General features: G+C 37.2%; 5 protein-coding genes and 1 long non-coding RNA gene across 13 annotated transcripts; 2 read left to right on the forward strand and 4 right to left on the reverse strand.

Annotated features, from left to right (window-relative positions):
* Positions 1-3,832: 3,832 nt before the first annotated feature.
* On the forward strand, positions 3,833-11,986 carry LOC149024883 (protein WVD2-like 7). 3 transcript variants are annotated; one of them, XM_089145079.1, is made up of 11 exons: positions 3,833-4,188; positions 4,315-4,375; positions 4,532-4,652; positions 5,390-6,205; positions 6,547-6,744; positions 7,141-7,184; positions 7,268-7,360; positions 7,439-7,532; positions 7,616-7,687; positions 8,310-8,420; positions 10,802-11,986. In XM_089145079.1, exons 3-11 carry the CDS (start codon positions 4,617-4,619, stop codon positions 11,267-11,269), a joined length of 1,932 nt encoding a protein of 643 aa, XP_089001205.1. In that variant the 5' UTR covers positions 3,833-4,188; positions 4,315-4,375; positions 4,532-4,616; the 3' UTR covers positions 11,270-11,986. The 3 variants fall into 3 exon arrangements, with proteins under 3 accessions (XP_089001205.1, XP_089001204.1, XP_089001203.1); XM_089145078.1 differs by having other exon boundaries at positions 3,833-4,375; XM_089145077.1 differs by lacking the exon at positions 4,315-4,375 and having other exon boundaries at positions 3,833-4,314.
* A 5,827-nt stretch (positions 11,987-17,813) lies between these two features.
* LOC149024884 (PPR containing-like protein) lies at positions 17,814-51,042 on the reverse strand. Of its 6 annotated transcripts, none has more exons than XM_089145084.1 (10): positions 50,667-51,042; positions 49,480-49,695; positions 48,952-48,973; positions 44,662-44,730; positions 43,503-43,622; positions 43,126-43,269; positions 39,771-39,983; positions 23,868-24,069; positions 18,379-18,441; positions 17,814-18,274 (listed from the first exon to the last, which is right to left on the reverse strand). In XM_089145084.1, exons 2-10 carry the CDS (start codon positions 49,596-49,598, stop codon positions 18,264-18,266), a joined length of 963 nt encoding a protein of 320 aa, XP_089001210.1. In that variant the 5' UTR covers positions 49,599-49,695; positions 50,667-51,042; the 3' UTR covers positions 17,814-18,263. The 6 variants fall into 6 exon arrangements, with proteins under 6 accessions (XP_089001210.1, XP_089001209.1, XP_089001208.1 ...); XM_089145083.1 differs by having other exon boundaries at positions 49,480-49,712; XM_089145082.1 differs by having other exon boundaries at positions 50,581-51,042.
* A 17,934-nt stretch (positions 51,043-68,976) lies between these two features.
* LOC149024885 (uncharacterized) lies at positions 68,977-70,447 on the reverse strand. Its single transcript, XM_089143016.1, has 5 exons — positions 70,196-70,447; positions 70,019-70,106; positions 69,822-69,901; positions 69,673-69,729; positions 68,977-69,324 (listed from the first exon to the last, which is right to left on the reverse strand). The coding sequence occupies exons 1-5, from the start codon at positions 70,292-70,294 to the stop codon at positions 69,079-69,081; spliced, it is 570 nt and encodes a 189-aa protein (XP_088999142.1). The 5' UTR covers positions 70,295-70,447; the 3' UTR covers positions 68,977-69,078.
* Positions 70,448-77,623: 7,176 nt separating this feature from the next.
* Positions 77,624-79,102, forward strand: LOC149024886 (uncharacterized). Its single transcript, XM_089143017.1, has one exon. It carries the CDS (start codon positions 77,708-77,710, stop codon positions 78,800-78,802), a length of 1,095 nt encoding a protein of 364 aa, XP_088999143.1. The 5' UTR covers positions 77,624-77,707; the 3' UTR covers positions 78,803-79,102.
* Positions 79,103-79,779: 677 nt separating this feature from the next.
* LOC149024887 (uncharacterized) lies at positions 79,780-82,673 on the reverse strand. The gene is made up of 2 exons (XM_089145086.1): positions 82,400-82,673; positions 79,780-81,042 (listed from the first exon to the last, which is right to left on the reverse strand). Exons 1-2 carry the CDS (start codon positions 82,511-82,513, stop codon positions 80,692-80,694), a joined length of 465 nt encoding a protein of 154 aa, XP_089001212.1. The 5' UTR covers positions 82,514-82,673; the 3' UTR covers positions 79,780-80,691.
* A 32,440-nt stretch (positions 82,674-115,113) lies between these two features.
* On the reverse strand, positions 115,114-119,864 carry LOC149024888 (uncharacterized). The gene is made up of 3 exons (XR_016171677.1): positions 119,790-119,864; positions 119,575-119,667; positions 115,114-115,769 (listed from the first exon to the last, which is right to left on the reverse strand). It is a non-coding gene; the product is annotated as an uncharacterized LOC149024888 (long non-coding RNA).
* Positions 119,865-125,258: the final 5,394 nt, after the last annotated feature.

The following is a 125,258-nucleotide window of genomic DNA, read 5'->3' on the forward strand; positions in this document are numbered from 1 at the left end:
AACAACTTTCAAATTGCCTGATCAACTACTACAACTGATTATTTAACAAGAACAATAAAAAAAAAAGAAAGGTGGAGAAAAGCAAAGAAAATATCTTTACTCCATTATTGGAAAGATAATGGATAAAAACAAAAGGTGTTGGGCCCATTTATGGGACATTGTATTCACATATATAGTGTTCTGGGTTTTCTGATTACCAAAAAAAGGGTTATGGGTTTTTAGAAAAACAATGGATAAGAGTGGCCCTTTATGGACACAATTATACATATAAAAAGCCATGTACAACACAAACTACAACCAAATGAAACACTCTAAACAGCATTTACCTTTTGGCTTTTGGGCCACACAATATTATTTAGTTCCCTCCCTATGTAGAAAGGCAAAGTATAATTTATCCATAAACTCCCAGCAACCACAAGACCTTACCCAAGGTACCAGTGGCCCACTTTGGAGATCACATTTGGGCCCACATATCAGACTGATGATCATAATGATAGTTTGAGCCTATGATAACTTCGAACTGTTCCATTTCTGATTGATCCAATCATGCAACTTTTTGAGTTCTTTGTCATAGATTTAGTGGATGATTAGAAGATGATGATGATAAAATAATCATTTAAGCCCTCACTGTTTCTTCTTTCTTTCTTTTTTCTCCTTATAAGAGTAAACATCTTTTTAGATAGTTTAATTTAAAAGGGTTATAAGATGGATTATATTACATAAAACTTTTTGGATGAATTTAAGTTGGGATTCTTTGCCAAACTGTACTGGCCTCTGTTCTTGTTGTGCAATGAAGGATGTACATTGAATTGCAACATGTAGCTTGTGTTGGTTCAAGTTAACTCCTCTAGATAAAAATTTATTTTCTCAATTTAAAGAGTTTGTAAAGTCTGTTCATAAAATGACAAGTACATAATGAGAAATTAAATGGAACTTCAGCTATTGTTGTTGCAAAATCTTGTTCGACTGCACGATAAAGTATACCTGCAATAATGTGCTCGACCGGATTAGTTGAGAAATGCCTCTGAAGCCTTAGTTAGTTGAATACCCAATTTATGAATGAAGAAAGTAGATTGCAACAAGCAAATAGCTAGCTGAAGTGATTCCTAAAAAGTGTATCTCATTATAAATAAAGGCATGGGTATTTATAGTTGGAGTGTGAGTCCGATTTGAACTCTTCAATTGAGTCTTATTTGTAAAGAGAGAGAGTTTAACTAGCATTGTAATTGTTGAATCCGATCTGAACTCTAAGAACAATTCGATCATCCTGTCTTGATAGGATTCACATCCCTAACTTCAAAGAAAACAGTTGCTATTCAAAAGGTCAATGCTTGAGGTCCAACCAAGACTTGGTTGAACCAGATTGAACCTGGTCGGTTTTCATCAACTTGATTCGCCTATTTATGATACATATTTATCTATTTGGAGTTAATTAATAATAAATACTTGACCATAATTGTTATAAATTAGAAGAGCCCTTTAATTATTTCTCTTTCTTTTTGTCATAAGTTGATTTGAAAATCATTTATGTTCCTCCAGTAAAGTTGGTCAACATGATTTTTCTTTTTCTTTTTTGTTAAGGGGTCATTTTCATTAAGAGGGAAGCAAAAAGAATAAACATAGGTCAGCTGCATAATTTGGTCAACATGATAATTTTTATATATTTTTTTAAATTCAAGGTTCATCTAAACCAGTTGGCACGCACCTCAACTACATTCTCAAGAGAGCATTTATATAATTAATATAAGCATGGTTTTGCCCTTGGCCTTGAGAAGATATAAACTCTAACAAAAGATAGGATAATCTTTGAACTAATGTGGTTGCAAGGTTTCTTGAGAAACAACATCTACAATGGTTTCTTACAAGTATGAGTATACCTTTTGATTCTAGTGTCAAATGATGGAAAAGCATGTCACAAGCTGGCTATTCTAGTGTTTAGTGTTATTGGCTATCTCATGTATGCCATGACAAATAAAGATCAAATTAGAGGTACATTAATAATCCTACTATCCTATATTTCACCTAAAAAAGATATCCTAATAACCTACATTAAAAAGAGCATTTAAGATTTTCAAATACCTTAAAGGAACAATAAATGTGGCAGAAAGTTATGGTGGATATCCTTTTGTCTTGAAAGGTTTATTTTCTTAACATTATTAAGAATGTAATACTAAATTTTAAATTTGTAGATGTTTCAAAATGAAATCAATGTGATATTAAATTACTACTTAACATAGGTTAATTTTATGATCAGGAGAATGTATAGCATTAGCTGTAATGTTATTTTCTTTATTTTTAATTAATTAACTTTCTTATGATAGAAGATAATACATAATGATTATAATAATGAAACATCATTGTTAAGATTTGTGACCCTTACATTGAGAGTTTGATAAAAACAAGCCTATATGAGCCGACCTCTGTGAGATTCATAAGTGCATATTTTTGTTAGCTTTGCATTGAGATATGGGCTATAGGACCTAGGAGTTTTTCTCTCTTTTTTTTTAATATTATATTATTATCATTATCATATTAAATAAATATAATCACAAAAAAAATAGCTAAAAAAATTCATAATAAATATTCAAGACTTTGTGACCCACAGATTGTTTTTTCCCTTTTTTTTTTTTTTTATAAATAATTTTATGTCAACCACTCACATTTCGTGTAACCATAGATCGTGAGGGCCTAAACCATCAAAGAACAAAACAATTATATATGTATGAAAAACATTTTTCCGTAAAGAGATACACTTAAATGCCCTAACTAATTTGGAATTGAAACACTTTTTTTTTTTTTTTAAATAACTATAAATTAAAATTATCTCAATATTTTTTTTTGGGGGGGTAAGGATAAATGGGATCCTCAATTCCTAGGCTTTTGGTAAGAAATCAATATTGATTTAGGCCCCTAAGAAAAATTGATGCTTTGTCTAAACCTTAAACCCAATTTCAAAGGTTGTGTTTGTCTGCAAAGGTAGGAGTGGAAAAAAAGGATGGAGAAAAAAATATGTGGGCCCCATATATAATGGGTGAGGGAAAATGAAAAAAAAATGACGGGATTTTGTAGAAAAGTGTTGATTATAGGTCTCATATTTTATCTTTCACATTTTTTCATAAAATTCTACATATTTTGTAAAGTTTTGAAAAAGTTTAAGATGAAAAAATTAGGTTGCCACATCACCAAACAAGTTTTTTAAATTAAGAAAATTTGTCTCTAATTTTTTTTACTCTAAACAACTAAATAATCTATATTTTAGAATATAAAAGAAAGTAAAAAAATTTATTTTTTTTTTTCAAGAATTTTCTCACCCCATCATTATTCCAACAAACAAACGCAGGAAAAGGAAAATTCTTTTAAACAGTAAATCCAAAAAAATCCATATATATCGGACGGTTAAAACTCTCTCTCTCTCTCTGGAGTAACCGTTTCCCTTTCCCTCCAATCTCTATAGAGAGAGAGAGCAACGTAGTTCGTTTTCCTTCGCACCACGTTTAACCCCTGCTTCTCGCCCACTCGGAGTCAAAACAAGTGAAGTGACCCATAAATTGACACGTGGAAACTATAAGATCCAAGCCGAACCGCTTCTTTACGGACTAACTTCCGTTAGTTTTGCCGCCATATTAATTCATGTTAACGGTTACTTGATCTACAGTAACGAAATCTGAACCGATCAATTGCAAAACCGTCCAGTGATCACTACTTCACAACTACTGATCACCGGGCTTAACCTAACGGTGAGATGACCATCTTTAACGGAAGATATAAATGTGGATTATTTAAGAATAATAAAAGTAGTTAGATCTTATTAATTATGGTTTAGGTTGTTTGTCTAGAGAAGACAAAAGGAGACAGCATGGACCATGGAGCGATGAAGCAAGCCAAGCTTTTAAGCATCTCTGCAGATTCTGAAATATCATTGCGGTGATCGTTTCAGTCTTTGAGCTCGTGAAGTGGCCAGGGAGCTCAGCCTTTTTTTTTTGTACTTCTCAGATCTAAATCTCTTCTTCTCGTCGTCTCAAGAAATATTCCTGAAAAAGGGATTAAAGGGAGGTCTAGTTCTGAAGTTCACTCCAACACGCAGGCTCAGGATTCCAGCTCATTTGAATGAGACGTTTCAGTGGATTTATTAGTAGCTTCTGAAGCTATTGGAGATCGACCGGACCTCTGAGCTTCTAAACTTAGAAGGTTTTTCATCGGATTTCGTGAACTCAGAACTGAGTTTTGTGGTTTTATTATTGTAAATTTTAATGGAATGCCGCGTAGGATTGAAGTGTATATCATGAAGACTAACATAATCCATTGATTTTGAAGGTAAATCTGATTTTTTTTCTTTTCTTTTCCCGGTTGATCTGCGCATGTTTTGGGTCTAAAGGTGTGTAATTGGCAACACTGAAAGATTGATCTGAGCATGTTTTTCTTGTAAAATCTGCTCTTTTTCCTTTTTCTGGGTTAAAGGTCCTGTTTTTTTTATGAAGTTTTAATCGAATGGGTTTGTTGATAGTTTTCGTTTGAATCTGTGTGATTTCAGGTACTCGTTCCAGAAAAGTAAAGAAGAGAGGTTTCTATTCTACATCTGCGGTTGTTTTGGAAAGTGATGATAGATTTGGCTTCTCATGGCTGGAGAGATGGAAGAACCCATTAACTTTCAGGTTTGGTTTCAACTTTTCCCTGAAACAGCATTGCACAGGCAAATGGGAAAATTCATCACCGTGGGTTTCCTTTACTCGTAGGAAACCATGTTAAATTGATTGTTATCTTCATATCCGCTGAATTTTGATGACGGGTGCATTCTTGGCTTTTAAAAAACACTTGGCTCTTCAACCTTGCTTCAGTTGTATAATTTGTTTTGATCCCAGTGAAAGGATTTGTATTTGAGGTAGCCTCTCTGTTTCAACTTAATGTTCTCAGCTGGGAATCGGGTCCACACTAGAAAGTTCAAATCCCTACCAAAGATTGTCTATGTCACTTCTGAAAAAAGAAATCAAACCCTCCTTTGTGCACCTACATCCTAGGCTCAAATACTGTAACACGCAGTTCATTTCATTTAACCCTTAGCCTCCATCTCTGTTTCAGCCCATGATTTAGAACTCATCTGGATTGGGAGCCAAAAAGTAGCTAATTCTATTGCTTTTGCTGCCATCTCATGGGCAACAAGAACACGACCCTCCTCGAAATCCTGCTACAACTCAACACTCTTTTATGCTTATACTGCTTTGTCTCTGAAATTATCAACAGATTTGCTGCTTCTCATTCATATTCTTCAATTGACATGTTATACTCTTTTTATATGTTTGTCTTTGTAAGCATTGGTAGAATATATGGAGTGTAGGTGGACTTATGGATTCTTGTTCATTTACTCTCAATTTTCTTTCTTGAAAATCTGCAGGCGGACTCTTTAGGCTCTGGTTCCATATCATTCGGAAGGTTTGAAACTGAATCATTGTCTTGGGAAAGGAGATCATCCTTCTCTCACAATAGATATCTTGAAGAGGTTGAGAAATACTCGACACCAGGTTCAGTTACTCAAAAGAAAGCCTACTTTGAAGCTCATTTTAGGAAGAAGGCTCTTCTACGTCAGGCTTCTTGTGGGGGCCAAAATGGTATGGAAAATGGAAACCTTGAGTATGTGAACAAGGAGGAATATGAGCATGCCAATGTAGGGAGCCGTTCAGGTCATTATGATGAAAGTCCATGTGATTTGGATTGCCAACGTGAAACTTATGAAATGGGGTGTGAGACAGACTGTAATGAAATTGTATCTTCAAAAGGTCACATAGATGCTACACCCACCTTCACTAGTTATGATCCGGGGTTTGGTAGTGATCTTCAAGATTATGCAACTTCTCTCACTGATGACGATGTAGTGTTGGATGGTGATCATCAAGTTGATGCACACCATCTTACCAGTGATGATGAAACCTTGAATGGTGATGTTCAAGATGGTGCACTTCATCTCGCTAATGATGCAGTTCTAGATGATGATCTTCAAGATGTAGAGCCTGGTGAAATCCACCAAACTCCATCCGAGTCCAACATGCTAGGTTTAGTGAAGGATGATCAAGAAATCGAAGTCAAAGACAAGCTTGCTGATGAAACAGGAAATGTGGAGACATTACAAAAAATCAGTTCAGCCCCAGAGAGGCACATGGCTGTGACTGATGATAACCTTAGCACGAGAAAACCTCAGAAACAAACTCTAAAGGTGAGACTCGTGATTTCATTGATTTTGAAGAATTTAATTTGTAGTTTGAGTATCCCTAGAATATTGTTGTTTCAGTTAATGTCTTGTCTTTTGTTGTGCTTTTAATTCATATGGTGGCACTATTTATAGAAACTTTTTTGGAGGAACATGGTGACTTTTATTTGTGCATGGACGTATGAAAGGTGGATTATGAATTTATGATGCATTTATTAAGTGGGTTTTGGGGATTTTGAACCCTTATTATTCCCATTCCCACTGTCTGCGCCCAACCATGTGTAGTGTGTGGAACCTTATGCATTATTTTCTAAGTTCAGCTTACATCTTGGTGCCTTTATTTCTAGGTAAAGACCATAACAGAAACTAAGTCAGACAAACCCAAATTGAGGGCTCAGGTTCCTAGAAAGATTTCAAGTGAAGGATCTAAAGACTCCAGAAAGAATCCAAGGAAGGAGAGTCCACTAAGGACTAAACCTGAGAAGCCATTGCCACTAAAGGCATCGCCAACTTGCTCTTCTCTAACAAGAACTCCAAAACCACAGGTATGCATATATCTCTGAGTAAGAAATGCATTTGATTACATATGCATGGTACTACCCAAAATATTTGGTGAAAAAAGAAGAAGAGAAAAAATCAATACTACTGCAAACACCAAACCTGAGTACCAGAGTTGAAGTTTATGAATTGGCTTTTCTTTTTTATTACGAATTGCTAAAGGTTGCTGATGGATTTAATTCATTTAGATGACTGTTTTGCAAATAAGCATGTGATTACCAAATTTGTAATGAAACAATCGACGGTAGTATTGTATTGTTTGATTTCAAGACATCCAAGCACGTAATATTTTTTTAACTGCTGACATGTTTGCAAGTAAGCAATTCTCTTTGTTGTGAGATTTTTCCTTTCTTCTCTGATTGTTGAATGGTTTTCATTTTCAGGATCCTGAAAATTCGAAGGCAAAACTCAGTCAAGATAATAGAAGGTATCACTTCTTGCCTGAGCTGCTGACATATATTATAGGTTCCTTGGTTTGCACCTCAAATTAATTACTTTAATCTTTAACAGCGACAAAAATCTAAATGCTAAGAAACCAGGCTCAAAATCTCCACCCTCAACCTTGGAGAGGAATGAACCCAAAATGAGCCAATCTCTGAACAGGTGTGCAAGAAACTTGATTGATAATTCTTTCTTATTTTTGTCGATATTGACTTTCTTATCACAAATGAGATGGTGTAGGCCTAAGAGAACTGTTAACTCAAAGTCGGATACAAGGCCAAGCTCTGCTATCTTCCATTTCAAGAGTAATGAAAGAGCTGAAAAGAGAAGAGAGGTATGGCTCTTTCTAATTGAAATTTATTTCAATGACTGGGCATTGAATCTGGAAGGCTTACTTTTTCTGCCCCTTGTTTTCAGTTCTCTATGAAGTTAGAGGAAAAAATGCATGCTAAAGAGGCTGAGATGAACCAGAGACAAACAAAAACACAGGTCTGTAGACTGATCTATCAGGACATAGACTTCTATTATCTAACTCAGCACATTACATTATATTACCTTGCCCATGTTTCTATTCTTTTTGGCTATTAAAAACCCTTTCAATAATTTGGCCCTCTCATAGACCATTCAACTAGATAGTCAAAACAATTGACAACTGGATTATTTTAGCACAACTCTGTTTTAAATTTTGAACTTAAAAAATATCTCTAACACACTTCTAATATGGTGCACCATCATTTTAATGAATTACAAATGCCCGCCTTGATGACCTAAAACATTCCCTCTTTTTTCAATCTCAAGATGCAATGAAAACTTCAATAAACTACTCTGTATGCAAATAACCTTTTATGTTCAATAATATTAAAAAGAATTGATTTATTTATGATTTAAAAACAATACTAATACAAAATTATATATAATATTTTTGTCCTGTGATTGTTAGCTATATGAGATCCCACTGTAATAAACGATAAAACATGCCTATTTTCTAGGTTTTCTCTGTTTTCCATGTGGTTTTGTCACATTGTTAATCTAATTACAGATTCACTTTTGGCGATTGCTATGTTGTTTTGTAATACTTGGATGTTCTTGTTTTGAATTTTCTTATCTGTAGGAAGAGATGGAAGCTGAAATTAAACAACTTCGCAAAAACTTAAACTTCAAGGCTACACCTATGCCTTCTTTTTATCATGAACCTGCACAACAAGGCTCAGATGGAAAAAAGGTAATGCAGAATGGTGCTCTTTCTTGATGTTCTCAATACCTTATATAACCAGAAAGATAGAAAATCCCCCCCCCCAAAAAAAAAAAAAAAAGAAAGAAAAGAATTTGGTAAGAAACTTAATCTTTTTTAGTATTTTTCGAGTTTGATACTCTAGGCGGACATAAGGATGCACTAGAAACATGTAAACATGTTTACATTCTTGATGGGATAAATCTTAATTTATTTATGTACTTTGTCTAAATATTACAACTATTCCTGTGCTTTTGTGCTGCCAATCCCAAGCCCAGATGGAAAATGATTAGTGTCAGATTGGCGTCCTGCACCATAGAGCATTCATCCAAGTTTTCCGGCTTATAAAGATCAATTTGGTGTTTATCTTTTAATTTTAATATCTATATCTTGTAACCTCTATTATTAAATGCATGTTTATGTTGACAAATCTAATTTACTTGGGTCTTTGTAATTAACAAAATGTTTGAATTTATTTCTAACAGCATCCCACCTTGTTTTACCTCTTCTAGTTTTGGCCCATCCTCTGAGCAATAATATCAAAGTCTTTCCTTGGGAAGCAAGCTAAAACTGATCCTATATCTGGTTGGCTTTCGTTGAAGCCACTGATACTCGAGTTCCCAACCAAACCCTCTGGGGCAATTTCACATCTCTTATCTTGAACATAAACTAAGGCAACCTCAGCCAACCTTAACCCACTTAAAACTTTGGTTGACATGAGAGGAACTCGTCTCATTTCCTTAGTGAAAGATATGGGGTTCCATTTCCATTTTGTTTTCTCCAGAAAATTGGCACTTGTTTGACTACAGCTGATACTCCTTATGGTATCCGTAAGGATAAAGCTTTTATTTGATGATTGGTACCATTATGTTCTTGTTTGTGGAAACTGACATCCTACCCAAATTAGTATATGTGTCATTCTCATTTCCATCCGTAAATCTGTAAGTTCTTTTATCTCCTATTTTTCTTTTATCCATATAATTGGCATGCATATCCAGCTACTATCTACAAAAAGAATATGAGTTTGACATTCTGAGTGATTAACCACCCTATTGGAAGAGCCAGTTAAATTTGAGCATCACGGAGGCAGATTATTTATTTATTACATGTGGGGTCCTTCTACTATGATATTCTTGGTTATTATGTAATCTTCACAAGTTCATCTTTCAAACTTTGGTCTTTGATTGTATGATAACAAAACTAGGAACAAATCAAGACCAGAGTGGAAGCCAATATAATATGTTATTTTGAGTTCTTCCTAAGAGTATGAGTTGTATCTGGTTGGTTGGTGTTCTTTTTGAGTGGACATAGAAATTAAGCATGTGACCACTATTTTTATTGTGCTTCCATTTCTTACTGAAAATTTTCTTTTCCCCCTGTGGGTAAGTTGTATTAAGCAAACCTGAAGAAGGAAAAAGGACAGACAAAGGCTTCTCAGGACACCTATGACCAAAACAGCTTGGCCAAAAGGATTGGGAACCTCAAACCAAGGACATAGACCATATATGTACAAACGAGACCCAACCAAACTAAACCAGCAATACAGCCACAAAAGACACCAGCCGAAACATTGTTATTACCCCAGAACGCATCATTCTCTGAAGTGTATTTCACCCCTCTGGTCCTCAGCTACCATCTCATTTAGTCTGTCATGAGAATCAGTTCCTTAGCTCATCTCAGCCATTTAATCAGCTGCTCGATTTATTTCCTTCCTTGCATGCAGAACTTCTACTTTTTGCGGATACCTATGGTGATTTCTGATTTTATTTTTGAAGACTTGGATCAATGCCATTTTTATCTTTCCATTGATAATATCCACCATCAAAGAGGAGATTGATCTGATGGTAACATGATGCAACTCTCTGTCAACACAGATTTTCACTCCCCTCCAGATTGGTTGCATTCCCATATGTTGCAGTCACCAGACATCCCCTTTGCCCAGAAAAGCAAACATCCCTCCTCCTAGGTCATCCCTCACTATCCTCCATATGCTCCCATCAGACAAAAAACAATCACAGTGACAAGAGAATCACTCTTGATGGTCTCCTCCAGTGAGATGATTTAATACTAAGGCTCCTCCATCTCACAGGAAGACTCCGCCTATCTGCCACTGCCTCAGTCTTCTCTGAGTGCTACATTAAATTTAATGCTGCAACTTCTATAGTGACCTCCCATTTAGTAGTATCAAAAAATTGATTCTTGGACCTGTTAGAATTATAAAGAGCTCTCTTATTTCTTCAAGTCATTGTACATCATCACACCAGAGGTTGTCATTCCAAATGAAATGGTTTGGTATTTCTTTCCATTGTGTACCCTAAATAAGGAGTGGACACGGCAATCCAGCTGATATTGATTGCATTCATCTCCTGCAGATTCATCTGAAAGAAAAACCGCAAAGCAAATCACCTAGCAAGTCACCAAATCGAGTGTGCACTGCGTCAGGTAGATCCGCACCATCGTTGAAGGTAGGGAGTCAGCAATGTCCATCTCCCCGCAAACCTCAAAGCATGGCTTCTCAGCAACAAGCCTCAGAAGCAACTGATTCTCCACTAACGGTATCTTCTGAAGTGGGTGAAAACACTCTGGGTGCATCAACCAATAAAATTATCACTTCAAAAGTCACCAGAAAAAGTGAGTCAGTGGGGAAGAAAGATACAGAGAAGGCCAAGGATTCTAAACAGCAAGGCTCAGAGGGTAGTAAGTTGAGGAAAGAGAGAACTGATGGCAGGCGGTCAGTTAACACTGTTGGGAGGAGTAGTGGTGAAATGGTGAGGAAGGCAATGAAGGGTGCAGGTGGAAGTTCTGGAATGGATAATTTAGCTGTTGGTGTTGCCTCCTAAACATAGACCTTGTTACCATCTTATCCACTTGATATTCTATTGGAGTTCCGCATTTTTGTCCTGCAGAACCCTATGTGCCTGTAGTTGGGAGTTGGGAGTATCAAGTCATGGTTACTCTGTTTCCATGAGCTCTTGGGAGTTGCGACTATTTTCTCTCCTGCAGCTTTTCTTTTGTGAAATCTGCAAGCTTTCTCTAGTCATTGAACCGCTATGAACAATTTTCCATGACATCTATTAGGCACTCTGATTATCCCTTGGTGTTATGGTTTATAATGGTTCATCAGTTGGAAAACCTACCATATTCAGGTCAGCAGTTGCGTTTCTATAACATAACTTTGTACAAAAAGAATAAACAATGAGATTATTAATAATGTTATTAACTTTGCTCAGAAATTTTCTCCTTGTGTTCGATTTTTCCCTTGTATTTTCTGTAACATAATTTGCATTCTGCATTTTTGCCTGCAGCATCTAACGTGCCTGTAATAGTATCGAATCACGGTTACTCTGTTTCTATGAGCTGTTGCGAGTTGCAACTATTTTCTCTGCTGCAGCTTTTCTTTTGTGATATATGCAACCTTTCTCGAAGTCACTGAAACGCGATGAACAATTTTCCATGACATCTTTTAGGCACTCTCTTTCTTTGTTCCTTTGTGGGGATGGTTTGTAATGGTTGATCAGTTGGAAAACCTCCCAAATTTAGGTCAGCAATGGCGTTTCTATAGCATAAGACTTTGAGCAAATTGTACTCACATTCCAAAATGGAGGCTTTAAAGTACTAATACTCCACTTTTTGTTTGAAGAAGCTCATTCCAATTCATTAACAACAATTAATTTTATTTTTTTTATTTTATTTAAAAAATGCTCTTATTAAAATTTAAGGGAAAAAAAATCAACAATGGACTTTTTGATGTTGAATTTTTATAGCATAAAACTTTGAGCGTCCATGAGCCATTATCTATTATATGCAACCCTACCGTCTAATGATGGAAGTGGGCATGCTTGATGCTCACAAGACCCATCCACTGACATCACGGGTTATCCGGTTTCAATACGTCTACCGGAAAGGTAGTAGTATTCATGAGGTTACCTAGCCAAACACTTTTAGACATTTAGCATTCATGTACTTAGATCTATATGCATACTTATATAAGGTCATTAGGATAATGGCCGAACCCACAACCCTAGTTGGTAAATAGATATAAGAGAACTATGTCTCAAAACCAATCTTACCGCATTCTCATATCATCGTTCACAAGAATTGAAAAATAGAAACAAATATACTTACTTAACTTTCATTTCCACAAAATCACACACATAATCACAAGATAACAAATATCAAAATTGAAGCAAAATATCAATAATGAAATTTAACTATCATAATTAAGCTTACAAGATATGGTCAAATATATTCCTCACCTTTCAAGTTAGTATAAGCTCTCCAAAGCCTCACAAAGTGCACCCAAGAGTATGTAATTAGACCAAAATAACCAAGTATTAACTAGGAATCAATTCGGGTTCAAAAGAGGTCCAAAATACACTTCCCAGATAGGACCGGTTGAATGGGTTCAACACCCTCCGGTCCACCTAGTTTGGGCCAAAAATCCATATTTCACCTCGATGCGAAATCGGATCGAAGCGAGACCTTGGGGACTTCTAATTAACAATAATAAGGTCCTAAAAGTTATCAACAATTTGTCCCAACTAGGCCTCAAACAAAAAGCGCCAAATTTGGCTCTCGCGAGTGCCTGAGCATCTCTGAGAGGTTCAACGCAAAATTGCTCGCAACGAATCGCATACACAACTTTCAAAACTAAAGGGAAACATAAATAAGACTAATGGAAAGCATTTTAAGCATTCAATATACCCCAACTACCGAAATCTATCATTCATTGTGAAGGAAACACCATAAACCTAAGTTTAGAGAAGAGAGGTTGAAGAACACTCACCTTTCTCAACAATTCCGCAATGATTATGGTCTCAACGCGCCTTCGTGTGGATGGAATCTAGAATCCTTCTTGGTTTCTCCTCCTCTACAAGCCTCAGCCCACTCTAACAATAGAAAATGTGTTCTAAGGTGAGTGGAATCATAAAATAGGGTTTTTAAACCCAAATTCCCGAAATTGCCCTGAATATGGGGATGGGTGGTCGGTCCAAACCAGTCAACCTGGTATGATCGACCAGCCCTTGGTTGACCCTTCAACCAAGGTCTGATTCCAGTGATTTTTGGCTTGAAATAAAGGTCTTTTTAAAACCTACGTTTGGGTTTATTTACTTCATCATTTGAATTCTCCTTCATCAATTTTCAGACGCGCCAAAATCGCTTTTTAATGCATTCGTGATTGACATTGTCTCTCCTCTTAAATTCTAGGAGAGTGGCCAAGTCATCACTAAGGTCATCCACTATCATCGGGTCCATTTTTGAACTTTCAGGGCTTAACTCGAATGGCCCACAGTTGTCACCGACTAGAGTTCCGGGTTTACGATCCTGAAACCATGGGTTAAAGGGTTAGAAATGTGGGGATTTCACAAATGTCTTCAGGAAAAATTTTCTCTCTCTTGTTGAAGGCAAGCAAGGCGGTGATCATCCAAGTCCATGGGTTCCATCCTTCAACCTTCGAGCTCAACTTGGATGGTCCAAAGTTGAACTCTTCCTGAACTCCGGGTTCATGAACCTAAAACATCGGGTTATCGGGTTAGAATTTTTGGGGATCTCACACTCGACCTTGGCATCCAAAGAAGAAGGTGCATATTGCAGCCTCGAAACCTCCTGTTCTAACTCCCTGATCCTCCCCATTGCAGCCATCTTTACAAAGCTTGGAGTTGTCTTCCTTCAATTTGGAGACCTCCTTATGTTTGGCCTCCACCTCACCCTCATAACCCTTTGCCCAAACATTGAGGCGATCAACCCTTAGTAAAGCTTCCATATGCCTATGGAAGTCTTTGGTAAGGACCCTGCAAATAAAGAACAATTAGCAAGAAGAAGAAGGAAGAAAGAGACAACAGAAAAAACAAAGTTAAAGGTAAAGGCTTACCTAATATAAGAGTTTATGAACTCTTCATCAGGCTTAGAATTTAGGGCCTCCCAATCGGTAGGCATTCGGGTGTTTGTAGCCCATTCCAAAGCCAGACCGGTGTCTTGAAAGACCCAATCTCTTACTAATAGCTTCCAAGGGGAAGGTACACACCCCCTGCTCAACCCCAGCCCTCTTCGAGGCAGCGTCGTCCACCAAGTCATGCCTCCTCTTGGCCAGATTGACGTCGTCTTGTGTTGATTCGACGATGTCGATCGAGCCTTTCCCTTTGGCGATTGGGTCTTGCCGAACCTTCAGCAAACCTGAGAGGAGGCCTTTGGAGCCGATTGATGTGCTTTGGGCTCCTTCTCCTTTCTTTTGATTCTCCCTATCCGATCCTTGGCAACCATGAATACCTTGGTTGGCCAAGGCCTTCACTGTCTACGGGTTACACTTTGGAGGCACTGCAACACAGAGTAGAACAAATGTCAGTAAAGCACTTAGATAAACAACGAAAGTAGAAAATGAGAATCGGGAGCTCACCAGGGGCTAGACCCCACCACTGAAGAACTGCGTCATACTCCATGGCAAAACCATGGATCTTCTGACGCACCTAGATAGACTTCATTGATTGAACGACACTGTCCTCTTCGGGAGATAGAGGGAGGGAGCAGTTCACCTAGGTGTAAGAGTTCTGATGACTCGAGGTGATCGGGAAGTTCAAATCCCCTAGGGGCACTCGGCAGAACAATAATCGATGACGCCACCCCTTATGATTGGATGGGCAAGTCCCCTCAGCAAGGATGTTGCCCGACCATCCCAATTTGCTTTTGGGACGTTTAGAGAAAAAGACCCAACCGAGTGGGTTGGATTTACTGAGATAATAAATTTGAGAAAATAGGCAGTGAAGGGGTGATTTGGAATTCGAGACACAACCCGACGATATGTCGCTAGCTATTCGGGACAAGCATACCCGGACAAAGGTCCAAGTGGTTGAGAATTTCAGCAAAAATGGTGGAATAGAACGGGAACTTCACTTCACTCTTCAAAGTACCAACATAAATTGAAAGCTCTTCCAGAGGATTGGAATCAACTCTCTCATCCGAGTTGGGCACCATAAGGAGGTAGGAAAAGGAAGGAGGAAATTAGTAGAGATCTCATCCACTTCGGCAGGGCGAATGTGGGACACATAAAAACTTGGGCCATTCGCAAGCCTCTTGAATGGTCGGGAACTTCCAGCAACTGCCTTTGGAGGCCTTGTGCTTTTAGGAAGATGAGGGAGAGTTAACTATCCTACCCTCTGCTGCATTCCTTGGTTGTTCCCTAGGGGCTGAACGGATGGAGGGGTAGCCAACCAACGGTCGGTAATCCTCACATTCCTATTACCCGATAGCTCAATAGAAGTTGAAGGGCTTGGTTGATTGGCAGAATCATCCCCTTTGACCATTTGGTCAATAAAGTCATCATCAGAAGTTCTGCGACTACCCATGGAAGGAGATGGGTAAATTCTAAAGGCTATCGAAAGAAGAAAATGGGTTGGAATTCTAAGTAAACTAAGGCAGAAGTCACGAATCAGAAATGGAAAAGAAAGATGGAACAGAAGAAGAAACTGAGCTGAGGACCAAGAGAGTTACTTGTTTGATCTTGAATGGTTTGGTGGTTTGGAATTGAAGCTAGAAGACTTAAAATCGCAAGAACTTGCTGAAGACTTCAAGCATAGATGTTTCACAAAATGGCAAAGTAAAAGTTGAAGCTAAGGAACAAAGGGGTTTAAATAGATTTAGAGCAAAATATGAACGAACGAGATTGATTCTAATCAACGATCGAGTATGAGCGACAGCTCGAAACCATACATCTAACGAACAATATTGATTCAAGATCAATGGTGGTAGAGTGTAGACGGTTTGAGAAAGTGGGCTTAATGATGGCGCTTGTTCCCGATGCAAAGCACGATGAATGAATGCGGCTTGAGAAGACATGGCATTTCTGACAATGAATGCGACGTCTGAGAAGTGGTCAGGAGATTAGGGAACATTTGAACTTCTCTCTACCATGCCTAAGGCTCTCATTCGAGAAAGACATACCAAGCGATCGGTTTTCATCCCAATCCCTATATATGGGGGGCTCATGATAAGTAAAAAATAACAATCAACCGAACCATACCACAGTCGGTCCAATTGTCCCAATCAGGGCTGGTTCAAGAGACAAGTTGAGAAGTAGCCTTTTACGAAGGAACTCAAACGGTTAATGAAGGAGACGTGATCCCTTTAAATTCGGGATATACAATCGTGCTCTATATGGAAATTAATCAAATTATAATTAACTCAAATTGTAAAACTATAAGATCAAACTGATACAAACCATGGTTTTTTACCGATTCCAATTACTTAAACCGTGCTATACACAATATGTTCATCAAAATATTTGCTGCATCACAATTTTATGAAATGAGTAGACCCAATTCGATTTGATCAAGTGGGGCAAAACAAACCAAGAAAATCAAAGATTATGAGAATATCTAAATGATTGAATTTTGAACTAAAATTTGACATATGAATAAATTCGATTGTGAAGGCATTTGTTGTCCAGTGTTATATTGAAAGATTAACCACTTGGAAGACTCTTGACAACTAAACTGAACTCATACAATGTCCATGTCTAAAACAACTTTGACGTTTTAAACCAAACTATTTGTCATGCATTCTTTAACATTCTTATGATCATGAAGGGTACAAAGAGATGGGAAGTAAAAGAAAAAGAGACAACAAAGAAATAAGTCGGTTTCTAGAGTTCCATTAATTTACGAATTCAGTATGAATTTTAAATTTGTTCTAATATATGAGATATGGGAGTTAACTAACAATTTTTTGAGAAGTAGAACAAGTTTGCAACAGAACAAAGTAATCAAATCTACAAATTCCATATTTAAATCCATTTTATATTGGGTGGGGTATCACTAATATAGATGCCCCCATCGGATGGGTGACAACCGAAGACCTCTCCATGAAAGTTTGAGTTTTTAACTGCTCAACTAACCCACCATTGGCCAAGTGTACTTTTTCTCATACCCACGCTCTCTCCTTTATACATTTTTCTCCTTCTTTTTTCATCTTTTCACTTCAGTGGAAACTGATGCAGAAATTCTTGAACCATTCAATCTCCATTTCTCAGGTCTCATGCTATTGTCTTCGTCAGCTTGGCTTGAAAGGCTCGATTCTATCTCAAGAACTATAATGGAAACCCTAGAGCCCAAGGGTCCTGGTTTTCTGGCCATAACTGGAATCCCTAAATCTTCTCAGCTCCATCAATCTCTCCTTCCACTCACTGGAAGAGAAAAGAGAGAGGCGATGGAAGGGAAATAGAGGCAATAATGTAATTTAAATAAGTGAGGGTATTCTAGTTTCAAAACGTTTTAAATTTGAATGGTCAAAGTGATAACGGATAAACTTGTAATTTCTCAAAAGCCCCAATGAGCTTTTTTCCAGCAACAAAAATAAAAATGCAGGATACCCACTCCCATTAGAAAAGAACTTACCTTCTACACATTACTCAAGTTTTGAAAGGGAGAATCTTATCAATTCACAAACTATTTGGAATCTTACAGCATACACAATGCACTGAACTGTCTTGAAAACTGCTTCACCAAATATTATCAGTTGAGGGATTATACAAAATTTGGATACACGAGAAAAACTAAAGATGGACCAACAAATTCCATAAAATTTCATTGATGCGAAACATTTTATTGCATGTGCCACTTGTTCACTCAGGCAGCTTTCCAATTTATAGTCAATCAGAATATCTTGCACGGTATGAAATGGATCGATTGGGTTCCCATACACCAAGACTGGAAACACATGACAGCCAATCCCAACTCTAGGACAAAAATCAACAAGTAAAACCAGATGCCAGGAAAGTATCCCAGAGGGACTCCATTTCATCTTGGAAAGTATCCCAGAGGCACTCCATTTCATCTTGTTATTTTAACCTGGTCCTGTTCACCCAACTGAAAATATAAAGCATGAGTTAGCAGTAAAAGAGTGTTGGAATGATCTTCACTGACTAGCTAGCAAGAAATCAAAGGGGTAAAACTTCGACCTTTCTGCACATCACCATTATCATTTGCCAAGGTGTTAGCAGCCCCAGCCTGCATAATCTTCTCTGAACACGCACCACAAAGAAAAATGTTACATGATCAATAAAGAATCAGGGTGCCATGTTTCACTAGACGTGACTGATGAACTCACTCTTCCCAACCAGCAAGAAAATGATAACTGGTGAAAGGCCCTTCTCCAGAATGCACAAAAAAGAAGAAAGAAACAGACAAGGCAAGTTTCTAAATACGATGAAGAAATAGACAGAAACATATCAATAAAGGAGAAAGAAGGAATATTTTCAAATGGGTCTCAACCCCTAGGACATCAAGTCTAAGTCTAATTCTTATTAGATGTGCCCATGTAGGATTCCCTATCATATGTGCTTCATTAACCGAATGTCACACATCATAAGCTTGAGCAGCCCTCAGATCTAGCCATGAACTATCCAAGTGAAGCTCTCATGCCCAACTACTTGAGGGCTTAATTTAGCAGCTGATTCACTACCATAATTGCAAATATCAGCATAGGAAAAATAGAGCCAACATTTGGATGAGCTGCAGAAAAGAGAAAAATACTCAAGATAAAAGCTTGAACCTGATACTTCACCATTCAGTGCCATCCACTCCCCACTAGAAATTCAAAAAGTAAAATTTATATGCTCTTGAATGTGAACCGGTAACATCGTCCAAGAAGTCATTATAGCCCTTGAATCAGTCAAGACATTTTGAACAACACTAAGCCACTAACTGGATTATCTTAACCCTTCCACTGTAGATAGAATCACAGCCTTGAAATATGTCATTACAGCACTATAGTGTCAAAATATAAATAGTTTGAACTTTAACCAGGTAAAGGAACACATGCAACCCTGCACATTATGGGTCTAGCATGCAACCCTTTAACAGACCAAGACTTCCACATTTGGAGAATTTATAATTGGCAAGGTAAAAATACCATGTGGCCAGATTTGTGAAGAAGCAAAAAGAAATGTATTCAGTGGAGGAGAAAACTTAGAAAACATAAGCAACTAACATAGAACCAAAAGCTACTTGAAGTAGTCATTTAGCAAGACCTTATGTAAACTGAAGCCAACTTGAGAGAATTTGGACTAGACCTATAAATGGATCAGATTTGGCTCGGATACACCAATATCCGAATCCGAGTAGCAAAACCGCCATCCGAATCCGGCAGAAATTTAGAGAAGGCATCCGAAATTCGAATCCGGAACTTTATCGGATTTTTGATAATAATCCGATTTGATAAACTATCCAATTATTGATTGGTGATTGCCATTTTTTTATATTTTTTATTTCCGATTTCTGGTTATCCGGTTACTGATTACCGGTTCCGAATCCGATTATTAGCCCCTTTTTTAGAGAAAAGTGTTTAATACTTTACTCTAACCGGATAATTTCCGATTTTCAATTATCCGGTTACTGATTACCGGTTTCCGAATCCGATTATCATCCATTTTCAGAGAAAAAATGTTGAATACTTTACACTATCCGGATATTATCCAATTCGATAAGCAATTATCTGAATCCAAATCTGGTTACTTAGCGGACTGAAATGGATATTTTTCGGTAAGAAAAATCCGAATATGGATTCCCTTAAACAAATGGGAATGCGAATTTGGAGGCGGATTTCGGCTATCCATTTAGAGGTCTAATTTGGACACACTGACTGGAAACATAGTATTGTGTAAAAAACAAAAGTAATCAACTCATTATAACAGATTCAAATTATTGGTGCTCTCAAAACAGACTTGAGAGCAGTTTTGAGAAATGGAAATATAAGAACCAGCAAGGATCAATCAAAGAAATATTAAAAAAAGACAAACATTGAATAATCTGACCTGCAAACGTGAAGGAATGTACTACAGCAGTATAGAACGAGAAATCACAAGAACCGTAACAACACAAAAGCATAACATAAATCAGACAGCAAACCATGGTATAACACTTCTAATGTCTAAGGAAAACTTCTTAAAACTGTTCAAATAGAGTACAAAATACAAGCCTCAAGTAAAAGTATGAATCAGAATTGAAAATAAATCTTACAATGTGTACACTTCTACTAAGATTTGATTAACTCAATATGATAAATTACATCCTTTAAAAGGATCAGAAGACAACAATCTCTGAAAATATTGGAGACACAATATCCCAAGGACTTGACTAACTTCATAACTTAAAAATAACTTGCATATATGAAATATCCATAAACCAATACTTGTGCTTGTAATTTAAGGCATACTTTACATTGGCATCTAGGTGATGGCCAACCACAATAGCATCAGGCAATGCCTAGGCCTAGGGGAACCAAAGTGCTTGGGGTAAATGAAGATCAAAATACAATATATGAGGGGCAATAATAATAAGAAAATTCAAAAAAAATAAAATAAAATTGAGAGCTCAATAACAGATTTTTGGAACCAATTAGCCACTTAAAATATCAACATTGAGTTGACGATGGATATTCAATGAAATGACCCACAACAAAGCATGAAAACGAAGTAATTTGCTTAATCTCTAGCACAAGAGAATAATAAACCATTACTGCTGGGACCTTTGTTTGTGCCAGTCTTTCATGGAAAAGCACTTTTCACGTATTATAACTACTCAGCCTGATCACAACAAAATGGGGTTGGCTATAGAGTCTTGCCTTCCAATCTCCTCTGTTCAATGTCATAATTGATATAGGACCATGCATGTCTTTCCTCACCAGTTCTCATGGGGGTGGATTTAGGTTTGCCTCTAGCTCTTTTAGTTCCTTCAATCTGAATAATCACTCACCATATTAGAACACCGAAGGACTCTCCATTGAACTTGTGGCTATAGCAGCTCAAAATGAACTTCTTTTAGATTATAATGAATTGGAGTCATTCTCAGATCAGTTCGAATGTGATAATTCCTTACTTTATATTTCCTAGTTTTGCAATACATTCTACATTTTCTCATTGTTGCTACACTCAGTTAACCTACATGATGCTGCTTAACTGGTCAACATTTTGCACTGAACATCACAATCAGTTGAAAGATTGCCCTACAAAATTTTCCTCTGAGTTTCAAAAGAGTATGTCGATCACACAACAGACTGCATCTCTTCTTCATCTATCCTATCTTAAATCTCTCTGAAACATCAGCATCTATATCACTTCCATTAATTATGATTTAACCTAGACACAAAAAATAATCACTTTCTAGGATATTCCTTTCATTAATTTTCACCATCTTAATATCTGTCATGGTTATCAAGACAGTGAGGTGACCATGACATTAGAGAGGGTCCAAAAAGCAAGGTTACACCAAGAATGTGGGAAGGCTCCTTGCTGAGGTGCCCATGGTGACCAAAGGGCACGGTTACACCTTGATAACTACTTTATGTATACTCATATTTATTCTTCTTATCTTAAAACTTTTTTATCCCAAAGCTGATCTTTATAACTCAACTTGGTGTTAACTTTGCTATTGTCTCATCCACCAAAGCAATATGATCACCGCAAAGCTTAGACAAAGGGACCTCATCTTGAATGTCTTTGGTAACTTCATCATGATAGGTACAAACAAATAAGGGAATTATATTCACTACATGACTCACTCCCCCCCCCCCCCCCCAAAACCCCAACATAGTTCTTACACTAATCACCACACCATTGTACAGATTTTTGACTATGTCCACAACACTTCTCTTCCCTAATACTTGCCAGATTGACAAAGGCTAGGCTCTGTTATTAGCCTATTCTAGGGCAATCTCTAAATCGTTCCAATGGTCTTCTAAGAAAATAGCTTATATTGTGGATATCCCTGACAGACACCAAATTGGTTCTCCAAATTAGTAGTTTCTTTTGTCTCAGGTGGATTCAACAACCCATTCCCATATTTTCACTGTATAACTCTAGCTCTATGCCTCTATATCTATTGCAGCTCTCAATATCATCCTTATTTCTATAAATCTTAACCACAATAATTCTCCTCCATTCCTTTGTCATTTTCTTTGTGCTCATAATCTTACAAAACAACTCTGTTCCTCTTACGGACTTGTATTGGGACCTCATTTGGGCTTTTGGTGCCTCGCCTACTTTTAGCCTCCATAAAGACTCATACTTCAAACACCCTAATATTTCTTTTACATACCTATGATATGTGGTGTCCTTATGGGAAATGCAATCTCCAAGAAACTATCATGTTAATACATCTAAGATGGTAGTGATATTTACTATTCCATTCCCTAATTTTAGCAATGTTTTTTTTTTTTTTTTTTTTTTTTGATGAACTAATTTTAGCAATGTTGTACATAGATTTATCCCCTTTCCTTTGTGCTTACGTGTTATTCAGATCTTTAAAAATCCTTTTGCCTCTCTCTTTTCACTATCTTAATAACTTCAATTGTAACAAATATATATCCCTTTAGACAATCTACATCTTGCTACATATTAAGACTAGCTTTCTTAGGTTTAATAGTTGCTTGAGTCTTATTATCTCTCACCATCTAATCTTCCTAGAGGAATGATGATTTCTTTCTGATTTCCCAGCAAAATCGGATTTCCCTTTTTTGATAAACTTTATCAATAAATGATTTCGAGGCATCTCTCTTTAAACTCCATTAGTTTATTCTAAGGCAAATAAGCTCACTTTTCTTAGGGTTCTAGTGAATATGTTGTGTGGCTAGGCTCTGCTTTGCTATATGACCAATGGCAGACCTTCTAGTTAGGAAGAAATCTATTTGGCTATTATGAATCTATGATGCCCATTTTTAAAGATAACCTAGTGCTCCTTTATCTCCATATTTTACAGTGGATTAACTATACGCTATATATAATGAGAGAGAGAGAGAACTGGGATCCCCTCCTCACTCCTCTCTCCAAAACCATATCCTCCACGTACACCTTCACAGCCTCTATGATCTCTCCCAACATGTCCATTTAGATCATTTCACCTTGCATTGATTCATACTATGTTCCACCAACCATACTTTGGATGCAAGTACAACTTATGTTGACAACCTTTCTCGAACACAAGCTTGATAGATATAATCCCATCTTCAAATCTTTTCACATCCACCATGTCGTTGTTTAAATCTTTATCCACTACTTGGCCACTCCAGGTCTATTACTTTTATGTACTGTGTACAATTGTTTAGTCCGTTTCTTGGACTTCTTGACCTTCAATATAGTCTCTTGAATGCAAACTATGTTAATCTTTCTCCTCATTAAATCTGTCAATTCACACTTCATTTTTGCAATTTCATTTTATGTTTTCACTTTTATATAGTACAAGTACAGGCAGTATTGTATGCAGAAAGTTCACATGGAAGTTTGTACACACATTAAAAAAATTTCTCAATAACCCAGAAAATACCCCAAAACCAAATAAAAGAAAAAAATCTCACTGTTTCCTTAAAAGGGGGAGAAAAAAAACCTATCTTTAACTGAGATACTAAATGATACCCACTTAGGAATGTTTTCAAAAACACAGCCTGAAAATGTACCTGGTTTCTCCTTGTTCTTCTGAGAGTTCTTTGTAGATTTCTTGAGTTGCCCCCTCCATGTATCAGTGAATAGGTGATTGTATTTTTCCAATATTCTCTTTTTCTCTTCTGGTAAACCCAGCAGCTCATATGCATCTGCCACTTTCTGCACAATTGCTTTATCTGGAGGTTTACGGTCAAATGCTTCAAGGCCCTTGAAGAGCTAGCAAATCCAGATGAAATACCAATATGAACAGAAGTCAGTTACAAGATGTGGAATGGACACTAGATTAAGTAAACAAGCTCAGTGCTAACCACATGCAATCATAATACCATGGTAGTAATGTCTTTTACCCACAATGAACAAGGAACAATAAATTAGATGAGAAGAAAGGAAAAACCACCACATCAGTAGTCGTCAAGCAAGAGGGGACTGCCTATCCCAAAAAAAATGTAGAGAATAGTTATCAACCAAGGGAAAACACCACTCCCAAATTAAGGGGTCAATATGAGCCATAGTAGCAAATGGACAACTAACACAAATAGCGCATCCTACTGTACAAGGCTCCTGCCACCATGGGTCTAGGTAGGCCTGGGAGGGTCATAACATACACAAACTTACCACAGCATGTAAAGGCTGTTTCCTGATTTTAACCCATGACCACTAGGTCACAACAATGCAAGCTTATCAGTGCACGAGGTCTGCCTCATAATAGTCAACTAACACAATCCAAAGAAAAGGAAGGAAAAAGAATAAACAATTATAAAGGCAGTAACCAGAATCTTATCCAAGCACTTCTATTATGACTTAGAAATCAACAACCAAATCCTCAGCAACTAACAGACCATATGATGTAGGAGAACCCCTAGAAACTAGGGGACCTACAAAGTGGGCTACTAGACTCTTAGAATTAAACACCTATTATTGACAGATAGTAAAGAAAGGAATTTGCAGCACTTGAAATCTGATTAATCATGCATGTAAGACAGCTAAAGTAAACACAATAAGTCTTACTGGTAAGCACAACTAAACAAGAAACAATAGGGAAACAAGGGGATGGGATCTTGAAACCATAACACTAAATTGAACGCAAGGGTATTAAGAAACTTAAAGAAAAATAGAGCTGTCCTAATCAATATCAGATTTCTAACAAGGAATTCAACAATTAACAATGTAAAGGGAGTATTGGGAAGTTTTTGTTTTAAACAAAACTACTGCCAAAGAATAAATGAGAAATATTTTGGGAGAGATAATGTTACTTGCTGATCCTGACTGCAAAACAGGGGTTATAAAGCATCTAGGAACAGAAATAAGAGAAAGAAAAAAATATTTTGAAGTAGCGGTAAATCCTAGGAAAGGAGAAAAAATATTTTGAAGTAATGGTGTATCTGAGGAAAGAGAGTAGGTGATAAGAGAGAGGGAGGGAAAGAAAAGAAACAAAGAGAAGGGAAGGGAGACTAACAAAAGAAAACTAGATTGCCGTATAAGGGAAAGAGGGAAGAAAAAAAAAACAAAGATTTTTTTCTGCAAGAAAATTATTGACGAAATAGGAATTGAAGTGTTTTATTCTTATGTGTATTATTCAGAACTTTACAATCAATATATACACAGTTGCTATCTATGAAACAAGAAAGAATATCCTACCTAGAAGATTAGAATAAATGAGAAATCTACCTAGAATAGAAGATTACAATAAATGAGAAATCGACCTAGAATAGAAGATTGCAATAAATGAGTAATCTACCTAGAATAGAAAAATACAATAAGAAAAATACCTGTAGTAGAATATTACAATCTGAGCTACTTAGATTAAAGATACTAATAAAATATTATGATATGATTCTAAGATTTTCCACACTCCCCCTCAAGCTGGTGAATAGGCATTCTCCATTCCCAGCTTGGATATGCATTTTTGAAAGGCTGAGTTGCTCAATCCTTTAGTAAGTACATCAGCAAGTTGACTATGTGTAGACACATACGGCGTACAAATCAGTCCGCTATCTAGCTTCTCTTTGATGAAGCGTCTGTCAATCTCAATGTGCTTGGTTCGGTCATGTTGAACAAGGTTATGTGCTATACTGATTGCTGATTTGTTGTCACAGTAGAGTCTCATTGGTCCACCCCATTCAACCTTTAGGTCTTCTAAGATAATCTTCAACCAAAGTAATTCACATATTCCTTGAGCCATTGCACGAAATTCGGCTTCTGCACTTGACCGGGCCACAACATTCTGCTTCTTGCTCCTCCATGTCACAAGATTGCCACCAAGAAATATGCAATATCCTGTGGTTGACCTTCTATCTACTGTTGACCCTGCATAATCAGCATCAGTGTATGCTTCTAGTATCATTCCTTTATTCCTTCTAAATAAAAGGCCTCTCCCTGGCGTCCCTTTTAAATATTGTAGCACACGGTGAGCTGCATGCAAGTGAATTTCCTTTGGACTGTGCATGAATTGGCTGATTACATTAACTACATATGTTATGTCGGGCCTTGTGTGAGACAAGTAGATTAGTCTTCCTACTAGTCTTTGATACATCTCTCGGTCCACAACAACATCTTCTTCTGCATTCCCAAGTTTACTATTGGGATCTATTGGAGTGCTTGCTGGTTTACACACGGCCATTCCTATTTCTTTAAGGAGATCAGTGATATACTTTTGTTGAGAGATGAAAATGCCTTGTTGAGAGTGAGCAACTTCAATGCCAAGGAAGTATTTTAATCTTCCTAAAGCCTTGATCTCAAATTCCTTAGCCAAGCATTGAGTCAAATTTTGTTTCTCTTTTTCTTCATTTCCTGTCACTATTATGTCATCAACATACACAAATAGTGTCGTGACTCCCCCTGATGATGAGTGCTTGATGAACAATGTATGGTCTCCTTGACTTTTCTTGTAACCCATACTAATCATGACTTTAGTAAATCTGCCAAACCATGCCCGCGATGACTGTTTGAGTCCATGTAATGCCTTTTTTAACTTGCATACAGTATTAGCAGCTAAATCATTCTCATAACCCGGTGGAGCCTCCATGTAAATTTCTTCCTTTAGTTCACCATGCAAGAATGCATTTTTAACATCAAACTGTTGCAAGTCCCAACCATAATTTGCCGCCAAGGATAGTAAGATTCTGACAGTATTCATTTTTGCAACTGGAGCAAATGTTTCAAGGTAGTCAATCCCGTAAGTTTGGGTGTAGCCCTTGGCTACCAACCTTGCTTTGTACCTTTCTAATGATCCATCTGCTCGATACTTCAATGTATAGACCCATTTGCACCCCACAGGTTTCTTCCCTTCTGGTAACCTTACAAGTTCCCAGGTTCCATTGCTTTCTAATGCTTCCATCTCCACATTCATAGCTTGCTTCCACTCCTTATTGGATAAAGCCTCAGATAAGTTGTTAGGAATGGCAATGGTGTTTAAACTTACCAGAAAGGCTCAATGAGATGGGAAAAAATGTTTAAAGGACAAGAATTGGGCAAGAGGGTACATGGGTTTCATTGTGCATTCTCTAGTGCCTTTCCTAATGGCAATAGGAAGGTCTAGTTCATTACTATCTGTGGGCACATCAGATTCGGTTTGTAGTGAAGGATTAATCATTTGTACCTCATTTCCAGAATTTGGATTGGAGTCTTGAACTTGCACTGATTCTGGAACAAGATTCTTCTTCCTTGAGAACACCTTTCCTTTGCCAAATCTCACATGCTCAATATCAGAAATAGGCTCTTTTATTTCAAAGTTTGACATATGTTCATGTTGTTCACAGTTTGACATAGGTGAGTCTGACACAAGTTTAGGTTGTTCACAGTTTGACTCAGGTGACATAGTGAAGTATTTGGTAGTGAACTCTAAGTCAAGTAAGGAATTCCCATTCTTATCTTCCATTATTGAATGCTCCCCCTGAAGATGAGATGTGGAAAAATAAGACTTATGTTCTTGAAAAGTGACATCAATGGAAACATAGAACCTTTTTTAAGGAGGGTGATAGCACTTATAGCCCTTTTGAGTGGAGGAATATCCTATAAATAAACATTTGAGTGCTCTAGGATCTAATTTACCCCGATGTGGTCCATGAATATGAACAAATGAGACACACCCAAAAATTCAAGGAACAAGGTTATTTGTCGTTTGTAAGTTTGGCTAGAACTGGGAAAGGACATCCATTGGACTCTTGAATCCTAAGACTCTCGAAGGCAGCCGATTTATGAGATGAGTTGCTGTGAGGACTACTTCCCCCCAAAATGACTTAGGCACATTGTATTGGAATAGGGAGGCTCTAGTTACATCAAGAAGGTGGCCATTTTTCCGTTCAGCTACTCCGTTTTGTTTGGGGTATCAATGCACAATGACTCATGTATAATTCCCTCCCTTTGAAAGAATGGAGTTAGAATTTGATTGAAATAGTCTCTGGCATTATCAGATCTAAATCTTTTTATACTAACTCCAAATTGGTTTTTAACCATGGAATGGAAGTTGGGAAGAACACAACTAACGTCGGATTTGTTTTTGAGTAGAAAAATCCATGAGACACGAGTGCAATCATCAATGAATGACACGAACCACCTAGCCCCAGACACATTAGGAACTCTAGAAGGACCCCAAATATCACTATGAATGAGATAAAAGGGGATGGAACTTCTTTTCTTGCATAAAGGAAGTGGTACACGCTTGTGTTTAGCAAGCTCACACACATCACAATGAAACTCATCAACATGTATGCCTTGAAACAAAGAAGGAAACAAAAGACTGATTACCTTAAAGGAAGGATGTCCAAGTCTGTGATGGTAAAGCCAGATTTTTTTCTTTATTGGTTTGAGAAGGACTACCATTAGTAGCATGTGATTGGCTCGGTGCCTCAAGGTAGTAGAGTCCATCCCTTTCTCTAGCATGTCCAATCGTCCTCCCCGAATCCTTGTCCTGAAATACACAATGACTATGGTGAAAGACTACATTACAATGTAAATCTTGCGTGAGTTTCTTCACAGAAACGAGATTTGTAGATAGTCTAGGAACATATATAACATTTTTCAAGGTGAGGGATGAGTTGAGCTCAATATTTCCAGTTCTAGCCACAGTAGTTAACGAGCCATCAGCAGTAACTATCTTCCTACTACTTGGACAGGGAGAATATGTGGTGAAAAGATTTGGTGAGTGTGCCATGGGGTCAGTTGCACCTGAATCTATGATCCAAGGGCTTGAAAGAGAATTACTAAAGACATTTAATCCAATAGAAAGTGGAAACTCACCTGAATATGCCAAAGAACATGTACCTGGTTTTTTGTTAAGGTTGCTCAAAAGAGTTTTTACACGTTCTATGTCCTCCTAATTAAGGCTAGCAACCTCTTTATTAGTGGCTTCAGGTTGCTGTGCAGATGTAACATGCGCCTGACCATTATTTCCAGATTGCTCTCCTTTGTGCCCCCACTCTCGGCTAGGAGGTTTACCATGAAGTTTCCAGCATTTTTCTTGTGTGTGACAAGCTTTCTTGCAGTAGGTAGGTACACTATAGATTGTCTCTGTTTTGCTGTTTGGATTGCCCAGTTTTTCCACTTTCAGCAGCAAATGCCTTATCAGTTGTGGGAGTTGAATGCTCTCCTCGAGATACCATTGTTGAACTATCAACACTTGTAGGCTCTAACATTAGTCCTCTTCTGCTCTCTTCCCCTCAAACCAATGCTACAACTTCATTGAAACACGGCACATCTGGTTTTCCAAGAATCTGAACCCTTATTTGGTCAAACTCAGGATTTAACCCCACCAAAAAATCATAGACTCTATCTTGCTCAATATACTGCTTTACTACTGCAGCATCCTCAATCACTTCGTCTTGATGACTCGGTAATGATCCAACTCTTGCCACAAAGCTTTCAGCTGGTTGGCATATTCTATGACCGTTTTATTTCCTTGTTTGGCTGCTACTGTTTTAACCTTGACCTCATAGACTTGGGCCGCATTTCTCGCCTTAGAATACGTCTGTTGGATAGCCTCCCAGATGTCTTTGGCAGTTGCCAAGAACATGCATGTATCACTGATTTCTGGAATCATAGAATTCCACATCCATGCCATAATCATAGAATCTTCTTCGTCCCATGTTTTATATTTTGGATCTCCTGGTTTCGGTCCATCTCCAATCAGGTGGCTCATCTTTCCTTTGCCCTTCAGAATAGTCCTAATGAGTTGAGACCATTTTAAATAAATTCTTCCATCGAGCTTGTAGGCAGATTGAATATTCTGCAATTCTCCATTCTGCAGATTTTTGATTGTCTGATCAAATGCAGTTCCGGAAGTAACCTCTCTTGGTTCTGACATACTCTTTGTAGGTGCTAAAAAATAGTATGTGAAACAGTAACCAAAGATGCACTAGACCGACAGACAAGACGGAGAAAGAAAAAATCTGTTTTTCAGATAAGGAAAAAAAAACAGAACAGAGCTGAATAAAGAATGGCGATAAAGGCCAAAGGAAGAATAATCTCAGTGTGGCGGAAACACCAGAGATTAAAGGCAATGAAGGCCTGAAAGTTGAACAGCAATCCCAAGATTGGTTGGCTCTGATACCATGACGAAATAGGAATTGAAGTGTTTTATTCTTCTGTGTATTATTCAGAACTTTACAATCAATATATACACAGCTGCTATCTATGAAATAGGAAAGAATATCCTACCTAGAAGATTAGAATAAATAAGAAATCTACCTAGAATAGAAGATTACAATAAATGAGAAATCTACCTAGAATAGAAGATTGCAATAATTGAGAAATCTACCTAGAATAGAAGATTGCAATAAATGAGTAATCTACCTAGAATAGAAAAACACAATAAGAAAAATAGAATATTACAATCTGATCTACTTAGATTAAAGATACTAATAAAATATTATGATATGATTCTAAGATTTTCCACAATTATAACAACCGCGGGGTTCGGGGAAGAAGAAGAAAATTTCTAGGAAAGAAACTAGGTCTTTTTTTGAAGAAAAAAAAAAAAAAAAGAGTAGATCTTTGTAGAGGAGAGCAAGGGGAATTTTTCTAGTGGGAAACAAGCATAGTTTTCACGGCAACGAGGCAATGCGAGGCGGTTTTAGCTAGTTGGGGCAATGAGTCGATGAGGCGCCCTCCGAGGAGCTTTTGAGGCGGTTGAGGCGTTTTAGTGTACATCTCATACACTAATTCATTATAAACATATCTTATATGTAATAAAAAAACTAATATTAGCCATTTAGCCTACCTCAAGTCATCCAACATACTACAAACCACACATAGTAGGTCCTAAATAAATTTCAAGTATCATACTATCATTAACAAGAATCAAGATACGACAAAATGTAACTAAATAGTAAACACATAGATGCATGAGCAAAACAAATAAACACTAGACAACATACCTTCATTAATGGGTATTGTTACTGTTTGTGGCATAATCAGTCATAAACTATGATTTTTGAATCCATGAGAAGATCTCAGAGAAGAAGGTTTACTGATCGAAGCAAAGCTGATGGAAACAAAGCATCAATCTCAACTGTTTGATGCTGAAAACAAATGGTTTGCACATGGTGCATCAACCAAGCTTCTGAAAATTCATGCTTGGGAGCAAATCGCAGGAAAAAAAAGAAAAAAAAGAAAAAAAAAGAAGCAACGTACAGTGATAATACAGTCATACACCAAGCAGTGTGCAACCAGAAAAAAAAAAGAAAGTAAGTCGTAACAATCGCAAGAAAAAAAACAAATCCAGTGACATACCGTCGCCTGAGATGGTGACCGATGCCGCTGCAACTACGGTGGCCTTCGTATGAACCTATGAGGGGGGGAAAAAAGAAGCAGAAGTAAGAAAAAGAAAAGAAAAAAAAAGAGTATTCTGGCGACTTACTGTCGCCTGAGATGGAGACCAGAGTGACCGGAAGTGACTCGTTGCAAGCCTGCAACCGCCGTAGGAGTTGCAGAAGAAAGAAGAAGGCTGAGATACAGTGGAGTTGCAGAAGAAAGAGAGTCGCACGAGTCCAAATCCTCCAAAGGTTGTCGCCAGTGACCCTGGCTGTCGCCGATGATGACGCTAGCTGTTGCCGGTGTCACTGGAGTCGCCAGTGGTCGCTGTCGGAGTCGGAGACGAAGAGAGTTGCAAAGGGAGAGTAGCAGAGAGCAAGAGAGAGACTGAGAGAGAGAGCAAGAGGTTAGGGTTGAGTTTCGATCGATTTCAATAATTCAATCTCGTTTTTCCTTCTTTTTTTTTTAAATTAATTTAATGTTACAAATGATAATATGTAATAATATGTAACACCTATATAACAACTCACCCATTAGATTCTTTCCGATTGGAATCTACGTTTCAAATTAATTTTTACCTTTGATTTGGAATCAAATAATTTACAATTTCTAAACCCCCAATAAGGCGATTGCCCAGTGCAATAAGGCGTCCGAGTTGTCTGAGTCGACGACTCGGAGACACCTCATCTCTGAGGCTACAGCCTTATTCACTTTGCTTGAGGCGATGGTCGCCACAGGCCCTAGATACTCGCCAGGACGCCAAGGCGTCGCCTTGACAATTATGGAAACAAGGGTGAAAGGAGGAAAGAGAGCTTAACTAGAGAGAGGGGGAAGAACTAGTACTGCCAAGAGAGAGAGAGAGAGAGAGAGAGAGAGCAGCGTGAGCTTCTTTCCTAATTCTATTTTTCATTCATTGATTGCCAAAAACGAATTACATACAAGGTTTAAATAAAAATGTTGATCCCTCACAACCCTATATGTTTAATTCCCAAAATAACCCAAACTTATGTTGTATATATAACCCAAACTCAAAATAATTCAAAATTGGGCCAAAATAGACTCTAGAGTCTAGGCCCAGCCCATAAAGACTCAAACATGAAATTAAAATATATCCATAGTAAACTACTAATCAACCTACTACTAAGGAAAATAATATGACAAATTGCTTATGAGCAATGTTCCTCATCGAACCATAGGATCCTAGCAATCCGATAACCTCCGAACTCATCACCCATCCACATAGATGCTGTCATGGGATGATCTCTACGTCGGCGTCGCCGGTAAACTCAAAACCGCTCACTGATGTCCTCATCAACTCTCCCCGACTTTGAAGAATTTACCTCCGGTGAATAAAAGCTCTGGTAGTACTCTAGCATGTTTGGGTCAAGTCGTTGTAGCTCCGCCATCGTGATCCAAGTGTTGTCGATTTTAGGATGCCCCCGCCACTTAACTAGGAATTCTTTGTAACCTCCCTCTTTTGTAGTTGTAACTCTCTCATTAAGGATCTCTTCAACTGTCTCAACTCTGTTGTGAAATTTAGGCATAGGTGGTACTAAAGTAGTAGGGAGTGAAAAGATCTTACCAGCAAGATCATCAAAAACAAAGGGAAGGGTGTCAAGGTCATCTAGATAGAAAGATGCAGTAGTAGGAGTGCCATGGAAGGGGACAAGGTCCTCCACATTGAAAATATTGTTGATTCCCATGTTAGTTGGCAGATTAAGAACAAGGCATTAGCTCCTATTTTCTTCAAAATCTCGAATGGTCCTGCACTACGAGCATGTAGCTTGCTCGCTTTACCTTTAGTGAAACGCTACGGTCTGATCCTAACCATCACCATATCTCCTTCTTGAAACTCTTGCAGTCATCGATGCACATCAGCTTTGGACTTATATTTATCATTACTCAGTGCTATTCGTTGTCTTATACTTGCATGTAAATCAGATATGTGCTGCGCAAAAGACTCGGCTGATGGGGAAGTCCTAAAGCTAGACACAGCTGGAATCATAGTTGTCACGGCGACGAGGCGATGCGAGGCGATTTTAGCTAGTTGAGTCGATGAGTCAACGAGGCGCCTTCCGAGGCGCTTTTAAGGCGGTCGAGGCATTTTAAGTGAAATTTTTACTTTTTAGTGTACATCTCATACACTAATTCATTATAAACTTATCTTATATATAATAAAAAAACTAATATTAGCCATTTAGCCTACCTCAAGTCATCCAACATACTACAAACCACACATGGTAGGTCCTAAATAAATTCCCAATATCATACTATCATTAACAAGAATCAAGATACGATAAAATGTAACTAAATAGTAAACACATAGATGCATGAGCAAAACAAATACACACTAGACAAATACAACTTGGTCAAAGGAATAGATGAGCAAACAATTATGGTTGAATGCCATTCTATCATTCTATGAGAATACAATCACTGCTGAAACCTCACCTAGATCCAGCAATCAATCAAGCAATTGTATAAGCATAGTCCAATAAAAAAACAGCAATCCAGATTCACTTGCAGTAAAAATATGAAGAGAATAAGAGGAATTTGTATTGAATTACATATTCTACCAAATTAGTAGTACTCATGACAAAGAAGACATAATGGCTGCAACATCCTCCATACTAACACTGAAAAGCAGAAAGAAACACATACCAAAGACTGCCCAAATTACTTTAAGCCTAAACAATAACAAAAACGGGAAACAGCCAATGCAAACTTAAACCAGGAGTAAATCAAAACCAAAATTCCAGAATAACAGAGGAGTAAGTCAAATAGAGCACACCTGACATGTAACTCTCTAATCAGTTAACAATATCCAAACAGATATTAAAAGTAGCAACTCATAACATTGTTACAATGCAGAAAGAAAAAAAAAAAAAAAAAAAAGTAAAGAGCATTCCGGCGACATACTATCGCCTAAGATGGTGACCGAAGTTACCGGAAGCTGCTGCAACTTGGTTGCTGCAGGCTCTGCAACTACGGTGGCTTTCGTATGAGCCTACGAGGGGGGAAAAAAGAAGCGAAGTAAGAGAGTAGCAGCAGGCGTCGATCAATTTTGGACCTTCCAAATTGAAAAAGAGATTACAGTGGTGTCGCCGGTGATGTTTCTGATTGTCGCCGGAGTCGCTGTGTCGCCGGAGATATAGTGGAACTCTGGAAGATAGTAGCAGGCATCGATAGGAGAAATGAAAAGCTGAAAGAAAGTAACAGCGTCTCTGGCTGTCGCTTGATGTCGCCGGAGTCGCTAGATGTCGCCGTCGATCGAGTGGAACTCTGAAGATAGTAGCAGGCGTCGATAGAAGAAATGAAAAGTTGAAAGAGAGCAACAGCGTCTCTGGCTGTTGCTGGAGATGTTTTTGGTTGTCGCCAGAGTTGATGACTGTCGCCGGAGTTGTTGATTTCATCGTCGATCAAGTGGAAGGTGAAGAGAGTAGCAGGGGGGAGAGGGCCAAGAGGCGAGACGATGAGAAATTAGGGCTTAGGGCTCGCAAGAGTGAAGAGTGTTGAGTGAAATTATCGGGTTTTCATCTTTTTGTTTTGTTTTTTTGTTTTTTTTTTTAATGAATTCATGTTAGAATGATCCCATGTATCTCATGTAAAACTTATATAAGCACTCAACCATTAGATGATTCCCAATTGGAATCTAATTTCTTTTGGCCTTTGATTTGGAATTAATATATGGTGGTTTTTAAAATCCACAAAGGCGGTCGCCTAGGGGTCAAAGGCGTCCAAGGCGACGCCTCAGAGCCCGAGGCGACCGCCTTATGGACTCCACCTGAGGCGCTTCTCGCCTTGACAACTATGGCTGGAATAAGGTCTATAGGAGCCTTGGGCTAGGATCCTAGACAAACCTCAAAAGGTGACAGACCAGTGGTTCAGTTCTTAGAGCTATTATAGGCAAACTCGGCTTGGGTAAGGACCCGGTCCCAACTGGTAAGGTACTCTCCTATAAGACAATGCAACAACTTCCCTAGACTTTTATTAACAAATTTGTCTGATGTGTGATGTGTATTTGGATTACTTTGCGAGGCAACTAGAGCATAAACAACTCCTGACTCTTTACACTCAACTTCAAATTCTTGTTGATTTAGTATGCCAAGTGTTTTAGAGCAAGTTTGTTTGATGGTACTGCCTTTATGCTCCATAACCTTAAGCTCTTTTGGGGCGGTAGGGGTCAACCGGATCTTTTTCCCTTTATATTCAAAGATACAGATGTTAGATTTCCCATAGGTAGTGACATCCCTATCATATAACCATGGTCTCCCTAGAATGATGTGAGCAACATCCATCTCTAGGACATCACACCACACTATCCTCATAACCAACAAAATATAAGGGAACTAAACACCTAAAGGTTACAGGGATAGTAGACTGATCGACCCAAGCAACCTTGTATGCTTTGGGGTGAGCCTCTGGTTTGAGCCCCATTTTGGAAACAACACTTTGAGCAATTACATTCATGCAGCTACCACTATCTATGGCGACTCGACAATTCTTACCTTGATGGCAAGTATAGGTAATAAAAATATTAGTCCATCCGCCAATCATCAGTATCTTTGGGTTGTGATACCATACAATGCACAACTCCAAGCTTAGACTCATATACCATATCAAGATCCTCATCATATATGTCCTCATCTGGTCTATGGTCTTCATACTCAGGCTCTTGATCATCATCCTGATCTAAATCCACATGGTCTTGCCCTCCAACATAAAGATTTCTGTTGGGGCATTCCCTAGCAACATGTCCAAATCCTTGGCATTTGAAACACTGGAGCTGGCCAGCTTTCATGGGGGGAGTTCCCAAAATGCCTTCACCCTTGTTATCAATTGGGTGTTGTGGATTAACAGGGGGTCTTTGGAAATTGGTAGTGTTAGGGGTAGACCTTCAGAAACTAGATTCTACGGGCTGAAAGCTATTCTTTTGAGGAAAAGTCTTCATGGACGTCTCAAGTTCTAAAGCAATCCTAAAGGCTTGAGGGACATCTCGCACTAAGTGGGGTGCAAGTCGTGACCGGATATCTGAGTTAAGTCCAATAATAAACCTAGAAAGTGTTTGCTCAACATCCTCACGAGTACAACTTCTAATCTTAAGTTCATTGAATTTGGCCATGTACACAGTCACAGTTAATTTCCCTTGCTTTAAGGTGTTAATTTCATTCAACAAGTTCAGCCTATAGGTGATAGGTAAGAACTCCCTTTTAAGCCTTTCTTGCATCTCAACCTAAGTGGTCACTGGCTCAAGTCCTAGATTGTTCTCTTGGTACTCTAATTCTGTCCAAAAATCTTGGGCTGCCCCGGTAAGCTTCATCTTAGCAAACCTAAAGCGAACCTCTTCCGACATATTATAAAAATCAAAGTACCTATCCATTTATCTAATCCAATCTAGTAAGACTTTCGCATCTATTTGGCCATCATAAGATGGGGCCTCTACCTTGACTATCCTCCTAATATCGAACCCTCTATCATGGGTGTCAAGAGCATTGTCATGCTCATAGGTTGCATGATGCATAGGACCAAGATGTCCACGTGCTCCACGACCTCTACCTCTTCCATTACCTTGGAAATTATACCGAGTTCTATCAAGATCCTTGAAGCGGTGGTCAAAGTTTTGGAGGTCCACTTGATAGTTTTCATTCCTAGGTCCATTGGCTTGAGCATTATGTCCACGCTGCTCTTGCTATCCCTCTATGGCTGTAAGTCGTGTTGCAAGGGTCCGAACATTACATTCTATGGCCTGAACGGTGGTGGCTTGGGCTGCCTGTGCTGCCCTTTGGTTATTTAACTCCTTTTGAGTTGTTTGAATAGCCTTTAAGATCTCTCCATTTTGTTGGAGCAGCTGATTCAATTGGTCAGGGGTCAATTGGGCACTTGATGAACCAGTCATATTGGAATATTCGTTTCCACTTCAGGTTACTACCATACACAGTCTGACCTAAAGACACCTAAACTAAAACCAGCAATTCTAACAACTCGAAACCTAAAAGTCCAACAGTACTAACACTCTAAACCATGCTCTGATACCAGAATTGATGTAGGAGAAACCCTAGAAACTAGGGGACCTACAAAGTGGGCTACTAGACTCTTAGAATTAAACACTTATTCTTGACAGATAGTAAAGAAAGGAATTTGCAGCACTAGAAATCTGATTAATCATGCATGTAAGACAGCTAAAGTAGAGAAATAAACGCAATAAGTCTTACTGGTAAGCACAACTAAACAAGAATCAATAGGGAAACAAGGGGATGGGGATCTTGGCACCATAACACTAAACTGAATGCAAGGGTATTAAGAAACTTAAAGAAAAATAGAGCTGTCCTAATCAATATCAGATTTCTAACAAGGAGTTCAACAATTAACAATGTAAAGGGAGTCTTAGGAAGTTTTTGTTTTAAACAAAACTATCGTCAAAGAATAAATGAGAAATATTTTGGGAGAGATAATGTTACTTGCTGATCCTAGCTGCAATACAGGGGTTAGAAAGCATCTAGGAACAGAAATAAGAGAAAGAAAAAAATATTTTGAAGTAGTGGTGAATCCTAGAAAAGGAGAAAAAATATTTTGAAGTAATGGTGTATCTGAGGAAAGAGAGTAGGTGATAAGAGAGAGGGAGGGAAAGAAAAGAAACAAAGAGAAGGGAAGGGAAACTAACAAAAGAAAACTAGACTGCCGTATAAGGGAAAGAGGGAAGAAAGAAAAAAAAACAAAGATTTTTTTCTGCAAGAAAATTATAACCGTGGGATTTCGGGAAGAAGAAGAAGATTTCCAAGAAAGAAACTAGGTCTTTTTTGAAGAAAGAAACTAGGTCTTTTTTGAAAAAGAAAAAAAAAAATAGAGTAGACTTTGTAGAGGAGAGCAAGGGGAATTTTTTTAGTGGGAAACAAGGGTGAAAGGAGGAAAGAGAGCTTACCTGGAGAGAGGGGGAAGAACTAGTACCGCCAGGAGAGAGAGAGAGAGAGAGAGAGAGAGCAGCGTGAGCTTTTTTTCTAATTCTTTTTTTCATTCATTGATTGCCAAAAACGAGTTGATCCCTCACAACCCTACATGTTTAATTCCCAAAATAACCCCAACTTATGTTGTATATATAACCCAAACTCAAAATAATTCAAAATTGGGCCAAAATAGACTCTAGAGTCTAGGCCCAGCCCATAAAGACTCAAACATGAAATTCAAATATATCCATAGTAAACTACTACACAACCCACTAAGACTAAGGAAAATAACATGACAAACTGCTTATGAGCAGTGTTCCTCATCGAACCATAGGATCCTAGCAATCCGATAACCTCCGAACTCATCACCCATCCACATAGATGTTGTCATGGGATGATCTCTACGTCAGCGTCGCCGGTAAACTCGAAACTGCTCACTGATGTCCTCATCACCATAATCTAGCTCTTTTTCCTTGATAATTATGCCAAACATTTTCAAAACAAAACTAATATATCAGAGTAAACTCCACAAAAGAAGCTCAAGGATATCACTTATATGGGTAGCATTTCCCTAAATCATGAGGTGCTTCTAATGCTTCTTAACCTAGGCCACAAGGCGCTCAACAGAAACTTCAGCAAAAAGGAATGAGGGAGAGAGACGACATAGACACTCAAAGAATATGGCAAACCAAATAGGATTTACGTTCACATGGTTTGAAAATGCCTTTTACAAAAATTTCCATGTTTTAACCACCCATGATTTAACAATAGATTTCACTTCTACAAAAGAAAAAGTGAAAAGCAGAGAGTTAAAAACAAATCCAGTTTATCATTCCAATACTAATATTTTACCAGGAGAATAATGACAAACTGCTACACTTTTAAATTTGACATTTTAAATAAGATAAAGTTCTTGAGTGCATTCCACCAATGACTATGGAAGCTTTCATGCACAGGCTAGTGTGTTGATTGATGAATGATTTAACAAACCCAACTGTTGAATTGAACCTATTGAAGGCAACCCACTAATATGCCAAATGGAAGCTTGAACACAATAACCAGATAAAAAATAAAAAGAAAAAGAAAAAGAGAATTCAGAAAAATAAAGATTCTTGCAGTCTTTTATTGCTATACATAGCAAAAATCTACCACCAACAGAAATAGAGAGGAGGGCGTGGGGGGAGGGGGGGAATAAATAAAAAAGAGGAAAAAGTGGGACATGATTACCTTCACAAGCCTCTCCAGCATGTTGTTTCGATAATATATAGAAATCATACAATTGCATAACTGCCAAGGCACTGAATGCAGGTCGTTACCAATTTTCTTTACCCAAAACTTATGTGCTTCTTCTGCTCTTTGGTCCATATCTAGTGCACGTATTAGTTGACCATATGTTCCCATTGTAGTCCCCTGTCCCTTGCTTAACATCCATTTTATTACCTGGAAACAAATCTCATATAAAGGTGAAAAAAGTGCATTCGGAAGTAAAATTGGAGGCAAAATAGAACATTCTGACTAATCAGAAGTATTAAAAGTTTAGAACTCAGTTTATAGTCCTTCGCTTATTAAGCATAGTAATACTTCAAATCATTTGCCTCAATGGCAGTACAAGTGTACAACCATACAAGTGTTTAAGAAGTCAAAGGGTTGGAGGTTTTAGACAACAGGGCACATTGGAAAACCAAGATCTTAGAATAATCAAAACTTTCAAGATTTAAACTAATGAATCAGATCTCTCTCTCCCCCCTCCATTTCTCTGATGTAAGCAGGGTTGAGCGCCCCCCCCCCTCCAATTGGGTCCAAATGAAAGCTGGCTGAAATACCCCAGGGGTATTTGGTCATTTTCCAGCCCTTGGGGGCTCAAAAAGGGTCTTGTTGGAATCCCCTCGATCCAAGGGCCATGGATCTATCTTTATTTTTTGTTTATTTGGATAAATATTTTGTGAGTTATGATAGATTATTAGTCAATGTGGGAGTCCCAATTGGAATCGACTTTAAAGTGAGATTCCTTTGGATAATTAGCATTAATAGTGCAAGTTGTTTTTCTTTAAAATTCCTTTTTCATGATCCTATTCTATTAAGGATTCCCTAGTTGAGTCAAGTTAGGTTTCCTTATTTGAGTCCAAGTCTTTTCCTTCCAAGTGTAAGGTTATATATAACCCACTCTACCTCATTGTAAAGGGAGCTAATTTGATGAATAAAGATCTGTCACCACGGCGCATTTAGAAAGAGTTCTTCAATTTCAGCTATCAATCTTCTAGTTCCAGCAGTCTTCTTCAACTACAACAACTCCATAACCTATTCCAAGTAAGTACAGCAGCCCCTATCCCCTTCCACAGCCTCCTCACTCACTCGCAGCCCTGCCCCACCTCTCCCCTACCATTGCAGCCCCAAGAATCCAAATCCCCACCTATCGCAGCCCTCTAAAAACCCTCCCCTGACTACCACAGCCTCCAAGAAGCCCTTGCCACCCTGCGATCATCCCAAAGCCCCTCCCCCACCTTCCTAAACCCCTGCGGCACCCCTTCCCCCTTTCTTTTCTCTCTCGGCCCCCTCTCTTTCCCCTTCTATGACTTGCGGCAAGTCTGAAAACAGAAAAAACAGAAAAGAAAAGGAAGAAAAAGTAGAGAAAAGAAAGAAAGACGAGGGGGGGAAAAAAGAATTCAAGAAAGACTGCCGAAGAATCATTCAAGACTCAAGAAACCACTTCCAAGATCCCCAAGATCATCCCTAAACCCTCTCATACCCAACCACTGGCTCCCTAGGAATCCTTGACACATCCTATTCTCTTTATTACGACCCATATTAATTTTGGGTATCTCAAAATCATCCCATGGGATTTATTAAAACCCTAATTTTACCTTTTTCCAAATTATCCCAACCCATTTAGATTTTGTTAACTGAGCTTTCCCCATACCTGTTCCAATACCCAAACCATCCCAAATCCATCCAAGACCCATCCCATAAAATATTCATCAATTCCATAACCCACCCAAACATATCCAAACCATCCCATAAACAAACACAACCTAATTATTAAGCCCTGATTTGTCCCGGTTCTAATTAAAGAAGATCCTGGAAGAGTAACCCAGACCTTTGGGTTATATCACTCTCCCTCTCCCTCTCCTTCTCCCTCCCTCGACCCTAATCCTAAATCATTGCAATTCAATTCCAACACACATTCCACCATCAAACCTTTAACATATCCTTCACTGATCAAATCCACCAGATCACCATAACCTAATCCTAGCATCAAAACCCAGTTCCTACCAACCTCAACCAGTTGTGCAGTTCCACTGCCTAAAAACAGCCTCAGATGTAGGGAATCCTCCCTACAACTGCACCAAAATAATAGGCACAGGTAGGATATTCTAATTCTTTGATTAGTCATTTAATTAATTCACAGTTTGAAGTTGCAGGTCTAAACCACTGCTCATGTGAACAGGAGTGCAAGTTCGAAATTTCCTAGTTCTAGTATTAAATACATATAAAATTGCTCAGTTGAATAAAATATCTGATTAATAAAGCTTTTACTTGTGAGTATTGGTTAGCCTTTTGAGAGCTATCCAGCTTACCCATCCTCTCCATCAAATTCTTCAATCCCCAAAGCTGCCAACTTCAATCTCCATTGAAGACTTTACATTAGGTGAATCTCCTGCAAACTCAAGGATCTTCAAGCACTCTAACATCAACAAGTTGAAATAACTCCCATGCAGCCATCAAAATCCATCAAAACTTTGACTGCAAAATTATCTAGCAAAGGACAATGCTTGATCACTTTTGATTTCCAACCCAACCACAAAACCCTAACTTCCCATCTCAGTTCTTCCAAGGAAATACCTAGAATTCATTAAACCCAAACCAACCGTTAGAATTAACCAATCCTGGTTTCCGATAACTCCCCAAATCCCTCCTAACGAGAAAAAAAAAATCAAAATTTTAGCATTCTGGCCAACTGAAACCCTAGAATTTCATCTTTGAACTTTTTCAGAAACTCCAGAACTGAACTCATAATTTTCTGTTTCTCCAAATTCAAGAATATTCCACCATCCGGGGAACCCCAAACCTTCAAATAATTATTGACTCCCATATACTCACTTTACATAATCCTACCACAACCACATTACCTTAGTTTTGAGTCTTTTGACAAAAAAAAATGCAAAATTGACCAGCAACCCTATTTTAGCCTGTATGAATTGTCTGTTCATAGTAGAACCTGGTTATCAGCTCCCAATTGATCTACCAATCAAGGACTACATCACCCAAATTTGATCTAAAATCCCATTATTAAACTAGCCAAACTTACCAGTTCATAACAGATCCTGGCTGTTTGCTTCTAGCTGGATACTCCCAATCAAGAACTACATTTGGAGGGGATCTGTTTACGGTAAACAAAGAAGCAATAACAACCGGAAGACTTTGTTTGCATCCCAGAACAGACTTTAAAAACTTAAAGAGTAAAATAAATAGGTCAACAGCAATACTACCTTTACTACCTTTAACCTAAAGAACCAAGACACACACACACACACACACTTGTTTCATACATCCCATAATATGCATAATGCAAGTACTTTCATACCTGAACAACTCTATGCCACCGTAGATCCTTCTCAAGAGCAATTAATGCCTGCTTTAAGGATGCTATAGGAAAATTTTGCTCCCACGCAACCCAAGCATCAAGTGCACCATAAACAGCTTCTTTAGAATCATTGAGGTCAGAAAGCTGCAATAGTTTGGAAATTCATAAAGGAAGAACATTAACAAGATATACAGAGAAGGGGAAAAAAACTTGGGAAAAGAGTAACTTTGAGAACCAAAACCGCACAAAGACATAAGCTAAGACCCCTCAGGAACCTCAGAATAAAAAGAAAATCCTATAACATACAAAAATATTGAGAAGCATTCACAATAGAATGATGAAAATATTATGGATTCAAGTTATAAGTAATCCTTAACTGTGTTAACAAGAAAGTTTATTTTGTCCTTCCTTGAGACATTCTCTCCAATTTGATGCCTGGGTACACCTCCACTATCGCTCCCAGACTGCTGAAATGTATCATTATTGTCATACTGAACCTGGTAGATAATACAATTATGAATTAGAACTTATATAGGATCCCCAAGCATAACTTTTATATTTAAAACAAATCTAACAAAAAATTCATTCGACAAATAAATAAATAGCTCATTTCATATTAGTATTACTTAGAAGAGTTCATTTTTCAGTTGTGTTTCCTATAGACTCAAAGGGAACAAATTTATGAGGTAGCTAATAGGATTATCACATGGAGGATGCTAACCTCCAATATTTGCTTGAGTTATAAAGGAAAGCAAGTCATATTTCAAATAGAGCACCAAAAGATAATGTTATTTAAATCAGGTTTCCCCACTGCATTTGTGAGGTTCAGTTATGATATACTTTGAGGGCATATCTTTCTTGACCTTCATTCATTTTCTTAAGAAAATAAGATAAAAGCACTAAGTTACCCCCAAAAAAGAATATTTAAACCCCTGGATAAAATGAAAATGAGTTTTCCTGACCATGAACAACATTCAAATCATTGTAATTCAATTTCAAACATCAATCATCAACTCTTGCAAAGACAAGTGCTCTTTATCAGGTTTCCTATTCATGGGATTCCTCTCCAAAGAGTTGTTTATGATTATATCCTCTGGTCGTAGGAAAAATGCTGAGATATGGATTTGTGTGTTGTTAGGCAGTCGGGAAAACTGCTATTAGATGTGTTGTCCCTCCACTCCTGCTGATGGCTTTTCTGCAGGTAGAATTTGTGTGTTGTCAACTCTGGGTAGTCTATTTTTTTGCTGATGGCTATGCCAAAGGTGGAATGTACAGTCAAAATTGTACTTCTCCATCTAGGTATGCCAAGATGTTAACCATTTGTACATCCATTTATCTTATAATAATTAAATCAATTCGCTGGCCTCTAGCCCAAAAGAAAAATTAGTTTTAATGAAAATTTTTAAAAGCTCCTTAACCAACATCACTAAATATAGTATTATAAATGTGGAACAGAGCAAAATTTATGTCAACACAGCTTTGGATAACCTCAGATATTTCTTGTTCACCACAAAGAGAATCCATTAAAGGCCATACCATTGTTGAATAACTCAAATTTGAGAACCAAGCTTCTCTGATCATTCCAGGATGAGCATTCAAACAGACCTGATTAAGGGAAAAAGGGAGCAAAAGATTTAGGATAACATATGGAATGGGAAAAAAATCTTCAATTTAATCATAGTTTAAAAATCATTTATTTACTCAAGCTGAAATCTCGCATGAGCTGAGTCAAATCATTCAACACAAAAATTTAGCCATAGATAAAAGTCAGTAAAAGAATACTACTTTTAGATGAAAGGCCAACAAGGTATAACCTTATAGAAAATTAAAACAGATGAACTTAACTACTCAAGATGACAAACTGCATCAAAGCTTGTTACATGTGACCCGAATCCTGAGTTTGAGGATTGACTCACATTGACATATTTTGGGTGAGACTTATGTAATGTCATTCTAGTGGTTTTGAACAAACAATAAATAAACCAAAGAAAGTACCTAATTTGAACACCCAAAAACAAAAACCAAAAAAAAATTCATTTTGGCCTTTTCAGACCTGCTTGTCTTTTGAAGATCTTTGGCATTCGCTAGTGGCTTCTAAGTTGATCTCAGGACTACATCATAAGTACTAGTGGTTCTGCTAACGGGAGGTTGAAGACAAACTTTTGTATTTAGTCCCCAATCATTCCCTGATTTCCATTACTCCTCCTTTATTCTTTATTATTTTTTTTTCTGTAGTATATTTTCTTTTGCTCCTGAAATTTATCCCTACACACTAAAGATAATCCCATTGTTATCCATTATCCTTAACCTTCTTATGTACCTAGTGATTCCACCAATACATGGTTAATTATAGTGCTGACACTCTTCCCTAACTTCCAGAATAGTTAGTTTTTTACTTGTCATTACAGTTATTCACTTGGCTACCATGTGCATGTACTTTATAGGAAGATAAAGCCATCACATTACCACCAATTTTTTGCAGTCAGTTATTTGGCACTTCTCCTAGTACTTGCACTTCTGGTTTAATATTACAATGATTGAGAGAACCAGTCAAACCTTCCGTGAGCAAGGTATTGGTGGGGAGGCCTTTGGTCTGCTCATCTCTCTGAAGCTACCTCCCAATTAGGAGTATGACCTGCCTTCTCTACACCCACACAGTGAACATTGAAAAGAATTCCCCTTTTTTTTTCCTTGTCGTCTTCAGACCAAAAAGAGCCTGATCACTACACCAGATCTGCAACAACGGATTAGTTTTTGCCACATCAGATTAGTTTTTCTTGAGTTTCTTTGTAACTTGCTTTTGAGGATCAAAGATTATTTAACCAGGCTTTAGGAGACATCTATCTCTCAGGTTTAGGTGATGTTTCTACTTATACAACAGGGTTTCTGATGCAGCACAACCAGAAGTTACTGTTCACACTACAGTAACGTGAACAGTCACCTAGGAGATCATTCTTCGTATTTGGTGGGCCCCAAGTCCAGCTTGCAAGGAGATAAAGTAAGAACTGTTTTCATGGGAGTTTTAGAGATAGCTTAGGATTTTGTTATTTATTTATTGTGATAATTATGTAATTAGATTTTTAATTCAGATAGGATATCTAGGATCAATTTTTTAGTTAGTTTTAAATTCCTAAGAGTCGTAGTACGATTAGTGTTTTTGCTAGTTTTAGATTACCAAGAGTCCTATTATAGTTGTTTTCGTATTGAAGAATGTCTCTTTTACTAGTTAAGCACTTATAATCAGCTTATTGAGAAAGTTTAACTTTGTGCGTTTGCAGGGCCCCTTCTTCTCCTCTTCTCTTCTTCTTCTTATGAGTTTTCTTCTCCCTCTACCCCTTCTTCAAGACTAATTTTTCTAAGATTTCCCCTTTTCCCCCCTAACTTCTCTATCCTTCTTTCTACTCTATTCTGTCCTCCATTAGTTTCCCCCTGCCTTTTGAGTTGTTTTCTTGTGTCTAGGATTTCAGATTTTACCTAGAAGTTCAGTTGGAGTTCTTTATCTATTTTGATCTGATCCATTGCTGCTGCTCTTGATTGTGTGGTGTATGTGTTGCTCAATGGTCCTCGTTTGTGATGTTAGTTATTGGTACCACTATAATAATCACTTGATACTAAATTATATGTTAACACAAATACCATGAAATAGTGAATCGAAATATAAACAAAACTAAAACACATAGAGATTTAACGTAATTCACACACCAATGCAGTGCACTATATCCACGGGTGAAGAGGAAGAGCTTTTCACTCTATAGAAGAACAAAAGGAGATCTCACAACCAATTGTTAAGAATGATGTTATCAATGATCTAATTGAGTAAACGAGTTGATCCATCGGAAAGGGTCGTACCTATCAGCCCAAGCCCTCCACTTCCATCAAGATCTCTAAAAATAGGTCATTCGGGTCGTCCACCAAAATATGTAGGTTCAAGTCCATCTTTGAAGTCGGTTACAAGAATTCGGGCCACAACATAACAGTATCCTACTGAACTCTCCCCTGCTTTATTTTTCCATGTGCACCGTGGAGGAAATTGGCCATCAAATATTTAAAGATTACTATTGTTATTTATTCATGTCATCTGCTCTAGTCATCATCCACATAAATTCTTCTCATAAGATGCTTACTAGTAGTTTCCAGCAACAACTTTGTTATATGTAGTCCAAGCAACCTTATGTTGTGTAATGCAGTTCACAGCAACCAATGCTACACTTTACAAGTGGTTAGCGGCAATATATGCTACACTCTAGCAGTGATTCACCACAACCAGTGCTGCTCTTTTATCAGTGGTTTACAAGGATCTATGCTGTACTTTTTGCCTTTCTTCTCTGTAAATCTTACTTGCCTTTCATGAAAAGTATATGAGGTTATTATTGCCTAAATAATATTGTGGCCATAGTACGAGATCTTGAAAAGATATCTCACCCTTTTCGGTAAGCAAGATAAGATTCCAAACCCCCCATCCCAAAAGAAGGGGGAAGGGGGGGGGGGGGGGAGAATATCCCAGTCAAGTCAAGATCTCAGTTCGACTCAGATCTCGACCCAACTCTTACCGCTCCCTGTTATAAAAAGTCCCAAACTCAATGTCTTGACTTGGTCTCACCAAAGGAAGTTTCACCCAGGTTCTTCAAAGCCTGCTGCTAGCCAAAATATACCATTTTCATTGGATCTTTAACTGGCTTCTTAGTCAAAGCAACTGCTTAGTAGTTAGTGCTTACATGCAGTGTCTTGACTCTCAAGTTGTATCTTTGCCCTTTCGGTGATAGTTTGGACTTTAAACTTTGAACTGTGTAATTTGAACTATGGACATGTGATATGTATATTGTACACATAGTTTGAACATTAACATATGAGTCAAGGGCTTAGTATGAGGATATTATGTGTAAATTAGACCAATTTTAGGATTTTACTACAGTGTAGCTACTTTGAACTCAAGGTCCGAAGTGAAACTCACATTTACACTAATTTTTTCATAAATCTGACGTCACCAGTAGGTTCAGAGGCCTATAATAGGCTGTACATCGTGTTCCAGCCCCAAATGACATCTAATACCCCTGGAGAAGAAGGTTTGGGTTCCTTCCAAAAAAAACATCCTATTTCTAGCAGAGATCTCAACCCAACCTGCCGTTCTGAAAGGGCAAGATTGCTTTTGAGTTCTTGAACTATGATATTGACTTGCGGATGGTCTTCTCGCCAGTCGCCACTTATCTGAATCTTATTATATCTGGAAACTGATTCAAGCTATTCGACATAATATTTTTACTGAGATGCTGGTGGGTGATATGATTATGACTGTTGCATCGGGAAGATGGTGTCGTTGACTATATTCTTCTACACGTAGTTATTTGTTCAAGTTGGGTTCAACTGGTTATATCTATTTTTGTTGTTCCAACCTAGAATCTAGGATATCTACAATCGAGCTTATGGGGGATTGTTATTGTATTGTGAGGCAGAGTTTGTTTCTTTTTCATCTCAGTACTGTTTCAATAGTGTTAGACTGTATTCAGTTTAGCTGTCTTATTAATCTTGCCAATGGTTTTCATTTTTGTAACTGGTCCTAAGGACTCTGTGGTTAATAGAGTATCTGTTTTATTCATAATTGGTTCCAAGTAGGATTCTCAGTTCCCTTCCTCTTCTTCACATGTCTTGGTACCAATGATTCTAAATGATAGAAGGCAGGATCAAAGTCTTGATGAGGAGCTTGCCTAACATGAAAACCTGACTTGTTTGAGTCATTTCCAAATAAAAAATACCCAATCTTGATCCAAAGAGATTTGTAAAGCACCAGAAGGTATCTCAGAGGAATTAGGAAATGAAGCAGAAAGTTACCTCCGCTATTGTCCTTGACTTCCTGGTAAGAATCAAAAGATAGGAATCAGAAGCAGAAAAGAGTAGAAGAGCTATGACATGAACAATATATAATTCTAGATGGTTATTCCTGCATTAATAAACTAAAGGCGAATGGTAAGCGAAAAATGTGGCACAGTTGATCATTGAGCAGAGTTGTCTTAATGCAGATTCAGCACCACATTGGGTTCAACTCCTAGGAATAGCTTAAGGCTGGGTCAAGTAGGTAAGGGGCCTTCATCCCATGAGTTCCCCTAGTAATTGGCCAACTTAATTGACCAAGAACATGAGTACATGAGTTGAGTCCAAAAGTCCCCATAGTTTACTTTTAAGTCTGTTAGTCAAGTCAAGAGAAAGCATCTCTCAAGAGGGAAGGGTAAGAGCAAACGCAACCCAAAGGGAGGAATTTATTGACAGAAGCAAAAATATAATAATTATTCATGAACACCTGTTTGGTTGCTCCAGGGGCAGTGGAGGAAGAGGATGCATCATATTAGAAGAGGAACATACCTTGTGGAGTTCAGAGTAGAAGTTAAGGCGGAGCCAGAAGAGTTCACAGTAAGCTGCAGAAGAAACCATTTTGACCTTGATGTCATATAGAGAGAAAGGGAGCCCAGAGACCGTTGCATTTCTTTATCCTCTCCTGAATTGACTCTGTTTTTTCTTCTACTATGTGCACATGTACACAGCTTGATAAATGTTCTTCAGTACACTGATCACAGTAATCTGGCAGGTGGCAACGGCTGCATCATTCAGGAATCATTGTCTGATGCCACAGTAACTCATCCTATTGAACTAGATAAGCCCTAGAAATATGCAAGCATAACATCCTTTTCAAGTAGACAGGCCCAACAAACATGCAGGCACACTTTACTTTGGTTGATGAAACTACTAGAGAGAAGAGAGAATCTACTTCTACCTAACAACATCCAACTGTGAAACAGAAAGCAAGATCTTATATTAATGTCTTCGAAGCAGGAAGAACCTTGAAAGTCGCATCAGGGACAAATTCAAAAGACGTAGTGCGACAAGATAAGCACAAATATAAACTTGTTCCGTTTTTCTTTTTCTGGTTCTTTTTTGGCTTTTCTTTTGGGAAGGTGGAGGCAGGTGAAAACCAAGAGCTTTCAGAAATAGAAAACCAAAACAGTGCAATACATCATATACACACATATTTTAGAACATAGGCCATGATCATCATTATCAACTACTAAGATTGGATGAAGAATCATAAAAATTATTTCTGAAGTCTTTCCTGGACAACTGAGAAAAGTTTATTTATGGTCAGTAACCCATCAAACATGGAAACAAATATGCCAGGATTAATCTAAAAAGTTGTCAAGCTTTCCTTCAACAGAAATTACTCTGTTTATCTCATGCCAAACACCGTAAAACACCAAAGAGGCAGTATTGAAGTATCAAAAGTGGAACTACACAAGGTAGCTTCCTCCGACCGCAAGTGCAAAAATATAGATTGAGATATCCCAGATAAGACAGGATACATTTGCTTACTGAATTATCATTAGCTTGAATGCTATTTGACAATCTTAATCAAACACTTGGTATGCAAGAGAGAAATGTAGCCAGGCAGCAACAAATTAATATTCTTACCCTGTATCTCAAGAACGGAGAGACAAGCTGGGAGAAGCCGAGTGACAGTCAAATAGGTTCAAAAGGTTTCAGGAGGCTAGAGCTACCTTTCCGCACTTGTGATGGATATGGTGCTACTGTCGTAGGAGCTACGAACTCCAATTGCGAAGCTGGATCAACCGACTAGGAAGAAGCGGAAAAGGAGCTCCCGATTAGGATAGCAAAGATCAAGAGAAAACCGTTTGCAGGTTGGGCAACAAACCAACCAGACCTAGCTCTTTGTAGCCAGGCTAAGAAGAAGAAGAAGAAGAAGAAGAAGAAAAAGGAGAGAAAAGGGAAGATAACACGGCAGTTGCGAATTGGATTGCAACCACGTTTCGTTGGTTAGTTGTGAAGTTCGTCTTTGTTTTCCCCCCCAAAACTATTCGTTTGAGTGCTAAGAACCGTGCACGAGGATTTTTCCCCTTATTTTGTTGGCTTAAGGCTTCCTTTTGATCGGAATGGCAATAAAAGCATGTTCTGTACCCATGTGGAACATTTCGGAGCCGGTTTAACGGTTGATTTTTATTTCGGTGAAATATTGTTGAATTTTATTTTATTTTACTTTTTAGTGAAAAAATATTGTTGAATTTGAAACCTAGGTTTTCTGCCACGTCTCTATTCGTTTTGGACCTTTGGTGTACAATTTATTTAAAAAAATATATTATATATATTAACAATTATTAACCACCAAAACCTGCTCCAGTATTTGTTTTTCATAGGAAACTATTTTGATGTATGTAAATTTACACTTAGGAAACCATATTTACCATCGAAAGAAATTTTAATTAAATATTACTTATAATTTGAAAGGTCATTTTACTCAAATATTTATAGCCGAATTTTGAGGGCCGCTAAGTTGACAAGACCAACATTTCATAACCAACGGATTAAGAGCTTGAATATTCTTGGAATTGAGGTTTCTTCCTTGTATGATAAACTTTTAGTTTTTTGTTAAAAATTAATTATGCACATAAATTAGTCTTCCCAAAAGAAAGAAAAAAAATGATGACCTAAATCAACCGATAATATAGCATAAATGTCATGCAAGGAAGATTGCTAATTAAATTCCATTTTGACAATTTCAACATGGAGCTTGACCCTACTTACTTGCCCAAGGTCGGGAAGTGTGAGAGGATAAAAACCAAGTTCCCAACTCAATCAATTTGTAATCCTTTTGCTAATTCATGACTAATTGACATAGAGAAGATTAATCAATCTTAAGCCTCTCTCATGATTGAGACTGCATACGAAACAGAACAAGAGTCTCCAAGTGGTTCAGGAGTTGTGTGATGAAATACATTAATACTCTTTGAAAACTATAAATTCTCACAATGAATATCTCTTCTGGAACTACAATCTAAAGTAAGTGAGTGAATGATGAATCCGAACTGTTACAAAATTCCCATTTTTTTTTCTATTTCCTTCTGCATTTACGGCTTGTAATCTTCAAATCAACCCCACAGTACATGAACAAACTACAACAGATAAAAAAAAGCAAACGAACCCAACAAAATTAAGGTGAGAAAAAAATTCCAGAGACCTGAGAGAAGATGCTGAGGAGAAGGTTGGAGAGTTTCTGTAGTAATAAGGGAAGTAAGGCATAATTCGAGCAGGAGGGGGTGGAGGGTAGCCGTAATTGATGTAGGAAGGTGGAGGATAATAAGGAAAATACCCAGATGGAGGGTAATTTGCAGAAGCAGGTGATGATGGTGGTTGATAGTAAGAACCTGATGATCCCCCAGAAGGTGGGGGCGGTGTTGGAGTTGACGACTGTGGTGGTGGTGGTGGCGGACAAATCTGACCGGAGATCGGTGGTGGGAGACAAGGGTATGGACAATCCGCCGCCAGTGATCGTTCCTTCCCTACTTGATCGGAGATCATTGTTTGAGTCATTGCTTGGTGGGATGGAAAATTCATGACTATGGTAAGTAAGAGAAGAACTACTTGGTTGAACAAATCAGCCATTTGTTCATGTGAAAGAATGAAGAGACTGGATTAAACAGAGTTAAAGGTGTTGGTGCTATTTCTGCTTAGTTACAACAAAAGGAGCAGTGGGTGAGTGGGTTATCTTGGAGGAAGGACTGAAAGGATTACCAGAAGACTAATGAGAGCAACTTCGTCACAAAGCGAATGGTGGAGTGATTAAGTTGTTGAAAAAGCAACCTCTACTTATTGTTGAAGCATCAACAACTCTCATTAAACTCAACAAACACTTGTGCAAAAATGGAATTTGAAGAAAGGGGGAAGGTTCGCTTGCCATTTTTGAAACAATTTCAATGCAACTTAATGGTTCTGTTTCTTAGAATTCTAGAACTCCTGCAGCCTAAATGGGTATGGAAATGGACCCCTGATTTCAATCCGAAAACTGAAGAGGACATCTGTTAGTTCTTGTGAGTAAAGAAGACATGAAAATGACAGAAATACCTTCATATCACTCATCACAGCTTCTTCACTAGCTCACAAGCCATGACACTTGGTTTGATCCCTCCTTAAGGTCACTTGATAACATTGATTCAGAGTCCAGACCCAGACCCACTTGGGGCTTTACAATGATGGATCAGTGGGTGTTATTCCATTCCAAGCAGTTAAAAAGAGAGAAAATGTGGTAGTGGTGGTTAAGAGCAGGTGAAGTGGGTGACAATTCTGCATATGCTTTGCACCAGATTTATCAGATTATCCATGTTTAAGCCTACCAAGTAAAGGCCATTGCCAAACTTTTGTCCCTATTGGATCGATCTTTCAAGTGACAAGGTCCAGTTAGCCACTTAACCAGACTAATCTTGATACATCATGACCTAACTCTTGTAGATTCTGTTTGGATGCATTAGATGTAATCTCATTGTGCCTGTTTGCATAGAATATAAGATTTAAAAACTGATCATCAATAAAGGGAAAAAGTATTTTCTTCACTTTTCTTTTAGGGTGGTCCATGGCTTTCACTAGAAAAATTACTTGCTGCAAAAATGTTCATACATCTCATTTGAGAATATTCACCCTTTTGGGGGGTTTTCCAAAATTTACCTCCATTCCCCAAGTCATTGAGGGGTGCATGGGTTTACATCCTTTACAATTTTCATCCCCTACAATTCATTGAAATTTTTATATCGAGTGACAAGTGGCAATTGTTATCCAATGGTCAGAATTAGAACCAAGTAAAAATTGAATCTAATAAATTCTTAAATTTGCTAATGGTGGGTTAGTAAAGCGGTTAAAGGCCTAACCTCCCACGGGGAGGTCTTGGATTCGACCCATTTGACACCATTAATATTCTCATTCTCATCTCGGTATATAAGAAGCTCTTAATCCCAAAAAAAAAAATTCTAAATTTTTTGATAATTTCGTCTCTTTTTTTTTATTGAAGCTCAATTTTAGAGATTTATTAAATTGAATTCTAATTCTGACCATTTGCTAATTAGCTATCATCTGTCACAATCTTAGATAGCAATTATAAGAAATTACAAGGAATGGGAATAGCGGCTTTCTATTATGGGTCTTCTTAATTTTGATGGAGGCCCATTTTTCTTGCCCTAGTAGATTAATTTATCCTGAATTGAAAGAATCGAATATCTTCATTGACCTATAAAATAATTTTTGGGGCCCAGAGCTATTAACTCGAATTGTTACAAAACTGAAACTAAATCCTTTAAAACCCATGTAACCGGGACTTCTTACTACATGGCTTTAATTTAAGAATGATATAACACTATAGGAGGCTTATTATTATTTTTATATAAGGTTCATTCGAGCTATCTTAAGCATATTTCTATTAAATTCTCATGAGATAAATAATACTAATATAGATAGGGTTTTGCCCTTAGTCTTGATGAGATTCGAATTCTAACCTCTTAGATATAAGCGTTGGTCTTTTGCCAATTGAGTCTTACCTCAAAGTTACTATAGGAGGCATTTACTAAAGAACAAATTACATATACAGTTTCTAGATTTATAAATTATCATATATTTATCACTTGTAATTTGTTTTATTATAAATATCTTCTTATGTTTAACACCATCAATTTTAAATAGAAAAACACATATTTTTATTTTTGTCGAATCTTTTAATAAGTGAAAAAAAAAACTGAAAATACTTGAAAATCAATATTAATGCTCTTCACTCTCTCCTCTTGTTCTTTTTGAGACTTATGTGAATGTAAAAGAGGATGATATAAGAATTTTAGAATACAATAGATGTCGAGTCACCATTTAGCTCTAATGATCTAATATATAATTTGCAACATAATGGAGGCGTAAACCTAATGTAGTAAATTTTTGGAAAAATAAACATAATAGTTTGTAAACATTAGGTGTATGTATAATTTGCATTTTAATAAAATGTTCGGTTGTGATTTTTACTTCACTCACTTTTGTTATTTATCAGGACTCTTGAGTCAACAAATTATTAGCAAATGTGGAGTAAAAGCACTCATCCAAAAGTGTTATTTATCAAGACTCTTGAATCAACAAATTATTAGCAAATGTGGAGCAAAAATACTCATTCAAAAGTGTTACTTATCAAGACTCTTTAGTCAACAAATTATTAGCAAATATGGAGCAAAAACACTCTTCCAAAGGGTGGGTTATACGTAATTCATCCAAAGCTGCATCCACAAAAAGTATAGATGGATTTTTTTTTTCCGGCCAAACACATGAACACTTCATTCAAAAAAACAAGTCTGGGGAGATACTCACAGCAGAAGTACTGTACAAATTATCAAGCCCACGTGATAGCTGCATCCACCAAACTTTAGACAAACCCAAACAACGGGCCCCTCTAGTTAACAAATTGGCAGAAACATTGGCTGCGTGAAAAATATGTATAGATGGATTTCACTATGAAGAAGAAACACAAAGTACAAGCTAGGTGCTTTCAACCTTTCTCAACTCTATTATAAGAGACTATGTAAGGGCCTGTTTAGTTACTTGAGTCAGAAGATTTCAAAAATTTAGAAATTTCAAATCTATGGAGTCATGGTTCATAACATTAATTGTTTGGTTAGCCTAAATCTTTGAAATGAAATGTTTAACACTTTTATAGTAGGAGTGAAATCCCCATAAATCTATAGATTCATGTTTTTAGTGTAAAAATGTGAATCTCTAGATTTCATGAATCGAAGGATTCACACAACCAAACGGGTATAAATCTCCCATTTGTGAATCTAGAAATTTGAAATCTCTAGATTCATGTAATCAAACAAGCCCTAAGAAAATAATAGATAAAAATCTTATTTTAAAATAAAAAGACTAAAATACCCTCATACCTAGAAAATGCCCAAAATAACAAAACAGGTCTTTTAATTAGTTTGAAAATCATAACGTCATTTCAATAAAAAAAAATTAAAATTCCAAACATGCCCCAACGACAGACAATGTTGACAAAAGAGTGAAAGACCATCGACTATATTTAGGCATTTAGCTTTAAAACAAGTCCTAAAATACATAATGAAAATTGATTTTTACCTCAAAACGAAGCAAGAGAAACATACGATTCATTTCATTTTCATCTACTGGAAACTGGAAAGAAAAATAAGGGATTTTGTTACGGTTGGTAGCCAAGAACATAGATGGATGGAGCAAAGTTTACACTACCCTACCAAAATAGCTTGACCAACCAGAAAGAAAACAAAAGCCCAACTGCTTAAAAAAAGAAGGCTTTGAAGATGGCCGGCCATGTGGGGCGGTGGGGGCTTTAGGCCCCTATATTTATATATTTTCTTGTCAGTCAGTCATCAATGAGTGTGAAATTCTCCATTCTTCCAAGTCACGTTTAAGTGAATACCAGAAAGCCGTAACAAGTTGGAACTTAGAACCAAATCTTGTTTCCTTCCCCATATCCATCCTTCTCTTTTGATGTGAGCAAATTGACAAGTAACCAACCCTTCAGTATTATTGATCGTAATCATCGATTACCATTTTTAATTCTTATCTCCTTGTTAACCAGGGCTAGTCAAGATTAAATATTGAAGGAGTCGAATAATAAGTCCTGATCACTTCCCCAGTGGAGGAACATTAAGCCATACATATTATGTGGGCTCATGTAAAAACTACTGCTAGATTATTTTATCATATTTTAGTTCAATTTTTCAATAATTACTTCGAATATACAATGTTAGAAATTAATTTAATTAGTTCAATAATTAATTTTTTTTTGGTAATGTTCAATAATTAAATTTAAAAATTTTAAATTAGGTCCTCGTTTTTTAAAAAGAATAACAGAAAAAATAGAGAGAGAATACATATTATTTAAATAATTATTTTAATATAATTTTAAAAAATAATTAGTTTAGTTAAATTGAAAGAAAAAAAATCTATTTGTTCATGCCTTCGTGGTTAATTTTCTAAGTTTTTCAGAAAAAAAGAGAAAGTAGCTGATAATTGTGGAGATGATTTAGAAACATTATAAGAGAGAAAAATATAAGAAATAAAAAATAAGATTCATAAAGAGAATAAATAAGAATAGAAATATAAGAGAATAAATAAAGAGATTTATAGATAATGAGTTAGTTCTTAATTAATTTGTAACTATTTATTCCTGAAAAGTAGTGGTTTAATGGTAACTGTTGAATAATGATTAAGAATGACAACTATACCCGTCATCTTTATCTTAAAATTTTATTTTTAATATTGAGGACCAAATAGTGATATTTCACATGTGAATGAGAGAGAAAAATAAAGAAAAAAGTAAAGAAAATAAAAATAAAAATAAAAAAAACGACTAGCACAGTAAAAATAACAAGATTTATTTACTTTGTTCAATGATAAAGTGGTAAAATCTATATTTATTAGTAGAGAGATCATGGGTTTAACCCTTACCGACTACAAAGCTCCTAAGTTGACCCAGATGAACCTCAGACAAAAAAAAATTTTATTTTATAAAATTTAAGTGTAATAATTTTTTTTTGTATGTATATTTTATCAAATTCTTGTTTTATGTCTTGTGGGTATCTCTTTACAATTCTAGAAGACAACGCATGGTAATTCTAGATCTAGCAGCTGTGGTCTTTTATATTTACTTCCTTTTAATCAAATTTCTTGAATCTCAAAATTGTTAGGTGTTATCTTGAAAAATCACATAAAAGATACCTAAGAAATAACAAATAAAAATTTACGTATTTACCTTGGATCCCTATGTGGAGATCTTTCATCTTAACATAAAAATAATTAAATGATGGTTTATCACATGACAAAGACAATTTGTCACTTGCATCTGTCTTTATTTGTTTACAACATAATTATTATTTTATGAAAAAAAATAATTATGGAAAACGACTTACTAGATCAATTGGTTCACTACTGTTCTTTGCCACATATATATTAAAAATGACATCTATACCCGTCATCTTTATCTTAAAAACTTATTTTTAATATTGAGGACCAAATAGTGATATTTCATGAAGAGAGAAAAATAATAATAAAAAAAGTAAGGAAATAATCAAATTTAAGAAGAAAAAAAATACTAGGCAAAACAAAAGTAAGAATAACAATATTTATTTACTTTGTAAGATGTAAATGTAATAATTTTTTTATATGTATATTTTATCAAATTCTTATTTACTGTCTTGTAGGTATCTCTCGTACAATTCTCGAAGACAACACATGGTAATTCTAAATCTAGCAGTTGTGACTTTAACTTCCTTTTAATCAAATTTATTGGATCTTAAAATTGTTAGGTGTTGTCTTGAAAAATCACATAAAATATATCTAAAAAATAACAAATAAAAATTTATATTTCACCTTGGATCCCTATGTGGAGATCTTTCATCTTAACATAAATATGAAATTAAATGATCATTTATCACTTGACAAAGACAATTTGTCACTTGCATCTGTCTTTATTGGTTTACAACATGATTATTATTTTATGGAAAAAGACTTAGTATATCAATTGGTTCACTACCGTTCTTTGCCACAAATTTTTTTTTCTTTTTCCGTTTGGAACTAAAGTGTCTAGGTACCTGCCAATTTTGAAGATGAAGAAAGAAAACCCGTCAACTTATTTATCTAAATTTTTTAATTAAATACTAAGCATTTAACTACTCTTAATGGCATTAGGTGGTGAAAGCTAGTCAAAGCCTATGAAAATACCAATTGGAATCTAAACAAATTATCATGATTTTAAGGTTTTCTACAATAATTGACATTTCAATACACTTTGGTCTTTACTATTGAAAAGTTATTCAACCAGTACTGATCACCACGTCTTAGTGAAAAAATTAAGATTCGAATACTCTCCTTGATAGTATATATAATAACCCCCACCAACTGCTAATACAAACTGAAGGACCTAAGCTTGAATACCACATTAAAAGCTTGAAATATTATATATATATATATATATATATATATATATACTCAAATATATATGAAATTACAAAGGGCCTTAGTAAATCAATAGAAGAGTAAAACTCACCAAAAAAAAAAAAAAACTGATAAAAAGCTCAATAATATATCACATTTGATCCATATTTGAATAGAAGGGTAAGATAATTTAACAAATTCATAATTAAAAAAAATATATATTTGAAACCATATTGGTCAATTGGCAGATAAGTATTGGTTTACCAGATACCTAAACACCACAACTAGTGGTTCTTTTCCTTTCAAATCAAAAGGTCATGAGTTATTATAAGAAAATCTCAAATTGGACCGGTTGAAAAGCCTTTTTCTTGGGTAGAAATCCGGTTCACATCGATTTAACCAAGACGGAGACGGAAATTCAGACGCTTCTTCCCTAATATAACTCCTAGAACCTTTTACAATGCCCATGCACCTAACGTGCTCAAAACGCTTATCAAAGTCTCAAACTGCTAAAATTCAAGTAGCTTTCCTCTTATTTCTCACTTCTTTGCTTTTCTTCACATCTCTTCACTTCTTTCTCCCATAGAAAATCCATCAGATTCACATCACAAGAGATCTCCATCTCCAGAAGAAGAATTCCCTCTATCCAAACATGTTATCTTCAACGAGAAAATTAGCAGTGGTTATTTTTGCGATCTTCGTGGTGTTTTCTACTCCGATGAACTGCGATGTAGTGCCACCCGACTCTGGAGTCAAGTGTACACCGTGTACCGAACAGAATCCGCCACCGCCTCCACTAGCACTACCACCGCCTCCACCAGCACTACCGCCGCCGCCGCCTCCAACAAAGCCGCCGCCGTCTCCATCATATCCTTACACGCCGAACTGCCCTCCGCCACCGTCATCCTCATCCTCATCCTCAGGTCACTATCCACCATCTCCACCGTCGCCTTACTATTATTTAACAGGTCCTCCTGGGAATCTTTATCCCTACGATCAGTATTACTCTGTTTCCTGCCGGAATTGGGTTCCAGGATTTCTGGTTACTGTTGGATTTGGGATACTGGGATTGCTTCCTTATTGGCGAATATGATGATTCTAGCTCAAAGATTGGATCTTTAGGATCGACTAATAATTCTTAGGTTAGCTGTGCATCACTTTTACTCAAATTGTTTAAAGCGATCATCTTTCTTTTTCTCTGTATCCATGTCTCCCTGTTTCTCTTTAATTTGTTTAGCTGGTAGCAGAGGGACTAATTCCTCTTATGTTCTTATCAATTGTTTAGCCTTGAATAACAGATGAATCAGATTGAGAAATTTAAATAAATTTGTGTTAAAGAATTCCGATTTCTCCTGCTCTGTTTTGATCAAAACTGTAGCTTTTGGTTCGTAGAATAGAAATTAGAAATTAAGAATTGCAGGTGGGCAAATACATGCAAGGATCATGCGATGCATTCAATCCACTAAAAATGGTAGGGATTCGATAGAGCATTATCTTTTCATAGCTCCACTATTACACTACCTGTTACTCTCACTGCGCACTGGGCCTAGCATAAATTGCTAAAATTTCTGATCATGATCAACACTTGATCCATAGATGGTCCCAAGGTATCAGATTCCGTTACAGCATGAGCGGTTGGACCAATTGAAACCAATACTCTCGGTTCAGTTTCTTGGTGAGTTCTTGCGAAGCAAGTTGAAATCAACTGTCCTTTGTCAATATAGGGTTGGTAGAGTGGTAAGATCTATACTTTTCAGTAGAAATATCATGGATCCAATTCTTGCAACCGAAGAAGCTCCTTCGAAAAATGTAATCGAGGTGCGTAAAAGTTGGCCCGATGAAGTTTAGAGTCTTTAGACACAAAAACAACCGCCATTTAAAGCTTTACATGACATGGGATGTGTGACGTGTCACCCAACCAAAAGGTGAGAGGTCCAAAGCCTATCCAACGCATTACCCACCCACCCAGAGATGCTATCAAATAATAAAGTTGATAGAGAAGAAGCCGTCCAAGTGGTGCTTCGCTACTTACGATGTTACGATGAGCCCAATCATCACCATCCACCTTGGGCTACAACCCAAGTAGAGACAAATAAGTGGATCAGTAGAAGGACAGATATCAAAAACAACATTATAGAGCCGTGGGGCACAAGTATGGACGTCATCGCTTTTCTCTTCGCCATTCACTACCACTCAACGGCCAACGTCTATATTTTCAATGTGGAGTTTTTCTTTTCTTCTTTTTTTCTTTCTCTTTCGGTAAAATGTGGAGTTGTTTGTGGGTTCCAAGAGTTAATTAGGTGTCCGAGGAGTGATACTCACGCGCCTTCTCACTCCATGATTTTCTTTAGCATGAAGACTTCATATTTATGTTTTTCTTTATGATTAAAAATTTAATAATTTTATTAAAATATTATTTAATAGCTTTTCACACGACGAGCGAATGAATCAATCAGAACGAATCGCACGGTTCAACCAAGAGAGAATCCGAGTGGAGCGGAAAGCGGCCAGTCATACATGATACAGTCATACAACTATACAAAAGCCGTGCCAAAACGTGTCCAATAAGAAAATCCAGCTCCAAAAGACCCTAAGTACAGCTGTAGAGAGTCTAGAGACCCCAGTAATCCACAAAATCTAAATTCGAGAGACGTAAAAGAAATGGAAGCTAGTCAGCTACACATCATAATGGGATAGAAGGATCCAATAGGATTCCCAAATCCAAACAAACCCCATCACTAAAATAAACAAACCAGATTTAACTTCACCAAACTGATCTGACGGTCACCAACTAAAGATAAGACCTATATAAACCCTGTTCTCTCTTCACCGACTTAATCGTTAGAGGAAGCTGATTGGCCAGCATCTCACCTTGTTTTGCTTTTTTTTTTTTTTGGTAATAAGACTTCATCCATTAAAAAAATACCCGAGAAGAATAATCTGGAGTAGGAGAAAACATGGCAAACAATCAAATTTGACACTGACTGGACCCTTCTAGCCAATGTATCTACTAGAACATTAGATACTTTTGAAATAAAAACAACGATCACAAACATCAATAGCTTGACAAAGCAATATTACAAACATCCCAATCTAAATTCGAATTGATACCCTCTAAGAAATAGATAATAGGTTGATTATCTGAGCATGATTGAATCTGCCTATACCCACATTGAATCGCATCATGGAGGCCATCTCTTAGGCCTAATGCTTCACCCATTAAAATAGAGGAATAAGCTTTTGGAGTAGAAACGACATGCAGCAACACTCCGCTTGGAGAAAGAAATGCATATCCAATCCCATTCATCTCTTCTGGTGTTGTAAAGCTAGCATCACACAACACTATTAGCATAGTAGATATAGATTGGCAATAAAATAGAGGGGAAGACAACTGATTCAAGGTGTTGCCCAGTTGAAAATCCACCCGTTGTATTCCTGCACCTTTTTTTCCCTACAAAATCTTCAAATATTCATTTGATGCCTTTTGTGCTTGTTGAGCAACCACAATCAGTGGAGTTTCTTTTTGTCGAAAAATCAACATATTATGAGCAAGCCAGAGATGCCATATGAGGAAACCGAAGCTTGTACAGATTGCTCGAAATTCTTCCTTGCTCAACCGCTAGAAACTCATCCAATCATGAATAAAATCAGATAAAGAAGGAGAGGAACTTGCAGTAGTGAAAAGCCTACTGAACTACCATACCAAACGGCCTTCACATACTTGCATCCTAGAAAAATATGTCCCTCTGTTTCGAGTTCTCCACACCGATTAAATGATTGATCTAAAGGAACCCGTCATCTCTACAAGGCATTACCAGTTGCTATAGCATCCACACACATCTCCACATTAATCTGTTAATTTTCGGTAAGGATTGGCAAGACCAAATGATCTTCCATACCGATTTCGGGATAGGTGATACACCACTCTTTGAAGTTGACGCTAATGTTGCCCACCTTTCCTCTTGCAGAGTTTTAACATGTGATAACAACTTTTCACCGTAAAAATGCCATTACGAGATGCACACCAACATTGCTCATCCTCTTGTTGGAAAATGCTCAAATTCATACAAAGATTTCGATCGACACAGGAAGGAATCACATGTTGCCGTAGAACATCTTCACTCCAAGTTCTCATATTGTGGTCAATAAAATATTCAATAGATGCAATCGTGGAGAAAGGATGAAAAGGAGTAGCCAGTTTCATACCTCTGTCCATTGGCAACCAATTATCAATCCAAGGGTTAATGTGATCTCTCCTACCCACTGACCATCCCAAAACCTTTAGATAGAGCTTCATTTCCCCCAAATTATGCTACACCATCCCCAACTTGCATTATTTTCAGCTGTAGCATTGAGAAAATCTATACATGGAAAGTAAACAGCCTTCAAGACTGAAGAAAGAAGAGAATTTGGATTAGACCAAATCATAAATGTCGTTTACAGAGAAGGGATTGATTATGAAGACTTGAATCTCTAAAACCCACTCCTTTAGACTATTTTGATTTGCACATCTTATTCCAATTTAGCCAATGAATTTTCCCTTGATTTTTTATTCTCCCCAATAAATTATTGCAAATGATCTCCTAATGTCTTTATGAGTCGATTGAGGGAGTTTAAAATGAGATAAAGCATATGCTGGTATCCCTAAAACCACTGACTTGAGAAGAATTTCTTTCCCAGCATAGCAAAGCATTTTTTATTTCCAGCCATTGATCTTTGCATCCCCCCGTTCTTTAAGTTCTTTAAACAACTTTGCTTTCGATCCACCAAGATCAGTTGTAATTATCTGGAATATGTAGCACTCTTGAGAACCAATGTTGGAACCGAGCATGAGTATTTGGGGAAAAAGTTAGAGATGATTTTCGCAAATTTACAGCTTGACCTGAACCTTTACAGTAAAACTGGAGCAAGGCTTTGACTGCAAGTACTTGTTGGAGAGATGCTTTTGTAAACAACAGTGAATCATCTACAAATAGTAAATGTGAAATGCGTGGGACCCTATTCCGAACTCTAACACCAAAAATATCTCCATTCACCTGTGCATGTTGAAGTAAAACTGGTAAAAGCATGAATGCATAAGATAAATAAAGTTGGAGATAGTGGATCGCCTTAATGAATACCACGAGATGGAGTCACAACACCACGAGGAGCTCCATTAATGAGAAGTTGATAAGATATAGATCGAAGATTTCCCATAATCATAGGCACAAATAAATGGCAGAAACCCCATCTCGATCGGAAATTTTGTCTTGGTTTTTTTGCAGTGCCGAATATAATGGAATAATTTATAAGCGATGAAAACATTATAAAAAATGCATCGCCTAGGAATAAATGTAGACTGAAAATGACTTATGACTTCCTCAAGTATTCCTTTCAAATGAGATGCAACAATTTCTGTTATTACCTTGCTCACCACCATGCATAAAGCTATTGGTCGGAATTGAGATCCATTTTCCGACGAGGAGATTTTTGATACAAGGAAGAGAAGGGTTTCATTAAGAATAGAAGTAATAGTATCGGTAGTAAAAAATTCCAGCACCACTGCATAGAGTCTGCTTGATTATCTCCCAATATATTTGAAAAAAGCCGGAGGGAAACCATCATTCCTTGGAGACTTCCATGGACTCATCTCAAAGAGAATATTATTCACCTCATCAAGCGTTGGAATAGCACATAAATTGGTATTCGTCTCGTTTGATATAATTGGATCTATTGTTCCCAAAATTGTTTCCAATGATCCAATATCAATTTCCTCCGCCTAATAGAGTCCAAGCATAAGAGGTGAGGAAAGTTTGGTAGATTTTATCCAAATCTAGCGTCCAATTGTCCATCTTGATCTTGAACAGATGGAACCCGATTTTGTTGCCTTCTTTGAATTGTAAATAAATGGAATTATAGGGGTATTTCGATCGCCTTCAAATAACCATTGATTATGAGATTTTTGTTTCCAAAAAATCCCCTCTTGCTCCAACAAATCAGCTAGATTCTGCTTTAAGCATTTGATTTGAATAGCAACACCATCAGTTAGAGGGCTGCATTCAAATTTAGCAATAGAATCCACAATTGACCTAATCTTTCTATGAAAGTTCCCAAATATAGTGCGATTCCAATGCTTATAATTCTCATGGCATCTACCTAATTTATCATGTTTAATACTTGGGGGGGGGGGGCAACAAAATTCGACGACCAAGAATCTTTAACAACCTCTCCACAATTTGGGTGAGGTAACCAAATCGCCTCAAACCGAAAAGCTTTTTGGCCAATAAAATGTCCACCATACATGTCCAATATCGTTGGTAAATGATCAGATCCTATAGGAACTTTCACAAAATTTGCTGCATTAGGATATAGAGTTTTCCATTCGGAGTTCACAAGAGCCCTATCAAGGCGAATTTGTAGATTTGCATCTCCAATACATCTATTTGGCCAAATGAATCTAGGACCATGTGTTGGAACATTTGCTAAGTCACAATTGTTAACAAATGAACGAAAAGGAGAGAGTTCACCAAATGAAGTAGAAGAGCCCCCATTTTTCTCACGCCATTGTAGATAGGAATTAAAGTCACCTATAAGAAGCCATGGTGAATTTCTTTGTCTTCCCAATGGTTCCAATTGTCTTCCCAATGGTTCCAATAAATTCCAAACAAGGTGATGTTGTGATCTTAGTGGATCACCATAAACACATGAAAGGTGGAAAGAACTAGAACCTAGTGGAGTAATATGAACATCAATGAGGGGAGAAGTCATCGACAATGTTTGAATTTCACATAGTGTTTTTAGAAAATAATCAAACCACCTGAGGCTCCGATAAAGTCATATCCAATACAATAGTTCATTCTCAAAATTCGACAGTGTCTCTTCACATTGGCAACACTACACTTAGTCTCCATAAGAAAAATAACATCTGCATTATTATCATGGGAAAGAACTTTAAGCATATGAACTGTCAAGGGATTCTCAAGTCCCGACAGGTCCAGCCTTAGTAGTTTCATGGCTGCCTATGGGCCAGTAATTCAGAGCCCACATGTGTAGTGTGTGAAGAGAAAGAAGATGTATCCGAATCATGATCCAAGCCATCCACATCTAATCGGCTTCTTTTATAATTTTCATGAGATAAATGAAGGATTGGATCTGATGACACAATATCCATACAACTCACAACATTCGGAGCTTCAACATTAGTTTTGGGAAAAGCCATGTTAGTGTTGCCACATCAGCTTCCATTAGTTTTGATGATAGCAAACATAAATTATTAATGTCTACATTAAGTTGTGATTGTCCAGCTCATTACTAAAACAGGTGGACTGAATCCGACTCATTAGACCAAACTCACTAGATGCTTAAGCCCAAGTCAAGATCAAATAATTTTGGACAAGGAATCAAGGTCAAGATGAGTATCAAGTTCAAAGCATAAGAAGATGCAAAGATCAAGTCAAGTTCAAGACTTAGATGAATTATGACTTAGGATACCTCCATATGCACTCACATGTAATTGCATTAAATTATAAACATATCATGCCACTAGATTGACCTATGACATATTAAGAGAGTGTATGAGGCTTAGGGTTGGTTAGGAATATCAAAAACCCAATCAAGTCCTTGTTTGCACCTGACTATACACCTTGTGCATTTTCCTTCTGACTAAACGGACGTCTGTTTGGTCTTGACTTAGCCTAACGGCTATTTTTTTAACGGATCTTCATCTCTGTTGGGAGGTTGGGTCAAGCAATTGAATGCCATCTTTATAAGACCCAACCACCCCCATTTGAGAGGTACTACCTTGCCTATTGAGCATTTACTATCTTACAACTCTCAAAGCTCTCAAATTGGTGAAAAAGCCTTGATCATTTGCCTTCCAACTTCACTCAACTTTGAAGGACATTCCAAAGTTGTCAAGCAAACTCATTAGAGTAAAGCATGAAGTGAATGAAAACCATTGGGACTTTATTAGTGGTGCATCTCTTCCATTGAGCATTTATATCATGGCATCACACTCACACAAGGGGTAAAGTGTTACACCCCTTGTTAGGTAATATTTTCCAATTCTTCAAATTGTATTGATCGTTCAATTCTAGTCTAAGTTGATTAGAATTGGTAGAGGAGGCTCTTGCCTTTACTTAAAACAAAGATTCTAGTCTAGGTTGATTATGATTAGTAGAGGGTGCTCTTGCCTTACTTAGAACAAAGATTGTAAATGGTACTTTTGCCATATCTAATATAGATTGTAAAGGATTTGATCTCTAATTACCATTGTATTGAAAGAGAATCACTGGTGGAATAATCTCTTGAAGCCAAGAAATGAGTGGACATAGACTTGCAAAATCAAACCACTATAAAACAATTGTCTTGGGGGTTGATTGTATTATTCTATTATCATTGAAATTTACAATTTATTTTATATTTTTAATTAAATCGAAAAAGTAGGCAAGTCCACTAGTTGCAACTTATTCACCCCCTCTAGGTTGCCTTAACAATTAGTGTAGCATTTTGATTTAGTTGGACATCACATAGAGGTGGAACAAGGCTTTGATTTTGAACCAGAAGTTCAACCAACTCCTGATTAGCATGATGCTGAGTGGTCATTATGGGCATCAAAGAACCATCCGTTTTGTAACCGCCTTGTGGGCCCATTTGCCTCAAACATTCTAGTAAGTACATTGATCTTGTAATTGACTTGTAACCACCTCATTCATTCTTCGACCAGACCGTCGTAATCGACTTGCTCCGGCAGCCGAGTGAGCAGCTCTTGTAGTGGAACCCATCGATTCAGTCGGCTTAACTGTTTCCATCGGCAGGTTACGAGCAGTATCCAATACGGTTGCAGAAGGAGGAGTGGCATGGAGGCCCAAGAATTGTAATCTCAGTTTACCAGCATGAATATTACTGTGATCTTGACAACAATCATAATAGTATGGACACTTCAAGTATTCATGTGTAATGAATCCACAGAAATAACAGTAGTTTGGAAGACGTTCATACAAGATTTTTAGAAGAATACGTTGGCCATTACTTCGTTGAATGAGCAATGCTAGCATCAGAAGTTGAGAGATAGTAAGCATAACACGACAACGATAAAAGATAGTACGTTGTCCATTCTACAATCCTGATAGTTCTTGCAAAATATGAACCTTGCCCAGTTTTGATCTACAATTTTTGCCATAGGTCTCATCCATGTTCCATTTCTCCAACAGTAATATGTAGCCATTCACCGACCAAGGTCCTGTGCGTAGCACATTTCACAAATCAACCAGATGGCCGAAATGAAAAACAAATTCACCATTATCCAGAGGGATAACTTTAGCCTCTCTTTGCGTCTTCCAAACCCCAACAAGTCCATTAGATACTGCTTGCTTCCAGTATGGTCGCAGAACAATCACCTTGCCTACTAAAGTAAGATAAGTCTGAACGTAGAAGAGCCTCTTCTTCCTCATCAAAAACTAAAGTGTCATCTCGCTCTGCAGTTGGCCCACGTGAAGAGCGATGATGGGAAGGGCCAGCTTTCTCTGCCGTATCATGTTTAGCTTTCTCTGCCGTATCATGTTTAGCAGTAGGTCTCCACTTCGGTTGAATTTTTCCTTAGAATGGCAATTCCCCTCCCTCCAGCATTCATGATTTAAGAGAAAGAAAAGAAGAGAAGATACAGTAAGCATTGAAAGGAGAAAGAAAGAAACTGAAGATGTTAACAGAAAACCACACTCATTTTCACACTCAACACTGGACCAAAAAAAAAAAACAAAAAAAAAAAAAAAAAAAAAAAAAAAAGCTTGAACAAGTGGACGTAAGCGAAAAAACAACCGAAAAGAAAGAAGAGTTCAGAATCCATTATGGTAATAGGTTTTGTCCTTGATCTCAAGGAAAATTCGATTTCTTGAACTCTTCATCTCGTATTTCACCTTGTTTCGCAAGCCTTCGTTTGTCAAGCAGATTCAGTACGCGTCACTGTTAAACATCTTGCACTTAGAAAGGATAAACATCTCGACCTTAAAAAGGAGAAAAAACGAAATGAATTGTTCAAATTGTTCCAAGCATAAAACATCAGTGTTCCTCCCATGTCCAAAATTTTTCACACCGGGGCACTTTTGAATGTCTTAGCAAGAAACTGATCAGATCCGAATTACAACTGTGCCAAACTTGATTCACACTAGCGACATGGAAGGAAAATACACAACCAGAGCCGGTTCGCTAGTTTGCAAACCTCAAACTCCCAATTGTCTCTATGCCTGAAGAGTGAACGTATGAATCTCTCTGCATCGTCGTTTTAGACGAGTCCAATCTTGCCTTCTTCGACTCTCTACAAGATTCTTCTACCTCATCCACTTGGCAGAATGAAGAGGGCCCACCGTACCACGCAGATTTCGCACAGCTGTCGTACCCTTCAGCCATCTCTACGAACATGTTCTGTAGTTCCTCCATACTGTAAATCTTCTCCTGCACGCACATTCATCACTTGCTTAGTAAACGCATCATCACCGTTCGATTGTGACATATCTACAAAAACACCATAGATCTGAAGTTTCCCATTTGGTCCAAGAAGACCAGATTACCCTTCGATAATACCTAAAATCCTACCGGTATCCTTTTCATGGAAGTCTTGTCAGGGCATTCGAGAAGCTCAGATATTTTTAGCACAGTGATCCTAATGTTTCTTTGTCCATCCGATTAGAATAAGTAATACCTTCTGTTTCATCCTACGGATTGAATACTTTCTTTTTTAAAAATAATTTTAAAGAAAAAAAAGCCTCCTTGTTAGAACTTAGAACGACCGTGCATTCGTACCTCTCTCTCGACGTCTGCCATTAACGATACCATTTCCTGTAAGAAATCCACAAAACCCTGAAAAGCATCATGAAAGATGATTTTAGATCACACAAAATAATGGAAAGAAAAACAATAAAACCCTAAGAAAAGAACGGAAAAGCGCCAACCTCATCTTCTTCCTCTTCATCGTTGTCTAAATTATACAAGCCAGCATCATACATTGTTCTCTTCCTCCGATCCGACAATACTGTTCCTCACAGAACATTCAAGAAAACACTCGACATTCAGTAAAAATTGAAATTATAAAAGAAGGAACCAAATCCAGAGAACTTTTGGAAACAGAGATGGAATTTCCAAATCGTACCGGAATAAGCCTCCTGAATTTGTTGGAATTTACGCTTTGCTTCTCCTAACACTGACGGGCTCCTCGTCCACCTGTCTGGATGCCATCGCTGCAACACAAAACACTTTTTCAGCATTTAACTTCATTCGCCATTTACAGAGACAGAGAGAAGCAGAGAGAGAGAACAAACGAACATACCATAGCAAGCCTCCGGTAGGCGCTTCGTATTTCAGTGACGGAGGAATTCTTATCAACGCCAAGGATGCCATAATAAGATGCAGAATTTTCGGAACCCATCCCCACAGAGCACCCTCGCTTGAAAATTTTCAGTCCATCAAACAGTAGGAAGAAATCTTGTTTTGATACCTGTTGTTGCAGGAAATGGCTCTTCGCAAGTCCAATTTGATAAAACAGTAAACCCCTGTGCTTCGTGATGGCACTTGATAATAATGAAAGGTACCTCTCGCTGTTAATGTCTTTGTTTAATCGTGTTCTTGTTTCTATTTATATCTTCGAGACTAGACAGAAAGATAAAATATCTGGATTCTGAAGTTTTCCAACTGTATGGGTTTTTGGAACCTTCAAGAACGTCATGGCTTAAAAAGGAAAAAAAATCTTATGGCAGACGCGTGGAAGGGTGATAAGCTTCCACGTGAGATTCTAGCCACAAAAGGCGAGAAGATATTTTGGGCGATGGCGTCGATGATTCTTCTGTGGGACTCTACGCTCGTCTAGAACTCGCTAGTTGTGGGGTTGTGCTTGTTTTCTGCGCATTTAACTTAGAACACGTTTAACGAGATCGTTGATTGTTAAATCGAGGTTTTGACCGAATTGTCGATCTAAAGTGCTGAAAATCAATAGTTAAAATTCGTTTAACTACTTTGCTGGTTCTCTGCGCTACCGACTTTTAAAAGGCGTGTAGATAATTATCATTGGCTATTTAATGATCACGTGTTAGAAAGACACCTCATTTATTATATTATTAAAAAACTCCGTACATCGAACGCACAGTTTTTGACTATTTATTATTTATGTTATTCGTCATCCAATAATCAGAAATGATCTGCCCTCCTCCATGTTCCACCACTTAGAAAAATGTTTGTATGATTTAATTCGTTATTTTGGAGGATTTGCTAGAGTCATGTGCATTAAATATGCAATATCATCATGTCAAACAATTTTAACTATCGGATCGAAATCTTGGTCGAGATTTTGATCTAGACCATTGATATTTAACGGTCAATATAAAAATTTCGGTTGAAATTAGGATCCGATGGTCCAAAATTCGGTATGACAGCACAAGACAAAATTGAAGCAATTTCTGTACTTTGCACATATTACCCCCATCACTTTGTTATACTCATGGTTCATTGTGTCGGCGACATATTGCCGACAAAGGGCTATATGTCGCCATGTCAGCTGGGGGGCGACACGACACCCCCAGGCGACACCGATAAAACTTTAAGTCGACGACATATCGCCGAAAAGTCTGCGATATATCGCTAATTTTGCCATATATAATAGCCTTTCGTTTGTTTTTTGCCCATTTTTCGTTCGTTTTTTGCCAAGGTGACATAGGGCCTCTAGGAAGCCCCCACACCCCCGGGGCGCGCCTCCCGGACCCCCCACCCGCTCATGCCGGGGTCCCGGACCCCCTTGTCCGTCGGTAACAATATGTGAAGCATGAGCCATACATCTCTTTTCTCAACATAATTGTATAATGAATTGTAAACTTTAGTACATCTCTTTACTAATTGTGTATTTGTGTTTTCTTTACATATTTACATTAGTTTATATGAATTTTCCAAACTTCCAGTTTTGCCCGCATACCAGCGGACATGTGCCAATTATAAACTTTAGATCAAGTGATGTTTTAGGTCAAAATAACACTCCCAATGTGTTTATTGACCTCAAATTAGGTTACACGTCAAATTTCAAGTCAAAATGACCTGAAATACCCTTCGAAACAGGGGTTCGATTTTTCATCGAACCCTTGCCAAAAGTCGGGCGACTTTTGGCGACATGTCGCTCATGTCACCGTGTCGCCAGGGTCCGACACAACGACATGAATCGACATATCGAACCTTGGTTATACTGTTAGTAGTAAAACTAAAATGCCTATTATACCCTTAAAAGATTTTAAAACTGAAACTAAAATTACAAACTTACCATTCCATGTTATATTTTTCATGATTATTTTAGTTAGATTTTGGAGTAAAACTGGCACAAAAAATGGAGGCGTTAAAGCACTAATACCCTCACTTTATGTTTAAAAAGTACATAGACCCCAAAATTAGATTTTTATTGAATATATTTATCAAATGTATCATTGAAAATAGTTAAATTACTGTTTATTTTAAAAAAATATCCTTATAATAAACAGTGTCTAAAAGATTTTCAATGATAATATCCAATAAAAATCTAATTATGGGATATCTGTGCTTTTTAAACATAAAGTGAGACATCAATGTTTTAAGGCCTCTATTTTGAGATGCTAGTACAATTTGCTCTAGATTTTGTGTGTATTTTATAGGGTCTGAGTAAAAGGAGAAGAGAAAAGGGGGTTAGTTGGTTGGATGAGGCATTATTGCAATTAGTCGTTTGCGATTGAGTGGTTCAACACCACCCACCCTTCTGGGTCAAATTCCAAACTAGTTGCAATTATATAAGGTCTTTATTGTTTGGAAAATTCTCAAGGGTAAGGTTTTTCATTTAAAATTATTTTTATCTTTTTAAAAAGTTTAATCAAACAACTTAATTATGATTTCGGTCATTGATATATTTCAATCTTAAAAGGGGTTTAATTGATAAATAGAATAAATCAGGGGGTGCCCCTAAAAATTTCGGTTGTCGTTTCAACTTTCACGAACTTTCAAAAATTAATAGAATAAGAAGGCACAAGCATTCTTCGAAACAAATTATAAAATTTAGTATAGTTTACATGAAACCCCTCTCTTTCCATTGAAAATAGGACACACACCCTCCAAAATGAAAGCCTTGCGAAGAGTCGAAGACCCCTTCCCTTTTAACTCTTTGTTTTTGGTAGAAAGATGATTCCATTAACTAAAAGGAAAAGCATCTATTACAACCTACCGCTAATTTATCAAACAACAATAGCCATCGAATATTAGGGGGTGGGATTGCAATATTAAGAAAGGCATCTTGAGTAAGTGCGCTTTGTTTTGCCAAATCATCAGCTACCATATTTGTTTCCCGATAGACGTGTCGAAAACTAGTTTCATTGAACGATGGTAGGATCCCCTTGATATCAATCATGATGGAAAAGAGTTTCCAAAGTGTTGTGGTTGAGTCGTGATTCAGAATATGTGCTAATGCACGATTGTCCATCTCCAGTTAGATATCCTGCTACTTAAAGTCACGGGCCCATATTAACGCTTTTAACTCTACTACTAACTGTTAACTTAGGATTAGGGGTGTAAATGGAAAATTGAAATCCCCTCCGATTACTAATAGGATGTAGATATGGTATACCCTTTTCTTATATATTATTATCCGTCTGATAAGATTATCCAATTAAGTTACTTATTTGGAATTATTTTTCTTGATTTTATGATTTTTTACTTGAAATATGTGATTACTTTTATAGACTTTTTATTCAAAAAACTACCAAAATTTTTAAATTCTTAAAATTCAAGCCTAACCTTACAAATAAAATGGTAAAGATGTCAACAGGTCATTTGGAATAATCTCCTTAAGAAATAATTTATTAGATAGGATATTATTCGAATCAGTCCAAATATAATAAGATGAAGATACGGTATTATCACTATCCAATCCAAATCCGATCCGTTTACACCCTTAACTTTAGATGTCATTTTACATTTTTATCCTTAATAAATTTATTTAAAAACATAATATGAAATTAACAATTTAACCAACTAAACCCTAGTCACCTTATACTCTCCCTCCTTCTTTCATTCCACTGCCACACAATATTCTTCTCCGTCCGCCTCCATCATCATCTATCATCCGCCGAAACCTCTAGGAAAATGAACCAGTGAATCTTGTAAATCCTATATAACTGAAGAGAAGAGGAATTATGATAAAAAAAATAAAAAAACCCCTAATCCTTAATCCGCACTTATAGAATAAATAAATAAAAAGAAACGAAAGGAAGAGAATAAATAGGAAAAAAAGAAGAGATATGAGAGAATAAATAGGGATTGAGGAGTTAATTTCCATTAGAAATGACATTTTGAATATTTAATAATATTTTTTTTCAAAAATTTCCTTAAACTCACTATAGAAAGAAATGAGAATAAATAGGAAGAAAAGATGTGAGAGAGAAGAGAGAGAAGAGAATTAATAGGAATTGAGGAGTTAGTTTCCATTAGAAATGGCTTTTTCAAAAATTTCCCTTAACCCCACATTTATAGAAGGAGAATAAATAGAAAGAAAAGATGTGAGAGAGAAGAGATGGGAGAATAAATAAGGATTGATGATTTATTTTTTAAATAAAAATGACATTTATACCCATTATTTTACCTTTAAAATTTATTTTCAAATTGGGAGGGGCTAAATAGTGATATTTCACATGTGAGAAGAGAAAAAAGCTGAAAAATAAAGAAAATTAATATAAAAAATGAAAAAACTAAAGAAATAGTAAAAAAAATTAAAAATCCAGGTGGCCATAGTGGGGTCCGCCCCTGCTTGAAGCCTTGAAAACCAACCTTCCCTTCTACAGTTCTACTTGGTTCTCTTTTTGCAAATGAATATGAACTTAGCAGCTGCTCTCTCGTTTCCGTGGACCATCTGAGTTGTGAAGGGCAGGAGCAGCGAGGTTATGGACAACTAGATTTAAAAGTTGCATTTTATATTCCATAGAGCCACCAGCAAGCTCTTCGGATGGAACAGAGTGTGGATCTAATCCACTCTTCCTAATAAAAGTCTGGCAGAAACCATACTTCAAGAACAACATTATATATTAAAGCTCAAGAAAGAAAAAACAAGTAGTCATGACCATCCTCAAAATCAGCTTATACAAGAAACCATCAGTAGATACAAGTGGACGTAGATACTTCTGAAAGCAAAAGGGAATCGATTGAGTTGGAGGCCACTCCTTCGCTTGTCTCCATTCGTTAGGACAAAGAGTGAGAATCATATAGACATTTGAATGAGTACTTTTATCAAACATCTAGCATACGATCTTGTATTCTGCGGTTTCCTTGATAGAAGTGAACCCATAAACACAACACAAAAGTAAATTACTTCGAGCATAGAGCGGCAATTTTGTCCCTTTCTTAGTGAAGAAATTCACTATTGACAAATTTCCATGTATTGGGAAGTCATGCATCACAGCCAAGCCATTGCAGGAACCGTGTATTGGATTTGGAAGATACATTTGTAATTTCTTGGGGGGGTAAAAAAAACAAACCAAGGAAAAAATAAAAAAAAAGGGGGGGGGAAACCAAAAAAATGTCCCCCCCCCCCCCCCCCCAACCAACCAACACCCCCCCCCCACCCACCCCCCCCCCCCCCCCCCCAAGAAATGTTCTTATTTTAGGAGGGACTTGATAGAACAATAAATAGTAGCAATTTTGTTATTTAAGTGACGAAACAACACCAACAGTGTAACTATGCATGCAAAATTAAAGGAAGACAATGAAAACATCAGGGCGAAGAATAAAAGCCAGATAACCTTCCGTTGGCCTGTTGGAGAAACACTAATACTTTTTTGCCACACATATTGTGTGGGTGCTTATAAGACTCATTTGGGGTCTCATCTCTAAATTTTTTTATTATAGTAAATAATAGATCTACATATATTTTGTGGGATCCACATATATTTGAAAAAAAAAAAAATTATTGATAATGATATTTTTTTTGGGACAAAATATAAGTAAAATTAAAGCAACAATATAAAAAAAAGAAAGGAGAAAAAGATAAACGATAAATAAATTGAGAAAAAGAAAGAGTACTTAATTGTGAAGTAGATTTTTGTCCAGAGTACCTAATTGTGGAGTAGATTTTTTCCTAAATTTTCTTAACCAAATGCTTATAGAAAGGGAAGTGAATAAATAGAAAGAAAATAGGAGATAGGAAATAGGAGAGAATAAATAGGGATTGAATAGTCAGGTTCTATAGGAATGACATTTTTATTTTTGAATACTTAATAAGATTTTTTTTCTTCTATAATTTACTTTAACCCACGTTTATAGAAACATAAGTGAATAAATAAGAACAAATGAGAGAGAAAAGAGTGGAGAATAAATAGGGATTGATGAATTAGTTTTTATTAGGAATAACATTTATACTTATTATTTTCCCTAAAAATTTATTTTCAATATTGGGAGACGAAATAGTCACATTTTACATGTGGGAAGAGAAAAAATTAGAAAAATTATAAGAATTAAGAGAATCGTATAAAATTTAAAAAAATTTAGGGCCACCTCGGCCCCTCTTTCGGTCCGACCTTGGAAAATATGCATGTACCATGACATTTGTCAACAAAGTTGGATTCTTAGCATTTAAAAAAAGAAAAAATATGCATGTACCATGACATTTGTCAACAAAGTTGGATTCTTAGCATTTAAAAAAAGAAAAAAAATGATAATAGCTCTGTCGATAGAATCTGGATCCTCACCCCGTCGGAGTAGCACAGAGTGCTCCCCGACGGGTTCCTGACCACACAAAACGTGGGGTCCATGGGTATTTTTTTTTTTTTTTTTTTTGTGTTTTTCCAAAAAGTGTTTTCACCATGGGCCCCACTACTTTGTGTGGTCAGAAACCGTTGGGTGCTTTGTGTGGTCAGAAACCGTTGGGGAGCACTTTGTACTCCCAGTCGGGGAGCTGATCCGGACTCCTGTCGATACGCTCGTGAAATGTTGGAATGAGCAAAATAAGGATCACATGATATCAGATTGTTCCATTGCTTGCATACCACCCTTAAATCGTACAAAGTATTAGCTTCTAATCTCTTAAGGATATTGAAGATGTAATTTTTGTCAAGTCTTTTGTTACTCATAAGACTTTTTATCACATATTATTACCATCCATTACGCTAGGTCAATGATAATATTTCACTATAAGAATTTTGAAGCAGAAATTTCTCATCGAGGGAGCTTGGGAATCACTAATGAACCAACTAAGCACTCCTTGAAGTAGAAGAGCTCCAATCAATTTCTTTTAAGAGAATAAACACACACTTCTAGTTGAGTTACTCCCAATTAGCAATCCTAATCTTGTGTGCACGATGGCTTTTCGATCAAATTCTCATAGACGGCGTAAAAAACTGTTGTTTTAAAAATCTATTTGAATATGAAAGCGAACAATCTGCAAAAAAAGTGTTTGACCGGGTTGATCGAGGAACTTTTCCAACGATCAAGTCAGCAAAAACGTACAACTTTAGAAGAAAATAACTTGTACAACTCTCAATGCAAAAAAGGGAATCACCGTATAATGCGTACCTGTGTAGATATTTATAGATCTTAAGAATATGACTTATTGTGGTCGTGGAGTTCTATTTGAACTTTATCAGCAATTAGTACTTCCTAACTTTATTAAGAGCTTTATACCTAACTTTAAGGAAGTTAGCTGCAACTCAAAAGGGTTTAAGTATCTAAGACTACTCTATTTCCATTCACATTATTTAAGTATCTAACACTACTCTATTTCCTTTCTTATAGGCTTCTCTCTGTGAGTGAGTGAGTGAAGAGTGAGTGAGTGAGTGAGAGAGAGAGAGAGTCAGTCATGTCCACGTTCGTTCGGTTGATGCTCTTAATCGCCTTCTGCTTCGTATCTATCCATGGAACAATAGCTGGAAATCGACATATAGTCAATTTCAGATCAGCAAATCTCTTCCCTGAAAGCTTAACTTGGGATCCAAAAGCGCAGCACTTCGTCGTAGGTTCCCTTCACGGTCGCTCCATTAAAGCTGTTTCCGATGCTGGTGTCGTCGAAATCCTAATCACCGATTTCGACCTTCCTCTTTACGTTTCAATTCTCGGCCTCGCCGTCGATTCATTCCACCGCCGTCTCCACGTTGTTATCCACGCTTTCGATCCTCACCCACGCTTCGACGCTCTCGCCGTTTACGACCTCCGTTCTCGCCAACGTATCTTTCTCCTTCCACTTCCTTTCACTGACCCCAACTCTTCTTCTGACCGTCAAATGCCCAACGACGTCGCCGTCGATTACCGCGGAAACGCTTACGTCACCAATTCTGCCGGCAACTTTATCTGGAAGGTAAGCGTCGATGGAGAATCCTCCATCTTGTCAAGATCTCCACTCTTCAATTCCCAACACGTTTACCCCGATGAACCCTACAGTTTCTACGGCCTCAACGGCATTGTTTACGTCAACAAGGGGTATCTGCTCGTGGTACAATCGAACACCGGAAAATTATTCAAAGTGGATCCCGATGACGGCAGGGCACGGCTGGTGAAAACAGGGAAAGACTTGAAGGGAGCGGATGGAATCGCCGTTCGAAAGGACGGCGTTGCCGTGGTTGTTTCGCCTTCCAGGGCTTGGTTTTTGAAGAGCAGGGATGGTTGGGAAGAAGCTGTGGTATATGACGAAACTGACCTCGATACTGACAGGTTTCCCACTTCGGTTACCATCAGAGAGGAGAATAGGGCTTATGTGGTATACGGGAAGGTGGACAAGGGTATCGCTGAAAGCTTGGAAACGGAGGAGTTCAGCATAGAGGAGATAGAATCGGCGGTGGACAATAGAGAGGAGGCTATTTGGTTGTATATTTTGATCGGGTTGGGCTTAGCAATATTCTCCTATTGGAGATTTCAGATGGGTCGACTTGTTAGAGATCTGAACAAGAAAACTGCTTGAAGATCTAGTTCAGTACCCGAATTAGAGAGCCATAGTCAAAGGAGATCTAGGTTTGGTGTCATGTAGTCATTTTTTTATTATCATCTGATGTTTGCTGTTAATGTAGGAGTTATTGCTTTATTAATGTTGATTATGGTTCGTAAGGTTATCTTCGCAGTCAGTTGATGTATTTTTTTCCGTATGTGATGTCAATGTGTTAAGTCTACAGAAAAGAGATTTCAAATCAGTAATACTAATTACAACAATTCAATCAGAACAGAAAATGACTGACTCGATCTCGGATCAGCTAATTTGTACGTGGATTCTAAGGCCATAGGTAGAATTTCAATCTGATTTGGGCTGAAACCAAGTTGAACCAATCCAGATCCTGATTCCAGTTTTTGGAATCTCTGGAACAGAATCACTCTCTTTCACCAACAATAAACAGAGACGAAGATGCCTATCTATAGAAACTCACACTAGACCAAACTCCCTAAGTTAAGAAACTAGTACATGATCTCAAGACCTCCAATATACAGAGTGAAAACATGCTGAAGTATTAAACAAACTCTTGCATGTAGTTTCCCTAATTCCTCTAGTTGCCTTATTCCGATCACTTTGCTGTTATCTAAGCTCCTTTCATATGTTCCTGTGGTAATTACAGAAACAGACTACAAAGCTCCAGGACATCATCAATTATGGGAGTTACGAATCTCATTAGATTGGTAGAATTTGAATGATTGAATCTGATCTGGGTTAAAATCAAGTTGAATCAACCTGGATCCTGATTCCAGTTTTTGGAATTCCTGGAACAGAATCACTCTCTTTCATCAACAATAAACAGAGACGATGATGCCTACCCATAGAAAAACATATTATTAAACCCCTCCCCCCACCCCCAAAAAAATAAATAAATAAAGAAACTCATTAGTATTAGACCAAACTTCCAAAGCTAAGAAACTATAACATTACCCCAAAAACTCCAATATAGAGGGTTAAAACCTGCTTAAGTATCAAAGAAACCCTTGCCTGTAGTTAAGGGAATTACTAATCTCATTAGATTGGTTCGGTATACCTGGGGAGAGATTAGACTCTCATATTACTTGTAGATCTTCCACCAGGTTGAGATGGTCCAATTAAGTACAATCTTCCTTTTTTCAATTCTCAAAATTAATTAGAACCATTTGTCATCCTGCTTTACACATAGCATGAGTCCATAGCTTCTGGGGTGCTTATACGAATTCCAAAGAATAATCAGAAGAACCTATGGAGTGACAGCAGAGGAGAGAGGATAACCTCTGCTGTGGCTATGGTGGATGGTAGCATCTGCGGACAGCACTGCACATAAAACCTATGATGGTGCCAATGTAGGGTTAGTCAGATGGTAAGACCCATACCTCTTAGCTATGTGGGTTCGACCTTTGTGGACGACATACATAATATCTCCATCTCCTATATATAAAAGCGCTTGTTCCAAAAAAAAAAGCCTACAAGAAACCTTATGAATTGGCATTATTCCACATTCATGATTTTGAAGTAGCAGAGTATTGATTCATCTTTTATTATATATCTGAAGGAGAATGACTTAACACCAACCCACTCCCCACCCCAAGAGAAGGTAAAATACAAAACATGGTTGGGGGCAAGATACAGTGAATGGTGGAACATGATCCATGTAGCTGAACCCATGTCAATTGGTTAATACTTAAAAAAAAGTTCAAGCAGTGCATGGTGAAGAGAGCTAATTACAGCATAGATGCAACTTCAGAACCACTCTACCCTATAGTGTTTTAACTCCCATCCCACATCAATTTGCAAAACATTCAAATATGAATCATATGATCCACTGATGTTTCACTAAAATGTTAAAAAGCTAGACTGAGCCAGAATTTAACCAAAAATACAAACAATTAAGGTGTTATTTCAATTTCAGGGACGTTCATTTCTACCAGAGGTCCTCCAGGGAGGATGTCTTGGGGATATAGTGGTGGTGGGGGTGATGGTAGCATCTTACCCTTGTCAGATGAGCTCTTATCATCAGAAGGAGACTTTGTTATTCCAGCCTTTTCCCTGAGCATTTCTAGTTTCTCCCTGATTTTTCGTCTGATCTCAGGTTTCACAATGCGTGCATCAGCTGATTCCGCAGATAAGATGTTGACTGCAGCCAAAGAAGTACCCATCAATCTAAGCATCACATCTCTTCGTGAAGCGGTGATAGGTTGAGGGGGCAATCGTTGTTGGCAATAAATCTCTGAGTTCACCTGCAATTGGGAAAAGTAAGATAACCTTGGTTAAATAAACCACACCAAATGAACACCCACAATTATATTCTTTTGATATACCTACCATTGCCAGAGGATTATACTCTTTTCTTTTTCTTTGGAAATCCATAGCAGTCTCTATTTGTCTTAGTCCTGAATGGCAGAACAGATTCATGTACCACATTTAATTCGGATAAGGCCTTCTTGAGGTGAACATAACCAATTCCCTAACCTATCTCCATGCAATTAGATGGAATGAGAGAAGCTTGTAAGACTATGATGGACCATGCTTGACACTGGTATGAATCAGTCCCTTCTATTCTAAACACAGAACATTAGCTCCTGAAAGGCAAGCAATTCATTCTCACAAGCCCAATTTGTAGCATGCTGAATATTGTTTGGTGAAACCCAATTATATACAGATTCATGATATGTCAAAGTAGACAAGATTTCCATGTTGGACATTTGGTATGTTGTGACTCGAATTCTTGTACCCGACTTTGGAAGATGGATCCACACCGACATATTTTGCTGGGCGACCCGAATGACCCATTTTTCGAAATCTATGGTGGAAGCAAAGGGCCGTTTACCTGATTGGAGTCTCTCTCTCTCTCTATATAGCGTTTTGAGTGAGAGTTCTTGTAATGACTTTCTTGGCGATTAGTTGTGAGATCTCCTTTTGTTCTTCTTGTACATAGTGAAAACTCTTCCTCTTTGCCCATGGACGTAACATACCACATTCGGGTATGAACCATGTTAAATCTCTGTGTTTTGTGTTTTTCGTTTTGTTTCTATTTCGATTCGTTATTTCGTAGTGTTTGTTTTCACAACCTATTATACCAAATATTGCTACAATGTGATGAACCATCTATTTACCCACATAAATTAAAAGTCTTTTAGGAGTAGATTGCAACCACATGCTTGTCCTGCAACTTCTCCTAAGTGGGTACATCACAGAGTTTACCACTTGGTAGTTGCAGGTAGAGGTCTCGACATGTCAATACCCTTACAAAGCATCCATATTCAATGACACCGCAAAAGAAAATTTGTAATCCAAAAAAGCTCATAATGCCGTTTGGTTTGTGCTACCAAAAAAGTTATTCTGCTCTTTTGAACTATGACCTAAAAGTTCCAGAGGAAGAATACAAATAAAGAAAAAGAACAGTCAGACATAAATTGCACAGAGAATAAGATAACACAAGCTCTGCTTATCACTGATTAAAAAGAAAAAAATGGATCAATGCATATATAGAAAACAGAGAAAGGTTTGATTTATTGGGATTCTTGAAGATCCAACTATAGTAGAGTAAAAAAGCGTGATAATGGAAGAAGGAAAAGAACAAAATGGACTATTTACCTGGACTGGTGGTGACCTCTCAAACCCTAGGACTGTTAAGCGATTCGGTCGAGGTTGTCTGCTACCCACAACCGAAGGAGATAGGTTCACCAGTTTCGCTGACGATAAAGCCATTCTTCTCTTTGCCAACCTTCCTTTCCGGTTTCATTCACTGATTTTCCTTCACCGGAAACTACTCCGACACCGTGCAATTCCGGTTTTCAGGGTTTAGATAAAAACGAAATGAGAAAGAGATAGAGACACCGACGCTCTGCAGCGTTGGACGGTCTATCTACAAAAGATAGCATTATAGATTTTATATCTGAAATCTAAAATTCAGACGAAGGTTGTCAATCATTCCGTCTGATCCGGTTCAATATATGGTTCAATTTTTATCGGTAAGAATATATGGTTCCTTTCAAGAATCAGTACGTATAAACCAAAATTTGATTTGAATAAATTTTATTGGGTTCTTAATTGGAGGGCAATTTGGAGGGATCCGGATCATCACCCCTTTTCTGTGCTCCTCGGGTTTACCATCACAAATTCAGTAGAACCCATTGGTAAAAAATAATAAAATAAAAAAATAAAAAAAACCTTTCATCACCCAACCCCTGGGTTCCCCTATATTTATGGTGGTAAAGCCGTCCGGGAGCACAAAGTGCTACCCAATGGGTAGCTGATCTGGACTCAATTTGGAGAGAAGAAGGCGTGGAGGGAAAGGTTTGAATTGAAATTTTATTTTTATTTTATTATTTTTTTGGACAAATGCAAGAATGATATAAATATAATAATCAAGGAATTACAATATTAATAGCGGAAGAACTGTCTACCTTGCACCTCTTCACTAACCAATCTGTGAAACTTATAAGTCAAACCGTTCGTATCCAACCGAATCTCCATAGGTACCGAAATCAAGCTCGCCAAAAGGTTAGCTCACCAATTCGTCTTACAGACTCGGTGGATTGCGCAAAATTGAACCAATGAACCCTTCAATTCCCAAATATCCTCAACAACACTCATAACATACCATGGAATGTTGAGCTCACAATCTGGACAACATTTAGAGAGTCAAATTGAACCTCCACACTATGGAACCCACTTCGTATTGCTTCTTGAAGCCTAGTTCGGATGCCAAGTAATTCACAAATGAGAATATTCTCCTCCAAAGAACCAACAAGAATAACAAATATAACTTTCCATTCGTGATCTCTCTTAATCGCCCAGTACCCACCTTTAACAGCTGCCACCGAACCATCAGTGTTAATTGCCAACCATCCCTCTAGAGGTCTCAACTAATAATGCACTGAGGCCGTGGCCAACACAAAGCTACAATCAATATTCCATCTGTCGATTTCCTTGATTTTACTGCTTTTACATAGGAAGTTATCACCACTGTGCTAGATATACATCCGATAAACTAAAACAATACAAAGATTAAAGTTTGTCCATTCAAATGGAGGCAATTGTTTTACAATAAATTAATTCGCCCCAATTGCTCTCTTCTGTATCAGGATTCTTAGAAATTTCTATCAATCTCTTATTCAAAGTTTTAACATTGAAAAGTTCTTCCATTCTTCTTCTAAAACCATAAAATATTCAGATTAAACGAGGACAGAAGAAAGAGTCCTACTTTTGGCTTTGAAGCTTCAACAATAAGTTTTCTTAAGATACAACACTACAGAACTCTCCACTCCAGTTTAATGGAAAAAAAAAAAAAAAAAAAAAAAAAAAACAAAACAAAAAAAGAAGAAGAAGAAGAAACAAGGCATATGTGAAGTGGTGAACGTGTAAACTATGATTTCCTTGCATCTAGCTAGTTTACCCGTGAGGCCCATGACACTCAAAACTAAGTCATTCCAAATATGAGAAACACCGAAATTGCTTTAGTCATGCGAAATTTTTTTTTTATACAGGGCCACATTTTTATGGGAAATTGGAGAATGAGATATTACATATGCTGCCGGTAAGCGTTGAAGTCACAACCTCTTCACTGAGAAGTCAGGTTCCTAATCAATTGTTTTTGGTACAAAGGCGTTTTTTATGAGAAATTGGAGAATGAGGATATCACATATGCCGCCAATAAGCGTTGAAGCCACAACTTCTCCACTGAGAAGTCAAGTTCTTAACTATTTTACTAACCCTCCATTAGTATATTCAGTCATGTGCATTTAATACGCATGTTTAGACCATCGAAATTTCAGTCGAGATTTTGATCTGACAGCTCGAATTCTTTCGCATGAATGCGTAGGACTGAAGCAGAAATACAAGTTCCTTCAGCAATCCAATTCAGCGTGACTGGTAAAACACGGAGGGTCTAGAAGTAGTTGAAAAAAAGGGTGTTCCTGGGTCAATCTTGTGTAGCTAGTCCTATTAATTAACAGTATTGGCAGCCATATGTCTATATATTCTCCTTCAACCTTAACCCGCCTGTCTCTCTGTCTTGTGATCTCTAAGTATTAATTTCTTCTTTCTGCTTTGTATCAATGGCAAGGCCTCTTCTCCACATATACCCATAGGAAAGTTTTCATTCTTACCAGCATCGACAACCATCTTTGTACTTATAGCATTCTTCTCAGTTGTTTCAATCCTAACAATTTTATGCGCTTCTCATAAACTGCCTAGATCGCAGAGGCACGGGAAAGGGACGTCCAACTCAAGTACGAAGAACAGTCACAGTCAAAGGCATTTGTCGAATATAAGTAATCATATTAGCAGTAAGGCTCTCATGGTGGCAAAGAAGATTCCTCCAAGAAAAGCTGATTATATTATTGATGATCGTGAAGGTGATTACAACGATGATGAAGCACTCTGGACGAAGAAAATTTTGAAGGGGGAACGGTGTCGTCCGTTAGATTTTTCAAGGGAGATACTTGAGGATTTTCAAGAAGAGTCTCTTAATGAAGAGATCAATCTTTGATTCTGACGGTATGTTTAATACATCTCCACCCTTCAATATATAAGAAATTGTTAATTTAAAAAGTAATAATAAATAAATAAATAAAGATTGTAGCTTTGAGGGGTATGATTATGTACGTGAATTTATTGTTTCACCCTTAGTAGAATAAATATTTCATTGATCTTTTCTTTTCTTTATTATTTTTTTTCTAAAATAGATTTATATAAAGGTAGCCAAGTTAAAACACCTGATGTTGATCAATCAGGGAGTTATCTGCAAGAAACGGGGGTGGATAACCACCAAAACCTAGCGAGGCCGAGCCTTTTAGCACACTTTGCTAAGAAATCAACATGTATCATCAGTCTTATTTACATGATGAAATCAGTAATAAAAAATATTGCAGATAACTCACATGACAATGACCAATGCTATTACTGAAGAGGTTAAGGTTTGTCTCTCCTAGATGGTAGGATTGTGATTTCCTGCCCCAAGCCTGACCGTGGCCCCATGGCCCCACACTCACATGAGTGTGAGGTCCACATTGTGTCAGGTCTGCCCGTGTCTGGTGGGCAATGTGGACCCCGCCTTCATATGAGCGTGGGGCTAATGGGGCACGATCAGTTGGGGGTAGAGGATTTGGCCGCTAGGTGGTACATGCGATATTTCCTCACCCCCAATATGTAAAGGATCGCCAATTCCCCCACCCACCCACCAACAAAAAAAAAAAAAAAAAAAAAACCAAAAAACAAAAATAAAATTGAAAAAAATAAAAATAAAGAGGTGTAACTTCGAGGGGTATGATTATGTGAATTATTTCCTTTTTGGTAGAGATTTTGTGAATTTATTGTTAGTGGAATAAGTATTTCATTACTCATAGATCCTTTCCCCAAATTTCTCCCTAGTTCATAAGGGCTTGCTATTTTAACAACATGGTGCATTTATCATACAACATATTGGGATTCTTTACCCTTGAGGGTAGAGGATGATATAACTCTTCACACCTCTCCATCTCATATATATATATATATATATATATATATATATATATATATATATATATATATATATATATATATATAAAATTTATTTTTTTGGGGGGGAGGGGGAGGGGTTCATCTGTGAACACTGACAATGTGGATTCCCTTTCTAAATATGTGGTGGAGGGGGTGTGATGTAGTGCTATTCTACACTATCGAGGATAGAGGAATCAGACTCATCATGTAACATTTCAATACTTTAAAGTAAGATAACTACTACATCATAATCAAATGTTTTAGAATGGACTTTCTCTTATTATATGTATCTATTGTTTGTATCATTAGATTTTGGATCTACATAAGAATGGGATCGAGGAGTTTGATCATATCAAATGGTTTTAACTTAAATTTGGGACAAACACAACATGCTTAAGGGACATACTCAGCCTTCTTTCCATGACCATTGGCTGATTGTGGTGTTCTGTTTATCGCTTTATTGCTAAGTTACTAGCGAATCGCCTCAAGATAGTCACTCTCCGGGTAGTTCGTTACAATTAAAATGCCTTTGTTAATAGAAGACAAATATATTATAATATCCTCTATCAGGAGGTCATGTCATACAGGCCCAAGTTGGACATCCAATTGCTTCGATTTGAATTATCCGAAGGATATACCTTATTTATATATCAAAAGATGTGCAATCTAATCTATTTCTTGGTTGAATAGAGGCCCAAAGAAGTGAATATGGTACCCAAATAGAGATATGTAAAAGTAAAAAGTAGGTCCGATTACGCCTATTCCTAATCCTAAATGGAATGTAACAATGTACGGGTTCACAAGGAGTAAATTCGAAATTAAAGTATGGAATGACAAATATGAAAATAAGGGCTTCTGTTCATAAAAATTGTGAAAAATGTCGATTGATCCTTAGGCGGGTATGAGTTATAGTAATTTGTTCAAGGGGAAATATAGGTTCGATCAAGATTTTTTTCTCCGTAGTACCAAAAGCTAGCATGATGTCGTTAGGAACATATAGTCTCAAGGTATGGAACCTGAGAAAGAGGCTGGCCCAACTTAAATGGGATTTGATAGCTTCTTTATGGTCTAACATTCTTGCTAATATGTTATCCTAATTCCGCTTTGGATTGTAATCTCTAATAAAGAATATCACTCCATGAGCAAAGGCTTCAGTCATGATGAATCATGCAATGTAGTGATGATAACTATATACACAGCTTGAGTAGTAAAGTGTTGTGCCATGAATGCATAAGCAGGTAAAGAGTACATGTGTTGAGCTACCAAGGAAGTAATAAGCCCTGAAGAGGCTAGAGCGAGGCCTAATTGAAAATGAATCAAATTATTAATTGTGTCATAAAGACACCTATGTCCACGTCCAAATAGTCCCCTAGAGGAATATGTGTTCTAAAACATCTTTTGTACTGTGCCCAATCCCGAAGTTTGTTTTATACGAATTATGATCTGCAACTAGGAAAATCAGCGCAATAGCTAAATGATGATGTGCAATATCAGTCAACCATAAACTTTGCATTTGTGGATGAAATCCCCCAACAATAGTTTGAATGGCAAACCCCGTTCCTTGGGAGGTACCAAATAAATGGCTATTGGAATTGGGCATAAAGATTCCAGTGACTTGTAAAAAGTGGGCCTAATCCTCAGGGATGCGAGAAAAGGACTTTCATTATGGTCTCCTATTATTGAATATTAATAGTGTATTGAATTTAAGGACTGGGAAAAAAACCAAAAAAGGGAGTTAAAAAAAAAAAGTAATTATGTGTGTGTGTGTAATTATTTCTCTTTATTTCTTGGTACTGAAATCATGTATGGGTATACAAGGAAAATGACAAAAAAAGAAAGAAAAAAAGAAAAAAAGAAGGAGATAGGGAAAAATAATAGGTTATGTTTTGATATAAAATATTAGAATGCCCCTCTGCCTTTTCAAGAGAAGTGTTTTTTTTTCTTCTTTTTCTCATGAGCGATGTGTGCTCAAAATTCTGTCAAATTGGCGATCGATTCATTTTAAAAGTGATCGTCTAATTGTCTAGGCAGTAATAGTGGTAATGATAGTAACTTGTACCTAAACCGGTGGCTCACTTTTTCCAAGTAATGGGAAAGAGGAGTAGACCATGCCACTCTAAGACTCTACTGAGACAAAGATGGGCTATCAAAAACGTAGAGGAGGTAGGATGGTAGCTGGTTAGATCTAGTATGGATTGTATATGGACGGTAGTTGGAGTCGGTGGCTCTCCTAGGGTTCCCTCATCTAGGATCCCTAGGGAAGAGGATCAAGTTGGCCCTAGAAGAAAAAGAAAAAAAGACTGAATTCATACATTATTTAATCTATTTCTATTCCAAAAATGTGGGAAAAAAAAAAAAAAAAAAAAACACAGGAACCAAGAGATAGGAACGTTATCATGCAAACCAATAAGTCTCAGGTTGCCATGACATAAGTATTTAGGATTTAGATTTAGGACTATTAATGATATATTTGGAAAATCAACCAACATTTGAGCCACCACTTCATCTCAAGCATATGCGGCTAGGATTGTTTCCAAAAGTTCCACTGTTGATAGAAGTTCCACAGCTGATCAAATTTCCAAGAATTCTACTGTTGATAGAAGTCCCACAACTGATCAAACACCAGTTATTACATACAAGAAGAACTCTACAATTAATACTCACAAAAACACTAGGCAACCCAAAGGAGAGTCTGATACTGATTGGTACAAACTCCAAATCAATATTTTATGTAATCTCAAACACTAGAATCCTAGCACTACAGCCACAAGACTCCTAGAACTCTATAGAGAAGGATTGCAAGAACACTAAGGACTCTGTTTCTATATAAAGCTATGTACTAAATCATCGTAAATTAATGTGAATAGTATTTTTGTGCTCTCTCACACGCACACTCAGTCTCTCTCTCTCTCTCTTCTTCTCTCTTTCTCTCTTCAACCATTATTACTTTTAACATGGCATGAGAGCACTAGGTTTTTTCTCCCCCCTGCTTCGCTTCCCTCCCTCAATAGTCTACTGACCATCAAGCTCACGGACAACAATGACTTACTATGGAGGTCGCAACTTGTTCTTCTCTTGAAGACTTATGGCTTATTTTCTCTTGTGGATGGCTCCTCCATCTGTCCTCCTGCAACTACAGTCTTTAAAGAAGACTCCATTCCTCTATGCAAACCGAATCCTGCCTACAACTCATGGACTCGTTAGGACCAACTTCTCATGTGTTGGCTTATTGCTTCTCTCACTGAATCCGTCCATGCTCAAATTGTTGGATGTTCTACTGCCAGAGTAGTTTGGCTTCATCTTGAATCTACCTATGCTACACCTTCTGCAACAAAGATTATGCAACTTCACCTTTAATTACAAAACATGAAACGCGGTAATAGTATGATTCATGATTATTTTCTTCATATTAAGCATACTACCGATCAACTTGAAGATGCCGATAAGTCTGTTTCAAATGATGATATTTGTCTTCATGTTCTCAATGGATTGGGACCTGATTATTTGGCCTTTGTTACTTCTATTACAACTAGTGGCATCCCTGTCACTTTTTTTGAGTTAAAAGGGATGTTACTCACTCAAGAAATTCATCTCAAGGATGACTTAGCCTATGAATCCTCTTTCCCTTTGGCTAATCTGGCTTAGACTGATACTGCTTGCAATTATCATCCTCCTTTTAGGGCTCGATCGCATTACAGAGGTAGAGTTTTTCGTGGACGTTCTTCTAGCTATCGTCCTCCTCTTCTTGCCACTCCACCCTCCACTGGTGATTACAAACAACAACAGTCCTCTTTGATTACTTGTCAAATTTGTGATCGTCACGGCCATAAAGCTCATGATTGTTATCAATGCTACAATCATGCTATTCAAGGTACAACCAATGCTCCCCCCCTCTGTGCATGTTTCTGAACTCTCTGGAGGCCCTTATACAGACAACACTTGGTATCCTGACTCTGGGGCTACACATCATATCACCAATGCCCTTGACAATCTTCAACTGGGTCAACCTTACACTGGTTCGGATCAGGTTCTGGTAGGTAACAGTAAATGCTTGCCAATCACTCACAATGATACTTTTTCTCTTCCTACACAACTTTCTCCTATTTCTCTCACTAACGTTCTTCATGTTCCCTCCATTCAAAAGAATCTTTTATCAGGTTTTAAGTTTAATCGTGACAATAATGCTATATTTGAGTTTCATCCTGACATGCTTTATGTGAAGAATCGAGCAACAGGGACTTGTCTTCCCAGGGAACCGTTAGGAATGGACTTTACTAGATGCCCTTAGGGAACTTTTCTCCACAAGCTTTCATTGGTGAACGCGCTTCTGTCTCCTAGTGGCACTCTAGACTTGGCCACCCTACCTTTAAATTAGTCCCTCGTCTTGTTCTCAATTTAGATTACCTGTTACTTCTGAAAAAATTCACTTTTATGTGATGCTTGTCAAAAAGGAAAGAGTCATAAACTCCCCTTCTCCACTTCTACTTCAGTTTCTAAAGCCCCTTTGGATTTGATTTATTCGTATATATGGGGACCCTCTCCCATTGCTTCTATTGATAGTTTTCGGTACTATGTTATTTTTGTGGATGCCTTTGCTAAGTACACTTGGTTGTATCCTATGCATTTGAAATCCGAGATCGTTGGGAATCTTCAACGGTTTAAATTACTTGTTCAAAATTTATTTTCCAGCCGAATTAAACGCTTTCAGAGTGATTGGGGTGGCGAATATCGCCCTGTGTCTACCTTTCTCACTTCTTGTGGGATTGATCATCGCCTCCCTTGTCCTCACACTCATGAGCAAAATGGGGCTGTTGAGCGCCGTCATCGCCATATTGTTGAAACTGGCCTTACCTTGTTTGCTTATTCTTCTTGCCTTAGAAAATTTTGGAACTATGCTTTTGAAACTACAGTATATCTTATAAATAGGACTCCTACCCCTATTTTGGGCAATGTTTCACTCCATTACAAGCTCTTTATAGTCCATCCGGACTATGCCTCCTTAAGAGTTTTTGGTTGTGCATGCTACCCTTACCTTTGTCCTTATAACAAACAAAGCTAGAGTTTCGTTCTAGCATGCATGTTTTTCTTGGTTACCGTCCTCGTCACCGTGAGTATCGTTGCTTCAATCCTAAATCAATAGACTCCTAATTTCCCGCTATGTTGTTTATGATGAAAAATAGTTTCACTTTCACCATCCATCACCCATTGCGATTACCCATCACTCTCAACCGCTTTACCTTCTCTTCTTGGCCCTCCTCCTGTGTTTCCTTCCCCTATTCCATCTTCTCCTCTTTTGGTCCGCCCAACCCCATCCACACCCTTGGCCAAATCCCCTCCCCTAAAAGACCACGCCTCCCCTCCCCATCTCCCACCCGACTCTTCCCCTAGGCCCCACCCCTCCACTTCATCCTTATCCTCTTCTCCTTCTTTGGATCTTGTTATTGATCTCCTTTATGATCCTCAACATCCATCTCCTTCCCCACCTCCTCCAACCACTCCTCTTAACACTCATCCCATAGTAACTCGTTCCAAAGCCCACCATCCACCTAAAGCCCTATTTACATCGATCTCTGAAAACACCCAACTTAAACCTACCTCTTTCACTACTGCCAACAAATACCCTCACTGACTAACGGCTATGAATGATGAATTTAATGCCCTAATAAAGAATGACACTTGGTCTCTTGTCCCTCCTCCTCCTCAGACAAGTGTTATAGGTTGCAAGCGGGTGTTTTGAACTAAAAAGCAGGCTGCTGGTTCTATTGAAAGATACAAAGTCCTCTTAGTGGCAAAAGGGTTCAATCAACAAGAGGGTCTTGACTACAATGAAACTTTTAACCCTGTTGTCAAACCCACTACTATCTACCTGGTTCTATCTCTAGCTGTTTCCCATTCTTGGCCTATTCGCCAACTTGACATCCAAAACACCTTTCTCCATGGCTTTCTAAATGAAATAGTCTACATGAAACAACCACCAGGTTTGTTGACCCTCTTCATCCTGATTATGTTTGTCGCCTTCACGTATCTCTCTATGGTCTCAAATAGGCCTCTCGTGCTTGGTTTGATCGTCTTAGTTCCTTCCTACTGGAATTTGGTTTTGTTGGATCTAAAACTGACACTTCTCTTTTCATTTATCATGGTATTTTTGAAACACTTTTTATTTTAATTTATGTGGATGACATCATTGTTACTGACTGTTCTGACATGTTACTATCAAAATTTATGACTGCTATTGCCTCTGTCTTTGCAGTCAAAGATCTTGGTCCCCTCCATTACTTTCTTGGAATGTCTGTTTCTTTATTCCCTGATGGTCTTCACATTTGTCAACAACATATATTACTGAACTTCTTCGCAGGGCTAACATGAGTGATTGCAAACCTGTTACCAATCCTTTTTCTTTCTCTACCCAGTTGAGCAAATTTTTGGGGGAGCTAATGGCTGATCTTACATTATACAGAAGTATTGTGGGGGCCCTATGGTATGCTACTATGATTCGTCTTGACATACAGCTTGCAGTCAACAACGTCTATCAGTTTATGCAAAGTCCAACTCTTGATCTTTGGTCTGTTGTCAAAAGGATTCTGCGGAGGGTACACTCTCTCATGGAATTGTCATCAACAAATCCTCTAATATGACTTTAACCGCCTTTTTCGATATTGATTGGGCTGGATGCCCTGATGATCGTAAGTCTATCAGTGGTTATGTTGTCTTTTTGGGGCCCAACATCGTCTCTTGGAGTTCTCAAAAACAATCCACTGTTGCTTGCTCCAGTACAGAGTCTGAATATTGAGCTCTTGCTAATGCCATGGCTGAGCTCACTTTGCTACAATCTCTACTTCACGAGCTTCATATATTCCTCAGTGCCGCTCCTGTACTCTGGTGTGATAATATTGGTGCCACCTATCTCACTACAAATTTTGTCTTTCATGCTCGTACCAAACATGTAGAGATTGACTTCCACTTTGGTCGTGATACGGTTGCCAAAGGAGATCTTCATATTCATTTCCTATCTACTAAGGATCAACTGACTGATATCTTCACCAAACCCCTATCTACTCCACGTTTCAGCACCTTACTAGCCAACCTCAAGCTCACTTCACCTCCTTTGATTTTGAGGGGGCATATTAGGGATTTATCTGGAAAATCAACCAACATCCTGGCCACCGCTTCATCTCAAGTATATGCAGCTAGGATTGCTCCCAAGAGTTCCATTGCTGATAAAAGTTCCACAGTTGATCAAACTTCCAAGACTTTTACTGCTGATAGAAGTCCCACAACTGATCAAACACCAATTATTATATACAAGAAGAACTCTACAATTGGTATTCACAAAGACACTAGGCAACCCAAAGGAGAGTTTGATACTGATTGGTACAAACTCCTAATCAATATTTTATGTAATCTCAAACACTAGACCTAGCACCACAGCCACAAGATTCCTAAAACTCTATAGAGAAGGACTCCAAGGACACTATGAAGAAGGACTCTGTTTCTATATAAAACTATGTACTAAATCATTGTAAATTAATGTGAATATTATTTTTGTGCTCTCTCACACCGTCACACGCACACTCAGTCTCTCCCTTTCCTCAACGTCTCTCTCTCTCTCTCTCTCTCTCTCTCTCTCTCTCTCTCTCTCTCTCTCTCTCTCTCTCTCTCTCTCTCTCTCTCTCTCTCTCTCTTCTTCTTCTTCTTCTTCTTCTCTCTTCCTCTCTTCAACTATTATTACTTTCAACAAGGACTAAGGAGCATTTTTTGTATTCAAGTTGAAACAATCACTATGATTAGAAGATCAATGTACCAGCAATATCCAAGGTTTTGATTCAAAATCAAACAACACTGCGTCAAGCAAGGTCTTTATGCAAACAATATCAAAGAGATTGACTCAAAACCAATTGCACTAATCACAGAAAACCCAAATGGAGTACAAAGATGTCAAGATGAAACATTAAGTGTAACAAGTTGGAGAAGGAGGCGGTGGATTTCAACAATACTAATTTTGAAGACCCTGAGCCTAAGATTGTGAAGCTAGAAAAAGAATCTGATTGAGAGTGTTGCAAGTAAGGTTCTCTGGTTTTAAATGTACATCTCCAAGCATCAAATAGTTTGTTCTAAGCTGATATGTGGTTTGGTTAATATCTAGTGTCTAGTTTTTTGGGTTTGTATGGTTAATTCTTGTTTGGATCTCTCTTTTCCTCAATATTTAGGGTCTGTGGATTCCATGTAAGTGTTACTTTTCCATACGAACATTAAGTGTAACAAGTTCTGGATTGCCTACCAAAAAAAAAGTTCTGGATCACGTCCCTGATACGGACATTTAAGATACTCTAGAAACAAATCAAATGGAATACATATAGGACTCACAGCATAATGAATTCCACTCACAGTACAGTAGATTCCATATAACCTACCTCTAAGTGTCTAGGTCATCCTTGTTACCCTTGTCAATTGTTTTTCAATTACGAAAGCAGCAAACAACAACCAAAAACACCAGCGCGATCGCCTTAACTATTACATCGCGATCATGGCCATATAACTGAGAATATTCTTCAAGAATCTGAGAGCATCACATCTATGATCTTTGCTCATCATCATCAACAGCCTTCTTGGATAGTCTCTTCTGGCGATGTTCTTGAAGCTAGCTCTCGGTGATATAACATCCAACTCCTTAGCAGTCTGCTTTATCCGCCTCTTGTTTTCTGTCTCAATCCTACCATGATAGGTAGCTGTGAAGCACATCATATGCAACTGAGAAACCTATAAATTTAAAATAATCTACTATGGTAGTTTGGATCCTCTGAACTTCTTCATTTTTCTTGGCATGAACACTAAAATATCGTTTCCCGCAACCACCTTGAGAATGATATTCATGGCTAGATCCTGAAAAGGCCTACTCATCTCAAACTTGTTGTGGTTCATATAGTTATTTTTCATCCAAAGCCAATGTAGATCCTTAATGCGAGCATTGATCTCTGCATATATAACGTTCTTGATTGACTCGAGCTGGCGGTTCGAGAGTAAGTCGACTAATAACCACGTATGTACTTCACCCCAATAAGGTCCGTTGGGTGCCAAACCGACCACTGCATAGTTATAGCCTAAGTGATAGCTTGAGGCACTTCTTGGACGGTTTGAAAGAGCCTTATCATTTGTGGCGAAGGCCTCCTTAGCCAACTCCCAGTTGCTGATGGCAAGTGTTTCAATAGAAACCAAATCTTAAATATTTCTTAGTCATAATATGATAACAACTTTTATTTGTCACAAGTAGGGTTTATCCTGATGCGCCCAAACCCAGCATGAAAGCTTTGGCGGGCATTGATTTAGTTTTATAAATCAATTTAAACAATAACAGCAAGGCAAGAACCATGCCCTCCCATACCCATATCACACGACATATTTGATATTCTTTTTCGAAGTGAATGATAGATTTGTTTACTAGTTAATTGAGCTTGACCTAATGGTTGGCCAGAAGAGGATGACAACCTAAAATTGCATAGAAAACAATCTGGGACGCACCATTGCATCATTCCACAACTTAGCCTGCATATATGGATGAAGGAACGCCATGATGGATAGAGCATAAAACCTGGCAAAGGAAATTAGCAAGGGATTTGCTAGTTGATATATCAGTGAAATACTTTCCAATCAATGGAAGAGAGGACATACGAAGAAGCGAATCTTAGACGAACAAAACCAAGGATCGACTTTAAAGTTTCACTGAAAAGAATGATAGCAACTGAGTTGCATTTCTGGCAATCAATTTCCCTTAGCTATTTTAAAGCCAAGAACAATTGTATTTTTTGTTACCGTTGCTAAAAGGTCATCTTATTAAATTAAAAATATCAGCAAAAAACTACATTTGCAGAGCGTGCTCCTTGCTTTCTACCTCATCCCCTGATATCTCAAAAGAATATTACCCTAAAAAATTTTAAGATAGAAAAATTCCTTTAGAAGAGCCAGTGATCTAAATTTGAATGTTAATTCCACTGTTTTCTCTCTCTATCAAGAATTCATCAAATTTTGTCATTGATTCAAAAGCAATCTTTGATCCCTTGTCATTGCAAGCCAAGAACGATTGCTTGTATCTTATCTACTTGTTAATTTTATAAAATGGTGTCTGAAACAACAATTTTCGAGACATGATGGTACTGAATATCACTTGCTAGCAACAAATCATGAAGCCATATATTGATCTTTGTAAAGAACGAACTGAATAGAGAAAATGCACAAAACTTACCTGAAACGTCCATGAAATGAATAGGGTTATGTTGATGCCCACGTGAAGCCTTGACAAGTATGCAGTCCTTGCTAACACCTCAATTTCGTTATCCATCCCTCCTTAAACAGTTGATATGAGCTAATTTGAATTTTATACAATTATCTTTTATTTAACATTTTATGCCATTATTGATGATCTTCTTGTTGACATATTTGAGTTTTACTTTATACAAAACACCGTCCATCCAAAAAAAAGTTAAAGGACAGAATGAATAAGACAAGGGAGGGCAAATATGAAAACAGACAAAATGGGGGTTGGCAGGAGGGGGATTTACTTTGATTATGTAAAAGTAGTAGGGTAGAAAAAAGAATAAGTTCACGTTTTTAGGAGAATTAAAAGATTAAACTTCAAGCAAGAGGAGTTAAATAAATAGATTTAAAATAAGATAGGTTGAGTACTAGGGTAGGGGATATTTAAGTTCAAGGAAATGATTCCTAACATAAGTTTATTACTAATTTAAAATGCAAATTTCAACTTAGTTTTTCGTATGAAAATAAACCTAATATGAAAAAACAATTGCTATTTATTTCCGTTAATCTGGTTTTCTTTTTGAATTATAAGCGCAGATATAGTTCAATGGGTATTCCTATGATTTTTATTTATCATTTTTTTCCCTCTATATATATATATATATATATATATATATATATATTCGGGGAATCAAATCCAACATCACCCAAATTAAAGAGCCTTAAAGATAAACAAGTCTTTATAGATAAATGTTCACCAAATATCATACAAAACATATGCAAATACATCTTGCATTGAGAACCTTGGGAGTTTATGGGAAGAGAGTACATAGGGAGACCGAGACCCTTTTTTTTCTAAGAGGTGGGATTGTCTACACATACGTCTTAAGAGGACTTTATCTTTTAACTAAAACTTCATTTCATAGTATATTTTGCAGACCTGTAAAAACTCTATCTTCAAATGACATACATGGCCTCCAGCACAAATCAAATGTATCTTGCGCCAAAGCACAACCATTAACAGAATCATCAAGGAAGTCTCATGTGAAAGGGTAATTAAAGTCTAATTATGATGCATCGCTGGTTTCAAGTTGCTCTAATGGGTGTCTTTAGTTTGTTTTCTAAAGATAGTTTTTGTGTCTTGGGCATCTGGAGTTAATTGATATCCTTTTCATTTTAGGTAGGTGGGTTGGTGGGTGTTGTGATGGAGGGGGTAGATACTGCATGTCCATCTCACAGTTGGATTCATTATTCTAACCACTGCTTCAGAATCCTTTTTTTTTTTTTTTTTTTTTTGGTAAGAGCTTCAGAATCCTTCACCCTCAATGAATTTGATATTTACCATTGAGATCACTTCGCATGAGTAACAGCATACATCCAATAATATTTAAGGAAAAGCCAAAAAGCCCCCCTGAACACTGCTAGCTAGCGCTGCAGCAGCTCTTCTCTCCACCACTAATGGTGAACCGTGGCGCCTGGCTGACTCACATCGCTGTACGATAATTCCTTATCCAAACAGATCCTTGTCGAACTTTTTCCTATTTTTAGAACAGCTTTTTTACATTTTCATGAAAATCTGCAAAACATTTCTCTGCTTCCTCCTGATATTGCAGTTAGAAGTTTTAACTTTCTTGTTGTAGTCTTCTACTCAGAAAAAGTAATTTTGTTGTAGCCTTGCTGAAGTAAGTTTGTCGAAGCCCTGCAGTATGGAAGGTATCTCAGGATTTTAGGTAGGCCTTCTGTGTGGATTTCATTTGGTTTCTTTCTTATACTAAGAACTTTTTGGGAGGGAGAGCATGCTGGGTTTCTTAATTTTCTATGTTTTGTGACCTTCGTCTGTACACCGCGTAAAGCTTCCTCAGTTTTGTTCGTATTCACTCATTCTTTCTGCTTAATTTTTTCTATTTGATGTTCTTGCTTCAACACCTTTTCCTAGCACATCGATGAGATAATCACTCAGCTACTATTACCAAAAAGAATAAAACTTTGCTACTTTTATGTATAAATTTAAAAAACTAGTGCCTTATAAGCTTCTATATTTAGTTTCGCCAGAGGAATGGAATGAAATACTTTCGTTGCACCACCAGTTACTGAACACTCAAGATATACAGAAACACATCTAAAATATGTTAGGTTTTAGAGATTAGGGTTAGTTTATATCTTTAGGTTCAAGGACGAACAGACAACGAAATAGAGGTGAATCCACAGAAGACTGTATACTTGGCAAGGATATTAACATGGAAATCACTCACCGGCCATGCTCCAACAACCGTTCCTCTTTCCACCGGGAGTGGCATGCAAAGCCACCTAACTAGCAACCCATCTGAAGGGGAACAACAAAACAAAGAAGAGGTGAGTAATTAACCGTATATGAACTTGTCCTTTCAACGCTTTCAATCGACGCAAGAAGATGATCAATACTGAAACTCCAAGGAACACAGGTCTATGCCGATCAATGAAAACTGAAGTGCCTCTGAAAGAAAACTATGAGAGTAGCGAAGAGGGAAAAGCCATACCATGCTATAGATAGCTAGCTAGAACAGGAGGAGAGGAAGTGAACTCAAGGCATGTTGGTGAGAGGTTTGGTGGCTTGGACCCTGAATTTTATAGGTAACTTTTTCATCAGGTGATTAGCTAGCTAGCTGATGCTATTTGCCAACCAAACTGGTGTTGGTGTTGGTGTTTAGCGTGTGCATCTGGTTACAACCGAACACCACCATCTATCTCCTCAAAAGCTTTGATGCCTTTGACCTACTGGTGTTAGTAAAGCCACGCGTGTGACTCCTGTAATAACAACCACCTTCCTCTCCCATCCCTCCCAATTGCAGTTGAATATTGGATGGGAATGCAATTTATTGTTTGTGACCACGTACTCCCCTCCTTGGTAGCTCCTTCACTTTCGACAATTTTAACATTAAATCCTCTGTGGTAACCAGGTTTTGGGTCTTTGGCAGCTGCTATCAGTATTCTTAGTAAAATATGACACTTCACTGTTTTTTTTCTTTTTGGCCAAGAGACTTCACTCTCAGTCTATTGTGATAAAAACATCTTCTTTTCTTTTTTCTTTTTTCTTTTTTCCTCTAGAAAACATGTACAGGTATCTTGTATAAGAATTCAAATCTCCTTGAAGTCATGAATGAAACTCCATTATATACTTAAATTATATATATAAAATACTATCTGAAGATAGAGTCGAAATGTGCATAAATTGGAACGAATAAACTCTATATCCAAAAAGAAAAAAGAAAAGAGAAAAGAAAATACATCAGTTTTGTCTTTTTGGATAGAGTAATACAAGAAATTAATTGATGTAATTTTGATTTAAAAATAGGAGGCTTAGTAGCTAAAATTGCAAACAAAGTCATTGAGATAAAATAAGACATTGAGATGTGCGTGGGGTACTCTTAACTATTTATAAGGTGCCAAATCAATTGTCAATGAGATCGCATTTGTTTGCTGGGGACCATGGTACTTAACTTAGAAGCAACCATCTAAAATTCATGTCAATCCAATGGTTGATAGATTGAGCTCCTCACTTTTCCAGTATCTTTGAGTTGAATGACAATTAGGAATTTTGGATTGAACTCCGTCTAATAGCAATTGATGACATTAGGGTCACAGTGGTTGCCCAACCGTAGATGAATTGTTTTTATATGTATATAATTATATGTACTTGCAGAATACAAAACACCCAAACCAACCTTGAATTTGGTAGTTATATATTAATGAGGTATTGTGACTGTTGTCTCCTCATGAGATAAATACAAAATAGAGTTTTGTAGGTAAAGGTTTAAAATCTTTTAGATATAATGAAAGCCTTGTAGATAGAATTTGTCATAAAACGGGTATTCGAATTTGGATGAGATTCAAATTCCCTAATACTCTATATATTATATTGTACAACTTTCCATGTGAATTTTCGCTTAGTAATCGTATGTTGGAATTGGAAGTTTTAGGGTGGACATGCCCTAGAAGAGGATGGTTTAAGTGCAACACGGATGCTGCTGTGAAAGTGAAGGAATGCTATGCTCAATTAGCTGAGGTGATTCGGGATCAAGAAGGCTTGTTCAGAGGAGGATTTGCTATCAAGATTCCTCTATGCCATGTAGTAGAGGCGGAACTGCGCGCAATCAAAAAAGGGGTAAAGGTAGCGTTGGATATGGGAGCATGGCCACTCCAAATAGAATCAGACTCGTTGAAGGCCATAAGGTTACTGGAACTAGAAGTTAACGAGCAAGGATCGATGGGAAGATTAGTTGTTGAAATTCGAAGCCTATATGCTTCTTGAGGCCATGTTAGATTTAATCTAGTGATGCGTCAAAATAACAAGGCTGCTGATTGGTTGTCTAAGAGGCGGCTAATTGGAAGAGATGATCTGGTCTTTTTCAATGATCCCCCGCAAGAAATGACAGACATCCTTAGAGAGGATTGTCTCAAGAGTTGTGCTCTAGTTTGATTTGTTTTGTTTTTTGGGTCTTTTGACCCCGTTTTGTAAAAAAAAAAAATCGTATGTTGGAAGTTTTTTTAATAAATTCAATAGAACATTTTTCATCAAATAAAATTTTATATCTGGACTTTCTCGTTAATGAAAATTTTCACCAAATTTTTAGGTAAAACTACAATAAAGCAAAACATGAAAGAAAGACAAGATTCTCATCTTTAAGCATAAGTCATTAGCTTTACATGGACCAACTTATTCTCAGCAACATATGAGTCACAATCAATTACGCATATTATATATATAACATTTCCTCAATATTTTGTCTTAAGATATGCTAAAATTCATAAAGATATAATATATATTTTTTTTGAATAATATATACGTACATGGTAAGCGTGCTCTGTTTAACTCATTTTCTATGAATAGATTTAGGTAATTATCTCAACTAGACTCTAAGAAAAACTACTTTTGGGATAAGTATCCCATTATATTAATAACAATAAAAAATAGATAAACGACACTTATCTCATCTTGTTAAGAAAATGGTATTTAGATCTCCTAATAATTTAATAGAGACATTTACGTCATCTCTCACTCAAAAAAATGATAATGGCCCCTGTGATCAACTTTCCCTGTCAAGTGGATTTACCCTTGACATTGTTAGAAGGCCAAAACACCGGATAACATAAAAATAATATTAAAATCAATACATAGATAGATAATTGCCATTATAATATCATAATTCAATAAGAAGGTTTGAATACAGAGATTTTTTTTTTTATAATAAAAATCGACTGCATTAAGAATGGAAAGAAGGAAAAAACAACAGAATCAGATCCAACTAGCTAGCCTTCCAAAAATTGAATGGGACAAACTAGAGAGACAAAATGTCCAAGAAAAGTCTCCTCACAAATGCTATCAATAAGGTTTCCCTGTTTCACCAAGAGAAAAAAATCAACACTGCTTCCTCTATTCCATAGAGAACGACAACTAACAAAAAGGAAGTGTTGTTTTCCAGCTGCAGCCCAATAAAGATGCTCGATGAAGACAGCACAAGAACCCAATCAACCATGCTTTAATGCTTATTTAATTCCTTGGCAATGGTATCTGCAACTGAGTTAGCAGGTTCACTATAACAATGAATCACAAAATAGAGCTCAGAAAAACAAGAACTAACCACTCGTAGAACAAACCTTGGATGACCACAACATGGGCTACATGTATGTATATACCAACTTACCAAGTTAGAGTAGTTAAGTACATTGGAAAAGATTCCAAGTTTAAAGCTAACACTTTGACTTTGATTTGTAATCCTTAATTATTCTCTACATATACAGGATTACCCAAAAACTGTAGAATATGTTATAAGTGAATTTTCATTGTAAACCTAGCAAGATGGGGTCATTGCTACGTCAAGGGTTGAAGAAGGATGGTGTTGCTTAGTTGTTTTGGCTGAAATTGTTTCCATTCACTTGTGTAAGGAAGTGCACGTTGAAGTAGGATAATGTGATTCCGAGCTATCATTAGGGAACTATTATTAGGGATATTTCTGGAAAATCACCCATAACCTTAGCTGGCTCTCCATCTCAAGCATATGCGGCTAGGGTTGCTTCTAAGACTTCCATAGTTGATTAAACTCCAGCCACTACACTCGAGAAGGTCTCTACAAATGGTACTCACATGGTTTCTAACCAATCCAAATAAGAGTTTGACATAGATTATAGTTTATACAAAACCATGGTCAATATTTTATGTAATCTAAAACATTTATATTCATGTAAATCCAAACACTGTAATTCAAGGAATCCAGATGATGACAACTACAAGAGTCCTAGAACACTGATGAACAATGACTCTACCTATATATAAGGAGCTGTATATACAACCGGTCTAATTGATTGGCCCTTGGTTGGTTGAGGTCCGATTCTAGTGAATCTCGGCTTGAAAGAAAGGTCTTTTGAATATCTATGTTTGGGTATATTTACGTCTTCGTTTGGATTCTCCATCATCGGTTTCCAAACGTGCCAAAATCACCTTTTAATCCCTTCATGATTGACCTTCTCTCTCCTCTTAAATTCTAAGAGAGATGTTGAATCATCACTAGGGTCATCCACTAATATTGGGTCCATCTCTGAAACCTTCGGACTTGACTCGAATGCCCACAGTTGTCGCCGACTCCTGTTTCTAGTTCACGGTACTAAAACCATGGGTTCAAGGGTTAGAAATCCGGGGAATTTCACATTAACAGCCTTTTTTGAAGCTAATTGGGTTAGTTGTCTTGAAGATCATAAATCTACCAGTGATTATGTTGTCTTCTTAGGACCCAACATCGTATTTTGGAGTTCTCGAAAGCAATCCACTGTTGGTCACTTCAGTATGGAGTCTGAATATCGAGCTCTTGCTAATGCTGCTGCTGAGCTTGCTTGGCTACAATCTCTTCTCCATGAGCTCCATGTATTTTTGAGTGATGCTCTAGTCCTCTGGTGTGATAATATTGGTGCAACCTACCTCACTGCAAATCCTATTTTCCATGCTCGTACTAAACATGTGGAGATTGACTTCCACTTTGTTCGTGATAAGGTTGCCAAAGGAGATCTTCAAGTTCATTTCTTATCTACCAAGGATCAACTGATTGACATCTTCACCAAGCCACTATCTACTTCACATTTCACCACCTTGCTAACCAACCTCAAGATCACTTCACCTCCCTTGAGTTTGCGGGGGGCGTATTAGGGATATTTTTGGAAAACACCCAAAAGTCTAGCCGCCACTCCATCTCAAGCTTATGTGGTTAGGGTTGCTTCTAATACTTCCACAATTGATCAAACTCTAGCCACGACACTCAAGAAGGTCTCTACAAATGGTACTCATAAGGACTTTAACCAATCCAAAGAAAAGTTCGACACTAGTTACAATTTCTACAAAACCTTGGTCAGTATTTTATGTAATCAAAAACATTTATATTCATGTAAATCCAAAAACTGTAACTCAGGGAATCCATATGATCACAACTACAAGAGTCCTAGAACACTGATGAACAAGGACTCTACCAATATATAAGGAGCCATGTATACAACTTAGAGCTTAGTGGAAAATAGCTTAGTGGAAAATATCTAAAACTCTCATGTGAATGTAGGTTGAATTCAACTGAACCACGTAAAGTTGGTCTCTCTCTCTCTCTCTCTCTCTCTCTCTCTCTCTCTCTCTCTCTCTCTCTCCCCCTATATATAAGGAGCCATGTATACAACTTAGAGCATAGTGGAAAATATCTAAAACTCTCATGTGGATGTAGGTTGAATTCAACCGAACCACTCTCTCTCTAGCAGCTTTGTTAATTAACTCAGCCGATATTGTGGAAGGAGGCAAACTGCTGAAGCTCTTTGTATTATATGCTTTTATGGTTGAATTATTATACTGATGACAAGATGTGGGTGCACTAAATGGTAGAGACCTGATAACTTTGAGGTTCCAAATGGAAGTGCATAAGATAATTCGAATGCATAAACATTCATAAATTAAGCAATATCTGTAATGGTAATTTAAACATCTATATTAAAAAGGGATAATTACTATTGCCCCCCTATACTTTAGTTTTATTACTAATCAAACCTTCTTCTTTATGAATTTAGTATTGCCCCCCTCTCACTTCTAACGGGGTTAAGTGGCTGTTAACATTGACTATCTGATTTCTATTTTGTCCTTCATTAAAATTTAGAAGTAAAAAAGATGGCATTACTCTCATTTGTAGAAACTATATTGAATGCCAATCATAGCCTTAAAATCTTAATATTTTTAGAATCAATTTCGGATTTGAAAGAGTACCAATTGTCTCCATTTAGAATGTCATGAAAACCGAAATAAAAAAAGTTTGTGAATAAATTACCTCTAGAGATTTTGCTTCTTCGTTCTTAACTCCATAAAAATGTGCATCGTGGTGAAGATGAGATGTTTCACAGTATAAATTTAAGTTCAAACAGCAGGAGCAATGATCTAGGAAAAAAGAAATGAATCTTAAAGAAATGAATCTTTATGTGTTGTAATTCTTAGAATTTACACACACACACACACACACAAAAAAAAAGAAGGGTTTTACCATGACACTAAAAAATATAAATCGCATGGATTTTTAGGTAAGGTTAATCTTCAATAGAATCGTTGTCCTGAAATTATTTTCTTTTTGTTTTCTTCTGAGAATTTAATTCGGGGATTGGTTGGGCCACATGCTTATGGTTGTCATAACTCTTAAGCCTGACTTAAAATTTTCACTGATAACTTTGAGGTGACCAAATGGAAGTGTATAAGATAATTCAAATGCATAAATTCATAAATTAAGCAATATCTGTAATGGTAATTTAAACATCTATATTAAAAAGGGATAATTACTATTGCCCCCCTATACTTTAGTTTTATTACTAATCAAACCTTCTTCTTTATGAAATTAGTATTGCCCACCTCTCACTTCTAACGGGGTTAAGTGGCTGTTAACATTGACTATCTAGTGTCTATTTTGTCCTTCATTAAAATTTAGAAGTAAAAAAGATGGCATTACCCTCATTTGTAGAAACTATATTGAATGCCAATCATATCCTTAAAATCTTAATATTTCAGAATCAATTTCGGATTTGAAAGAGTACCAATTGTCTCCATTTAGAATGTCATGAAAGCCAAAATAAAATAAAAAAGTTTGTGAATAAATTACCTCTAGAGATTTTGCTTCTTCGTTCTTAACTCCATAAAAAAGTGCATCGTGGTGAAGACGAGCTGTTTCATAGTATAAATTTAAGTTCAAACAGCAGGAGCAATGATCTAGGAAAAAAGAAATGAATCTTTGTGTGTTGTAATTCTTAGAATTAACCAAAAAAAAAAAAAAAAAAAAAGCAAACAAACAAAAAACAACAATGATCTCTGCTGCAACGTAATACTTGTTAATGAGGGTTTTACCATGACACTAAAAAATATAAATCGCATGGATTTTTAGGTAAGGTTAATCTTCAATAGAATCGTTGTCCTGAAATTTTTTTTCTTTTTGTTTTCTTCTGAGTTCGGAGATTGGTTGGGCCACATGCTCATGGTTGTTGAAACTCTCAAGCCTGACTTAAAATTTTCAGAATCACAATGATGAAAGTTTTATAAACAAATTAGCATATAAGATGTTAATTGATATGAAATTTGGTAATGTGCATAATTGTTAGCATATATATATTAGGTGATTTTCAATCTTTAATTTAAAATTAAATTTAATATTTCCTCATATTTAGTTTCTATTTTGAGTTTTCTTCAATCACATCTTTCCTTTTATTTGGTGGTTTCTTTTTAGAGATGAAGCATCACATCTTTCCTTTATTCAATGATTTTTTTTAGAGAAAAAAATGGATTTAAGGTTTTTTTTTTCATAGTTAATTAAGGATAATAATATAACTTGACAAAATTATAAATAAGTAAAGAGATAATAATTCTAGGGTTTTTTGGAATTTTAAGAAAATATATAGATGCCACATCATAGGGCTGCAACTGGGCCGGGCTTTTGCAATCCCAAGCCCAGCCCTATATGGTATAATTTGAGCCCATTCCCGCCCTGACCCTAGTTCAGGGCCAATGATTATTGTCCCTGGCCCTAAGCCCTACAGGGCCAAGCCAAGCCATTTCCCACCCTAATTGGCCCTAATTGGCCCTAATTGGGCCGGGTTGGGATGCGTTGGCCCCTGATTGGCCCTGTCCCTAATTGGCCTTGCCCCTAGCTTTAATTAGCCATATCTTTGGTCGTAAATATCAAATGTAAGACAGGTAGTAATTAAAATATATATTAAAGTAATTAAATTCTTAAATTCCAAACTCAGTTTTGGAAAATAAAATAGTAAAGATGTCAACAAATAATCCAAAACTTATATTCAATATGTATTTAGGGCCTGTTTGGTTACATGAATCTAGAGATTTCAAATCTCTAGATTCATGAATCTGAGAATTATACCTGTTTGGTTGTAAAAATCTATAGATTCATTAAATCTAGAGATTCACATTTTTACACTAAAAAGGTGAATATGTAGATTTATGGGTAAAGGGTGAAATCCAGAGATTTTAAAAAACCTATACATTTGCACATTCACAAAAATCACGTCGATCAAATAGTTTTTTAGGATGAATCCACAGATTTCATTCCACAACAAACATCTAATTTTATAAATTATAACTCCATAGATTTGAAATCTACAGATTTGAAATCTCTAGATATTTGAAATCTTTAGACTCGTGTAACCAAACAGGCCCTTAACTATTTATACCCATTTAGATTTTAGAGAAATAGAGAAATCCAAATTTTTAGGGTTTTTTAATTTGCTATTCGATGAAAATTATGGTTATTATATGTAAGCTCGAGGGAAAAAGAAAAAGATTTATCTCAATTCTCAATTAATTTCTAACTTCTAAGACAATGGTCAAACTTCATTCCAAATTTCCAATTTGTCTTTCCCCCAAGTTTCTCTCTCTCTCTCTCTCTCTCTCTCTCTCTCTCTCTCTCATTTTGTTTTTTCCTTTGGTTTTTCTCCAACAACAAAGAGTTAAAATTATTCATGAAATAGAATAAGTAGAGAGAAGAATTGTAATTAAATTTAGGCATATTTGAAAGTCAAGTCAATTATAGAGAATGTCACACAAACTCTTTTTTTAAACTTAGAAACATCAGAGATTCATAATTCAAAAGGAATCTGATAAATGAAAATTTTATCTTCAAAGTCAAGAACTTAAGCCGTAGGTAGGTATGTTTTCATTCACAACTGCTCAATAAATTAATATCTTTATTCAATACAAAAAAATTCATATTCGAAACCTTGTTAACAAGTAAATCGATGAATTTTTTTCATAGTTAAAGAAAATGATGTTTTAGTTACAAACATAGCTATTTGTTTTTAATAAATTGTTTTGAAATATCACAGTAGATTTGTTAGATATTCATGATGAGAAGCTGGGGTATAGATTTGTTAGATATTAATTCTTTATGTAATAGTTTATATTATTTATAATATATTATCTCGCCTTAGTCAAAAACAAAATCAATATTTTATTGAACTAAAAATGACTTTGTTGGAAAAAAAAAAATTACCTTAAAAATAATATAAAAAGTGAATTTATAGTCTAATATGATCAAAGTGACTAAATGTCAAAATCAAGACTCATATCAATGTTAGTATGAAAATCAGGGTAAAAATCTAGTACTGTAGTACATGATCATCGTCAAATTAATATTAAGATTAGAGCAATCAAATAGATGCTTATTACATTGGTAATGAGGTTATAATTTATTTTTATTAATTTTCTACAAAACATGATCATGTTTCTAAAATTTGACACGTGTCAAGTATCCACCCATATGTATTACAATTAATTCCTCTCCATGTGGGTGGAGGGTCCAGAGTCTTTAGACTCAAATCAGGACCATGATCAGGGTCAGGATCAGGGCTAATATCAGGGCCAAGATCATGGCCAGGATCAGGGCCAAGATCATGGCCAAGATCAGGGCCAAAGATCAGGGCCAAGATTAGGGCCAAGATTAGGGCCAAAATCAGGGCCAAAATCAGGGCCTGGGTCAGGGTCAAGATCAGGGCCTGGTTAGGGCCAAGATCAGGGCCAAAATCAGGGCCTGGGTCAGGGTCAAGATCAGGGCCTGGTTAGGGCCAAGATCAGGGCCAAGATCAGGGCCAAAATCAGGATCAAAATCAGGGCCTAGGTTAGGGCAAAAAATAAGGGACGGGCTAGGATGGGCTGGGCGAGCCAAAGAGTAATCCCAGGCCCACCCTTGGCCCTAGTTCAGGGCCAGAATATTTTGGCCCTAACCCGCCCTTGGAGCCAAAATCTTTAGTCCAAGCCTTATTCGGGCTCAGGGCGGGCTTAGGGCGGGTCAGGGCCGCCAGGGGCACCCCAACCACATCATCAGTAAACTGAGGGAGAGGGCATTAGTAATTGTAGACAAAATCAAAGATTGGATTCGTAATTTTAAAAAATAATGGAGAAAAAGTAGTAATAAAATCAAAGTACAATAATGATTAACCTAATTAAAAAATATCCGGGCTTTTCAAAACCTTGTTTCCTGCAATTAATGTTTCAAAATTCAAACGTTGATCTCCAAAGATAAAATAGTGTGTGAAACAAAAGCAGGCAAGACATGATGATACTGAAAATCATTCGTTGCTTCCATAAGCATGGAACGAACTTAGAAGCTGTTATAAAACATATTTATAGGATGAACTGGAATAATGAGAGCGTAGAAATATTACCTTAAACATCAAAGAGCTCAAACAAGTAACAAGAGGCTACTTAATTTCGCCTCTGATTCCATCTTCCATTGATGCCATCTGGAGCAACAAATAGTGTAATTTGGATACAGGGTGATGTAGATGTTGATTTCCATGTAAGCTCTGACAAGTACACAGTCCTTCCTGATTCCTCAAATTCATTGTCAGTTCGACCTAAAACAGTTTCTACGAGCTAATCTGATTTTTTTTTTTCCTTTTTCTATTTCTTTTTCAAATTTAGAACCTACAGTCTTCACACATTATTTGAGTTTTGATGAAACATAGAGGCAGAAGTCTCCCTAATCTACCTACTGTCACTACCAAATTAACCATCTAGTGATTCTATTCCTTGTTCATCATGTGAAGGCGTTCAAGGTATTGGTATCTTCAATATGCATCATGAAAATAATAGATGGGATCGCTTTTCGTCCGATGCCCAAGGGAGATATCCTTTCGACCTAAATAATAGAAGTGGGCCTAGCTTTATGGTTGAGACAAGAATCATTGAAAAGCTACACCATGGTTGAAGTAGGTGGGTGCATAATGCCATGCATGTAAGCCAAAATATACAACCTGCTTCTCCAGCTGCACTTTAAATGGAGGACTCAGAGTCTGAGCAACAAAGCTCCTTTCACTTTCGTTTCTATTTGGTCATACACTGTGATACCTAATGACAACAAAATATAACCAATGTAGCGAGAGGGTAGTATGCTCCGCAAATCCCTCTTGAGGGTATTCTTTGGTTTACAGTCTTATGATCGATGTTAATTAGAGACAGTATTGAGGAGTAGCATTTAGGATTTTCATCTTGCTCCGTTTTGTGGCTGTGACAGGATGCGGTGATAGCATTTCCACCCGTTTTCTCATCTCATGTGTAGAATGGTGATGGATAAAATAGCAGTCCTAAAGGGTTGTGTTCTTTGAGATTTATAGGTCATAACCATGCAATGGTTATTATTTATGTTAGGTTCATGACTGTTAGTACGATTTCGACACTCATCAAACTTTAGGCCATCCACAGTAGATTGCACTAACCCTGTGTCGTCAAGAAATAATTTTTACACCCAAATAATAATAATAATAATTTCAATATCATGTTCAGCATTATCTCTAAAATATCTCCGAGTCTCAAGTTGTGTTCCATCTTACTAGGTTTTTCAAAAAGATTCATCAGCAACAAATTTTTGTTTTGGTGCTGAATCTTTGATGATTGATTTCCTACTTGACGGTACAAGTGTCACGAGAAGAATCCTTTTTTCATAGGAACTACCCCTTCCACAATAGATAATTGCTATCTGTGAGTTTTATTGAAATAAAGGTAACAAGGGAAGGAAAAGACTGGTGGGTTCAAAACTTTGTGCTCCTGAAAACCATGTTGAAACTTAGATCTAAGAGAAAAGAAGATGGAGAATAGAGGAAGGAAGGCAACGAAAATCATAGGTGTAAAATGGTCCGGTTGCAGTGTGTAACCTACAACCAGTGTTGAATCATTCTCACTCAAGGCTTCATTGTTTGAGATAATTTACCTCTTATAATTGCTTTACACAGTCTTTGTTGACCATCAACTGATCCAAGGGTTTCTATTACATCTGATCTACCCGAAAGCCCTTATCCGTACCGTTACTTCTGTTGGGTTTGGGTGTCTTGTATTATGTGGGTCCATGTAATTATGATTTGGTTGTATTTGTAATTGAAACAAGGTTTGGAGTCAATTACTAATACTAGGATAAAATTGTAATTACATTGGGATTAGGGTTTTAGGTTTCCCTATAAATAGTCTCTGTGGGATAACCTATATGTATCAATCTTTGTGGGTGTAAGAGTGGTGTGAGGTTTCCTAGAAATAGTGAAACTCCTTTTCTCTCTAGTGGACGTAGGCATGATTTTGCCGAACCACGTTAAATTTTTCTTGTGTGCTTTGTCTGTGTTCTACTTCTTGTTTTACAACTGTTGAATTTGAAAAGTGGTTTCACAACACCAGTTGCTGTTAATGTAGGATTGTTGGTTGTTGTAGAAGTCTTGTTATTGGCTTTCATTGATAGAGTCCAAGTACAAATGATTTGCCATCATTTGAGTTTGAATTTGTATCTAATAAAAGAATCTGAATAAGTACAAACTTGGTGTTGCTACTGGATACGGTTTGAATCCTATCTCTAAAACATAGCCTTACTGGTTTTTAACCCAAAAGTTTCTGCAGCAGCATTCTCCACTTTGTGATTAAACATGGAGCTATTGGATCCAAATTCTTAGATGGGTTTTTTGTCTCAACATTGGGAGATGAGTCATCCATAAGTACAGATTCAGAGGCTACTAAAGAAATATTCTCCTGTCACCTTCCTTGAATCAGAATGAGTATCTTGTTGACACTCATTTTTACTTCAACCTCTTTTTATAATCACAATGGGATCCAGAACTTCTATCCTGCTCCTATACCTACCAAGATAGTGAGTTGGAACTTGGAAATTGTGTCAAAAACTTAGATCTTCTAAAGAACAATTTGGAGTTGGGAGCTGGTGGACGTTAATTTGATCTCGACTGTCAGCAGCACGTACTGCTGCACATTTAATGCACAAACACTGAAATTCCTATGATATTTCTATTCCAAGAGTTTAAAAATGTTAGATGGAGAAGCTCCCACTTATACTCCTATTATAGGAGCCAACAGCCCCTAATACACACATGGGCTAACAACCCAAATATGCTTCCTTCCAACACCATTACTTGTAATATCTGTGAAGCTTTGCTGCTATTTTGTTTACTGATCTCCCTTCAAACTCTTCTTAGTTCATTGATCAGCCTATCACTCGGTTACTATATATTGTGTATAAGATCAGTACTTTAGTCCTCTAAACTCTATATCTTCTTCCCTTATCATCTCGAGATATACTCATGCAAACCCTTCCATGGCAACAAAGATAATGGCGAGCCCAGCAAATGCAACGTTTAGAGCTTGGGTTTCACATCAGAATCTCCTCCTACCTATGACTTCCACCATGATCTAGTCGATTGAGGGAAGAAGCTATAGATTAAGATTAAGGTAACAAACGAAATCCTTTCTGACCCAGAAAGCTTAAGCTGAGGCCATGAAAGATAGATATAGCTAGATGAACTACTTTCATGGAATCAAAAGGATTCAAATCGATCTTCTTCTATCTTAATTTAAGAAGAAAAACAAAACATGTAAGATGACTCAGACTAGCTAGGGTTTGGTTATATGTATGTTCAGGTCGAACAGACAATGAAATAGAGGTGAATCCACGGAAGACTGTCTACTTGGCAAGGGTACTAACATGGAAATCACTCACCAGTAGTCATGGCCAACAAATTAATCTTCCTCGATCTCTTAGCTTTGGGATTATGAAACAGCATGCCCAAAGCTAGCAACCATCTGAAAGGAGAGCAACAAAACAAAGGAGATGTTAGTGTTTGAAGATCAGTTCCTTGAAACAACGCAAGAAGACGATTAACTCCACAGAAATAAGTTATCCATCGATGAAGTGCTTGGCCTGAAAAGATGAGACAAAAGATACCAGCTGAAAAGGGCGAAGGAAAGAAGAAGACGTACCTTACCATACCATATCGTTGGTAACACCGGAAGAACTGCACCTGACACAGAGAGGCTGTTGGGTATTTGGGTGCTCTGGGCCCTAATTTATAGATTGATTTGATTTTTTTTTTGTTGGGCAGTAATAGGTTTTGATATTACTAGCGAGTGGCAAGTCTTTTGCTGCTAACGCGTGTGGCAATTTCGTGTATCCACTACGTCCCACCACCACTCTCATCTCTCTGTTTCTTCAAAGCTTTGAAGCCCTTTGACCCACTGGTAGTTAAAATGGCAACATGTGAGTCATGTAACGAGTAACAACTACCAACTAACAACAACCACCTTCAAATCCTCTCTCTTTCTCTCACTTTCATTATATAAACCTTAACGGTAAATCGAACCATTCTTATTTTTTTGGTAAGAAAAACGAAACCGTTCATGACGCATCGATCCCAGGAAGAAACCATTTTAATTTTTGGGTAAAGACGGAGTGTATGGAAGTGAGAGCCAAAAAAGGGGTTAGATAAGCTCGTGAGATTCTGAATCGCAGTTGAATATTGGCTGGGGATGTTCATGCCGGTTTGGAACTATTCGCATGATTGATGCCCGCCTTGTTTTAGACATCTACCTACCTCCCCTAATGAGCGATTGAGGTCTGTCTCTACCCTATTTTGAGTTTGAGATAATTTACCTGCTGAGGGTGGAGGATTGTGCTCCCCTAAGAGATAGAGTCTTCTCTTAGATATGTGATGAGAAGGTGTGAGAGAAATACAATCAATCAAATCTCCTAAATTATATTATATATTTCTTTTTCTTTTCTTAGGAACAAGTAGCTAGCTTGTTATTAGGGTGTGGCGGACTAATACATATACCACCACTAGGAAGAATAGGATCAATGATATCTTCATTAAGAAGTGTTGGTCATTGCCAACTGAGCAACCCTTTGATGTTAAAATATCACTTGTTGATTGTCGTAAAGGAGATACTCACAACAATCTGAAATTTGCATTTAACCCTCTCCCTTAAATTTACAAAACAAACCCAAGGCAAAATTAGGTATTTTCTTCGGGTGAAGACTTGCAGCGGAGAAGCCCAAGTTGTGGTGTCGATTAGTGTTGAAGACAATGAAATCCTTGCGGTGATAAGCCAAGGTTTGCTCTATCTCTTTGATTTTCACTTGAAAATATCAAAGTTGTTGTGTTATAACCTACTGTTGAGATTCAAGTTCTGTTACCACGATGGACAATTCTCTGTCTCTCGTCGACTTTGCTTGAAATCAAGATAACGAAGTTCACTCGACCAGCATTCTACTGGAACAGTTGGTGTTTTGAATTGATTTCTACAGAAGAGATTCACCATGTTGCTTGATTCTATATCTTCTGGGTTTCCTGGTGTTCTTCTATCGAAGGGTCTAAACCTCAATGTCTGCAACATTGAATAACCACGATGACCGTTGTAGCACGTTGGAAAAGAAATACCTTGGATCAGTACTGGAGATGAACTCTTAAGGAAAACCCCCCTAAATCAAGTCAAACATGAATTTAGTGAACATCAATCTGGAGGAGGATTTGTTTGTAAATTTAAGGAATAATGTGTCAAATGTAAATTTGAGATAAAATAATCACCTAGTTACATCCACATACGATCTTACATTGTTTGATCAATCTTCTCGTTCTAATGCTTTCTTGGAGTCGTGTAAATATCTCTCATGCGAAAGCAAATAAGAATCAGAAAAGTATCAACAATCTAAAATATAATGAGGCAAATTTATTCAGGTACTTCTACTTCTATCATATATTTGACTCCATATAATGATTTATGTCTGATATTATGGGTTAGCTTATGAGGGAGAGAATGAGGCACAAATCTCCTTCTTAGTGTAATTTCAACTTGAGAAGAGGAAATAGCCAAAAATGCGAAAACATACTATTTATACTTTATATATATTCATCTTTATGAGAATACATATTAATAATTTCGCTAAATTACTGTTATTTCAACTGAGCAGGAAAGCACAGCCAACTACAATGCTGTGACCTTCTATTCCTGACAAAACGCACTGGAACTGAATCCCCAGTAATCCATCAACAGAAGTTGAGAGAGGGAAAAGAGGACTGAGAAGAAATTAGGTAAGGAGTGAGGGAAAATGAATAAAGAGAAACAAGCAACTCTCCTGGCAAACAAAACGGCATTGAAGAAAGAAAAAGAAAAAGAAAAATAGGTGATCTCTGGGATTTGACCCAGACGGAGAAATGCAGAAAAGGGAATGGTTCCAAAGTGCAAGAGTAGTCACCAATGAGTCTCTCTCTCTCTTTCTACCCAAAAAAAAAAAAAAAACTCTCTCTCTATATATATATAAAAGCCCCTTTTGCCTTGCTCCCGATCTTCATTATCTTCCACCAAACCTAAGAGCATTTCTTGAGAACTTTTAAAATCCACGAGGGTTTCATTTTCACCTAACTGTATCTGTGGTGGACTCATTTGACCAATAACTCACTTCTCAGACGCACTCCACCAAACCTGCTTCTGATTCATTCATATCTTTAACTATTCCGATCGATGCTCAGTGCTCCCCACCCGTTAATTAAACAAACCTTATTCGCCTGGCCGTTGAAGTTTATCATCTTGATTACATTCTAAAACGAACACCTGCATGTTTTTTTGGTAAAAAAAAAAAATATAAAATACCTGCACCTTTTTTGGGAAAAAAATATACCTGCATGGTTAACTGCATGAAGCACCCTGATAGATTTTCTCTTGTATGAACTCCACCAGTAAAGCTACACAAGAAATGGATGATGATGATGATGATGTTGTTGAAGATCACTAGCTGCCTTCACAAGCATCATGCTTGAGCGTTAAGTATCGACTGACATAAGGAGAATGTAGCTGGACACCAAACCTCAAGCCTCCACCTCCACCTCTATTTAGGCATCCAGTTTCATCCTCCTGGGATATCATCTGGAGCATTATAGAGTAGTGAGATTTGGACATAGGGTGTTGTCCATTTCCATGCAAAACCTTGCCAAGCACACAGTCCATGCTTAGACCTCAAGTTCGTTGTCTAGTTGACCATAAACGGTTGATATGATCAGTTGGTGTTTATTTGTATTCTCTTACATCTTCACACTATTGTGATTTGGTAACACATCAGTGATAAACTTTCACTGGTCTGTAGACCAAGTAGAGGATCTCTGGACAAAACACCTATGTGTTTACCTATATATACATCATGTGGCAAAAGATAACAGCCCACTATAACTTGGTTATGTGGACCACTTGACCAAATATAACTCCAAATGTTGTCTCATAACCACATTGTATGCAAACAAATCAGAAATCAATGACTACTTGAAGGTTAAAGATTTCTATTTCAACCATTTATTTATGTTGTCTATAAATTGTCATCAATATTACATTTATTTATTATTATTTTTCAGGTGAAGGGGTTAGAAAGGATTCAGATTGTAAATAGTTGCATGGAGTCAGCAAGCCTTCAGTTGTTGTTGGTAATAACTATGTACAGTACATATTGACCAAAAAAAAAAAAAACTATGTACAGTACATTTGTATTCACTCGATCTACTTCAATTATCATACTTTCATTCCTTACTATAGGGCAAATCATAGAATCTCATTTGTCTTGAACATGACTTATATGATTTATCTTTGAACTATGATTCAATAGGTATGGAACGAGGTCAAGTGGGGTTAAGTTTTATAAAACCCTAACTTTGATCGAGAACTTGACCCTAAATATCGTTATTTGATCCTAACTTGACTCTCACCAAGTTGGGTCAGCCTAGGCCAAACGAGATCAAATATTCAACCTTGACCTTGACCTTATCTTGACTTAAGTACAAAACACTAAAGCAAAACATAGGTCCATATTATTGTCCTAAATTTACCAACAATATCCTATAAGGTGATAGTACTTGAGCCGAGCAGATTGGATTAGTCCAATTTAGACACTCAGAGTTGACCCTAATAATCCAGTCTTATTCAACCCTCAGGACCAAAAAATTTAGACTCCATATCCCACTCTGACGCATAAAAGATTGTACTCCTTTCATACCCCTCCACAATATTTTTAAGAGGGGGCTACCTCTGAGTACTGAGAGGTGGCCCCTACTCTTAAACATGTGGTGGAAATGTGCGAAGGGAGCACAATCCTCTATCCGTCATCCCAACTCAATTTTGAACCCAACCCCTGTTTGGGCTTAGAGTGGCCCAATAAGGAATGTTCAAGCCATTAAAGTCAAACTTGTAGCCCTATGATCTACTATGTTTATGCCCGATTTGCACATAATCAAGGACCATTTTATGCTTAAAAGGATTTGCGATGCAGATTCTTGAATTACATAGAAAATGGAGTATCTAGTTTGGAACTTTGGTCATAATAGGACAAGATGATGAGGTGGTAAAACTTGATGAGAATGAGATTCTTCAAAGTGATTATTTTTAGTACCTTGGCTCAATCATAAATAAAAGGGTGATATAGAGGATGGAATTTCTCAAAGAATTAAAATAGAGTGGATGAAATGGAAAGGTGTGTCTAGGGTCTTGTGTGATTGACATATTCTTTTAAGGTTCAAAGCACAATTCTGTAGGACCGCTATATGACTGGCTATGCAAAGTGTTCTATTAAGAAACATCATATAGTCAAACTTAGTGTAGCTAAAATGAGGATTTTATGTTAGATGAATGGAAAAATGGGAAGGATAAGATAAGAAATGATCATATTAGAACTGGCCTGTGAGTAGCTCCAATAAGTGATAAGTTCCGAGAAAGTCATTTGAGGGCATGTTCAACGACGCCCTGAAAATGGCCCCGTACAAAGAAATGATTTAATTCAGATTAAAGGAATTAGAAAAGCTAGGACCAGACCTAAGATAATCTTAAGAAAAATGGTAATGAATGATATGTATAGTGCCTAGGTTTTGTATCTAGTATGATCTCAAATAGAGCTGATTGGAAGGCAAGAATCCATGTAGGGGACCCCATTTAATTGGGACAAGTCTTAGTGTTATTGTTGTTGTTGTTGATTTTCCAATTACCCAGAAAACCATAATCATTCAAGAAAAGAAAATCCATAATCATTAGTTCCTAATAATCTATATATAAAAGAGGAAAAGATTTGGGGAATTAAGCATTAGAATGAAACTTAACAAAACTTCAATACTGACTTCATTGAGATTCAATATAACAAATAGCAACTTGTCTTTCACAGACAAGAATGAGATGAAATCTCTCCATCTCGCTCTCCACAACCCCCCCCCCACAATGCCCTTATCGATTCTAATACGCAGATATTTTTAGTGAGTCCAAATCCTCTACCCCCAACCTACCCGTGCCCCAATGTAACCACACTCACATGAGTGTGGATCCCATATTACCCTGCCTGACACAAGCAAATTACCTGTGACTATGGTTCTCACTACCTCATGTGAGTGTGAGGCATGGGGGCACAGGCAAGTTTGGGGCATATGATCTGGAACCTTTTATAATGGTGACTCCCCTAGGTCATTAATTTTGCTTCCAAGTACAATATGGTACAATTCGTCTGTTACAAAAAAAATGGTAGAGTTAGACCTGGTATACATTCCTAGAGCTGATAATAGCAAAGTGGATTTATTAGCCAACGCTCTAAGCTACTCAATGTATCTTAGTTTTGGTGATTCAAACCACCTCTTTGTTTGGTTGAAAATGTATCCCTTAACTCTTTCTCCTAACTGGTAAAAAAAAAAAAAAAGAAAGAAAAGAAAAGAAAGAAAAGAAGAAAAGAAGAAAGAGAAAGAAAGAAAGAAAGAAAGAAAGAAAGTAGTTAGACCTGTTATGGTGGACCTTCTCAAAGCATTTCAGTTGGTTTCCTTTTTTATTTTAATTTTTTGGTTAGACACTTCCATAGCGTGGGAGCATTCAGGTCGGACCGCAACTCCCAGATGATGATCCCATAGGGACTACTCGTTCATGCCGTTGTCCATCAAAAGCTTGCTTCCAAGAAATTCCCGACTCATTTGTGGATGCACTCCCAGTTGAAGATGAGTTCATAATCGATTTCAAGTTTGGGTTCTCATGGTAGTTACTGTTGTTGAAAGATATGGGATCTCGGCGGATTCTGATAAGCTACTGGCTGGGACTCGTAATTGTTTTTAATCAGAATCGTTATGACGATCACGTTCGCTGAGGGAAGAAGCTTATTCAAGCTCAAAGGCAACCAGATGCTCCCTATGATTCTTAAAACGTTTTCCAATTAAGGATGCAAAGAAAAGAAGTGAAATCCAACCTCTCAAATTTCTGCGCGAAGAAGTTTCTTTTTCGCTGTGTTTTTGCAGCCTAGCTCCCTTTCTTCCTTGTATCCTTTTGATCTTCTTGGAGCTAGTTGACCTAGTTCATAGGCCGTTGTTTTGGGATTACTTTTTCTTCTTCCTCTTCTTTATTATTCTTCTTCTTAATTTTGAGGTAGGAGTAAAGGTTTTCGAGCTTTTTCATTGCACCAGCAATCGGTGAACATGCAAGACCTACAGATATATGCACCTTAAAGAAGCAGAAAGTTAGACCTGGGGCCGGCCATGAAAGACAAATATAGCTTGCCGGAAAAAATTCAAAACAAACAGACATGAAATCAAAAGGGTTCGATTCAGAAGTGAAAAAAACTAGAGTTTTTGGATCAATATGCTGGTTCAAGGTCGAACAGACAACGAAATAGAAGTGGATTTGCAGAAGACAGTGTACTTGGCAAGGATATAGCATGGAAATAACTCACCGAGTCACCTGCCATGCTCCAACAAATAATCTAGCTTCCCCTCTTAGCTTTTGGACTATAAAAAGTCACATGCAAAAGCTAGCTACCATATATCTGAAAGGAAAACAACAAAACAAAGGGGAAGTGATCAGTTACCACTTACCAGAACATCTTCTCCAGAACTCTTAATTGATAAACTAAGAAAAGGAGGTTTGAGGAGTGAAGAGAAGACATACCATCGCTGGTAGCTAGCCCTGGAAGTACTCAACGATTTCCTGGTCCCGACCGCTGACCCAGAGAGAGAGAGAGAGAGAGAGAGAGAGGGGTGTTGAAGTTTTACTAAGGGCTGAGGGCACAGATTTATAGATAGATTCTGTGATTATGAACTACTGTTATCACTAGCTCGTGTGTGGTTTTACCTTTCTCCTCGTAGCTTTTGAAGCCTTTGACCCACGGGTGGTTCAAAATTCCAAGCATGTGAGGCCTGTAACAACCACCCCCTCTCACCTCCCCAACCCCCCCCCCCAACATCTCTCTCTCGGTCTCTGTCTCTACACATACACCAAAACTCTAGGTAAACCACAACCATCCATTGGAGGTATACAAAGCATTGTCTAAGTCTTCACCAAAATAAATGAATATTAAAGCAAGCATCATGGAGAATAAAAGCTTTTCAATGGGGATAACCTAATCGTCAGTTCGTGTTTATATATATTGTGGGTGGGGGGAGGAGCGGAGGGGTTAGATGCGCTCGTGAGATTCTGAATTGTGGATGCATGAGAGGTTTGGAGTAATTCAACAATCGTTACACATCTTGATTTCTCAATGACTAAAATCCTCTGTTGTGCATGAGTAAGAGAAAACAACGACTGGAAAAAGCAAATATGATTGTTGAGAGTAAATATATATTTTTTTGGTAAGGAGTAAATATCTAATTTTAGTGCAAAGTAAAATAGGTGTAACACAAAAGAGCATGTGTCTCTCTCTTGTTTTCCTCTCCGTTTCCTTCTCTTTTTCGTTCCTCTCCATCTTTTCGTCATTTTATCTCCGTTTCTCTTCTCTTTGTTTTCTCTTTGTCTTTCTGTTTTTCCCTAACTGGTAGAAGTTTCTAGTAAATAAAAAAAATAAAAAAACACAGTAGATGTGAGATCTGGTTGTGCATCCCGCGGACCTAGAGTTTTTGTGCCAAATCTGGAAGTGCATCCTGCAAATCGGGAGGTTATGCTGCCGCAAGCTTCTACTGGTTGCCTCTTTATTGCACTGGTCTCCATGTCTGCGGCAGTGACGCATGGCAATCCAAAACCGAGATCCAGCCCCGTTTGCCCTGAAGGGACTCAACCTTTTTCAAATCCACTGCAACGACAGCCTTCTTCGCAATACTGGTGCCACCACCGGACCGGGACAACCGAGTCCCTGTCAGTGTTTCTCCACCCTTGTAGTTTGTTTTGTCTCTTCCCTTGTGGGGTGTTTTCTCTTCGCCCCTGTGGCGTGTTTATCTCCACCCTTCTGGCGTATCAATATCTGCGTTTGTGGCTTGTCTTTGCCTCTTTGGGCATTTGTGATGGAGGATACGTATTTCATATTTTTTGAGCTTAATTGTTGTTGTGGTTGTTACAATAATGTTTATTCTAAGGGTTTATTGGGCTTGAGCCATCCCTTAGCCTAGATGACCCTGTCTAATGCATGTACGACAATTTGGTCAATTTTTCCTTATTGGTTCAAATCGAACCTTTTGCTTTCATGCATCTATATTTTGTATATATATATTTTTTTTCTTTTCGTGTGTCTGTATTCCTTTCAAGTTCAATGAATGAATTCTTTTGACTTCTTACCAAAAAAAAGTGAAATAAATTGGATTTTTCCTTGATCCAAACTGAATTATTCTTTTATACGACTGAAATTTAATGGAATCCACACAACGTTCATCCAATGTTGGGCACCATAGACACCATCACATCAGAAGCAACAACCTAGTAAAATCCTTTCTTATCCATAGTCAGATTCTAGAAAGTCGAACATTCCTCTCATAGATACACGAAACACTTCCAAGGAAGACTAGGATATAGAAACATAAATGGTTTTTATTTTGTATGTGTGTGTACACACGTAGAAATGTAAATAGTTTATATTTTGTCTTTGTGTGTGTGTGTGTAAAATGTAAATTGTTTTTGTTGGGAAATGCCATGTCAGCATTGCCACATCAGCCTCCATTAGTTTTGATGATAATAAATATGAATTACTAATGGCTATATTGAGTTGTGTTGTTTAGTTTAATATGAGAGCAAGTGGACCAATTCTAATTCAAAACCATATGCTCAAACCCAAATCAAGGTCAAGCCAAGATGGACATGAAGTCTAAGTCAAGATGAGCATGAAGAATGGAGTACAAGAAGACTCAAGAACATTAATGATCAAGACTTAGATGAATTTAGGACTTAGGACACCTCCATATGCACTCACATGTAATTGTATTAAATTATGAGCATATCATGTCACTAGATTGACTTAGGACATAGTAGGAAGGTGTATGAGGATTAGGGTTGGTTAGAAATATCAAAAACCCAATCAAATCCCTATTTGCACCTAAATGTGCAATTTGTGCTTCAGATTGACAGATGGACGTCCATCTGGTTCTGACTTAAGCTTCAATGGCTAGTTTTTAAACTCACTTTCCAAACAGATGATCGTCTGGTCAGACGGACGTCCGTTTAGACTGAAATCTGAACCAAAATTATGCATGTCTATCCGTTGGGGATTGGGCTAAGGCACTCAAAGGCCATCTATATAAGCCCAATTCACCCCTTTTGAGAGCACTGAACCTCACATTTGATCAACTACTTCCCAAAGCAATCTCAAGCTCTCAAAACATAAGAAAACAATTGTGCTTTGCCTCTCACCCTCACTCAACCTTGAAGAATATACCAAGCTGTTAAGTAAGCTTATGGAAATCAAGCTTGAGGTGATTGAAAGCGTTGGGGGTGCATCATTTACAATTAAGCATACAACTCTCACACAAGAGGTAAAGTATTACACCTCTTGTTAGGTAACATCATTCTCTTGTAATTGTTCAATTCTAGTCTAGGTAGACTAGAATTGGTTTTGGATGTTCTTGCCCGTTAACAAAGATTGTTTGGGTGCTCTTGCCCGTTAACAAAGATTGAAGAGGGTGCTCTTACCCTAAAGTAAACAATATAGTAAAGGGGTGCTCTTGTCCCGTAACAAAAATTGTAAAGGGTTTGATCTCTACCCATTGTATTAAAAAAGAATCACTAGTGGAATACTCTCTTAAGGCCAAGAGAGGAGTGGACGTAGACTTGTAAAATCGAACCACTATAAATATTATGTTGTGGTTGTTTGTTATTGTTTAATTTCATTTGAATTCTCAATTTACCTTGTATTTCCAAACAAACCGAAAAATTGGGACAATCCACTAATTGCAACAGATTCAACCCCCCTCTAGGTTACACCAACAGTTTTGTGTTATATCCATAATGGTTAGTTCAAGTCATTAAACCGGAATAGACCACTCCAATCAGTCTTCTAAACTCAAACTTGGTCCAAAGTGGTTTGTTATGCACTTCTCGGCAAGGCACTTCTCGAGGGAAAGCTTGCTGAGAAGTGGGTCTTGTGGTGACACCCATACAACTGTCACAGAAGGACTTCTTGGCCAAAGTGACTTTTGAGAAGATCCAGCGTATCTTTGTTCAAACGTCAATCACCGCATTAATTTGGTAGAAAGCAAATTTTATTAGAAATTATTGAGTAACACAATTAATTGGAAGAACACTAACCAAAGCCAATTTTATTAGAAATTATCGAGTAACACACTTAATTGGAACAACACTAACCAACCAAGGAATGGAAAGGAGCCATCCAATCACATTCAAAAAAAGCAATCGAACCTTCCTAGCAAGAGCATCTACCAAAGAGTTAAGACACTCGTGACACGTACATGCACAAAACCACATACAGCTAAAGAATCACATATATGCCAAACATCAAATAACACCTGCCTTAAGCTCATTGGTATCTCCAATATATCGCCACATAGGTACTTGATGATCTCTTGCATTATTACAGTGTATTTGCAACCTTCTATCATTCTATGCCCATGTTCACTGCAGGAGCTACTTTATTTTCATTTACCAGGAATAGAAGGTGCAGACTATTATATACACCATCAAGGAAGATCAAACTCTAAAGACCCCACTGAAAAGCATTGGTCATTGTTAATTAAAGTGACCTTTGATGTTGCAATAGCTAATTGCTTCACGAACATAAAATCGGATCTCCACCCTCTACAATTCTTACCCCCTACAATTCCTTATCATTCATATCTAGGATTGTGACATATAGCAGTTAATTATTCAATGGTCAGAATTAGAACTAAATTAAGAACTAAATCTAATAAATCCATAAAATTAAGCCTCAAGAATAAAAGAGAGATGAAATTGAAAAAAATTAGAAATTCATTATATTCAATTCTTTGTTGGATTTTAATTGTGATTGTTAGATAGTTAATTGTCACATGTCACAATCCTAAATATGAATACCTGATTTAGAGAACATTTGCAATCACATCCATCACGTGGCACTATGCTAGTGTCACAATAGATCAAAGAAACATCTACCAAAGATGCCAAATCGTTATCTTCCTTACCCAAGCAGTGGCCCACCAAAATGTTAATAGGTTGCTAAGATGTAACTGTTCTGACTATTTAGAGCGTCTCCTACCCTTTGATTCTTTTTAGCCTTTTTTTTCTTTAATGTCACCAAGGAATTCATTTCATTAAGTAATTAAATAGATCCATGGTCAAGGACCTAGATAATAAGAATGAAAGCTTTACAATAAAAGAAGATGAAATACCCCACCAATGTCTCAAAAGTGTGAAACACTTTGCACCCATAGCAAGAAAATCTACAAATACCAAACATATAAAAAGTCTAAAAGTAACTTTGAAATCTCATAAATAAGGCTAATGCACCCCAGCCAAGTAAGTTTCCAATTCCTTGAATGGCTTGGAATGTAAGTTTAAAATGAGTTTTTAGAATCTAGAGAGTGTTTTGCTACCATATTTGGACCGAATGAAACCTTGGGAATCTGATTCTTTTGAAGAAAACAACCCATCTAAGTCTAGTAATTGACCTCCTTTGTCCTGTACTCATTTTGAAAAGGGAATCAATCTCATCATTTTTTTTCTTTCTTTCTTCATTTGGGAAATTGTGTGAGAGTACCCCTGAATTACCTTTTATATAATACCACTCTCAATTATTGAATTTATTAATTAGACACCTTATTTTTTAGTTTTAAATATTATTTATTTATGTATTTATTTTTAATATTATCTTCACATTCTAAGGAAAAAATATGGTAATTAAATGAGAAAACAATTAAAAAAAATATTTTTGCAAGAATAAAAAATCACAAAGATGCAAGAATGGAAAAAGAGGAGTATTGGTTATTACCGTAAAGGAAGATGAAGATAAATCAAGCATAAGATTTTCATTCAAGGGTTTGTTATCTTTTTAAAAAGTTTAATTTGCTTGCATTTGGCACTTAATTTTAATTTTCGAATAGCAGGGAATGTCAATGAAATAATTTACCTACATAGGAGTTTTAATTGATACATTGGGTAACTCAAGGGGTTGCCTTAATTTTAAGGAATAACTCAGGGGGTGACATAAAATTTTCCTTTTCTTTTTCT

This window comes from Hakea prostrata, chromosome 2 (assembly GCF_041222555.1).
Source record: "Hakea prostrata isolate BN-2017 chromosome 2, UWA_Hpros_2, whole genome shotgun sequence".
NCBI classification, from domain to species: domain Eukaryota; kingdom Viridiplantae; phylum Streptophyta; class Magnoliopsida; order Proteales; family Proteaceae; genus Hakea; species Hakea prostrata.

Excerpts from the sequence above, each read along its gene's own strand:
- LOC149024883 (XM_089145078.1), top strand. The coding sequence starts at position 4,617 with ATGGCTGGAGAGATGGAAGAACCCATTAACTTTCAG. Across the intron at positions 7,185-7,267 it reads CTCAGTCAAGATAATAGAAG|CGACAAAAATCTAAATGCTA; the intron begins GTATCACTTCTT and ends AATCTTTAACAG. Across the intron at positions 7,533-7,615 it reads GAGCTGAAAAGAGAAGAGAG|TTCTCTATGAAGTTAGAGGA; the intron begins GTATGGCTCTTT and ends CCTTGTTTTCAG.
- LOC149024884 (XM_089145084.1), bottom strand. The coding sequence starts at position 49,598 with ATGCAACGGTCTCTGGGCTCCCTTTCTCTCTATATGACATCAAGGTCA. Across the intron at positions 44,731-48,951 it reads AGTCAAGGACAATAGCGGAG|GTCTGTTTGAATGCTCATCC; the intron begins GTAACTTTCTGC and ends TCCCTTAATCAG. Across the intron at positions 43,270-43,502 it reads TAAACTTTCTTGTTAACACA|CTTTCTGACCTCAATGATTC; the intron begins GTTAAGGATTAC and ends AAACTATTGCAG.
- LOC149024885 (XM_089143016.1), bottom strand. The coding sequence starts at position 70,294 with ATGGGTTCCGAAAATTCTGCATCTTATTATGGCATCCTTGGCGTTGAT. Across the intron at positions 69,902-70,018 it reads AATTCAGGAGGCTTATTCCG|TATTGTCGGATCGGAGGAAG; the intron begins GTACGATTTGGA and ends TGTGAGGAACAG. Across the intron at positions 69,730-69,821 it reads ATGAAGAGGAAGAAGATGAG|GGTTTTGTGGATTTCTTACA; the intron begins GTTGGCGCTTTT and ends GATGCTTTTCAG.
- LOC149024886 (XM_089143017.1), top strand. The coding sequence starts at position 77,708 with ATGTCCACGTTCGTTCGGTTGATGCTCTTAATCGCCTTCTGCTTCGTA.
- LOC149024887 (XM_089145086.1), bottom strand. The coding sequence starts at position 82,513 with ATGGCTTTATCGTCAGCGAAACTGGTGAACCTATCTCCTTCGGTTGTG. Across the intron at positions 81,043-82,399 it reads AGAGGTCACCACCAGTCCAG|GTGAACTCAGAGATTTATTG; the intron begins GTAAATAGTCCA and ends TCCCAATTGCAG.